This window comes from Schistocerca cancellata, chromosome 5 (assembly GCF_023864275.1).
Source record: "Schistocerca cancellata isolate TAMUIC-IGC-003103 chromosome 5, iqSchCanc2.1, whole genome shotgun sequence".
Lineage (NCBI taxonomy): Eukaryota > Metazoa > Arthropoda > Insecta > Orthoptera > Acrididae > Schistocerca > Schistocerca cancellata.
Genome location: NC_064630.1, coordinates 568,798,330 through 568,942,508, shown reverse-complemented (window position 1 = coordinate 568,942,508; position 144,179 = coordinate 568,798,330). Strand labels below are relative to the sequence as shown.

Here is a 144,179-nt window from a genome sequence, read left to right as displayed (position 1 = left end):
GCATGCGTGGGAAGCATGGCGTCAGCACATTGCTCTCCCAGCTGTTACCAGCTTTCCAGACCTTGGACTTGTTGCTTTTTTTCAGGTAGTTTATTGACATCACGAGATTTATTGCACCCCGGTTCAATCCTCCCACCACGAAAAAATTCTGGCATTACTGGCAACTGATCCCGGATCCTCTGCATGGCAGTCAAACATGCAGACCGCTTAGCTACGTAGGCGGACACCGTGTCAGTAATGACGCATGTTTTTGTAAAGGCTCTCGAAAGCAGCAAAAAGGACAATCTGTTTCTCCCCGATTTTTAACTGGTTTCCGGGTCTCTTTTCACTGCTCTACATGAAGAAACTTTACCCATTTTCACAGCGTATGCGAGCGACAAAATAATTTTGTATGACTGGTGGATCAGAGAAAGCGAATGCTCAGTGAGATTAGAAACAAGACCTAGTTTGGTTGAACATTTAGCACGCTAATTAATAAAAACGTTGGTAACTTCCAATGTTTTATCGTGTATCAATGTAACATTCGCACTGGAAGAAAAAAGTACCTAAAACATAATAGGGCATATGCTTATTTCAGTGTAGTCGCAACAATTGGTGAATGTGCACAACTGCCGATGACTATTCGCTCAACGTGAGTTTGTTTACACTAGACTGAACTTTCGTTGAACGAAATATAGTTAGAGGACAAAGCATTATACGAAAAGTCACCTTTATATTCAACTCTGGACTCCAACTTGGAGCAAACAGCGACCGTATTTGAGTTTTGAAAGCGGGAATCAACAAACATGATTGTGCATCAGTCTTGGACCACAGTTTTGGATCCAAATGTAAGACGTTGTTTTATATGACAACAGGGTACTTTTAACTCTGAAGCCCTCGTAATCAGCGAGTTAGTTCTTAAAATTTTCAGAATAGGCTTATTTCCTGGTTGCATTCCTTCACTAATACATTTTCTCACGTTGAAATTAAATGTCGTGTGGCTAGGTCGGGTAGACCTTTCGCATCGTACAAGTCTTCTGAGTTGACGCCACTTCGGCGACTTGCGTATCGATGGGGATGGTATGATGATGATAAAGATAAGACAACACTCAGTCTCTGAGCGGAGAAAATCTCCGACCCAGCCGGGAATCGAACCCGGGCCCTTTTGCACAGCATTCGGTCGCGCTGACCACTCAGCTATCGAGGCGGACTTCTCAAAATAATAACACCAGTTTAAGTGTCACCTAGACTGTTCACCAGCTGACAATTGTGTACACTATTTTAATGGTGTATGTAATTTACTAAAGGCTAGTAGACTATGTCTAGTAGACTATAGCCTACAACCATACATTTCATTTTAAAATCAACGATCGTTGTACATTGTTATATGTTTTCTGCGACTTAGTCGTACTGAAATTATAGCGAGTTTTACAACAGATGTGTTCCGCTTTTATTTACAAATATTGTCGGTGGTGGTTGACATCTGGTACTCTTTTAGATACACTCTGAGATCGACAGGTTTTTTCCACTTCGTTAGCAGAAGCTGGGGTGGAAAATCTTTGCATTCTCACCCTTCGCGATGTTTCTGCTTCTGGGTGCCCGCTTTCTGTTATGCTGCTTCTGTGTTCTTTGCACATCCGTTCACTTTTGTAAAACTTTACACAAGTTGTCTTCATAGAAATTCTCACTGTAGTTTCACTTGTTTTGCCTCCAACCGTTTTCATACGTACAGTACGTAGTACTGGCAGCCACCTTCGATAAGGAGCTAGAGTATCTCATCACTCCGCGTACCATTATCGCTCTTCATACATCTGTTCCCATGTCAAACTTCGCTGTCTGCACTCATAGTTGCGTGAAAGACATGATAGTACTAGCCGTGACTACTTTTCTTATCTACACCTGTGAAGTGTTAATTTTAGATAAATGTAAAGTGCTGTAGGTTAATAAGTTTCAGTGTAAAGCACCAGTACATATCGCCATGCGTGATAATATTGCTGTAGAGACAACACCACAAGGTAGCAATCGGAGTCTAAGTCTAGTGTTCTCTGCTAGGTTATTAATATAGACCTTGGACAGCGGATCACGCCGCTGTGAGGTTCTCACAAGGCTATTTCTGCACCTGTCAGTGAGTCCCCATCTAGAATAAACTACTGGCGTTCTTCCACATATGAAATACTGCTGCAGTCTATTATTCACACAGTTGCAGGTATCATTAAATGTTACAAGTACGATTAAAAATTTCAGCAAATTTGCTTCGTTAGTTAAAGCACTTTAGTTGTCTGAATAAGCATTACCAATAGGAAGAAAGTAGAAAGCTCTGAGATATTTAGCGAGTCATGGAGCGCATATCGCATAGGCATATTAGACGCGTTGGGAGGGGGAGTATTCATTGCATTTGACAAACAAAATATTGTTCCTATTGAGATCTAAATTGAATGTGAGAGAGAAGTTACTTGCTGGAGTGGACAGGTCTAGGTGAAACGAAGTTGATCGTTGGATTTTTTACCGGTCACTCGATTCCGCTGCGACAGTTCCAGAGTCGCTGAAAGAATGCGCGTAAATACCCAGACCATGCACTACTTGGGACGCTATGGATTCATTACGGAGTGGGAGAGGGGGTACAGACAGACATTTTTGAGTATTATTTTTGAACGCGTTTCCCGAAAACTTTCTTGAGCAGTTAGTTCAACAGCCAGCAGGCAGTGGAAATATTTTAAACCGTAGTTAGTGATCATGACGTCAGGATAGGGTCTACGATTACGAAAGTTAATAAATCAGTCAAGAAGGCTAGGAAAGTGTTTGTTAGAAAGAGCAGATTAGCAGTTGTTAGCGTTTCAGACAATAAATCAACATCATTTATTTCCAGCATGATGGATGCAGAGGAATTATGGGCAAACTTTAAAGAGATCGTATATCGTGCTCTGGACAAATATGTGCCAAATAGATGGATCATGTCGTCAAAGATGTGAAAATCTCACGGTAAAAGATCCGGACTATACAGAGGATGTTGCAGTGTTTTCCAACCAAGTAACTCAAGCGTAGCTTTCGTCTGAATAGCAGTGTCGGAGGCGGACGATATCGTGCAAAGGTATGATTCCATCCGGCAGCATTCCACCATCCCTAGAGCAAACGACAAAGCTAACATAGGAAACATGCCACATCTTCATCAAAGAAACCCAAAGTTGTTCATACCAGTTCCGGTAAGGTCACGATGATCTCCTTCTTCGAATGTTGGGCCCTTCTGCTCGTCAAGTTCCGCGAACGTGGAACCACAATCAGTGCGCAGCGCTATGAAGACATGCTACAGAAACTGCGACGCACCATAAAGCCAAAACGTCCAGAAATTCTGTCGGACGAAATCATCCTGTTACACGACAATGCCCGCCCCCAAACTGCCAATCAGACGAAAGCTTGCTTGAGCTATTTGGATCGAAAACACCGCGACATCTCTATACAGCCTGAATCTCTCACTGTCTGATTTTCACATCTTTGGCGACCCAGAAAAGACATTGATAGACGTCGGTTTCGGTCAAACGAGGGAATGCAAGAGAGCGTTCAGTTGTGCACTCTTCAGCGACCGATCGCGTTCTTTGAAACAGGAATTGATCGTCTCCCAGTGGAACAAAGGTCTTAACGCGCGTGGTAATTAGTTTTGAACGGAGCCATTCGGTGGTCCCGTTGTGGTGGGTGCTTGGTATTCATTTGACTGCCTCTTATGCCTTTGTATGGAAGATGACTCTCTGGTAATCTCAGTCTTTTTGAGAATCAGCTGCCGTGTATGTTGGAGCTGACACGTTACTCGTCACCTCAGAAGGGACGGAAGGGAGACTTAGGAGTTTAAAGTCCCGTCGACGACGAGGCTATTAGAGACAAAGCTTAAGCTCGAACCGGGGAAGCAAGCCGAAAGAAATCGGTCTTGTCCTTCTTAAACGAACCATTCGAACATTCGCCGTAAACAGTTAAAATTGATGTTGATGTGGTCTTCAGTCCTGAGACTGGTTTGATGCAGCTCTCCATGCTACCCTATTCTGTGCAAGCTTCTTTATCTCCCAGTACTTACTGCAACCTACATCATTCTGAATCTGCTTAGTGTATTTATCTCTTGGTCTCCCTCTACGATTTTTACCCTCCACGCTGCCCTCCAATGCTAAATTTGTGATCCCTTGATGAATCAGAACATGCCCTACCAACCGGTCCCTTCTTCTTGTCAAGTTGTGCCACAAACTCCTCTTCTCTCCAATTCTATTCAATACCTCCTCATTATTTATGTGATCTGTCATCTAATCTTCAGCATTCTTCTGTAGCACCACATTTCGAAAGCTTCTATTCTCTTCTTGTCCAAACTATTTATCGTCCATGTTTCACTTCCATACATGGCTACACTCCATACAAATACTTTCAGAAACGGCTTCCTGTCACTTAAATCTATACTCGATGTTAACAAATTCCTCTTCTTCAGAAACGCTTTCCTTGCCATTGCCAGTCTACATTTTATATCCTCTCTACTTCGACCATCATCAGTTATTTTGCCCACCAAAAGAACAAAACTCCTTTACTACTTTAAGTGTCTCATTTCCTAATCTAATTCTCTCAGCATCACCCAAATTAATTCGACTACATTCCATGATCCTCATTTTGGTTTTGTTGATGTTCATCTTATATCGTTGTTTCAAGACACTGTCCATTCCGCTCAGCTGCTCTTCCAGGTCCTTTCATGTCTCTGACAGAATTACAAAGTCATCGGCGAACCTCAAAGTTCTTCTTTTTTTTTTCTCCATGGATTTTAATACCTACTCCTAATTTTTTTTTGTTTCCTTTACTGCTTGCTCGATATACAGATTGAATAACATCGGGGAGAGCCTACAACCCTGTCTCACTCCCTTCGCAACCACTGCTTCCCTTTCATGTCCCTCGACTCTTACAACAGCCATCTGCTTTCTGTACAAATTGTAAATAGGCTTTCGTTCCCTGTATTTTACCCCTGCCATCTTTAGAATTTGAAAGAGAGTATTCCAGTCAACATTGTCAAAAGCTTTCTCTAAGTCTACAAATGCTAGAAACGTAGGTTTGCCTTTCCTTAATCTTTCTTCTAAGATAAGGCGTAAGGTCAGTATCGCCTCACGTGTTCCAACATTTCTACGGAATCCAACCTGATCTTCCCCGAGGTCGACTTCCACCAGTTTTTCCATTCTTCTGTAAAGAATTCGCGTTAGTATTTTGCAGCTGTGACTTATTAAACTGATAGTTCGGTAATTTTCACATCTGTCACCACCTGCTTTCTTTGGGATTGGAATTATTATATTTTTCTTGAAGTCTGTGGGTAAACAACGGAAAACCAAAATATGGATAGCTGGAAGAGGAGTTGAACCGCAATCCTCCAGAACTCGACTCCTGTGTCTTCACCACGGCGCCTACTAACGTGGTACGTCGTTCCCAGTTGAAATATCTAATCTACTTCTCAGTATTTCCGGAGTTCTTTCGCAACTGGCATCCGTTGAGTGGTGACGTCTACCGCGTCCCTAGCAACGCTTCCTTCCGTGCACGGTACAATGACTTATCTGTGGTGTATCTATTTATACACTTACACGAAACCATAGTGAGTAAGTAATGCTAACTAAAAAACAATAGGTAGGTGCGAGTAGGACTCACACGCTCAAAGAATGAAAGGTCGTGTGGCTAGGGCCTCCCGTCGGGTAGACCGTTCGCCTTGTGCAGGTCTTTCAAGTTGACGCCACTTCGGTGATCGGCGTGTCGATGGGGATGAAATGATGATGATTAGTACAACACAACACCCAGTCCCTGAGTGGAGAAAATCTCCGACCCAGCCGGGAATCGAACCCGGGACGTTAGGATTGACATTCCGTCACGCTGACCACTCAGCTACCGGGGCCGGACACTCACACGCTGAAGGTTCGCTACAAACTTAATTATGTACGAGGGTAGGAACTTAAATAGTGGCAACTATTTATTCACAACCGACACAAAAGAGTTACATGTTTTCACCTGTTACTGTCCTTCAAAGTAGTCACCGGCGTTGCGTAGAACCCGTTGCCAGCGATGTGGAAGGCGTAGTATACCGTTAGCAGAGCCTGGTCTGTTTATGGTACGAATGGAGAGGTTTGAAGTTATAGTGATTCTCGTGTACGACTGTGATGGTGTTATCCTAACGCATTACGTTCCTCCACGGCAAACCGTCAATGCATAGTATTGCTGTTCGTTTTCGGAGTATCACCTGCAACCAGCTTTGCGAAAGAAGCGGCGACACTTTCTGCGCAGCCCACCCATCATTTTGCACGACAGTGCGCGGGCGCATGCAGCGCAAGCTTTGGCTGCTCTGTTAAGTCAATGGGACTGGGAAGTACTGTACCATTTACCATACTCTCCGGACTTAAGTCCTTGTGACTTTCATTTGATTTCGAAGATGAAGGAACCACTTCGTGGCATTCGCTTCAGAACTGTTCCAGCGATTCGACAGGCAGTAGACCGCTCCATTCGCACCATCAACAGAACAGGCTGTCCTAACGATATACTACACCTTACACATCGCTGGCAACGGGTTCTACACAACGCTGGTGACTACTTTGAAGGACAGTAACAGGTGAAAACATGTAACTCCTTTGTATCGGTTGTGAATAAATAGTTGCCACTATTTATTTAAGTTCCAACCCTCATATGTAGACAGCTCATCTATTTCGAGAATCGAGATTCTCAACCATTTTTGCCTTTTTTCGACATTGATACTGGCAAGATATCGATCGTAGGGATTCCAAAATTTTCGAGAATGTTTTAATTTCAACAACATAAGTGACAAAGTCATGCACGAGGCAGCAGACCATTGTTATAATAATCAAGCAGTTCTCCATTCAGGGTGGATCGTAATGATGAAAATTAAACATCAGGCAAGGAATGACTTTATAGCCTATATGACGCGTTTCGGAATTTACCAATCACCAGATATCCAGGAGCAATTACTGCATTTAGATTTGGCGTTTCAAGTTGTATGGGAAACAAACAATCCCAGACCGGTCTTTGCAACGGGAACCTTCGACTGCACTGATTTAGAAACTTGTTCTTTACATCGCTAAGGAGCCTTAGGACTTAGATTCGACATAACACTTTATTTTTTCCTTTAGTTATACTGTGGAACCTTCCTTTTTGCAATATTTCATGATTCTAGGACAACGGGAAGTACCCTACAGATTTTGATGAGTTTGCGGTTATTAAAATTTGTGACGTAAATGGCTGAATCTTTCGACTGCACTGACTTAGAATTTTACGTCTCCAGGGGACTAAAGACCACAGTATGTGACAAATTTCAAATTGATACGTATAAACGTTCGTGAGAAAAAGGGCTTTTAACATTCAGACAGGCGGACAACAAACGATCCCGTAAGGGGCCCGTCTATGCGGACTGAGGCACGGAACCCTAAAAAGAGTGTCACTCATATTCATTCAGTTTTAAAGTTGTTAGCGGTTTTGTTCATGGATTATCTGCAGACAAGAATGCTGCGAAGTGAGCAATTGAGTAATATCGCATTGTGTCAACCAGTTTGAGTAGACCCATACTCCGCATTTGTTTGATACCGTTCAGTACTTCCGCGAGGCGCAAGTAACTGCTGCCGTAAATTGTTTTCTGTTGCTACGGATATCTTAGATGGTAAGACCAATGTTCGCTAAAGTCGAGGTTCCAGTTTCGAATCACGGTCCGGCTGCAATTTCTCATGAAGTTTCAGGTTTATTTAGACCTGCTCGTAAGCGCTCCATAGATTGGAATTGTAATTTCATCAGTTTCGTAGCAGCCGCTAACCGCTTAGTATCAGGGGATATCGAAATAAAAGAAAACAACGAAACGCTTTACGGAAGTTGTCCCGGAAGCTAATAGTGTATCGCGAAGCTTGTACACTACACTGGGCTGGCGGTTGCCGGCTCCTGCATCCTCATTAACTAATCGCAAGCCAAGCGCGTACCGCTGTAGCTGTCCGAAGTACAAACTGTTTCAGGGCTGCTGGTTCTGGTAACTGATGAACCGCCCAGGGCTTGAAGTTATTATTTAATTAGTAGCCAATAAATTAGTATTTCAGATCGCTTTAAGGTGGTTGTTGATTAGTCGTTACAGCGATCTAGAAATAACTATTAACTGCGAAGTCGTAGCGAGATATAATATCTGAGTCGTTAACTGGTGCTCTTCAATCAAATACAAATTATTGTTTGTGGTTTGTGTTCACTATAGTGGCTTCAGTATGGTTAAATGCGATGCTTCTCACTTTCAGATACTGTCTTGCTACACTCCTTCCCAAACACCAAAGCATTCAGTATAAATTACCAGCAGTGGTAAGATTTGACGCCCTGAAATACCCGTTAAACTGAGGAACGTCATAACAATTTGTTTCTTTTTTTCTTTTTTTAGTTGGAAATTAGTACTAGCAAGTTGATAAGACATGTTCTCATAAGGTAAATTTTGAATAAATCTTCGTTGACTCGGTTTCAAGTGAATCAGACACAATTTATTCCACAAAGTTACTGTACAAGTTGCAGCCACACTTTAACTGAGCCAAGACGCTGCAACAGGAATTATGGCTAGAGTAGAAGTGGTTGTTGTGTTGTTGTTGTGGTCTTCAGTCCTGAGACTGGTTTGATGCAGCTCTCCATACTATTCTATCCTGTGCAAGTTTGTTCATCTCGAGTACCTACTGCAACCTACATCCTTCTGAATCTGCTTAGTGTATTCATCTCTTGGTCTCCCTCTACGATTTTTACCTCCCACGCTGCCCTCCAATACTAAACTGGTGATCCCTTGATGCCTCAGAACATGTCCTACCAACCGATCCCTTCTTCTCGTCAAGGTGCGCCACAAATTTCTCTTCTTCCTAATTCTATTCGATACCTCCTCATTAGTTATGTGATCTACCCATCTAATCTTCAGCATTCTTCTGTAGCACCACATTTCGAAAGCTTCTATTCTCTTCTAGTCCAAACTATTAATCGTCCATGTTTCACTTCCATACATGGCCACACTCCATACAAATACTTTCAGAAACGACTTCATGACACTTAAATCTATACTCGATGTTAACACATTTCTCTTCTTCAGAAACGCTTTCCTTGCCATTGCCAGTCTACATTTTAGATCCTGCTTCGACCATCATTAATTATTTTGCACCGCAAATAGCAAAACTCATGTACTACTTTAAGTGTCTCATTTTCTAATCTAATTCCCTTAGCATCACCCGATTTAATTCGAATACATTCCATTATCCTCAATTTGCTTTTGTTGATGTTCATCTTATATCGTTGTTTCAAGACACTGTCCATTCCGTTCAGCTGCTCTTCCAGGTCCTTTGCTGTCTCTGACAGAATCACAGTGTCATCGGTGAAAGTTTTTATTTCTTCTCTATGGATTTTAATTCCTACTCCGAATTTTTCTTTTGTTTCCTTTACTGCTTGCTCAATATACAGATTGAATAACATCGGCGATAGGCTACAACCCTGTCTCACTCCCTTCCCAACCACTGCTTGCCTTTCATGCCCATGGACTCTTATAAGTGCCATCTGGTTTCTGTACAAATTGTAAATAACATTTCACTCCCCGTATTTTACTCCTGCCACACTCAAAATTTGAAAGACAGTATTCCAGTAAACATTGTCAAAAGCTTTCCCTAATTCTACAAATGCTAGTAACGTAGGTTTGCCTTTAAGGAAAGGCAATCTATTTTCTAAGATAAGTCATAGGGTCAGTATTCTCTCACGCGTTCCAACATCTTCCCCGAGGTCGGCTTCTGCCAGTTTTTTGGTTACAAATTAAAATTTGTAAATTTGTGGTAAGACATTATGGGACCAAACTGCTCAGGTCATCGGTCCCTAAGATTACACTACTGAATCTAACGTAAACTAACGTACTCTATGTACAACACACACTCTCACTCCCGAGGGAGGAGTCGAACCTCCGAAGGGAGGAGCCGCGGGGACCGTGGCAAGACGCCTTAGACTGCGCGGCAACCCCGCGCTGCGAGCTGGTTACAGAATATCATTTTACATTTATCATTTCATTTTTCTACAGTATTTCTATTGTTTTTGATTCAGATCCTAGGGGCCGATTCGTTGCATCAGGCTGTCTTCTGTTGCCGACGGCTGTCGACTTGGAAAATCTGGTATCCGGTGTCGATGTCTACTACCCGGCGCAGACATACGTCCCTCGGGCTCCAGCAATCCCCATCACGAACATGAAACATACAGACAGCCAAAACGTACATTCGTAGTATTTCAGATGAACATCAAAACACACGAATAATTCTATTAATGTTTTCAATATTTATCTCAACGTACCTTCCCACGTATCGCGCGGCGTAAAAGATCCCGCGTGGTACAGTACTTATAAGTACTGTATCATTACAGTCAGCGCTCTGTAAAACGTTAGTCACTTTTTGTGAAAAGACTGTCCAAGCGTTATACGGTATTCCAGAGTACTGGAGACTTTCAGACATTTAGGGGGAGACTCTGGGACGCTGTCCGATCATAATCTTCATCAATAACTGAAGAGAGCGGTACGGATACGAACACTAAGTGACCGGCGTATGCTGTTATTTCCGAAAAGGAGTCCTTGTTCACTTCCGCACCTGCACTGCTCTCCACTACGAATTATAACAGTGTTTGGAATTTTTATTATCAAGTGTCACCACGCTTCTTTACATGGCAGCAGATGGCACATTGCACACGTCATGTTCAAAAACTGCGAAAACGGTGAACTTCATCATCTGAATAGTATTGTAATAGTGTAGGAAACGGGGCTTCATTGTCACGTTTTCTCATCGAAGTCGCATAATAAGCCGATGGTTGTAGACAGTATTAGACTTGCAGCAATCCGAAAATCTCGCTCCGTTGTAAAAAACAGAGACGCGTAAAAATTACCTAAGATAGAATCAACTTCTGGTTACTCCAGTCCGACAACCCGACACGATTTCAGTCCATATTGTGTATCTTTCCTAAATATACTACTACTACTACTACTACTACTACTATCGCTTGCGCCTTGTCCCGCGGCTACGCAGGGTCGGCCATGGTTAATCGCAGTTGTCATGGTAAGTTGAAGGGGTGGCCGTAAGCCCTTCCTGCTGCCACCCCGGACCCCCCAGGACAGAATTAGTGTACCCCAACTGTCTGTGTCTAGTGGAATCCATGAAATAGTGGGAATGTGGTCAGATGTCTGCGAGCTGGGTAACTGAGGCGGAACGTGGGGCCTAGCCCGGTATTCACCTAGTGGGATGTGGAAAACCGCCTAAAAACTACATCCAGGCTGGCCGGCACATCGGCTCTCGTCGTCAATCCGCCGGGCGGATTCGATCCGGGGCCGGTGCGCCTACCCGAGTCCAGGAAGCAGCACGTTAGCACTCGGCTACCCTGGCGGGTGTATCTTCCATGAATATGTCTTCCCAAATATTCCCAAATGGGAATTGCGAACCCCTCTGCCGCCACGCACACTAGGGTATTTTGCTGGAAAGAACATAGTTCTACAACAGCCCTCTCAGCTCCCGTGAGTAGCCAATGAAAGGTATAAAAAAGGTACAGTTTCTCTGAAGTTGCGCTCACTTAATTCCTGTGTGGACAAAAGGAATTTTAGCAGTTTCTACATCACTGAGAGAAGGGACTGCTTATAGAGAAAAACTCGATTCCGAGTAAGAGAATACCTGTTAAATATTTACATGTGTGTTAGCATGTACACGGGTAAATTACGATGGACGTCCAGTAAGCAATGCAGCACTTTTTTTTCTCGGCCAGTTTCGGTTGAAAAAACGTGAAATTCGTTGTGGGACATCGTGGAATATTCCCGTTTCAGCTCCTGTCGTATCATGATGTTCCAATATGTGGCGTCGCTTTCAAAATGGCGACTTTAACAGAGGTGCTTTTCAAACAGAGAGCTGTCATTGAATTCCTTTCGGCGGAAAACCAGGGCATCACAAATAATCATAGACGCTTGCAAAATGTCTACTGAGACCTGTGTTGTGTCTAGACAAGACAGTCTAGACACAATGTGAGGAAGCCGAAAGGCACGCGCTTAAACCCACGCAGGCTGGCGTGAGGTCTGAAACAGGATACGTAATGAATGCTATAAAGAAAAGTACGTAGCTTCTGGAATACTTAACTTTAATCCACATTTGTAGAACATCGCTCTTGATGATACATTAATAGAATCTCAATATCTATACATGTAATGGCGCCTTGCTAGGTCGTAGCAAATGTAGCTGAAGGCTATTCTACTATCGTCTCGGCAAATGAGAGCGTAATTCTCAGTGAACCATGGCTAGCAACGTCGGCTGTACAACTGGGCGAGTGCTCGTACGTCTCTCTAGACCTGCCGTGTGGTGGCGCTCGGCCTGCAATTACTGACAGTGGCGACACGCGGGTCCGACGTATACTAATGGACCGCGGCCGATTTAAAAACTACCACCTAGCAAGTGTGGTGTCTGGCGGTGACACCACAACCTGACTATGAACAAAAGCACGGTAAGTCGTTAGGCGAAGCGTCTGTCATCATCGCAACAAAGTAGCGCAAACTTGTCCGACCTTCCGCGTCCAGTCGGCCGCACATAGCTGTGACACCTGCGATGTTGGAACGTGCGGACACTCTCATTCGAGGTGATCGACGAATTGCAATCAAACACCTCGCTGCAGAACTGGATGTGTCTGTTGGTAGTGTCGACACACTGCTCCACAAGTAGAGGTACTCAGAGTTGTTTGCCCATTGGGTTCCTTGCCGCTTAACAGAAGCCCATAAAGAGCAAAGATGGAACATCTGTGCACAAGTGCTTGCTCATTACGAAGCTGATCGTGACAATTTTTTGTCGAACATCGTCACGGGCGATGAAACATGGTTTAGTCACTTATGAACGGACACAGAACGGTAATCCATAGAGAAGCGCTACGCCACATCTCCTACGAAGAAAAACTTCAAAGCCGCACCCTCAGCCGATAAAGCTATGGACGACGATCTTCTGTCACTCTGAAGGAGTTACTCTGTGCCGCGCGGGATTAGCCGAGCGGTCTAGGGCGCTGCAGTCATGGACTGTGCGGCTGGTCCCGGCGGAGGTTCGAGTCATCCCTCGGGCATGGGTGTGTGTGTTTGTCCTTAGGATAATTTAGGTTAAGTAGTTTGTAAGCTTAGGGACTGAAGACCTTAGCAGTTAAGGCCCATAAGATTTCACATACAGTTACTCTGTTCAATGTCCTTCCTCATGGTGGCAACGATCAGTTCTGAAGTGTATCGTGCTACCCACAGGACGCTGAAGAAACGATATTAGCGTGTTCGTCATCACAAAAACACAAACGAAGTTCTCCTTCTCCATGACAATAGATGAGTTCAAAAAATGGCTCTGAGCACTATGGGTCATAACATCTGAGGTCATTAGTCCCCTAGAACTTAGAACTATTTAAACCTAACTAAGCTAAGGACATCACGCACATCCATGACCGAGCCAGGATTCGAACCTGCGGTCGTAGCAGTCGCGCGATTCCGAACTGAAGCGCCTAGAACCGCTCGGCCACCACGGCTGGCGCGAATGACTACACACAAGTCTGCGCACCAGAGAAGAAGGCACAAAACTTTACTGCTCTGTTCTTCCTTTCTCATCCCCCGTAGAGCCCAGTCCCTACCTCGTACCTTCCGACTTGCATCTCATTGGCCCAAGGCTTTTGTACACTGGGGAATTATATGGGGTATTTGATTCCTGAATAAAACGAATCTGCTTCCAGAAAAAAAAAAGGTTTATATCGAAACTTCCTGGCAAATTAAAACTGTGTGCCGGACCGAGACTCGAACTCGGGGCCTTTGCCTTTCGCGGGCAAGTGCTCTCTATCAACTGAGCTACCCAAGCACGACTCACGACCCGTCCTCACAGCTTTTCTGTCAAGTTTGGAAGGTAGGAGACGAGGTACTGGCGAAATTAAAGCTGTGAGGACGGGTTGTGAGTCGTGCTTGGGTAGCTCAGTTGGTCGAGCACTTGCCCGCAAAAGGAAAAGGTAGCGAGTTCGAGTCTCGGTCCGGCACACAGTTTTAATCTGCCAGGAAGTTTCATATCAGCGCACACTCCGCTGCAGAGTGAAAATCTCTTTCTGGAGGTGTTACATTAGCTACTGAACGCCCCTCGTATAGTGTATTACGAAACTTACTATTTTCTTAGGTTAGCATAATGCCTCCCATGTACCAACATAAAGCGAAAACCATTTACGGAAGGAGAGAATTAGGTTGATTACGTGGAAATTTTTACACCGACGCCGTTTCTTCGCCAACAGAGGTAGAAAAGCAAGAGTCAAATCCACGCGTCGGACAAACGCTGTTATACCGGCAAGTCTGACTATGGTAATTAAGGGATTTGCCACGCATCTTCAGGCAAATACAGCGGTGGTTCCCGACCTGCGACAGAAATTACGACAACTAAACAGATAAAATAAGATAACACAAAAAACAAAGAGTGTACGGTTCACAGACTGATTACGCGCGATTCCCTCCCTTAGTTTCATTACTGTTGTTACCTTTTGGGACGCTCCTATGCAGACATCTCTACAGTGGAATGTCAGTAATGGCGATACGAACTTGAGGATAATACAACACCCAGAAAATCTCCGACCCGGCCGGCAGTCGAACCAAGGTCCTCTTCCAGTAGGTTAACCCTCGCAATACCGGTCAATTGGAGGGGGGGTTGATTTGTACCCAGTTTTTGAAAAATATTGTAAATTAGTCAGTTTCTTTATACTCTATAATTTTGAAAATAAATATTGTTCCTAATGAATTCTTCTACTTGATCCCATAAACGTTTTAAATTTTTCAGTTAAACTTAACCCAAAATTTTTTGTCTCAGTAGTAGATGTTCTTTTCCCCAGTGAACGTCATATTTAACATTTTGAGATTAAGGGCCTAACTCACATAACAGTATCTGTTTAAAAATAATATTGTGAGAATAAGTCAAGAACAGTTAACGAAGTTTGCATTTTTAAAATCTTGTTTTGTGGTGAGAATCCCCCCCCCCCCCTGTCTTGGTAATGCGCGTTGTGAGAACTGCGTTGATATGCCCGGGTTAAAAAAAATGGTTCAAATGGCTCTGAGCACTATGGGACTTAACATCTGAGGTCATCAGTCCCCTAGAACTTAGAACTACTTAAACCTAACTAACCTAAGTACATCACACACATCCATGCCCGAGGCAGGATTCGAAGCTGCGACCGTAGCAGCAGCGCGGTTCCGGACTGAAGCGCCTAGGACCGCTGGGCCACAACGGCCGGCTGCTCGTGTTAAACGACGATTGTTGGGACACGGAGGGCTTCCGGTCATAACAGCGAAATCATGGCACAGGATAAATGCTGTGAAAGGAAGAGATTGAGAGAGAGAGAGATGTAGAAAAGGAAGGTGAAACAGGATGAAATGTATTCCTTACAGCAGATCCTTAACGCGTAAGCCTTTAATTTGTAATCGATAGATTTGTGATGCATAGCTGCTCTTGAGGAGTTCAGAGTCTCTTTTTCTTACTTTTCGACAACGTATTGGCCTTTTTTAGATACGTACTGCGTAACGATAAAAGGTGTTGTGAGATTGTTCTCAGAAGTGTTATACTATTTCGCTTGGTGTTAAGAACGGAATATGAATAGCTTTTACACCATTATGTTTCGATGTGGCTTCGAATTCGGCTCCTCCACAACGCCAATCCTTCATTCAATTACTATTACAGTTCCCTCGGTCTGTTGCAGATACCCCAGAACACTCTGTATTGTCATTCTCAGCTAAGCGCACTAATCAACGTTGATTGCAATAATAACCCACCTACAGTATGTCACCTTACATATAAATCAAAATGAAATTGAAGGTAGCAAATCTGCGAAACTATTAAGGAATTTCAGTAGTTGAAAAATTGATATGGAGACGTCGGAAAAGTAACACGGAGCTTATGACCCACCTGTTGTCCAGCCGTGTCATCCGTTTAACACAATATGCTTCTGTACTGCCTGATCCTATTATCTGTTTCCTTCCTGACTTTTATACCTTGTTTTCACGGAGTCGGCTTGTGAAACTGGATTTGGCAATGGTAGACGGTTGTGGATGCTCTTCCTGCCGTTCACTACTGCCCATCCCCTCCATATCCCTGAGGACAGAAATTTTTTTTTTCCTTTATTGAGTTTCGATTTCCCCTAAAGGGGGCGTGCTGGCAGCAACTTATTACGCCGCTCTTCAGCCTACAGAATTTGTTTTAAAAAGATGAAGATAATAAAAATAATAACAGTTGGCGATAAAATCGGTGACTTAAAGGTAAAATGGCAGAAAATAATGGAGCTTAAAACATAAAAACACAGGGTGGATGATGCTAATAAAATACACAGGAAGCAGAAAAATAATAGACAGACAATTAAAAAACACGGCGACAGTCTGGTTTCTGTTCGCAAGAGATATAAAAAGCACACCCAGCGACAGCATGATTTCTGTTCGCAACACTGTGGAAAGACGCACAACAATGAACACTCACTTAAACACTGCACTAAAAAATTGGCACAAATATGACATACCACCCCCGAGAGCAGGTGGTGGGAAACTGGTCAGATGACGGGAAAAAGGGGGGGGGGGGGTAAGGAGAGGGAAAGTGAAGGGGGAGGGGGCAGAAATTGTGTACCCAGTCTATTTTAGTCCAGTGTTATCCATATGAAAGTGTGAGAACGTTTTCCCGAATCAAATGAAACTATGCGGTTTCAGAGACCATTTCAAGTCTCAAACATCTATGGTGTATACAGGATGTTTCCGTAAGAACGTTCAAAAATGAAACAGGGGGGAAACTGGGGTCGGGGAAGCATGATTAAGGAGATATGGAAGTAAACTTGTCTACCGCTTTGTCTAGCATTACTGATTTCCTGCTTATTTACAACTAACACAATTACAAATTTACACGTAGTGTGATGTTTAGCCGGCCACTGCGGCCGAGCGGTTCTAAGCGTTTCAGTCCGGAGCCGCGCTGCTGCTACGGTCACAGGTTCGAATCCTGCCCCGGGCATGAATGTGTCTGGTGTCCTTAGTTTAGTTAGGTTTAAGTAGTTCCAAGTCTAGGGGACTGATGACCTCATGTTAATTCCATAGTGCTTAGAGCCATTTGAACCATTTTTGTACTGTTTATTTACATGTACATTCTTTATTTCCTACAAGTAAACAAGGAGAACGAGCCTAATTCCTAGGAAGTGATGACGCAGGTTTTGTTTATGTTACTTGTCCATAAAGTGGCTTTACCGAGCGAGGTGGCGCAGTGATTAGCACACTGGACTCTCATTTGGGCGGACGACGGTTCAATCCCGCGTCCGGCCATTCTTATTTATGCTTTCCGTGGTTTCCCTAAATCGCTTCAGGCAAATGCCGGGATGGTTTCTTATAAAGGGCACGGCCGACTTCCTTCCCTCATCCGATGGGATCTCCCTATTTGGTCCCCTCCTTCAAATCAACCAATCAACTGTAACGTGGCTTTGTTGTATCGTATTTGCATTGTCCCATGACAGAACGTGGTATGAATCAACGACAGACCCATTCATTACTCGGTGCTATTCAGAGATGTATAGTACAAATGAAACAGTACCGGTACAGTTTCGCAGTACTGACACTCACCTTATGTACGGGGAAGTACGTTGCAATACTCTCGCTGCTGAAAGGCATCGTTCGTCACAGTGAGCGTTTATTTCTCTCGGTAGACAAATTCGGGAGATTGGTTCATTGGAAAGAAGAAACGACGGACATGACAACACGAGAACCACTTCTACATCCGATTTTGAAGAGGAGTTGCTGGAACGTGGCCGGCCGGTGTGGCCGAGCGGTTATAGGCGCTTCTGTCTGGAACCGCGCGACCACTACGGTCGCAGGTTCGAATCCTGCGTCGGGCATGGATGTGTGTGATGTCCTTAGGTTAGATAGGTTTAAGTAGTTCTAAGTTCTAGGGGACTGATCACCTGAGATGTTAAGTCCCATAGTGCTCAGAGCCATTTTTTTTAACCCGGGAACCCGGGCGCGGGAAGCGAGAACGCTAGATGTCCTTAGGTTAGTTAGGTTTAAGTGGTTCTAAGTTCTAGGGGACTGATGACCTCAGATGTTGAGTCCCGTAGTGCTCAGAGCCATTTGAACCATTTTTTGCTGGAACTTGTTTTGTGATATTGCACGTGAAATGGGTGCTGCAATATACCAGCGTGTGGCGAGTGATACACAAACAACAATTACACCCATATCACCCACAACGAGTACATACAATGCCTGTGACTGACTTTGCACCGAGGGTCGCACTGTGACAGAGTTTGCCCCAACAATGGACTGATCGTCCAGATTTCGACCAAATCGTGCTGTTTACTGACGAGACCAAGTTTGATCGTGATTGTATTTCTAACAGCAGGAATAGCCGTGTGTGGGATAAGGAAAACCCTCACGCTGTAGTAAGAGTCACACTATCAACTACATTTTGCTGTGAATATCTAGGCCGGAATTGTAGGCGACAATCTTACTGGGCCATATCTTCTACCTGGCCATCTGAATGGCCACCTGTACTTAAAGTTCGTGCAAAGAGTTCTGCCTGAGTTGTTGGAGAACGTCCTCTTAGCTGTTCGTGAGAGGATGTGGATAAAACATGACGGTGCACGCCTTACTTCAGTGTCGACGCCCGCAACCATCTGAATGCTACACAGGGTGGTTCATTGATAGTGACCGGCCCAAATATCTCACGAAATAAGCATTAAACGAAAAAACTACAAAGAACGAAACTCGTCTAGCTTGAAGGGGGAAATCAGATGGCGCTATGGTTGGCCCGCTAGATGGCACTGCCAAAGGTCAAACAGATAACAACTGCGTTTTTTTAAATAGGAATTTTATTACATATTCGTGTAGTATGTAAAGAAATATGAATGCTTTAGTTGGACCACTGTACGGACCACCATAGCGCGCCTCTAGGGTATTTCATGCAGTTGCGCCAAGGAACTGTGGCAGGGTGGTGTAGCGGTTTGTTCTTCCGCCCAATGAACAGGAGACCACAGTTCGAATAGTGATCTCGGTACAAATTTGCATTCGTCGCTTCAGTCTGCATATATGCATTGTAAAATTTTTTTCTAATACACTCCTGGAAATTGAAATAAGAACACCGTGAATTCATTGTCCCAGGAAGGAGAAACTTTATTGACACATTCCTGGGGTCAGATACATCACATGATCACACTGACAGAACCACAGGCACATAGACACAGGCAACAGAGCATGCACAATGTCGGCACTAGTACAGTGTATATCCACCTTTCGCAGCAATGCAGGCTGCTATTCTCCCATGGAGACGATCATAGAGATGCTGGATGTAGTCCTGTGGAACGGCTTGCCATGCCATTTCCACCTGGCGTCTCAGCTGGACCAGCGTTCGTGCTGGACGTGCAGACCGCGTGAGACGACGCTTCATCCAGTCCCAAACATGCTCAATGGGGGACAGATCCGGAGATCTTGCTGGCCAGGGTAGTTGACTTACACCTTCTAGAGCACGTTGGGTGGCACGGGATACATGCGGACGTGCATTGTCCTGTTGGAACAGCAAGTTCCCTTGCCGGTCTAGGAATGGTAGAACGATGGGTTCGATGACGGTTTGGATGTACCGTGCACTATTCAGTGTCCCCTCGACGATCACCAGTGGTGTACGGCCAGTGTAGGAGATCGCTCCCCACACCATGATGCCGGGTGTTGGCCCTGTGTGCCTCGGTCGTATGCAGTCCTGATCGTGGCGCTTACCTGCACGGCGCCAAACACGCATACGACCATCATTGGCACCAAGGCAGAAGCGACTCTCATCGCTGAAGACGACACGTCTCCATTCGTCCCTCCATTCACGCCTGTCGCGACACCACTGGAGGCGGGCTGCACGATGTTGGGGCGTGAGCGGAAGACGGCCTAACGGTGTGCGGGACCGTAGCCCAGCTTCATGGAGACGGTTGCGAATGGTCCTCGCCGATACCCCAGGAGCAACAGTGTCCCTAATTTGCTGGGAAGTGGCGGTGCGGTCCCCTATGGCACTGCGTAGGATCCTACGGTCTTGGCGTGCATCCGTGCGTCGCTGCGGTCCGGTCCCAGGTCGACGGGCACGTGCACCTTCCGCCGACCACTGGCGACAACATCGATGTACTGTGGAGACCTCACGCCCTACGTGTTGAGCAATTCGGCGGTACGTCCATCCGGCCTCCCGCATGCCCACTATACGCCCTCGCTCAAAGTCCGTCAACTGCACATACGGTTCACGTCCACGCTGTCGCGGCATGCTACCAGTGTTAAAGACTGCGATGGAGCTCCGTATGCCACGGCAAACTGGCTGACAATGACGGCGGCGGTGCACAAATGCTGCGCAGCTAGCGCCATTCGACGGCCAACACCGCGGTTCCTGGTGTGTCCACTGTGCCGTGCGTGTGATCATTGCTTGTACAGCCCTCTCGCAGTGTCCGGAGCAAGTATGGTGGGTCTGACACAACGGTGTCAATGTGTTCTTTTTTCCATTTCCAGGAGTGTATTTGTAAACCTATGTAACAGAGGCGAGACTCGGGTTCTAGCCCGGTATTCATCTACAGGGATATGGAGAAGTGCCTAAAAATCACACCCAGGCTGGCCAGCACGGGCGCGGATTTAATCCGGGGCCAGGGCGCCTCCACTAATCCCGGAAGCGGCGTACTAATGCGTGCAACCATCTGGGCGAGTTGACATGACACCGTTCTTAAAATTAGTATTAGGCACCGCCAAAAATACCAAGCTAACAGCATATTAATTCTAAGAACTTGATAAAGAAATCATGTCGTTCTGAAACACGTTGTTTTAAATAAATCGTTCATTTGAACAACTGGTGCGTAATAATCTCTATGCTGATAGAGTAAAATTATTGCACCATAACTTCACATCAGTTGCAAAACACTCCTAATTCAAAGCTTTAAGACATGTCTATTCTGAATCATACTAGTCGATCTGAAATAGGAGCGTCGAGAGTAAACGAAACCATTACTCTTGCTCGACGACCGATTCAAACTAATGGAAAATAAAATATTCTCCGCTGTTGAAATACCAGTATACCTTGGCCTGTCTGCAATCCACGCATTTCAAGGTTGTATCGAGCTTCTTCCAGAGTAAGTTGCGTAAGTTATTTTTGTATGATGCAGATGCTACAAGAATATTTGCATTTTTCGTCTCATTGGAAGTAAATTGAATAGACACACCTTCAAACAAAATAATTAATCGCACGACAAGTGCAGTAATTATTATGAAGTATTTTCCCTTGGATTAAATCCATCCGCAGTAAACAAAATTGGACATCCTTACGACATTAACAGTTAGCATGACGGTAGGAATTTATTGTTGATTCTATTTGATTTTTGCACTTTTGAGAAACGGTTCCTCCAGAATGTCTCCATTTGGCAGCAAGCTATCTGCGTACACCAAACACAAGTCAGTTAGGGACATAATTAACACATGACAGTACATAACAGAGATTTTCTGATTATCGTGTTCGCTCGATATATTCCTGTGCTCTAGCTACATCAACTTTGATAAATACCAAAAGGGAAGTATATTTTATTGGAAGTCGGCATTTGTGGATGTCAGACGATACGCGTGTTTCATTAGAAATAGGCTAACTGTGATTGGTTCATTCTTGGCTGCAGGAGGAACAATATTTCTAAAGTTATTTGCCAGTATAGTCATAGGTGTCTCCACATATAAGTGTTATCTGTTAATATCTTCAGTCCGATAATAAGTTTTGACTCAAACATTTCTGCATATTACTGTAGGATTCTCGGTAGCGAAAACTAATGTCCAGCAGTATAAATCGTTTTATTACTGATCTCTCTCTCTCTCTCTCCCTCTCTCTCTCTCTCTCTCACACACACACACACACACACATACACACACATACACACACATACACACACACACACACATTTTTTAAACAAAGACCTGATAGCATAGACACAGTCTGAAAAAAAACAGCTATTGGGTATTTTTTTTATTATGAACCTCTTATAAGTGCTTCCAGAGTCATCCCAGAGTGTAAATTTCGTCTAAATGTCAAATCCTAGCAAATAAAAATGAATATCCATCCAAAAATGTGGCAAAGGAACCCTTTCGGTGTGAATTCCGGGTAAATGACATCATACAGTGATAAGAACATATATGTTGCAATTTTTATGTAGTTATAAAATTTCGAAAGGACCATCACTAACGTTGGAAAACAGAGCAACACAGGCTTTTATTTCCATGGACAAATTTTCATGCAATTTAAGTTACGTGTGTTATGGCAGGAAATTTGTGAACTTGAGTCGTCCACAATGAGCTGCAGAGATCCCCACAGATAAAAATTTAATTTGTTCAGTCTGATGATGGGGATTCTGCTATTCCCATTTATTTCCAGGGCGACTAAAATTTGACGGTTAATATGGTGAGATGGTGGAAATTTTGATAGCTTCATGTACAAACATTCTGTTCAACTATCTTCTCTCTTATGAATGGAGACATTCCAAAGAACGTATGTTTATTATTGGATGGAAGATATGCACACTTCAGCTGAAGTCGTCCATATAAACATTAACATCAACGCCCAGAAGGCAGTCTTATCCGTTTGCATAAGAAATACATAATTATGTGTCACGTTCAGTGGGAAACAGCTCTATCCAAAGAAACATAATTTTTAAGTAGCTAAGTAGCTGTTTACTACAAAAAAGACCTCTTACCTCAAATGCAACGATTTTGGCCGGCCGGAGTGGTCGAGCGGTTAAAGGCGCTACAGTCTGGAACCGCACGACCGCTACGGTCGCAGGTTCGAATCCTGCCTCGGGCATGGATGTGTGTGATGTCCTTAGGTTAGTTAGGTTTAAGTAGTTCTAAGTTCTAGGGGACTTATGACCACAGCAGTTGAGTCCCATAGTGCTCAGAGCCATTTGAACCATTTTTTTGCAACGATTTTCGTCTTAACTACTGACATTTCGCAAGAATAAGTTTTAATTTTGTATACCTGTCGTGCACTACGGAGTAACGTGAGCAACAAAGAAAGCACATAACCCACCGTTATGGCATAAAGTTAAAAATTAATCTAAAACAGGTGCAGAACTCAGTTCGTACTCAGCACGTGAGCTAAGGTGCGAGGGAGCTATTCGTATTTTCGCGATAAACGACGAAATAGGTCTTAAATTTCATGACAAATGACTCTGGATACATGTACTCTTAGGAAATATTCACTACATGATTCGGATCTCTTCTAGTCGATGCTTAATTCACCCGTACGTGTTTCGTGGTGCAGGAAGTTTACTGGGGGGGGGGGGGGGGGTGAGTCACTTACCCCTCCCTGCCTCTCGCTAGGCACGTCCCCATCTGTAGACCTCATTTTGTTAACCTTCACAGTATCAAGGGGGCAGGGGTACTTTATGCCCACATTTTGAAAATATTGTAATCTCATCAGTTACTATATGTCTTAAAATTTTGAAAAAAAATATTTGTTTTTAATGAATTATTCTACGAGATTCCATATGTGTTTTGAAGTTTTCGTTTAAATTTAACCCAAAAATTTGGGTTTCAATAGCAGCTGTCACTTTCCCCAGTGAATTTCGTATTCAGTATTTCCAGGTTCAGGGCCTTACCTACACCTCAATATTTGTTTAAAAGTATTTGAGAGCAAAACTCAACTAAATCTGATTAAAAAAAATTATGGTGGTCATGAAGTCGGGAGTACACGTTGCTGGAAGTGCGTTGATGTTGCTAAGAGGTGCTAAAAGGTATTTTCAGACTCTGGGCATTATTTAAACATCAGTACCTCTTTAAAAAGTATGTTGTTAATGAAATTCAGCGACAATTAACTTATTTTGTTTTCAATATTCTTCGGGTGGTCAAAAAGTACCCTTTCGGTAATGCGTGTTGTAGAAAAAGCCTTGGTTTTACGTGGATTTTACCCTACAAGCGAAAACGATAGCCTTATGATAAGAACATAATTGTTTGATAGTCTTAAGCGAATGGAAAAAGATGTACTCGTATTAACTACTTTCGTCGGATCCCAAACTGATGATTGCACTCGGGAGCTGTGAAGTGTTAACCGTCAAACAATCTTTCGAAGTGTGGCGTATCGAGCAGCTTCTGTTTCCAGAGATTGTTTGCGTGCGGAGGCGCGCTGTCAGTGCTGCCGCCGGCGGTGCGGAAAGAAAACAAGGCGGCATCTGAGCGTCCCCCTGGTGGGGGCAGGCGCGGCGTGTTGAGTAACAGCGAGCACGACACGACGCCGCAGCGATCGCGTAGCCGCCACACTCCAGTCAGTCCGAACGAGGCTTCGGTTCAGGCACAGCCACATACACTAAAGTACTCGAGCGCTGGAATCTAGGTGTCGCAGCTTTCGCTCTGTCATTTGCTCGCTGTTGCGGCGGTAAGGAGTTGAGTGGTCGCAGCTGTCCTGTCCACAGTGTACGACGGCTGGCGCAGGATTGCGGACACACCCACGGGCATCTTCTTCACTGGCCGTTCGACGCTCTTATGAGGACATAGACGCGCTAGCTCACACGACCAGATGTAAGTGTCGCACGCTGAAAGCGCTCATGGTTGTAGATCTCGTTGCGGTGGTAGATAACTCGGTGTTTGCTCCACATACAGGCTCAAGGATAATTCTTGTGTTACTGGTATTGGTCGCCAAATAATGCAAGCGTCGGAGGTCGTGTTGACGTAGCCTTCATAATGAAAACTCAGATTTCTCGTTACCTATATCACTTTCACCTTAATATTTGCAAACGTACTAATAAACTCACGTCCTCTAAATAAAGCGGTTGATATGTAGGTGGTCATGTTTCTTCAGTAAGTTTACATATACCATAAATTTCCTTGCGTTGTATTAGAATGTGTTTTGCTCAATGTATTTTGGACTTCCTCTCTATATGTCTAGGGCGTATGTGAACCAATGAAAGACTAGCTGCAGCTTACAAATCAGTGTATTGAATTACTTGTTTCAAATTTAAATCATACTTATCAGTAAAAACAGGTTGTTTAGCACACTTTTTTAAATTACAGCTATCTGTGGTCTTCGTAACATTTTTAAGCGTTTCCACTGAGTAAGATTACCACGTAACTTTCTGTTTGTGGCTTAGAGGTTACTTAATTTAGAATAGTACGGACAGTTCCTTAATAATTCAATTATCCTGGTTCATTCGATATATGCCGACTAAAGAGAAAACCTAAAGACTAACTCTAAACTGGTAAAGCAGTCGGGGGCCCATTTTCGCAGGCTGCGTTTGCCGATGGGATCTGATTTTCTATTTCACCTGTTGGTTTTCTTGGGGCTTGAAATTACAGTTCAGTGTTTCGAATGGCTTGTTCGTGTGACTAGAAGTTTCCAACGCGCAGGTTAATGCGTAAAATAACTACAGAGAACCATTCGGTAGGAAGACGGTTTACCAGACTGCGTAGTCTTTGGTGTACACATCGCACATCACAGCGCTGGACTTTGCGGTTGAGCCAGTATGCCTTGTTGAAGACTTGATACAAATTTAAACACTTCGACAAAATAACAGCAGTGATGACATGTGCCTGTCATTAAGACTGGAATACTTTAAAGCAGGTGTTTGGTAATATAATGGCATTTTGTAATACTACTTACGATGACGTGCCATTCCACTTGTATTTGCTCGTTAGAAGTGTTATGGTCCTCGCGGAATAACGCATTTTTGGCATTTGAATAGCTGCTAGTAGTAACGACAGCCCGAAGCGATGATCTAGAATGTGGCAACTTTCTGCACTGCAGCATATTAGTCTGTACTAGAAACTAGATATAGGAAACAGTCTGATTATAAACCAGAAGCCTTATTTAAAGTGTCGCGTTGAAAAATAATTCCAATTGTAACGATTGAACTAATAGTACAAAAGTCAGTTTACGAACTGACAGCTCGTAGCGAAATCGGAGCGCTGATCAGTGGGAATGTTAAAAAGCAGATAAAAGCTAATGTCGTGAAGCATAAATACTTAAGTACTTAATACTTAATAAGGTACTTGCTTTCCCTTGCACAGAAGTGTATTTCCGTGTCAATGATTTCCTGAATGACATTCCTCGTATCTCTTACTGACGTTATGCTTTGCCTGTCTAATCTTCTCCTTTACCGCAGTGGTTTCTAACGAGCTAATATTCCGTATTTTAGATGAGATACGTATAAAATCTTCGGTAAGATCATTAGTGTGATACGTATATCGACTGTAGAGTGGATAAGTTACCACCTTTGTCGGTTGAAATGTAATAAGTCAGTTTGCTGGCTTCTCCCTGCTGGTCAGAAGGGCAGTAAGGAAGTGTGGGTGTACAGTTACTGCTTATGCGGCAGTGGAATGAGCCGACTGTCGGCAGCGTCCTTGAGACCTGTCAGCGCTCTGATTACCGCTAGCCTTAAACCTGGCAGCTCTGCGGCAGTGGACTGAGGTCTGCACGTAGTATATGTAAAGACTCGCCGAACAGTCTTCCATTGGCCCAATGCGGTCAGAACACGACAGATGAAATCGAAGCAGCTACAATGAAAGTACTGACCCAGAACTTTGAAGTGCCAAATAAATGGGAAACAATTTATCATATGCCAGATATAGTGCTTGGTGAACCACACCTTTATATTTAAATAGGAGTAAGTCATACAATATATTTGGATCGCGTAATTCATGCTCATCTTTAGAATTTGACATTTACTGGTACCGTACAATGCAGTACTTCCTCCAGTATGAATTCATCATTATCTGTAGCATTGTTTAAGTTTCACGTTTAATACTGCCGGAAGATGGCTTTCGAGAGTGTACCGAGAACTATCGCTGCTTCTGCCACTGCAGAGATAACGAACTTCCGTGCTTGACTTCCTGTCGTTCGTGTAGGGCGTATCCGAGCTAGTTTCCTTGGTGTTGACGAGATGTGTATTCAAGCAGAAATAAGCTTCATAATATAGCTCACACACTAGTTGCGATTTTCGCAGTAGACTTGAACGTCAGATTGCTGGAAGACGGTCATAATCTTCAATGAACCGACAATCGCACATAACCTTAGTCTTGACGGGACACGTGTCGGATATGAAGAAAACTTTAGAGGATCTAGTTCTAAAAGTATTTCTTGTCATAGCAGTGAAGTAAGCCTGATTCTTCTGTTCCATTCTTCGTAGAATCTCTTTAGGAAACGAGCTTCCCATTAATTTCAAGCCGGTCGTAGGTTCATTACGTTAACGATTTCCGGAATAATCTATTATGGCACTCGACTGTTCTAAGATTTTGTCGCAAGCTAAGGCACGAAATATAGACTATAATAAGGAATCCCAGCAGTGTTGTTTTTATGCATTTCAGAAAGTTTGCTTGCATACTGTTAAGAGACTGTAAGCTATCTGTACACGTAAAGACAAACCATTGAGGAATATACACCTGATGGGAGTCATCAGCAAATTGAATAGCAGGGTTACCTGATAATCAGATGCCTTTGTCATGCGAGCTATGATAAAAACGTACAGGGAAGCGCATACAAGAGTTGACGTTGAACGATAGATGGATGAAATGGGTGTAAGAATAGCTGGTTTGCCTTAATGTTCCGCGGATATCTCCTTCGTCATTATATATATCTGGAAACTAATAGAAATAATAGGAATTTTACATATTAGCGCTTCGACTGAGGGTGTTCGTGTATTGGGTACAGCATTTTTTCCTAGAGTCGCAAAATTTTAATCCCCCTGTCATATTGAGTTACCTGTTTCGCAGCTTTCCTGTGTTACTTCAGGTTAACTTCGCCACCCTTCCTTAAATCATAGCCTTAAATGTGTTGGGTGCGTACTTCCTTCCGCATTTTTAAGCCATTTGGAAGTTGTCAGAGGTATCGTGTTAAATGTGCGTGATTGGCGATTATTGACAAACGGAGCCGATGAATGTTGCAAAGCGCTTTTCTAAACTCCAGACGTGCTTGGAGTAAATACCGTGCGATGTTGCCGCCGGTCAGACTTGAATAATCAGCTGTTATGGCAACATCGGTGAATCGCCTGCGGTTTTCCTGTGCTCTTCCGAAACAGGAAGAGGCGTCGAGCGGCAGATGCAGGTGTCCGGTTCGTGCTCATCCTGCGCGTAGCTGCTGCGATGTGTCGTGGCTGGTACGTACAGTCAGCTGGGCGTAAACATACTCGGTTAGGTTAAAAGCTCTCTCTCGAAAAGGTTTGGTCGCGGACATTGTACTTAAAGTGGGTAAGGCGACCGGTCACCAGATTTCACTTAGTGGTTGACAAGTATGATTTTGCGTTGGTGATAAACGACGTTATAGCCCACGATTTTAAACACTTTCAGAACAGTTTTCTACATAACTAAGTTATTTAAAGCCGTTGAACTGTCTCCAGTTAATTTGTGACTGTATTGCAGTAGGACCCGCAAAGTGAGCTGTTAAACCAGCTAAATGCTGCGTGGTTTCAGCGAAACGTACTCTGCGCCGAGAGTAGATACACCCTCCGTCAGCGGTCGTCACTGTTGATGCTGCCTCGGTTTCCAGCCGTATTTTACAAAACTCTTCCAGCAAGAACAGCAGAATCCAAAAACATCAACTATCGTTAGGAGCGTCTTACTAGTATATTTTTATTCAGTAACAAACTAAAGTCCAGACAGTAATATTTTACTGCGTGCTCTTGCCAGAGGCAGTGGTACGTAGGTCGGTTAATGTAGGAGTAACAGTAATGAGTAGGAATATTGTCTTAAAATGCTGACGACGCACTACTCTGCGCAAATAGTACCGATCTGCCACTGTGGACTGTCAGACGGAAGGATCATGGATTCGTGAATGCACGTTACGTAGACGGTTGTGTGTCGTACATGTCCATAGCAAGTAAAGTGAAATTAAATTGAGGCTAATACGATGCGATGAGTAAAAGGAAACATTTAGTAAACACTCGTGATCGTGATTCATAATTGCAGTTACTGTCACAACGTACTATCCTATGCTACGTTCCCAATCGGTAGCAAGATCGGCAGGGGAAGGCGACCATTTGATACTTTACGATGTTAACAGCGCCGATGCTCGCTGAGAAATGATCAGAAGATTTCTGATATACGTCGTAATTGTCTGAGAGACTGAAAACTTCCGTTATTTTTAGTAAACTTTTCAAGTCGTCTGAAGTAAGATGTCTTATTATTCTTAAATCACTTGCATGAAGAGTAACAATTTGTAAAATCGCACTTAACGTCTTTTCGCATAAAAATTCGTTTCATAGTTATTTCGGTTTGTTTCTATGGATCACTAACGCAGGCATCGTGTCCGACCTGGAAAAACTCCCGCCACACTACTCGACGGGAAAGAGGGCAGTGTATTCTATCTAATCAATTACTGCCTTATATCACGCAAAATATTAGAGACCACTGACTTTTACTTCCGTGCATATACCCAAAGCTATCACCCGCCATTCTATCCCTTTGTGATAATTTTGAATTAATAAAGTTAAAACATTTAAAACCGTTCGTTCTACTTGGGCTAATAAAAAGGTCTGATACAAAACGGCGCGCTTCAGTCGCTAGATAGTTTTACATAGTAACGTATGGAGATGCCCAGAAAATGTGCCCGGAAATCAACAAAGAAACCATGATTTGTTGCGATGTCACTGGCCATAGTACCCGCTTAGATACAGGAAATTAGTCACTGTGTATGTCTCCAGAAAAATGCACGCAGTTCCAGTATATTATATCAAATATTTTACTTGAAAAGGTCATAGCTTAAAATACGTAGACTCACTGTTTAAGCCATAAGCTTCAGGCCCGAGGTATCGTCCTAAAATGTCAATATTGGCTCTTAATAAAAAGGTTTGAAGACCATTGCTACAGCTTGTTAAGCTACGAAGATAGCACGGTATTGCAGTTTTTCTGTTAAAATGTACCAGGGAAACGCGGATTTAGAAATAACCAGGTAATTAACTATTTTATAGTAACTAGGTCGTTTCGGCAAATTACTCAGGACAGTTGATAAAATTAGGGAGCATAAAATACAATTCAAGCGAAAGTTAGCTTTCTGGAAAGTACTAGACCTAATAAGTAGTCAGTTTAAAGAAAATTACCTGCAGGGAACTCCATAACGAATACTAAAACCAACATGGATAAGGCTGTCAGATGCTAGATGTCACACATCGCATTGCCGTGACAGGTTCAGTAGTGGCGGAACTGTATTGGAATGGGTTTGGTAAAGATAAAAGGAGCAACATGAACTGTAGTCTCATGAACATGTCTTTGCACGAAATGCATATTTAGTATATATTCCACCAGTCGTAATGACGATGAAACCATGTAAATACAACAGTTGAAAATGTTGTTCTTGGAACAAGTAGCAGAAACAGAAAAAATTAAGATTGGTAACTGTTCTAACAAAAATATTTAATGAAGCACGTGGAGACGGAGAAACAATACGTACTAGTGTCTCAGGATGTTAATTGGATTTATGGTGTCATTTCGTAACTCTAGAGATACATGATGCAAATACCCACAGCTTGTTGCAGTCGTGAGTTTACTTATCTCTAGATAAGAGCAAGATAGTGTCCCCCTGGACTACGTCCCGCGTGATATCATCCGGACTATGCCCCGCATTTTCGTTAAGGGCTGGAGATATCGGCTGCGCCCTCGTTGGCGCACGCCAGCTCCACGACCACAATCACCTTGTAGGCTAAGGTGCTAAGGCGTGGACAGACGGTGGCGGACATCGTCCGCTGCGGCGACACGTGAGTGCCAATGATCGATAGTCTGCGATCGCCGTCACGTGACCCTGTTGCATGTGATCCTGGCGGATCAGGGCACTGACGTAGCCGGAGGTGCTACCTACGGAAACGTGCGGGAAGCGACCGGGCTTCCGACCTACGGCTCTGTGCGTTTACCGTGAAATTGGGTTAGTGGAGAGTTAAAGCCACGCGCTGGTCCGAAAGTGTAAACAGTAAACAAACGCGTTGCGCCGCAGACCTTGGCGGGAACGGGAATTCTTTGCTGCTATAGAGCTGCTCTGACCAAATGACTTCATCATACTACAGCGATTTTTCAAGCTCCCGTCGTATTTAGAATCCTAGTTACCTGAAACTGTACAGTGGTTTTTCGAAAGATATTTTTGAATAATGTGTAAGCATATTGTGCCGTGTTACGCGTCGCATATACAGTATGTCCCAAGACAATCTGAGAAGCAGATACAGCTAAATAAATGTGATCGGAAATTCTTAAGATTATCGTTTGCTGCTGCAGCTATTTGAAAAATTCCTAGAAACTTCACTGTAAAGCTATCGTTTCACAAATTGAATGAAAAGGTTGTTAAAGTGGCTTGTTTTCGTACTGACATGTTTAGAGGTAATACAGGATGTTTCAAAAAGAATGTACGTATTACAAAGTTTTATTTGGTCCAAACTATCGAGCGCTGCACCTCGGCTCGGCTATTGGAGAAACAAATACGTAGTCTAGTTTACATTAATAGCCGCTAGATGCCAGTTGTCTTTTGTTTTGCTTGGTAACAGTCATACGTTTAAAATAGCTAATCCGCAGCAGAAATCATTTTCTGTTCTCGAGTTCACGAAGTGCAATTTCGTGATCACTGTGCAAAGACGTTTCATGTTTCGGTACCAAATTGATCCTCCGAATGGTCTGAACATTCGGAGATGGTATCGACAGTTTCTAGATACAGGATGTTTATGTAAGTTCTGGCCGCCCTCGTGTTCCTGAAGAAATGTTGCACGAATTCACTGGTTTCCAACGTTGTCACCGGGTTTACACCCTCGGACTGCTTCCTATGGGGTGTCGTTAAAGACAACGTTAATGTACCAACACTCCCGCAGAACCTGGAAGAGATGAAGAACCGTCAGTAAGCTCAGCTTACTGACTTCACCAGATACCCCATTGGAACTAGATTCTGTATAGTCTGCACTCAAATAGTTCAGTCTCTAAAAGTCGGTGTAATTCACTAAGATTGTTTTACATCGTGGGTACTGTTCAACTTAATACAAATGTAGCATAAATGGAGACTGGTGAAAAACTAATTCTCAGATACCACGATTTACATCACGTAGTGATGAATTTACTGTCATCAGATCCCCCTGTCCCAATAGCAAGATATTAAATGGAACTCTGCAGGGACAAAACACTTAGAAGGAAAACTAATTGGCTGTCATTCTGGGCGACAGCGGTAGTTGAACAACTTTTTAACGAATGGAATATAGCTATATGGCACAGTTCAGTCACAAAGAAAGTACTGAACTTCTACATACATAGAGGTAGTTCGGAACTGAAACGGCGAAAAAATACAATACATAGTATCAGATGTATACTTACAAACACTGACTACGTCATATAAAATAAGACGTGATTTGTCTTGTTAAACTTAGCAACTGTTTCCTGCTGTGTAATTGCATACATGCGTTAATTTCTGCTGATACTGAGGAGACATGATACTCTCGTTGGCCATACATATGATTGCTGTAATGAAGACAAGTATTTTACCCATGATACCGTTTTATGTAGGGAACGCGTCTGTCTGCAAGAAAAGATACCTTTTGACACGAACATGAGATAATATTCTGACGATTAATTTTGTCGGACTAAACGGTACACAGGGAATCCTGGTTCTGGGGAGTGGGTTGGAAACAGCCGCCTGGCCATTAACGATGATGTTTCGTAGATTTTTAAAACTGGGGATGAAATCATTAGATTCTAAAAGTCGTCACTTTCTCAGTGTCCTTATTTGCTAGATCTTGAGCGTGACACATTGACTGGTTGTTTAACATTTTCATCCTAAATTTGTTTGAGATCTACTGCAGCAAGCAGGGCAGACAGATCTGCTAAGTGAATAGAAGCGCCAGGATAGTAATACAAGAGGACAAGTCATTCAGATGAGAAGGTGCACATGAAAACAATTGCAGACACCTAACTCTCCCCATCGCACCCCCCTCAGATTTAATTCTAAGTTGGCACAGTGGATAGACCTTGAAAAACTGAACACAGATCAATCGAGAAAACAGGAATAAGTTGTGTGGAGCTATGAAAAATAAGCAAAATATACAAACTTAGTAGTCCATGCGAACATAAGCAAAATAAAGGACAGGGTGAGCTCAGGAGCGCCGTGGTCCTGTGGTTAGCGTGAGCAGATGCGCTACGAGAGATCCTTGGTTGAAGTGTTCCCTCGAGTGGAAATTTTAATTTTTTGTTTTCAGTTTGTCACAAACTCTTATGTTTTCATCACTTTTTGGGAGTGATTATCACATCCACAAGAAAACCGAAATCGGGAAAGGTAGAATCTTTTTACCCACTCGCCAAGTGTACATGTTAGGTGGGTCCACAACGTATTCCTGTCATGTGACGCACATGCCGTGACCAGTGTCGTATAGAATATATCAGATGTGTTTTCCTGTGGAGGAATCTGTTGACCTATGACCTCGCGATCAGATGTTTTCGGTCCCCATTGAAGAGGCACATCCTTTCGTCGAATAATCGCACGGTTTTACGGTGCGGTCGCAAAACACACTAAACTTATTACAGTGAACAGAGACGTCAATGAACGGACAGATCATAACTTTACGAAAATAAAGAAAGTAAACTTATCACTCGAGGGAAGACTTAAACCAAGGACCTCTCATTCCGCAGCTGCTCACGCTAACCGCGAGACCACGGCGCTCCTTAGCTCAATCTGTCCTTGATGTTGCCTATCTTGCGCATGGACTACTCACTTTGTATATTTTGCTTATTTTTTCATAGTTCCACACAACTTCTTCCTGTTTACTCGATTGATCTGTGTTCAGTTTCTCAAGGCCTATCCACTGTGCCAACTTATAACTAAATCTGAGGGGGTGCGATGGGGAGGTTCCCTTGTAAGTTGTAGGGGGCTGATGATCTCAGATGTTGAGTCCCATAGTGCTTAGAGCCATTTGTTCCATTTAGGAACAATCATCTGAATTGCTCGTTTTCCTTCAATCAAACCTGGTGGGGATTCCAAACTCTAAAGCAATTCTCAGAGTACGTCGCCCTAGTGTTGGTAATGAAGTCTCCTTTACAGATCAGCTAAACCTTTCTAGAAATCTCCCAGTAAGCAGCAGTCAGCCTTATCTACAACCGGCTGTAGATGCTCCTACGCCTAGGCATTGAATCCATACGAATAAAGCAGTGCAGCACTATTGGTGCATTCGAACGTCCCCTACATGAACATCTACTACCTCGGGGTGCTGTTCTAGCCAGAGGAGCCTGACAGACCGACATCGCGCTTACGCGACTCGGTGTTTGTTTCCGTGTTGGGAGGAGGAAATTTGAGCGGGCAGCGCGCAATGTAACAAGTTGGTGGCAGAAACTGAGAAGCCGGCCAGGGCAGAGGCGCCGTCGCGTCGCAGAGTACGGTTACACAGCCGTTCACGCTGCCTTTCCTTTGTGGGTCGCCCCTTTGGCCAGCCGACACACAGAGCTGCTTCGTATCTGGTGTCGGGCCAGCAGCAGCACCCAGCCTGGCTCTTCACTTCTGAGCGGCCTCGGCTTCCTCAGTCCTTTCTCGTTTTCGGTATAGTGCGACGTACACAGTTCTGCACATTCATAAAGCTCATTGCAGCACTGACAATCTCCTCAAATAACGAAATTAATTGAAGCGGATTTCACCAGTGTTCTTTAGTATTGGATGCAAACAAAAATTTGGAAGTATTTAAATTGGTGCAATGTCTTTATCTACATCTACATCCTTACTCCGCAAGCCACCTGACGGTGTGTGGCGGAGAGTACTTTGAGTACCTCTATCGGTTCTCCCTTCTATTCCAGTCTCGTATTGTTCGTGCAAAGGAGGATTGTCGGTATGCGTGTTTGGGCTCTAATCTTATCTGATTTTATCCTCATGGTCTCTCCGAGATACACGTAGGAGGGAGCAATATACTGCTTGACTCCTTGGTGAAGGTATGTTCTCGAAACAAAAGCCCGTACCGAGCTACTGAGCGTCTCTCCTGCAGAGTCTTCCACTGGAGTTTATCTATCATCTCCGTAACGCTTTCGCGATTACTAAATGATCCTGTAACGAAGTGCGCTGCTCTTCGTTGGATCTTCTCTCTCTCTCTCTCCTATCAACCCTATCAGGTACGGATCTCACACTGCTGAGCAGTACTAAAGCAGTGGGCGAACAAGTGTACTGTAACCTACTTTGTTTTCGGATTGCATATCCTTAGGATTCTTTCAATGAGTCTTCAGCTCTTAAACTGTTGGAACAGCCTTATTAGGAACACAAACACCCAAAGAGCTTCAGCGTAGTACTAAACATAACTTCAAAAACTTGAAGTTTGAAACGTCTAAACAAGTTCGGCCCAAAAATAAATGGCTGACTCGGAAAACAATTAATGCCGTTATCTGAAGTGGCTGCACTCATAAAGAAAATTCAGGAGTTCTGAGCATTTAAAATTCTTCCAGAGGTTAAGGCGACGTAACTGGGAAACACAAATATCGTGATGTATTTTCGTAAGGCAGTGCAAAGGCTCTAAACATAAGCTGAATAGGTTACTGACGAAAAAAAATAATACTAAAGCACTCCTACGTGTTACTGCCAGTTTAATAAAGATAAAGGGTGACATGGCAAACGTTCTGCTCGTGAACTGGTAAAGTCACGAATTAATACCTTGAACGTGGGATAATCTGTGGAAAACGTATGGATCATAGCATAGAGCTTAGTAAGAAATTTGAATTTCTGAGGTTCCTTTTTTGAAGTTACTGGCTTTGGGGCTGTGCCTATACAGCCATCTCAATGTCAATTATGGCGATACCAATGTAAGTCCTGAGGGGAGAAAATCTCCGACCGGCCGGGTATCTAACCCGAGCATCTTCGCTTATCAGCCCGCCGCGCTAACCTGCAGCTGTGGAGCGGGTTTCAGGTCGCGTATGGTGGCTTTAAATATGGCACAGAAAATATTTCCACACCTAAATAGCCGCGCAATCCGTCTGACGTCGCATCCGCGGGGCACACGGGCGGATAACCTGTCTTAGATCGCCGCTAATTGGCATTTGGGACGTAATGAACATATTTCTGTCGTGACAGTACAGGGAGGAGTTCAGCGCACCGGGTTAAACAGGCGACGACCCTAATAAGTCTTCTGCCCTCTGACTTTTACGTGTTTTTTAAAAGAACTGTTCGGTGCGAGGCGGGCTAAATCTTCCGAAGCAGCACATCGGTAACTAGTCGTATTTCATGGACCATATCCAAGAAACTGTTTAGATGCGACACGTTAAGTAGAAAAATGTTAGCGTATTAAACCCGTTGCTGAATGAAAGCTGCGAACGGTAGAACGTCAGTGGAGGATTGACATTGACTTCGTCTGGCACGAAGGTTGGCTGGCGCAAGGTCATCCGCAGGTTTTGTCCTTCGTAGTACCTCAAACATTGTGATTCCGCCGACGTGACTTTAAACTGTTACTCGAGTACTCCCAATGCCGGTTGGCGTTCGGACAGGAATGCCAAAGCGTGCTTCTGTGGTTAAACGTCTTCACCGTTCACTTACTGCAAGCACTCCTTTCCACGAAAATACGCACTATTCTATCAAATCAATTTTGACTACCAGCTGATACGGTTGTCAACGCTTTGTCAGGTACTCATGGCAGAAATTGCTATAAAAAGTATGCCTTATCACTGACTCTAAATATAGTCAATACTTCATTTTAATTAAGTATCCAGACGCAAACACTGTCATCGTAGAGTACAATATTACTTGTTTGTAGATGAACTACAGCACGCGGATTTCACGCAATCTCCAGAAAATCTATATCCAGTGCAATTCACTTACACGATTAATGCTTAAAATAGCACATTGAGAGATACACCTAAGTCTTCGATTAGAAACAATTTTTCAGTGACTGCAGTTCATTACTGCACAGAATTTAGTGTTCGCAGTTTATCATTTGAGTGATGTTTTGCAACATACTCACAAAAATTTAGTGAAACATTTTCTCTTCAGTTTTCTGTACGGCATTGTCCAGATAGCATGGGCTATTAATGACCTGTAATAGTGTCGGAATTTGCAGCTAAATAGCAGGTGAGCTGTTAGTGCAGCACAGTCTCACCTTACAGTAAAAGAAACGCTGGTCAGAACCAGTTGTTGGGAACTCTAATGTATTCTGGGACCACGTCTTAGAAACACCGTTTCGAAATGAATCTAACAATCGAAAACGATTGATGATAATGCCAAAGGACAGTGGAATTCGTTCATTTTTCTGTAGATATCAATCGTAATATACTTTAATATTCACCACATCCCTTCACGAAGCTTTCGGGTAATTAGTAACTGTCTTGCGCTTCTAGAGATCTATTCGTTACGATGAATACATTTTTGTTTGGACGGGATCAACGACGTTACCTTACCTGGTGAACGCCTTCCTCGCTTTGTTACGTGGCTGACCCTCGATATGCTGTCCAATGTTTCTCGGCATCTTGAATTGCAGTGGTCGAAAAGTAGCAGTAAATGGCATTTGCCATGCTCTGTATTTTCAGAGGTACTTCACCGTTCTGAAAGAGGAAGACTTAATCAGTTTCGCTGTGTTCGGGAATTGTTCTGGTAACCTCACGTACTAACATTTCAGGAAAGTACACGCTCTAAAATTTTATAATTTGTATCTATATTTCACAAAAGTTATGTAGTTACGAAATCAGGCCCTCAGTTCCACAAAGATGGTGACCCACACTATTACGTCATAGGCAAGAGTACAAAGTTTTATACGAAATTGCCAAACGCCTTCGTCACGCAGCACAGAAACCTTCTGGAGCAAAACTTTTTGTACTTGTCGTTAGTTGGTCCGGCAAACTGTTTTTTAGTGTTCGGCTAATATAAATTCCACTGAAATACAAATATGTAGACGCTTTCTTTTAACACTCGTCTTCGCCTTTCACTTACCTCGGAGATGAACATTCATCTCTCACTTTCGGATTCGTCTCCGATATTAGACATAACTTAGTTTGGATGATGCTTACCTGTATATTTCAGAGGAATTTTCTGTGGAGTACAAAACACGTATGTAATCCTCATGAATATTCGTAAAAAAACTGTTCAGTTAAAACGCATACACAGGTTTGAAGTAATTGTCTTAAATATCTGGACAATGTCAGAAACACCCCTAAAGCCCTGAATGGAGTTGGCAGTGTACTTTGACTCCGAAAGTCGCCTAACGCTGTGTATGTGTACTTGGTGTAGTATTGTAACTTCTCCCATTTCCTTTTCCTGTCACGAATGTATTGCGGGAACGGCGGTTGTTAGCAGGGGTCCATGAGTGCTAGAGTTTCACAAATTTTATCTTCATGATCTGTCCGCGTTACATACGCAGGAGAAAGTAATTTGACTCGTCTAGGGACGTATGCACTAACATCTTGAACAGTAAGACATCGTGATCCAGAACGCCTAAATGGCAGCGTCTGCCGCTGTGCTTCCCTAAGCGTCTCTAAAGCTTTAGTGCTTACTAAATGAACCTATTTCTACTAATACCATAATACTCTAGTTTTAAATGTGACATTAGCTGCAGATAGAATGATTCCCACCTCAACACTTTCATTACAGTGAATAAATGATCGGATGGCGTTGTTGGCTAGGAGGCGCCTTTCGGGGGAGTTCGGCCACCGTATTGCAAGTCCTTTTCAGTTGACGCCACTTCGGCGGCTTGAGTCGATGATGAAAACGGACACAAAACACCCAGTCCCCTGCCGGGAATCGAACCCGGGCCCCCTGCGTGGTAGGCGGTAATGCTACCGCTACAGAGGCGGACTTCATTACAGTATTTACTCCACATAAAGTTCTTCCGTTCTGCAAGGCGTCATCGCATTGTAGCCGCGACCGAAATCTACGAGCTATTGATGGGCTCAGTTTGACTTAAGGTCGTGAGCCCTGCTTGGACCAGCGAGGAAACGTTAAACGTCCCACTACTCCAAAACCAATAATTAATGCCCTCTAGCTATCCAATGGCGTCCAATAAAATGAAAGGAGCTGACCAATGAACTGGAAAAAGTAGTCAGCACACAACACCCACTAGTATCTACTAGCTGTAGTCATTTGACTGTACCAAGATGTAGAGAACAGGGTCGCTAATTTAGTCTAAAAGTAAATATACTCGTAAAATTTCAGTAGGAAGGAATATAATTCTTGGCTTCAATTCGAACTCGCGAAGTATCTTTAGCTAACCGTCGCCTCTCGTTAGCTAATCGCTCAACTTTTGGATTGATATCGGGCAGTTGGTTTACAAGGAAAACTAGTCATCCGAAGCAGTGGGGACTACGGGGTGCATTAGAAAGCATTACCGAAGCAGCTGAGAAATGTCTCGCAGAAGCACCGTTGCTGTGCGACTCTCGCTCCGAAGTCTAAACTGCATACCTTGTGTATCTGGCATCTTGCCATCGCTGTATCGTTCTCTTCGGCAACATTCCACTGGTGTCAGTTCTTGCATTTCACACACCTGCAGTACTACAAGCCCCTAGTAGGTATGTTCTTGCTTTCTTCTGTTCTATCCCTAACTCTTCAATACAAACTATAGGTTCATCTTACGATCTCTTGTCGCTCATTCCATGATTGTGACGTTGTCAGATATTTGCATGTTCTAGATTCATGTGGTTAATTTAGCGCTTAACTAATTACTGTTAAAATTCTCTAGCTCAAAGGGATCTCACAGCATACATGGGTTAGCGCATATAACATACTAATGCCTAGAGAACACTGGTGTTGCAACGTACCAGCGTAATTGTTGGTATGGTTCACCACCTAACGAAAACCTTACGTGCCCCTGCAGGGTATGTCAGCTCTCTTCAGCGCAATTTTCAGCTAATTTGAGAGAATAAACGCTTTACAAACAAATCTTTAGCTTAGTTTGCATTTAGTTCGCACAGTTCTGCTTTGGCTGTCGTCCGCGCTATGACTGCAATACTAAACTTCCCTCATACTGGCAGTTAAAATCTACTTCTCTCCTGGCTTCGGGAAATGAACCGGTAGCACTTGAACTCTTGGATTTAGTGTGCCGTGTGCTTACAGAGTAGGGTGATAGACAAGCGGGAACATGGTCCCAATGTATCTTCCTTCATATCACTTCTGACAGGAGCCTGGGGTATTTTATCCAGTCAGATCCATGTCGACAGTAACGCCGACAGATAGGACTAAGTGGCTCATTGCAGTTAAGTCTGAAGCGGATCGCAGTTGAACAGATTAGACTGAGGAGATAAAGCGAAGAAACACGGCGAAAATCTTCCACATTCTTCATCTGACAAGGTACGTGGGAATGCTGCAGAAATGTTCCTCAGTATGTAACCCTTACCACACCACTGATGCAGGAATTGGTAAACATCCAAAGAACACGGCGTTTAGTCACTTTCGTTCAGAAAGCACGTGAGCGTCACGGTTATACAAAACTAAAGTGGCAAACGCTAAACGACAGTCCTTGTGAACCAAGGCTAGCGAAAAGAACATGAAAGTAAAATCAGATTAGAGCTCGTTCTTCCTGCTGCGTCGTCCGAACAAGACACAGCCAGGATAAACGCACCACAGGCGCAAAGGTGATAGCTGGTGCCATTGCCATAGAAAATCACCACTTGCGCGAGTTCAACCAGCACCACGGGCCAATTGCAGGCCGAGTACAACCCGCCAATGACAGGACAACGGACAGAACCCTACTCGAAATATGGAAGACCAGCTCTCGCCCACTTAGCGATCACCATCCAGGCCTGATTCAGACAGGGCAAGTCGTATAGGGAACTCTTAAAAGTGAACAGTTGTTGCAAATTGCACTTGCTGTGTAGTGTGAAGTGTACCTATCGTTGTTCGTACGGTCATTAAGGGCCCTTTTCGTGTTACATTACATGCAGTGTTGTCGATTTCATTATTCGACAGGTCACAAAGATAGGTAAACCTTTGACTCGTTTGTATGACTTCGCAACTAATTTGTTGGAGTCTTGCAGAACCTTCGTTCTCCTGTCCTGTTAGCTGACCCTGAGGCACAGCTGTGTAATAGTGACAGGGAGAAATGATCAGCCGTGTACAGCACCAGAAATCGTTTCACAAACTCACAAACAGGGCTTAACGCAGCAGTGGTAACTAGGCCTCCACAGCAGTAGTGACAAGGGTTTACAAAACTTCCTGCATACCATTCCAATGCGGAACGAGACTGGCACTGACATCTGACAAAGTACCCTCCGCCAGTTACCTACATAATATAGATGTGCAGGTAGGGATGGAAAAATTCTTCATAGCTCATCGTATCCGGTACCGAACTTCATATACGATCACCCGAAAAAGTGTTAGGCGTCGTGACTCTACCTGGAAATTACGAAATGGAACCGTTTACCGTGGGGATTTACGAAAGCGTTCCGGATTGCGCTCGTGTATCGTCTACAGGCAAGGCGCGACCTCGACAAGTAGTGAGATACCAGCGGAGCGGAACTGACCGACGAGAGCGCGTGAAGGCCGTCCGATGCGATGGCCGTAGTTAAAACGACGGGACGGGAAGGGAAACACCGGCGCGCGTCATGCGCCCGCGCTCGGCGACGATCGCCTGCGTTCGGCAGTCTCCGGCGGCGGCGCTGTATATGGCGACGTCCCGGATGTGGAACCGGTTGCTGGCGGCGCGGCCGTGGGCGGGCGGCCGGTTGCTCTCGCTTTCTGGCGCAGCCCGGACCGCAAAGCCACCAGTTTTCCCTGTCGATCGTGCCGCGGTCGACCTGGCCCTCGCGCCGATACTCTACCATCGATTTTTTTTGGCTGTTACGAAATACCTTAAGCGGGACATGGCTAGTGCGGGCGCTCTGCCGGGTGGCGTGGGCTGTCAGTATAAACACACCGCTTATCCACTTAACCCGTCAGCGCACTGCGGCTTACGCAGTTCAGTTGCGGCTTGCGTTAAACACTTCGTCCAATCTAGCACTTGCAGCTGCACTCTCAACACATTCTTTTCGCACATGGACTTTCGTGAGAATTTTCAGAAAATTGCAGATAACTCCCAATATTAACTATTCTATTACACAAACATTATTTCAGTGCTTTTATTGAAAATTTTATCCTGGACTCTTAACACACATGACTAACGAAGTACGTGAGCCTTGAGTTATGACGGGCATAGGTGCTTTACGTACTGTGCCCCAAGTTTTTCTGTTAGTTATAAAGAAACTCTTTCGTACGGCCAGTTATAAACCACAGCCAGTTTCGCACCACGAGAATGAACAAATACACATGCCAGTATCAAACTACCTATAGTCTAGAGGGAAAAAAGTATTCGCAGCGATCACAGGTAGAATCACAGAGCTCTCAATTTAAAGTTAACTCTACTTCCATGCTGAAACTCGTTTACCATGTTTCCGAACTAGAAACGAATATGATGCTAGAACAAAATGGCTAGATAGACAGGTTGAGAGACAGCATCGCAAAAATTGCATTATTTCTGCATTAAATATCTCTACATAAAGGGCGACCCGCAGTTTCTAAACTAGACTCGTGTCTATGTACAAAGGCAAAAGAACTGGTAGTTAATCAGTTCAGGGGGTAGATAGAAAAATTAAGAGTTTGTTCACATTTCAGTGAGTTTCGTATGCATCACTTGCTAGTAATGAGATAAATGTGCACTTCCACAAGGTACTGTCCAATAACCTTAGCATGTTCCTGGTATTTTCCTCGAATGTAACAAGACATAACATGCATGAATTCCATCTTAAACACGATTCCCCTAAACGGACTTCGAAGAGAAGCAGATTTGTCACACCTCTGGTAAGGAGCTTAGTGTATTGGGAACACATTCCCCCTTAATTTTCTCCACGTTGAGGCCGAAACGTTGGCTGTGCACTTCAGTTGTGATGCCCAAATAGAAAGACCAACTATGATGGCCAGGTGTCAAGTGTTGAACCTTGGTCCGACACACGTCAATCTGATGAGAGCTCGATATACGTATAATGGGCCAAGAACAAATCTCTGGCTATTGAGACTGCATTACGTACTGAAAAGATAGTATAAGAAAACTCGTTGCTATGGCTAATATTCCTAATCTTCTGAAAGGAATTAGGAGTTGCAGCGCAACAAGAAAAACGGCAAACGGCTTTCATCCAATCCCTTCTAAAGTATCACCAAAAGTTGGGCATTGTAAAGACACCTATGGATGTAAGAGACGTTTAACAAAAGTGTTACTTCATCATCGTTCATCTTTTGGCAAAGGCTGTACATGGAATGTAGAATACTGTTGGACTACGTTTGAAAGTCTTCAGTCTTCATGTCAAGCACAGGACCACAAAGACAAAGTGCTACACGATACACATGGTCCCGCATACAATTTACTTTAAAATTTAATGACGTGTAATAGATCTAAGGAGGAAACTCCTTACGGCTCAGAAAAATCATTGCATCATGAAATGGTTTGTCCCTACTCATAATTGCTTAACTATACAGTATAAGACCTGTCGTAAACCTCCATGCGAAAATCCCGGAAGAACTTCTGCACCTTCCTCGCTACCGCCGTGGAAGTCTAGTATTTGATCGGATTTTGCACTAGAACCTTCCATTACATTCAGAAAACAGTGAACTAGTTAAGAGATTCTACGGAAGCTTTTTTATTGTACCAGTTAAGATTAATTTAGAGATTTTCGAAAGAGATCTGTGGGTACCGTTGAAGAGTTAGTTCTGCATAACAAATAAGGCAGATGTAACTCTTCAACGCCATAGGCAGAAAGCAGCAACACGGTCTGCCGATCCATTGAGCCGATTGGTATGTACTACTTCGCAAACTTCGGTTAGACGCTTCGCGAGAATCATTTTGTGGACGTAAGTTTTTTCAGTAACGTTATTAGCGAGTGCTGGTAGATCCTAACTAAAAATTTCAGTTGCGTCACGTTTAAAATTCTTCAGCCATTATGTCGAATTGTTGGCGAATGGTCAGTACAAATAGTATCTAGTTCAACTTTTATCTCGTTCTCTACCAAAAGGCAAAAGCTGAACAATATACACTTACATATTCAGCAAGCTACTACATAGCATTTCGGGGGTACGTCGTTCAAAATAATATATTGCACTTGCGGGGAGGGGGGAAGGGAGGGAGGAAATGACGTGTATGCCTCTGAACACGGCCCAATCTCTAATCGTATTCTCACGATACCTACGCGAGATATGCTGGTAGCAGCATACTGATAACGTGTATTTGAGAAAGATACTGCTATCTAGATTTACTCAACAAGGTTTCACGAGAACGTAGTGCTTCTCCCAAGGGTTTCCATTTGTTTACCGACCATTTGTTAAACTTCACTGTCGGCTAGGATCCTACTGCTTATGATCGTGGTAGTGTCTGTGAATTCGTTGACTATTGTCATTAGAAGTTGATACAGAATCCATCGGAAAAAACGTAGAGTTCACGCTAGCGTCTTGATAATATATAGGTTCTGAACATTTTACCAGAACTCGTGTAGCAACTCCAAAGAATTCCACTCGCCTTCCCTAATATTAGAACGTTATCGTTCCATTTCAGACCTTTTTCATATTACACTTAGATACTTCAACGGTATGGCATTATCAAAATGATCACTGATCCTGTAATCGGATAACATCGACTTCTCCTTTTCAAGCGCTCTGATTTATTCACGTTTAAACAAAGCAAAGCTCAGCGTTGAGGCCCTGACAGACCAACCGGGACGAACTGTGACGGGCCGCCGTGTTATCCCCAGCATATGGCGTCATTTGATAACGTTATGGAAGGACGTGGGACCAACACACCGCCCTCCAGACCCTTGTCGGCTTCGCAGACATTTGAGCTGCTACTTCTCATTAAAGCAGTTTCTCACTGCGCATCACGAGGCTGAACGCACCCCGTACCAGTCCTCCCACCAAGGTAGTCCCTGCATGTGTCTCGCTACATCTCCTTACTATCACCCCTGAAGCATCGTTGGCGGACAGTTTTATCGTGCTACTAATGCTAACTGAATCACTTCTGTGTATAGAGAAATTCTTCTGACGGGTTTGATGCAACCCGCTACGAATCCCTTCTGCGCCAACTTCATTATTTGTTGAACATGTTCCAGTTTAGTTTGTACCGTCTCCAGCTGCCTCTAATACAATGGAAGATACTCGACGTCTTAAGGCTTATAGTTCCATCTTGTCCTCGACAGTGCTGTCATGTTCCTTGAAGATCCTGAGAATCTTTGTTCCACGTCTTACCGTCCACCTAATTGCAGACATCCTTCCTTGTCGGAACTCAAGTGCTTAGATTCTCTTCTTCCCCAGTTTTTTAACAATCCATGATTCAGCCATACTTTTTCTCCATAAGCACAATTTTTAAGATACCAGTCTCAAATTGAGACTTATGTTTGACAGTAAGTAGACTTCTCTTCGCTGGGAATGCCCTCTTGGCCAGAAATGTCCTCTTCGCTTGTGATAGTCTAATTGACGTCTAGTTTGTGGTTGATTCGTCAGTTACGTTATTTCGCTTCAGAGATAGAATTCCTTCATTCTGCGTCGTGGTCACCGGTATTGATTTACTGATAATCTCTTTTATACTATTTCCTGTTAGTTTAGTAGTTCTTGGGTTTAATCTCTGTACTTACTCGGCACTGAACTGTTCACTCCATTTAACAGGTTTTGAAATTCTGGACTTCATTTTACTCTGGATTTTAAACCGACGTTTGACCCTTTATTCCCAGCATTACTTCATCGCTGTACAGATAGTACACTAGACGACGACGCCCCTGTTTTAAACCTTTCTTACCCTGAGCAAGCTGCTTGTACGGTGTGCGGCAAATTAGTGGCCTGGAGAACGGCGTTACAGGGTACAAAGAAACACGGTAGGGGAAAGGAAATATAATACTAACGTGACTATAGCAGGTGTTCAGTGGCCACGTTGGTCACTCTTGGCACTTCGATTTTGGTCAGCAAGCTGCTGAAGGCGGATCGAAGCTAGATTGCTGGAATTGAAGCCTTATCCAAAATGTTCTGCAATTCTTGGAGACTGAGAGGATTGTTGCTATGCACCTTAGAATTGAGGGCTCTTTACACAAAGTAGCTGCACGCGGACAGATCAGGGCAGATAGTTAAGGTCGCGACCACTGGACCTCTGGTAAATCTGGCATGAAGATCGTGTAAACTTGCTCAGTGTCGGCCGGCTGTACGGACAGCTGCTACATCCCGCTGGAAGTAACTGTAGGTCTTTTCCTCTTCTATTACGGCTGTCATTCTGCCGGGCCACTATAATCTGCCCCATCACGTACATACTGTATATTACTATTTTTCCCCGTAGCGTTCACGAAATTTTCTCAATTCCAAACATTTTCCATTACTTCATATTACCGAACGCTTTTCTTTGTTGGACAAAGCCTGTGGTGTTGATTTCTCATCAGTAGTTTCCTTTATAAAGCGCAACGTCAGAACGGCCTCCGGTTCGTTTATTGTTCACAATGACAGTCTAGTAACCGATCCTAAATTTTCTTCCCCATCCTTTACATTCTCATTAAATTGAATGCGTGAACAGTTATCTGGTGGTACAATAATTTCTTGCCCTTGATATCTTCTGAATTATGCGCATATTTTTCAATGTCTCGTCTCACAAATTCTGCAAGCCGAATCCGGTTAATCGTTAAACATGCAAAGTCTTATGTTCCACTCGGACACTAACGTTAGTTCCGTTTCTCTGTAAAACGGGAGCGTGCAATATAACGTACTGGGTTTTACTAGTCACAATCCTCGGGAAAGACACTTAGGTAGGTAGTCCGTCTGTTCGTATCTTCGTTAGAAGTCGGTATTGTGATAGTGTGTAACGGCTATCGGAAATACAGGGTGCTTCAAAATGAATATGTGGATTTAAGGCTTGGTATTTTTAATTACATTCAGCTTAAAATAATGAATAATACCGCAATTTAGTTCTGCTTGTATACCTGTGTACAAAGGGACTGGTATGGAACGACAGTTACTGCAGAATACGTCTAACGAGTGCGTTTTTCACGCGTAGCCCCAAGAAATTGTCGGCAGGCTAGTCGTGAATTAGCAATTCGTGATGCATGTGTGGTGACTTACAAGGAGAGGGTTGCACCTGCGTCCTTACCGTTGCGAGTTGTTAAAAGCTCGAAAACCTACAGGCAACGGCTTACGTGCCAGCTTTGCGAACGAAACGTTGCTGCAAGACTACCTGCAACGAGTAGTCTTCAGTGATAATTCAACATCTCGTCTAAATGGAATCTTAGCGAACATTATTTGTGCATCTGGGGTCACCAAACCCCCATGAGATAGTTGAAATGACTTTGCTAACATGTTTTTCGTGTCATGTCGCGGTGGAAAGCTGGTGGTCATTTCTTTCTCTGTAAAGCAACTGTAACTGGTGGTTTTTAAGTCGATATGGTAACTCTCCCTTCCCTCAGTTGAGAAAAGCTAAACCATAAAACTTCATTTGGCAGCAAGATGGTGCGCCATCTCCTCGGCAAAACTCAGTACAACAATGCTTAAACGACGTTGTATCACAGTTAAATTGAGCGCAAGAGGCCGGATGCCAGAGCTTGTTTCACATGACCTCCACATTCACAGATCATACAATGCCACGTGATTTTTACTTCAGAGCGTTCGTAAGCCTCGTGGGTATGTACACTACTGCCCATTAAAATTGCTACACCAAGAAAAAAGATAAACGGGTATTCATTGGCCAAATATACTATACTAGAACTGACATGGAATTAAATTTTCATGCAATTTCGGTCCATAGATCCTGATAAAAACAGTACCCAGAACCACCTCTGGCCGTAATAACGGCCTTGATACGCCTGGGCATTGAGTCAGAGCTTGGATGGCGTGCGGAGGTACAGCTGCCCATGCAGCTTCAACACGATACCACAGTTCATAAAGAGTAGTGACTGGCGTAGTGGGGCGAGCCAGTTGCCTGTCCACCATTGACCAGACGTTTTCAATTGGTGAGAGATCTGGAGAATGTGCTGGCCAGAGCAGCAGCCGAACATTTTCTGTATCCAGAAAGGCCCGTACAGGACCTGCAACATGAGGTAGTGCATTATCCTGCTAAAACGTAGGGTTTCTCAAGGATCTAATGAAGGGTAGAGCCACGAGTCGTAGCACATTTGTAATGTAACGTCCACTGTTCAAAGTGCCGTCAATGGCAACAAGAGGTGACAGACGTGTAACCATATCACGCCGGGTGATACGCCAGTATGGCTATGACGAATACACGCTTCCAATGTGCGTTCACCGCGATGTCGCGAAACACGGATGCGACCATCAGGATGCTGTGAACAGGACCTGGATTCATCCGAAAAAATGCTTTGCCCTTCGCGCATCCAGGTTCGTCGTAGAGTACACCATCGCAGGCGATCCTGTCTGTGATGCAGGGTCAAGGGTAATCGCAGCCATGGTCTGAGCTAACAGTCCATGCTGCTGCAAACGTCGAACTGTTAGTACAGATGGTTGTCGTCTTGCAAACGTCGCATCTGTTGACTCGGGGATAGAGACGTGGCTGCACGATCCGTTACAGCCATGCGGATAAGACGCCTGTCATCTCGACTCATAGTGATAAGAGGCCATTGGGATCCAGCACGGCGTTCGGTATTACCCTCCTGAATCCACCGATACCATATTCTGCTAACAGTCATTGGATCTCGACCAACGAGAGCAGCAATGTCGCGATACGGTAATACGCGATCGCGACAGGCTACAATCCGACCTTTATCAAAGTCGGAAACGGGATGGTACGCATTTCTTTTCCTTACACGAGGCATCACAACGTTTCACCAGGCAACGCCGGTCAACTGCTTTTTGTGTATGAGAAATCGGTTGGAACCTTTCATTACAGCACATTGGTGTCGCCACCGGCGCCAACCTTGTGTGAATGCTCTGAAAAGCTAATCATTTGCATATCACAGCATCCTCTCCCTGTCGGTTAAATTTCGCGTCTGTAGCAAGTCATCTTCGTGGTGTAGCAGTTTTAATGGCCAGTAGTGTACCACCTAATCTACCCGACTTTAGAAATAATTTTCGCATCAGTTACGCCAGCCACGCTGATCGAAGTTGGTAAAGAACTCGTCTGTGACTCCATGTGACGAATGGTACTTACACTGAAGACTTACATGAAAAACGGTTGGATTTTATCTCTAATTTGATGTATTACTGATGACAGTAGAGTGCAATAAATGGTTAGAGTACATAGCCTTAAAACCTGTAGTCTTTCTCAAATACCGTATACAGTGTGCTGCACTTCGTGCTGTCGAAAACATAGTACCCCAGCTTAATTTTAGGCGGACATCGGGACACGGGAAACGCGCGTGGGCACGGGTTGGGCTGGGCAGCATGCTCTGGTCCGCCAGCGGCAGTGTCCTTGGGTAGGCCACAGCGCGCTGCCTCGCCTCCTCGCGTCAGATGCGGTAATCACGCAGCGGCCTCATTGTAAACACGGCACAATGCCGCGCGCTGCCCCCCGGTCGTAACACCGACCGCATGCCGGTCGTACTCCTTCACATGCCACGCGGTGCTTAAGCGGTCTTACGTATTCCGGCTGCCTGCGGATTTGCCACGTGACTGCCTGTGTGTGTGGTCCGGAAACGGTCTATGCGCCGAAGTGCTCGTGTCTTCAATTAACGGCAATATATGGTACTTGAAACGATTCTACCTATTAGGATTACAGTAAAGACTTTATCCATGCCGTCAACAGCAGCTGTAAACTCTAATTGTTTTCTTCCTTCCGTCTTGTATATTGTAATACTTCCATTATGAGTACCCCTTGTTGTCCGGGTATGTATTCCCATTCTATTAGTCCCTGTCTTCCTCACCCCCACCCCCCCTTTACTGACGGTCATATCCCCCCCCCCGCCCCCCTTGCTCCTCTACGTCATCACGCTCACGCCAATAGGAGACTGGTAGTCCTTACGCCTATAGTGTTCCTTTCCAGATTATAATTCTGTATCAAATTTGCGGTCGTTCCAAGGAAGAGCTTTTTACCTGTGGTTTTGCCCACATTCGCACATGCCAAATATATTTAACACGTGCTACAGAATGATGCTGAAGATTAGATGGATGGATCTCACAACTAATGAGGTATTGAACAGAACTGGGAAGAAGAGTTTGTGGCACAACTTGACTAGAACAAGGGATCGGTTGGTAGGACATTTTCTGAGGCATCAAGGAATCACCAATTCAGTACTGGAGGGCTGGGTGGAGGGTAAATATCGTAGAGGGAGACAGATATGAATACACTAAGCAGATTCAGAAGGATGTAGACTGCTGTAGGTACTGGGAGATGAAGAATCTTGCACAGGATAGAGTAGCATGGAGAGCTGCATAAAACCAGTCTCAGGACTGAAAACAACATATTTAAAGTTCCGCGTGCATGTCTTGAGTTTCGGGCTGCATCATCTTAACGCCGCTCATTGTTTCTCACGTATTTCCTGAAGCTTGTGCTTCAGAATGACATAATTTTGTAGCTACATCCAGTAGTATTGTGCCTGTGTGCGAGACACGTTAAGAATAGTTACGACTAAATAAGTAATAAGCAAAATACCGTGTTTCATGCGGCAGTTTTACTGCATGAAGAGCGAAAAAGTAGTAAGCGATGAACTTCCAATCATTTTGTTTGTATTCAGCAAGACAGTTTCTTAAAGGATTTGAAACAGTGTGAAATTTCTTGCTGGTGTCTCTAAGGTATCACATTGTCAAATATTGGATGACGAAAGTATGGCTCTTCGCGCGTCATGACATACGCTGCTTTCTCGCCCCCAACCCTTTTGTAGGATTAGCGGTTCTTACCTACATGGATTATTTGTAGGCAGTAAGTGATACCAGTACAAGGTTTTCTTGAAATCGCTCCAGTGGTTTAGGAAGAGAATTGGGACGCAAATACATCCATTTTTATAAAGTGTATGGATTTAGCATGTAGTAATTTCGCCTCCTGCAGTACCATGAACGTACATAACTCCCCTCGTGACTGCCTGACGGACCATTTACCAGTCAGTAGCCCAAATTTTGGTTGAATGCCCCCGCACTTTACCTTTGATGTTGGCTGACGATTCCCGGATGGTCGACTTGGTTCTCGGTTTCTTCCGGGAAAGTGGTTTCTATTCTAAGTTTTAAGATTTTTAATCCCTCTGGTGTTGGGGCATCTCCCACTGTAAGCCGTGTTGGGAGATTCCCGACTCCCCTCCCTGCCAGAGATACTTTTCTTCCCCTTTTACTCTGTTTTTATCATTTTTTTAAGGTTTGGTTAGTCGCCTTTTCCCATACGCACTTCTACATCCTAGCGGTTGCATCTTTTAAGTCGCAGGTGGTCTTGCCTCTGCTGCTTCAGAGGTGGGATATTTCCTGCCTCTAGCATAGCGTTGGGTTCGCTCTCTTGCAGACTTACCTCATTTTGTTTTCACCATTAACATGACTGCCCTTTTACATTTTTAGCCTCTCCTTTATCGTTATGACTTGTGAGGTCACATCGGAATGGACCACATTTGAAACAATAGACTGATGACTTTGCTGTTTGGTCCCTTCAACCCCAACCAACCATTTACCACGTTCGGCTAGTCGAAAAACAGTGTAGCAGTTAGATACGTCAACTTAGTTCGTTCAGTCGGACTGCATCGACGAGACGGTGGCAAACGTCTTTCCGACCGCTGCCACAGTGGAACAGACATTGCGATAGCTATCCAGGGTCTCCGAAGGGTCTTCCAGCGTCTGAAGCACCATCCTTCAAAGAACATTTATCTTAAAGGCAGCTTCACGCTAAGGCTTGCTATCTAATTAAACACAATATGGCATAATGCAAGTGGCGTTACGTCTCCTTGGGAGCGTACGCCTCCTTATCACAGGTATGGGCCAAAGTTCATAGTTGACTAGGCTGCTATGGATAAAATGTCGTCCTCCATGATACCCCTGACGGTGCTTATGTTCTTTCTGAACATTCTACGTCTGTACTCTGCAGGCTGTGAAATGAATGGCAGAGGGTACATTCCATTGAATCAGTTAAAAGGGTTTTCTCACGTTCCACTCAGAGTGCGGAAAGAGTCACTGGACAAATGTCTGTACATTGTAATTAATCTGATACTGTCCCCATATCTACGGTGGCTTTACGTAGGGATTGTATTGCCTTCCTGGATTCATCATTTGGGGATGATCTTGAAACTTAAAGTAGTCTTTCTCGCAAAGACTCAGTGTGTGAAAGCTGTTCTTTCAGCAATTGACTCACATGGGTCAAACCTGTGACCATTCGTGCTTCTCTGTATACGTTCAGTACCCCCGCTAGCCCGATTTGTTATGGATCTCCTGTGTAGGCGGCAGGGTGCGATTTGTTCATTTACCAGTGGGGGGGGGGGGGGAGGGAGGGATGTCTTAGGGGGTTAGTAGAATTATATATGTTACTAGCGTGGACCGTGGCGTTACCCATGGTTAAATAGTTATTTATAAATAGATTTTAATGCCGAAACTCACTATTCACGCGTATGCACTATCAGAAAAGCCATCCCTTGTTATATCTTTAAAAGTACATCATAGGTAAAGCTTATTTACAAAATCATCTACATACAGGTATACGAGGGGAATTAAAAAAGTAGAGGCACATTTGTAAAAAGCTGTACTTATTCTGATGATAGAAAACTGAAATAAATCAATAGTATTAATAGTAAGACTTATTAAAAACTTTCAGTGTTCGGCTCCACAAATTTAAATTATATGTAAAGTTTTACTCCAGTGCGTGGGAAATAAACATCCCAGGTTGGGATGCATAAACTCTAACCAGAGGAGGGGATGATCTGATGCAGAGGGGAGGAAATCCCCCCCCGTCCCCCCATGCAAATCGCACACTGGTCGGCGGATGACTTTCCTCTAGTATTCCACTTACAAACGAGTCTGCTACCTACTTTACCCATACGACATTTTGTCTCTATCACGTTACACACAGTCTTGTGCACGAGTTCAGATTGCAGTTGTGCTCCACTGATTAATTTAGATATGTTCCTCTTCACTATCTTGCATTTTAACTTCACACTCCCCTCTCCTACCCCCTCCTTACTCTCGTGAGTGAATAACAACTTGCTGTTACAACAATTTATGTTGTAGTCTGACGGAGGGCAAGGGCCTGCCCAGAAGAGACTAGATTTATGTTGATCAGCTGTCGATCGGTAAGTGTAGGGATGACTATCCTATAGTATATTCCACAAAGACATAACCATTCCACTATTCTTGAATCGGTCAGTTTTTCACCCGACATACTGATACCTTTCAATGTGCGTCGTTCCTTGGCGACACTTTCATGAAAATGGTACAGTACTTACTTCATAGGTATTTACAAACGGAGATGCTGACGTGGGTTCCTTCACGTTGTTTTGCCAGCACTTAGCAAAACAGTTAAGATTTTTCTCCTCTTAATTTGCTAGTATTACACACTTAAAATAATGGTAACATTAAGAGCTTCATATAGACGGAGCCACCCATTCTCCACGTTGACGTTAGGTGTGACAAGAGCTATGATAATCTTCCATTCTATTGTAATTTCTGGCGGTTGTGTTTCAAATGCGTTTTCTGGAATTTCGTGTACGGGTACATCGAGCTGGAAAAACCTTCAGATCCCATAATTTTCCAGATGACGTTACATCCGTTTGGATTATGTCTGGTCAGAATTAAGAAACTGAGGCATCATGCTCTGCTTCTTGGTGATACACGAGAAAACGGTAAAAACGTACAAATTTGTTCTGCCTAGACGAAAAGGTATGAAATAGGAAATCATTCTACCATCCTCGATACGCGGTTGTTACATGTGCTTGTCATTCCAGAAGGTTAGCTATTAATTTAGTTAAATGAGTTTCCTTCAACTTTTCCGTGAAGTTTTACCCTGTCATCTTTGGAAAGATTTGGAAGACGCTCTTCCAGCATTTAGAAGCTGGAGATAATCGCCGTAGCTCATTCAAAGCATAACTTCTCTCGATCACACGAGAACTAAGTAATGCGTTTAGTTAGACTGAATAGGAATATGAAATAGTCAGCGAATAACACAGGAGTGGATGACTAAGAGGCGAAGAGTTCATAGTCATCTCAGATACGCTCCGCAGATGCAAATCTGAAACTTCGATGTCAGCTATTCATGTTACTGCTTGCTTTAGTTCATAAAGGTTGGCATATAGCCAAAAATAGCTTTCCTATTTGTGATTGAGTACTCACGATGAACATGAATTATTATAAATAACCAATGGTCCGATCATTTTTGAGCTGTGTAAAATTCGTAGCGCTCAGTTGATCTTGTGGTCCAGTACTGATATGACTGACATATCTTCCACAGGTTCGGACGCCAGAAGATACACATGCACATAGTCTTAATGTGGTAAACAAAACATCATAATCGCTTATTTTCACGAAACACGGCATACTGATGAAGCTGAAGACCAAAATGTATGTGAACCGTTAGCAGGCAGTAAACTCATTTAGTTAAGACAATGTCGTAAAATTCCCATTTATTAGACAAAGAGGATGAACATTAGGAAAAGGTCAGATGCTTAGAAATACAGACCAGCTATAATTTCAGGCCACTGATCCTAGAGTGATTATTCGAATAGCATTGTGATGTGCTGTTAATGGGGTGGGGATGGGGGGGGGGGGGCGAGCGAGCTTCACTTCATACTTACGGTACAGAAATCCACTGTTATGTATGTAAAACGGAAAGAATAGCAGCGGAATTTGGTATGAGGTAAAGCTCACGTACCTACATTCAGAAAGTTCTTTCTAGCGTATCTGGCGGTTTGTCAGAACATCTGAAACGATTGCAAGAGTTACTGAACCATATGATACACTTTCAGACAGAGGTCAACCCCACCCCATCTCCTGAGAACAGCATACTAATGTACGTAGACATTGGTATTGTTTCCCTTCTCAAAATGAAGGGAAGTTAGTCCTCAGCTTCGATGTCATAAAATATGAGGAAAGAAGTGCAAGTAAACCTTTCTAGAAAGGTAGGTGTTAAATTTGCTGATGGATCAAACAAAAACTTCCTATGGAAAACAACAGAACCATCACAATCAGGAAGGTTATATTTTTCCGCGTCGGAGTATACACAGATAAGCATGTAATGTGGACAGCATAAAATTTCCTCTTGTATCATTAGCCTTGTCCAGTTTCATGTTCAATAAAAGGTTCTCACTTCCTGCGCCAATCTCCTTTCGTAATGAAACTTGGAGACTTAAATTCATGTATATATTTCAGTCTTCCTCCTAAAACTTACACGTTCCACTGAATTCTCTAGCAGCACTGCTAACTTCAATGTCACTTTCTCCTGTTCCTGTTTTACTCCAAAGTTCTCCCATTGCCAATTATGCAAAAAATCATTCAGCTCATCAGTACACTTAATCCTTAGCAGCCTACTATAATCTCAAACGCTTAAATTAACTTTCCGTGTCTTTCCAAACGCCATAATACCCTTCTGTAGACGGCTGTGCTGGTTTTTCACCAAGACATAACTACGGCGCTATGTTCTTAAGCGAGGATTACTAGTTTCGGCAGGGTTAGTCGGCTTATTATGCCATAGTTGCTTCCTCCACTGAGCATTTTTTCTTAAAAGGTAGAAATCATTTACTTCGTCCGCTACGTGGTTCCCGGTTTTGCTCATAGCGGATTTCCGCTGTTCATTGCTTGAGCTCGTCTTTCACGCACAATAGGTAGTTGGTAACATTAGACACCTCTTTTTCAGAGGTCAGTAAAGTCATCCGCAAATATCACCATTATTTCCACCCTGAATTTTGTTCCCACTATTGAACATTTATCTCGGTCATTACTTCTTCGACTTACAGATTGAACAGTAGAGGCGAAATACTATCTCCGTCTTACACCATTTCTAATCAGAGCACTTAGTTCTTGTTCTTCTAGTCTTATTGCTCTCTTGGTTCTTTTACAGGTTATACATCAACCGTCTCCGTTTCTCCACGTCGACAAATAACTAGAACGTGTCCAGATGGCGAACGAGGTGTTGCAGTGGTTGGCTCACTAGAATCGTATTCGGGAGGACTACGGTTCAAACCCGCTTCTGGCCATCCTGATTTAGGTTTCCCGTTATTTTCCTAAATAGCTTCAGGCAACTGCTGAAACGGTTATTTCGAAAGTGCACTGCCGGCTTGCTTCCCCATCCTTCTCTTAAGACGATGGGAACTAGCTGTTCTGTCCTCTGCCTTGAATCAACCATTCAACCGTGTCTAGATTTTTCTTACCTTGCTGTCACTGAGCGGCAGCGTCAGAACTGCCTATAGCGTCACTACCTTTCCTAAGGCCAAACTGATAATGTAATAGACCCTTAATTATCCTCTTCATTCTTATGTACATGATCTTGTCAGAAACTTGTATGAATAACCTGCTGAGCTGATGATAATTCTCGGCACTTCCTATCTTCGGAATTGTGTGGATTATCTGAAAATCTGATGGTATATCGCCAGTCTCATATTCTATGGACCAACCTGAACAGGTGCTTCCGTGCTGTTTCCCCCAGCGATTCTAGCAATCTTAAAAATTATTTTAATCCTGCACTTTTAATTCCGTTTCTGAACTTAATTTCCACTTCCTTCAGAGCTTCAAAGTTCAGGTGCAATAGTAGAGAACACGCCGTTCAACGCAGTTTTTAGTCCTGGCCAAGACTTGCTTTTCCAGATGCTCAAAGGCAAGTTACGTTGGTAGTTGCCCAAACTAGGTTTAGTCGTATCAGGTCAGACGAGTGGTATAGTGACTTTTTCGTAAAATACTCGCCAGAGTGAGGAAGTGGAGGCAGAGCAGAGCGTCCGCAGCTAATTGGAGGTTGCCCGTGGCGCTGGCAGCCCGCGGTTGGCTGCTGTAGGCCGAAGCCCGCGAAGCACCCTCGCTTGCCGGGCTTCCTCCACTGGCGTCACCACAGCACACGACGCCAGCTGTTACAGACGCTGCCGGTACTGCCAACCTGCCCAACAACTCCTATAACGCATGGAAGCCAAATACATTACACCCCGTGTAGCCTTGAAAGCCTCGTATTCAAGCCTATTCGCCGACGCGAGTAAATGGAGGGGCAACATCCTTCGCAAATTGTTTTATGGGTGGGAGGCAGTAGTCAAAGGCTTAGCATTTTGCCTAAAGTTCTCATAATGCTGGTGATAAGAGGCTACAAAGACTCAGACATTAGTTTCAAATTCAAATAAAATCAGAAAGACTATCTTTGCGGTATCCGCGCAACTGCCGCGTCATATCAGTAGTTCGGCTTACTGAGGTCGTTTGAATTTCAAACTGCTGAATAACACATTTAACGTGTCACGGATGTCGGTTATTATATTAAGACAGTAAAATACATCAATGTTTAAATATCACTATGGCAATGGTTAACATAGTGCTATTGCATTTTTAGGACGAGCGGGCATGACCGCTTCCACCTAATCTCCTTGCATCCAAGCCTGCGTAATAGGCTCCACACAACTGATACTAAAATTAGTAAAGCCACGAAATGTCAGATTTTTAAGTCAAAGCGGGTTGTTAAATTCCTCTGAACGTAGGTACCTCCAAAAACACTCTAGAAACAAGAACTATTTAAATGAACATCAAACGCTCAATATAGAATCCGTAACATCTGTGAGATCAGAAGTTAAGAGCGACTTAAATGTGAAAAATGACTTAAACCCACGCGTGCAGTTCGTGGTGCTGTTTTTCACTAAACAGCGAAAAGTTTGTTGTGGCGAAGATGGAAGTGCTTAAAGTTTATGAAAGTAATGCACATCATTTAATGCCATGTGATTAAGCCTAAAATTCATCATTTCTCTGACATAAATGCTATAAAAGTATAGGTATCAATGAGGCGTATCTCAAAGACCCATTACATTTACAAAAGATGCTGATCAGGACATTAGAGCGTCGTAAGTTTTTTGTTGCCAACAATATGGCATATCCCCGCACCCCTAGTGTTAAAGCCAGTCTACAACAGAAGCTCGTAACACCTCGGCCTCATAACACTGCGGAGAATTTCCTTGATTGTAGGTAATTGGTTCCACATGGTATACCAAACAATGTTATTCTAGCAGTTACAAATTTGGTGTTCCACATCAACGCGGGATTGCCGATGGCTGTGCGCCCTATCCGTGGCGCGAATTGGCGCAACTGAAGAACGGCTATTCTTACGGGTTCTGATTACTGCATCCGATTGGAAACTTGACTCGGAGAACACTCCTGAGAACGTTTCCGCCTCCATCAAACGCCTAGTACAAGACCTTGATACTGATCACTGTAACTTCCACGACTTTCCTGAGGTCTAGGGTTCTCTCGGGCATAGGGAAAACGGTCACTACATCGACTGCCGTTTGCACCTGTTGGAAATGTTTTTAATTTCCAGTGAAGATGGAAAAAATAAAATTCACGTACTGATCAAGAAATGCCCCTCAACTTTGTCGTGAGTACCTGCCACAGTGTTTGGCACAACTCTTGCCTAGACTAATTAAGGAAAATTGCATAAACGTTAAATAATTGTTGGGAACTGCTGCTCTTTAAGCCTACGGCTGCCCTCGCTTCATTCATCCAAATGTAAATGTATATCGTTGGTTTTCCTGTCACACTAAATACTCAAAAATAGTTACGAATGATAAATTTCTGTAACCATATAGGCTGGTATGAGTATTAATAATATTTGAACTACAGGCCTATCTCAGCTGTACAGAAATTACAAAGTTCTCTTTAACAGAACATTTTATAAATGATCGCTGTATATCCGCGATAAGCCTATAGCTCAATTAACTCCCAGCAGCATATCTGGTTAGGCAAATTCACTATGTCCTTGAAAGACATCCATTAAGCAGCAGGCCCAGAGGATTACAAAGTTAAGAACGAATTTAACGTTATTTCTCAATCGGAAAAAACTGATATTAGCACTCAACTCGATTAATTCTGGATCAGTTTTACGTCATTGTCGCAAATAGGATTACGAAGAATACTTGCATGTCAGTGCACAACACATTTGTAGCCAGTATGACCTTGCGTTTGAGACATACATCATTTTCCACTTCAGCCAATGTACATAAATTAAGTTTCATGGACGAAAAGAACTTCATATTCTGCTGTTCCGCTTGCTTTTTGTTCCTCTATCACACAGCTGAAGTTTCCTCTTCACACATTCTATACATTCCAAAACCAGATGGCCCAGCGTCCAACGTAAACGCAGGAACTCGTGTACTCAGCTACAGAAATATGTCGAAGATCATAAAGCAACTACTTCAGCTACGTAACGACCATAAATACACCTAAACTGTGAAGTGAGCGAGCCCATTGAACTAAGGATTGGAAAATGTCTCCGAGAAGGTATTAGCGGGTGACGTCTGCACATATAGCCACGAGTGCTTAGGTCCGAAATTTAACTGTTTCTTGCAAGTAATTGTTGGGTTAATCAGCTGAGCGAAATGTGGTGTATTGGACATGAAATGGAATCATGCCTCTTCAATCACAAGCGTTTGAAAGAAGTAACTAGCTTCACGTGTTGAAAGAATTTTTGCGTGTTACAGCATCTTCTTGTTCACTCCCGAATTGTGCCTACTACATGTAACACGAACGCCTATGCGCCCAGGGCACCGTAAAGAATACATAGTCACCTTTACGTGGTGGAACTACGCGGAAAACCGCACGGTCTGAACACGACGTGTCAGCTCGTAGACAAACAAGCGGTCCTTGGGAGAAGTCTCTAAAATTATCTTTGCGGTCAAGGCCGTCGCGGCGGGCAGAGCGGTCCAGAGGCGTTCTGCAGGGGCTGAGCGGCTACCCGCAGCGCACACGCACAAGGACGACCGGCCACGCCTGCTATTCCGCCTATAGCACCAGCGCTCGCCACTTTCTGCTTAACTGTGCGACTGCGCCGGGGAAAGGAAAGGCGCACAGCAACTCGCCAAGGAACGCGCCGCTGTCCCGTTAAAGCTAGATACCGCACACTACCAACTCGAAAGAGGAAGTAGGTAGCGATCAACGCTACAAGTGTTTCCGTGGAAACTTCAATCTGTTACAGTGAAGTACGTTCTTAAAATTGTTGTAGACTTAGTCTTCCGAAAATGTGAAAGATTTGTTATAGGCGTCACATAGTGGAAACACTCCCCAAGCATGTCAGGTCAGCATGTGTAACCAACAGAATAGAGCAGGGCCCAAATCTACTGGATTCCGTAACACGCCCACCAATGGCCAAACACCGCTCTTGGCTTTATTCTACATGATGGCGTAACATGGTTGAAAAGTGGTACTGTTCCCATTTGAAGACTGTTGGTCTCATTGTGGTTCTTATGTTGCTGGCAGATGGCGCTTGGGACCTGCAAGTGACTCGTTACCGCCTACGCGGCCAGTTTATGCTACTTCTCAATTATCAGCTATTATCTTAATATCACGCTGAATGGGAACCTTCGCAATACTATTCTCGGCTATATAGCTGCTGCACTAAGGAATCACGAGCCGTGTAGGACTGGACCGACAATTATTCGATCTGCACGAGGGAATACATAGCGGCTGCGCTCACGGGAGGGTGTGTCTGTTTCCCACGAACACCTGCAACTCGGAGCCCGCCCATCACTGTTTACAGCCGGACAATCGCGGGCAAATACTGCTCCACACTGCCATCTCCCTGTAATGGGTGCGTCGTGGCTAGCAAACACACCGTACAGGTCTACTGTAAATTACCTATGGCTGGCTGTCTTTGCAAACTAATACTTTCCTGAAAGTATTACTGATTTCCTGGGAGCAGCTCCGTCCCATTTTCATTGTCCAGCCATGCAGATAGGTTCCCGAAATTAACCTAAATAGCATAAGGCGAATACCAGGATGGTTTCTTTGAAAGGGTAATTGCGATTGCCCTACCTAGTATCTGACAGGACGTTCAGTCCTAATCTTGCTTTCCTATACATACTGAATTGCTAGGAGAATGTGTTCACTTAAAATTCCCAGAATTCCACTTAAATATAGAGAAGACAACGTAGGAAATGGACATTGATGAGCCAAAACATTGTAATTGCCCACTGCGAAGGTGAATGTCTCCTGGTTGTGTTACGGGCATGTGAAGAAAGCAAAGCACTCGAGCGGAAGAGACGACTGGGAAGTCATTACAGCAAAGATACGGTTGCCAAATGAGGAAATACACTGATACAAGCAGTTTTGACAGAGGGCACATTGTTGGGGTGTTGCGGATGGAAACGCGAATGTCTGAAATGGCGACGCTGGTCACCTGTTAGCATGCTAAGGAAACAAGTTGAAGGATGGCGAAATAACAAGTAGGGCACACGGTATTGGACCACCACGTCTAATCACAAAACGTGGAGATCAGAGGATCTCCCGCTGTGTAACCTAAGATAGGCAGTGATACATGGCAGATCGAACGACAGAGTAAAATGCTGGTGCAGGCAAAAGTATTTCAGAGCACACCGTTCAAAGGCCATTGTTGAATTTGCAGCTCCACACGACCCCCACGTGTTCCTGCGTTGACACCGTCAGTTTAGGTTGCAGTGGGCATCGTCTTCAACGTGGATCAACAGAAACTTGTCTCCTGTCGAATAGCATTTTTGTTGAATCAGATAGACGAGTGGGCTTCTTACACGGCGTCATCCAGGCGAATGGCTACACGAAACTTGCATCACGCCACATATGGAGACCAGTGAGGGCGAATTACACTATGTACACTGAATTGAGTTTCCAGGGGATCTGTGGTGGTAATCGAAGGCAGCATAACAATGAACTACGTGAGCATTACTGTTCACCACATGCGTCGTTTCATGCTTGATGTCTCCCCCTATGGCGAGGACATCTTCCAGCAGGATAACTCAGTGTTCCAAAGTCAGAATCGTGCTACAGTGGTTCGCTGGGCATTACAGTGAACTCAAATTGTCTTGACCAGCAAATATGCCTGATGTGTACCACTGTAACACATACTGGGCGCCTGGTACGTGCCCGTAAAAAACCATCACGCAATTTACGGGATTTGCTTGACCTGTGCATAGGTATGTGGTGACACGTACTTAGACTCCTGAAAGGTCTTGTCGAATCCATGCCAAGTAGAATCGCTCCTGTATTGTTCGCATAGTGCACCAATGTATGGAAACACTCTGAGAAATTAAACATCCTCAAACGCCTTCCAACGGCTTGGACGGCTTACTCTCTCCCCTCTCGTCGCAAGGAGATAAGCTGCTTATTGGGCACCGTCGTTTGTCAGTCATATTAGTGGAGTCCCCGGACCGCTCTGCGCGTACTACGACCAACCACTGATAGTGCACCATTTTCTGACTTAATTCCATTTAGGTTTTAATGTATGTTTGCCGTCTTAATTACCGGATTTTATCAGATACGGAACGAGCTGTAGATCGCTTTATACATTTTATTCGTTGTAGTAATACGGCAAGGGACATTTAATTTTGAACCTTTTGAGCAAACTCATCGGAGGGGATGTCATTTTTAGGCTCTGAGTATTATAGATGTCAAATTCATTCCATAATTGACCTTACGTTACTACAGGAGCGCTTACGTCCTCACCACCAAAGAAGAAACAAATCTCCCAGCTCCCCATCAGCACCGGACGCTGGATCTGGGCCTGCTAGGCGCAAATTGGCACAAACATTGTCAAGCAGAATTTGCTGGGAATTCATAAACCTCAACGTAACACCAAAATTGGCAAAAACGCCAGTTCGATCACACGTTAGTTGATAGAGACGGCACAGTAACTGTTAATTGAAAGATTCCTTTTCAAACGGGCCTGAGTATAATTTGAAGAAAACAGATAACTCAGTTCCAAATAGGTCGAGACATTAATGTCCGCGTATAAATGAAGCAAAATTGAAACAGACGGTGATATATTCATACACTGTACAAAACCATTTAAACACAAGTTCTGACCATTGTTGTGGTACGCCGATCGTTGGCGCGAATCGTGTTACAGCGCTCCACTTGAATGACACAGCGAGGGCCGTTAAACGCAGCCCCGGTTTAGGTGTAAACACGACAGCGTCGGGGAAACCAGCCGCTGGTTCGGGCATCGTGACTCTACGTTGCTGCGCAGTTGAAAGCGCATCGCCAGTGCCCGCGTGGCGACCGCAACGCCATCGCGCGCCGCGCCCTCCAAACTAGCCTCACTCGACGCGTTCCCTCTCGCCTATACACGTCCCCAGTCCGTGGGTGGCGACGTGTGACTCACAGCTCCCTCGGGTTTTCCTTCAGTCTGTAGTATGCTAGTTTCTTCACGACACTCATATTTGGTACCTTGCAAGTACTTCGTATTCCACGTGCTCATTTATTAGGCATGCAGTGCAGCAGGTAACAAAGGGGTAACGCCGCAACTTTGCGTAACCGTGAGGAGAAAAGCAGATGCCGTAGCAAAGCAGAAATGTCCGTGATGTAAGCCAGACAGTACTTGGCGCCCATGTAACGTGTTTAAATACTTCATACACTGAAGAGACGCGTTCTAGGAAAGCGGAAGTGTTAACATAAAAACGTAGCTTGCAACATGTAAATACCCAGCCACTATCTAAATGTACAGAAACGAAGATACATAATGTAACATATAAATTTACAACAGCGAATCCCCTTGCATTATTTCACGCGGAAGTTCCGTACGCTCATCAATGTAGGCATACAGAGGTGGTGATGAATGTCTTAATACCGTGTCGGACGTTTTGTCCGGTGAAGCGCAACAACTCGGCAGGACATACTCAACAAATCGTTAGTCCCCTTCAGAAATACTGATTCGTGCTGCCTCCACAGCTGTCCATGAATGAGTGTTGCCGGCGTAAGACGTCGTGCACGCACTGAAGTCCAGATTGCGCCCAACAAATGCTCGTTGGGATTAACGTTAGATGATCTGTGCAGCCAGATAATACTCCCGAATTTTCAGTTTTCCAAACCAGTCGCGACCAATGGTGGCCCGATGTCATGGGCATTGTCATCGATTAAAATTCCATTGTCGGGAAACACGAAATCCATGAAAGGCTACAAATTTCAAAGTAGCCTAACACTACCATTTCTGTTCAGGTGGACCAGAGGACAATACATTTTGTAAACACTGCCTACATCATTCTGGAGCTACCTCCAGCTTGCACGGTGCCTTGTTAACTTTGGTCCAGTTTCGTGGGGGTGTGAGCCACACTCGAACCCTACCATGAGCTCTTACCAACTGACATCTAGATTCACCTGGCATTTGGACTCGCCTGACAAGACCACGGTTTTCCGGACGTCTATGGTCCGAAGGGTATGGTCGCGAACGTTGCAGAGGTGCTGCAGGCGAAGTCGTGCTTTCAGCAAAGACAATAGGATCAGTCGTCTGCTGCCGTAGTCCATTAACGTCAAATACCACCGCACGGCTGTATTGGATACGTTCGTCATACTTGACACATTCAATTCTACGATTATTTCACGCATTATTGCTTCTGTTTGCACTGACAAACGCAAACGCCAGCTGCTGTCTGTCGTTAAGTGAAGGCCGTCAGCCGCTGCGTTGTCCGTGGGGAGGGGTAATGTCTGAAATTTGGTATTCTCAGCACACTTCACACACTGTGGATCTCGGAATATTGTATTTCCTAACGATTTCAGAAATAGTGTTGCATCCGTTTAGCTCGAACTAACGTTTCGCCTTCACGGTTTAACAACCTTCGTGCTGCCATAAACATGTCTAAAATCATTTGTACCTGAGTACAAATGACAGCTCTTCCTATACACCATTTTAAACGTTCTGTACGCGATACTACCGCCATCTGTATGTCAGTATCAATATCCCATGAGTTATCACCTGAGTGTAAAAAGCCGTATGCAGTAGCATCATGTTAGTTACCTGCGTCTCAATATACATGGTTCACTTCAGTCAACAAGCACGGTAGTAAGATGGTAGTTATTCGCAGAGAACATCTATAATTACTAAGCCTGCACTAGATTTTGATTACTGCGTCTTGACAGATTTAACATTCTTAGTCCAGAAAGAGTATGCGACTACGCCAGTACAATGGGGGAGTGGGGGTGTTTCCTGTAGAACCTGTGGTGGTTGAACATGTAGGGTATAAAGTTTATCGTTCCAGAATTTACCGCCACCGGGTTTATTTCGTCGTACTACCTGCCTACGTATTTCGGCGTCGCTTCCGTTCCTAGGTTTAACTGGTGATTAGAAAGCAGATAAACAGCTCTCATCAGAAGTGCTAATTCGGCTAGATTCTCTTCGCCGTGGATTGTTAACATTGTTGTGCAATATTGGATGTTAGTTCGTGCATTGAAGTATCTCAAATCTAAGCGTTACCCTAAATTCAGGGCGTAATGATCTGATCGCTCACACTTCGGCGTGAAGAGTCCCTCACTGTATACCAATAAGCTCGGGTAAATTTCACTTCTTTCAGAAGCTCGTGCGGAATGGCGCGATGTTCAACACGCCAGATTGACGCTGGGGCAAATCTTCGTCGTGGCATTCGTACTGAGGATTTCTGTGGTGTCTAACTCGTTTCAGCGCCCAGGTGGTTTCTGTGAAGGACACGGCTAACTTCCTTCGATGAATACATTGAGAAAAATGACACCTAGGTTTAGAGCATTAAGAAAATGTTTCCGTCAGAACTTAGTCCACTTGCAGAAAAATGTTCTCGCATGTCCCTCTGAGAAGTGTTATTAGCTGTAGCTTCCCTTTATGGTAGACTCTAACATCGCTTTGGAAGTACTGTATTTAATCTGGGAAACTATCTAGAGGGTATGTGATAAGAATGGCAAAATACTGCACGATCTAAAGCTCGCTCGACGATCGTAAGTGTGACAAAATTCACTGCAGAGCCTGCGGGGTTAAGACTTCGTCGGCCCACCGCTAACGCTAAAGTGTCACGGAATGAAGATATGTAGTCTGACAATGGAAACGCCTGACTTGATACTGCCTCCACGTGTGAATAAAGCAGTAGTTATAAATCGTTCATCTTACGTTTAAACCAGTGATAGGTATGCAGATGAACGAGCGGGTCAGTCAGTCATCACAAATGGAAGAGCCCATATTCATCTCCTTACCTGCAATGTATTCTGAATTTAAGATTAACGAGGAACAGCAAATGCGTTTTAAGCACTGAATTCGGGAAGAGAGCGCTCTGTCCAGTACAAAATTTGTATTTTTACTAAGCATTAAATACAAAAAGTTACGAAAATTTGATCAGTGAAACCCCTATAACGGAGAAATCCTAACAGTGAGGGGCAACAGTAGAGTATGACGGCGCGTTAGCTAGCCTACAGGCGGCAGCTGGCGATTGTACAGTCATCCATGATGGACGCGGGCGTTACTTGACTGTTCCAGGACACCGGCAATAAGGGGAGTGAGGTTTCACCGTCTTACTTAGACTAGATCCCAGCAAGAAAACAGCAGATTGTCAGGGTAGAAACTGTTCTGTTATCTTCAAAGGTTGTTGCTGCAAAAGCCGTGTGTGATCAGCGAGTTCTGAGGAAACCCGCCAGATCTGTTAGTTTGCCGTGACCTACACGGTCGTAATCACCAAGTACCTCCAAGGAATGTATCCCAGCACTCCTGGCGTCATCATTCGAATCAAGCGCTTCTGTCGCTGCTGTCTCGGTGCCTACCAGTAAGTTCAATTGGAAAAGTGTTTGAAAATTAACCTGCTTCAAAGCAATTCTTTAACAGAGGAATAATGCTACGTAATTTGTCTTATTTTCGTGTCAGAGACACAGTACAAGAGGCAGGTTTTTATTCCAATTCATAACTTAATTCCCTAAAATGTAGTACTTCAGAAAATTTGTAAATTTTTTAACAAAGGCTCATGTTCTAGATTTTCCGTAAAGCATGAAATACATAGTTGAAAAGAAAATTCGATACGCTCAAAACAGATAGTTATTTTTCAGTTTTTTCCGTTCAGTTCCAATAATGTCATTCAGTGATTTATCAGTACGTGCTAATTAACACAGATCTGTCATTTACTATGGAAAAATGAGTTTCATTTGTACAGATAAAAACTGGGGCAACTACAGCTAAATTGGTTACACATGATTGCTTCAAACAGTTAACTCTTTCCTAAAATACAGGTGTTTAAACTATTAAAATGAAACTGAATGAAATGTTGAGAGGTCCGCTGTATTTTTTCAGTCACTTACAAACCCACAAAAGTATTTATGCAACTTTTAAGTTGCATCTTCTGGTGTAAATATATATGCTGTGTCATAGGTCAAATAATGCGGCAGTGTAACAATTGGCGTGGTTAGGTAAAGATTTCAGCATTTGTGTTCATAAAAAGCCATCGTCAATGACTTTCATCACTGACCATAGTCTTAGTTGACGATTTTTTATCAACTGAGGAATTCTGAAATCTTCACTTAATAGTGCCAATTCTCATTCTGCAACCCGGGACATCACATTTACGTTTACACCAGGGGATGGTACTTAAGTTGCGAAACAACTTATGTGGTTTTATAAGTGACCCGAACAAATACAGCTACTGCGGACCTTTAGACATAACGCCATTCCAATAGTTTGAACACTGTATTTGTGAACACTGTTCACTGTAAGAACTGTCAATGTTCTATTTCCAATAAAACATTGTCTATTCAATTATTCCATTACAAATATATATTCTCAATTAGGTATAGATTTTTATAAAATGCTGTTAAATTTGCTCAGCTTAAACAATTAAATCATTTTCGGACTTACTGGGTTTTACGCTTCATGGTAATGCTTGTGAAACCAGCGTCTTTGTTCAAAGAATTGAGCCAGCAGTGGAACCCACGCCACCCGTGAACAGGCCAGCAGCAGTCGACCAGAGCTATGTGGCAAACGAAATACCGAACTACGAGGGTTGTTCAGAAAGTAATGCACCGCATTTTTTCTTCAATTCTTTGTTCAATATGAGAATTGTGCACACCCCATTCTGTGTGTCTCCTCCAGCGCGAAACAAGGGTGTGTATACCCTGTCGGTATCAATCCTTGTCTTGCTGGCGGAGCCAGTGCTCAATTGTGAATCGCCCCCTCTTCGTTCTCAAAACTTCTTCCACAAATGGCATCTTCAATGTATGAAGCATCAGCTCGCTGCAACATGTCTGGTGTGACAGCCATGCACGGTCTCGACGACCGCTGGCAATAGTCGAGTTCAGCCGAACAGCCTTGCGATAACCTCACCCTCCGTGCCCAGCGACTAACTGTACTTCAGTCTCCAGCAGATGCTCCATAGACTGTGCTCAAGCGTTTGTGAATATTCGCCACAGTTTCTCTAGTGAGAAATTCAATGACGGCACTTCGCTTGTAGCGTACATCACCTATAGACACCATTTTGAAACAGTCCTGCAGCTACCCTATCTGTCGGAAGTGACGGAAACGTGACGCGCTCACTCGGGAGACCTCAAATAATACGTACGTAACGTTCCGGATTCGTAGCACTGTCTTGGGTTGAGAAAAAAATTGGGTGCATTACTTTCTGGGCAACCCTCGTAGATTCAGCTAGTTAAAGATGCCCGGAAAAGTACTGGAAGTGCAACGAACAGCTTTGTCATAGTGATAGCTCTGAACCCCATGGTCCATAAATGAGATCATAGCTGGACCTCCGATTCTTAGCCCTGTGGTGCATAGCGTCCACTACAGTGGACAGCTGTTACTGGCCGCTTTTTGGCATTTTCAGTCAGTCCTGAGGCTACAAATACAGTTCACTGCAGTGCACACTCCCTACTGGTGTTCAGCATACATTTGCAGCGTCATGGCTAATTCAAAACGCCAGAGAATTGACCATTAAAAGTTGTCCAATGCAGTGAAATTCATGCACCACAGGGTTAAATAAGAACCACAATTTAGCCTTCAGAAGAGACGGATACACGTATTTAAACGGGGAGACGGGTTAGCTTGATCCATTAACCGACAAAGCGCTGGCCGGGCCAGCGGGCAGAGTGAGAATCTGCGGTGCAGAAAGGCACGGGCACAGCAGCTGGACGCGAGGAATGGGGGTGCGGGCGAAACCGTGTCCGTCCGCGCTGCGGTGCGGTGCTGCAACGCGCGCTCAGGCTGGCTGGCTGGCGGAACGGAATGCCTCGCCGGCCGGGCCTCGCCTGCGCTGTTGGGATGGTCGTTACCTCAGCCAGCCCACGCCGGCCTAGGATCGGCGCAGGGAGCTTTCTAGCTCCGGGGGTGTCGCAGTGGGGCAAGAAATACCTCGTGCCTGCCTGTCGCGCAGACGTCTGGCGCTATGCGGCGCTCCCTTAGAACACTTCACTGAGACATCCGTTACGCGAAAGTGCGAGGCGTGCCAATTATTACGAAAGAGACAGTCGCACGGTCACCAAACTATCGTGCAGATCTTATCGTGTTTATTGGTCTTCATTACGACCTCTCGCTGTGATACGGAACGAATAAATTCCAGTAATAGTAATTTTTTTCAGTGAGAAATGAGACATGGTTATTTATGATGGTCTTAAGCTTGACTTGACACTGTAAACATGCCAAACACCTGTTACCCGTGTGGGGTCCTAGAACACGTCGAATTTCCCAAAAACATAGACCTAACGACATGCATCAAAGCTGGTAGTGTCTAGATGCAGTCGAGATATGACGGCTTAGTTCGGCCGAAACCGGTAATAGATACGCAATTCTGTTAATGACTTTCATTCCCCCCTCAGTACAAGAGTTCATCCACCATAGCTATGCATTCGGAACTTGTTACAATGAGTAGTACACGAGTACTGAAAACTCTTCAAAACGTTCCATCTTGTGTACCTTTCTGCACCAGATCCTCTTCCTCGTATATCCGGCTTCTATTTTGGAGGGTGAGAGAGGAAACGGCTGGGAAATAATACAATTAATAGTAACACCTTCAGTCGTGTGTTATATGCTATTGATTTAAATGCAACATATTTCGGTGATAAATTGCACCTTCATCAGACCCATCCATTCGCAAAAACTGGACCTGTAACCAATTCCAATACTGTCCTAACGGGGATTAAAATCAAACTAGTTCAGACTTGCTCATACATGAAGTAGCCGCTACACAGCTGACAGGTCAAAGTACTGTAACCCTGCTAGCAGTTGCCTGTAACGGGATTTTATGCATGAGCAGGTTACAGATACGGTTTCTTGTACACCATTCTGGCAGTGTGGGAAGTTCCTTACAGGTCCAGTGTTTGCAAATAGACTCGCCTGAAGGTGCACTGTGTAACCGAAAGCGGTCGCGTCTGAGTAAGTTCAGTACAAGACACGGCTGCCTATGTTAAAATACCCAAATCTTCTGTCATTAGTACATTGAGTCAGGTGCTCATACGCCGTCTTCCTGAAATTTTCCACCCCAGTGTGAGGTTCGGTATTAGTCCTATTCCATTCATGGCATTCCTGCTCCACAGGATTCATAATCCCAATGACCCTGCTTCCATTAACAATTATTAATTACTCAATGTGAATTTTCCTGTTTTCTAAACTGGACCACATGTATCAAAAATTAATTCTATCTACAGATCATCCAGATCATTTTCAATAAAACTGTAAAAATTCCTCGGCGACAAGCAACACCGTCTCCCAACCATCTGATATACTAAACTAATACTTCACCCGGAAACTGTTAAAATCAGGAAATGGAAATGTTAACAAGGATTACGACGAAAGATTCAAAATAGTGTAGACTGAGAATGAAACACTTGCTGGGACTATTGCTACACATAAAGGAAAAAGTAATTTGTTGGTCCAGAGGTACGTCTCCAGTAGTGGTACAAATTAAAATCCCTACACCGCAGTAGCGTACCATTTTAGCGAAGACAATATACCTCTGATGCGTTCGCCTTTGAACACCTGTAAACTGAAAAATAGCAAGTCCCATGTCCACCACAGGGCTGCGCAGTTTTATTACGGATCCTTTACCGCTGTGCAAAGACGAGACTTCAGGATTTAATGAGTACCAGGACTGTAGACACTAAGCAGGAAGAAAATCATAATTCTGTGACTTTCTAGGACGATAAAGTTATTCTCCTGAATCCACAGTTTCGTGGGAGAAAAAGAACAGAACTGAAAGACCATGGTTTTTCTTGATTGACGTTCACACTCCGTGCGCAAATATAAAGTTCAATCTCCGAGTAAAATCGGACTGATCACGAAAAAGTGTCACAGCGTTTGAATGGTGCGGCTAGAATCTGCACACATTCAGAATTTGGGTTAGGGCTTGGCGTGTGAAGTGGAAAAGCTCATTTCACCTGGTAAGTGGTTAACAAGCGACGGGATTGTCTGCATTTGAGTCGGACGATGGGCAAGCTTTAAGCAGCCTGTGAGACTTAGTTGCTTCCACCGACCTTAACCTGAAACGTAATTGATAACGTGCTTCCAGACATACGTATTAGGTGGTAAGGCAGGCTTCACAAAACAAGGATACTCCCCTTATCGCGCTGGCCCCCATAAAACGTGAGTTATTCAGAAGTGGTTTAGTAGTAACTGACACGAATTTATCTTAGGTATTACTATAAAGCACGCTCTAGGCATTTTCACTTAAAGCTTCACCTAGTCGTCCTCCACCTGTTTGAGTCGGCTTGTTCGGAGGCGAAACTGTACTAACTATAGCTTATTCTCCGATTACTTGGTCAGTCGAGAGGTACGACCGCTGCCGTCTGTGGGCTGTTTGCTAGTAGTTATGGTTTCGGTTGTCAGCATTCTCGGCTGGTAAAGACTAGTCTGCCGGAATATTTGGTTCGGTGTTCTCCACTTCACTGCAGCAAGGAATGGTGACAACGCAGTAGGCAGACACGGTGATCGGGGGCGTCAGTTGCACTTCACGCAATTCTGAATCGGTGTACTGCCACCTTTTTAAGGTAGTTGCACGGATGATGTGGTCGAAGTTCATGCTCTCCGCCACAGAGATCGCATCACCTGTCACTGGACAGCGGTGTGTGCTGCGCCACAACAAAAGCGAAACTGGCTGTATCGCGTATCACATCGACTTCACGGAATACTTAATGTTTATTTATACTGCTATGACACAAATACTGTACCTAGAGACAAACGGTCCACCGTAAACGCTGGTTTAACAGAACAGGACCCACAGCCAGTCGCTATTAAATATATCAGAATATGGAACTATCGATGAAGTACATGAACGTCCAAAGGGTTGTTCATAACGGATGTTACTAGTTTGTAAGGTCAGCTGCTGTGAAGTGCACCAATAGGAAAATTCTTAGATATTAAGAAACTTCATCTGCCGGAGGAAATTGTACACACATGCAGTATCATTCGTAAAGCGCATCGTGGCCTTTTTACTTAATCTTCTACATTTTCTGCTTAGACTGCTTGCCTACCAATGCACCCGTGTTTCCACTGCTTACACAGGTTCTTTCGAACTTATCACCGCACAACGGCTCGCATGCTGGAACGAATGCATTGTCCAGGTTATTCATAGCCACTAGATGTCGTAGGTCTGCTTGCTTCGTTACAGTCACAGGTTGAAAAATGGCTACTCCGTAGCAGAGATAATTTTCTGCTCGAGTTTTGCGAAATGTAATTCCGTGATAGCAACGCAAAGACGTTCCAGGTTGAGGTACCAAACCGATACTCAGAATGGATGGGACATCTACAGTTAAGTAATGTGCTGTCCAGTGGTTTGGTCACCCATTATTTGTAAGTGGTCACTCAGCCACCGTTAATTATTTTTACCTGTTTGTCCTGCTATTTTATTTTTATTTTTATCTCCCTCTTTTGATGTGCTGTGTCCAATCTTGCAATTTGAACAATACCAATTCTCTCACAATTCGGCTCTGAATTGAACTTTTGGGAACGGGCGCTGATAACCTCGCTTTTGTGCGCCCTAAAACACTAATAATCTACAGTTCAGAGTTAGGATATATACGTAAAGGAAAGTGAACTGGTGGCCTTCATGATCAAGACTACAATCTCGTACGAATTCAATCCGCTTTCCAGCGTAGTCCTACAAAATCAACTCTCTGTGCCAGTCGAGAATTAAAACTGCCTAAAATACTTGGGAATGTTTTTAGTAGTAAGTCGGTTCTAAATCCAAAAGTTAGATATCAAATGCTTGATGTCATGGCTACAAACGCAAACGTGAAATTTTCTGAACAGCTTCAGAATACTATTAGCTAAAAACCTCCGCCAACGCATCGTGTTAGATGAAGCGACTTTCAATCTTAGTGGGGAAGTAAGCAAAATTTCGCCTTTGGGGACTACAGAACCCACCTGCACACACTGAACACGTAAGAGATTCACCCAGACTGAATCTTTCGTGCGATTTGCCACCCATCTCTTTACGGGCCATCCTTTGATTGAAACACGTTTAACGGTCAGCAGTAGTTAAGTTACAAAGCTGGGTGTTTCCGAGGCTGAATGAGGAAAGTAATTTTTTTAATAACTCGGCACCCTATCACTAAAGTCGTAAAGTGCGTGAATATCTAAATGGAGCTCTACAGAGCTGTAGAACTACAAACAGCCGACGACTTAGCACTTCCACGGTCACAGCAATTCACGCCCTGTGGCTACTTGTGGCGTTGATGGACAACGTTTAATGCACCAACACTACCACAGAACATAGAGGTGAAAAACCGGATCCGTGCTGGCATAATGCGATGGACACGTTCACAATAATGTTTCGGTTCGAATTTAGACTGCAGCTGACCTTCCATCTCCACTTAGGACACCAACGTTCCTTTTACACTGACGTGTACATTTGTGTATTTTGGGATATTCGTTCTGGCGTCCTTAGAATATGTTTATGCCACTTCTTTCTTGCCGTGGTATGAGAAGAATTTGAGTATTGACGTGATACTGTTGGTGTCGCTGGTGGTTGACATGCTGAACATACGTAACCTAAGCTCGAAAGATTCGTATGTCTCCCAAGTTTGTGGTATAAATTTTATAAATTTGTGCGTTAAAAGACATGTATTTTTTCTCCAACACTTTGTATAATGAAAATAGATTTTCAACTTCCATGCACATTGTACACTTTTTCTTCGTCCACATGTTAAAACATTCTTCGTTGTGAGATGCCTGGTTCCTGTTGTGGAAGACCAGCAATGTAGCAGTAAAATATAATACTGTAACAGCCGTTACTTTGATATTTTCCCCCCTGCGGGTCCGGGGATTAGAATAGGCCCGAGGTATTCCTGCCTGTCGTAAGAGGCGACTAAAAGGAGTCCATCCCCCTCACGGGGGTAGTTAGCGCCTGCGTCCGGAGACGGACGATCTTCACGACCTATAATCGTGGTCTTTTTGGTTTTAAACTTCTCGTTTCTTCCTTCCTTTTGTTGGTCCCTTTCTTTGCTCTTCTCCACCTCACTGTCTTCCTTACTCTTTCCCTTGACTTCTCCTTGCCTTCTCATTGCCTTTTTCTCCTTGCCTTCTCATTGCCTTTTTCTCCTTGCCTTCTCATTGCCTTTTTCTCCTTGCCTTCTCATTGCCTTTTTCTCCTTGCCTTCTCATTGCCTTTTTCTCCTTGCCTTCTCATTGCCTTTTTCTCCTTGCCTTCTCATTGCCTTTTTCTCCTTGCCTTCTCATTGCCTTTTTCTCCTTGCCTTCTCATTGCCTTTTTCTCCTTGCCTTCTCATTGCCTTTTTCTCCTTGCCTTCTCATTGCCTTTTTCTCCTTGCCTTCTCATTGCCTTTTTCTCCTTGCCTTCTCATTGCCTTTTTCTCCTTGCCTTCTCATTGCCTTTTTCTCCTTGCCTTCTCATTGCCTTTTTCTCCTTGCCTTCTCATTGCCTTTTTCTCCTTGCCTTCTCATTGCCTTCTTCTCCTTGCCTTCTCTGGTCTCCGCCTCGGCGTTTGAGACAGTCTGTCCTCTTTCTCCCTCTCTCTCTTCTTTTTCCTCTTCTTCCTTCCTCCCTGTGCGTGTCTGAAGGCCGACCCACGCGTTCGCACGCGTAGCCGGTGACGGGGTAACGCGTAAGTCCCCGCCCTGGGTAGACATGTAAGGCACGCGCGTACCCCCTGGTAAAGGCCAGGCCCGGGGAGGGGTGATTGCCTGAGCTGATACCTTCTGACCATGCCGATTGGTCCCTCCGTCTGTTTCTCGGGAGGTGTGACCTGAGGTGTAAACATTCACCTAAGGCGGGAGTGCCCTCTGAGAGGGTCCCCACAAGGAAGGAGCGCGCCATCGGAGACGCTGGCAATCATGGGGGATTCCTCCGCAATGGATTCTACTCCATCGCTTTCGACTTCGACCCAAAAACGGAAACGTGACCAGCCAACAGTGACAAAAGTACTACCGCCTGCCCCACAGTTCCTCGTAGTTTCTCGCACTGAGGACGGAAAGGATTTTTCCTCTGTCAACCCTTTTGTTATTCAGAAGGGCGTTGATGCCATAGCCGGATCTGTCAAATCTTGTACCAGGTTGCGTAACGGCACCTTATTACTAGAAACTGAGAATGCCTTTCAGGCACAAAAACTGCTTCGGGCCACCCTCCTGTACACGTTCCCTGTCCGGGTGGAGGCCCACCGAACTTTGAATTCGTCTCGTGGTGTAGTGTATACTAGCTCCCTCGACGGATTGACTGACGAGGAGCTTCAATCTTTCCTCGCTGAGCAGGGCGTGACGGCTGTCCATCGGGTCATGAAAAAGGTCAACAACGACCTTGTACCGACCCGGACACTCTTCTTGACCTTCGATAGTGTTAAGCTGCCATCGCGCATCAAGGCGGGCTACGAGGTTATTTCTGTTCGCCCCTATGTCCCGACACCTACGCGCTGCTACCAGTGTCAGCGTTTCAATCACACTCGACAGTCTTGTTCCAATGCAGCTAAATGTGTCACTTGTGGCAGGGATGCCCATGAGGGTGACTGTCCACCTCCGTCTCCTCATTGTGTGAACTGTCAGGGTGACCATGCCGCATCCTCCCGCGACTGTCCTGTCTATAAGGACGAACGTTGCATCCAAGAAATTCGTGTCAAAGAGAAAGTGTCAACCTCGGCTGCTCGCAAGCTATTGGCTAGTAGGAAGCCCACGCTACTCCCAGCGGGGAAATATAGTACTGTCCTCGCCTCTCCTCGGACTACCCGGGAGGTCGCAACCCAGACATGCGATCTGACCTTCAGCACCACGGTCGTCCGTTCGGCCAGTGCTAAGATCGCGCGGTCGACGTCTCCTCTTCCTCCCATCACACCACAGACACCAGCCACTTCCTCAGCTTCTGCTAAGTCGAAGACACCGAAGTCAGATGCACGGTCCTTCAAGAAGGAACCATCCCGTGCAGACTTCCTCCGTCCCTCGACCTCCCAGCCTTCGACCGATACTTCCACCAAACGTCCTTCCAAAAAGGCGCATAGGAAGCACAGTTCTCCTTCCCCGCCACGGCGCATCTCTTCTCCTGCGCCACCCAGCGGTTGCCGCCCCAGGCCGTCATCCGTTTCGCCTGGCCGCACCGCCGGTAGCCGTACATCTGGCCGTTCACCGGCGGAGGAAGCTCCCCCTCCCGGCCATCCTCCCGAGATGGCCGATGACCCTATAGACCCCATGGACGATGACTGTCCGCCTACTGATAGCGGCGGCAGTGCTCGCTCGAAGCCAGGCCCTAAGCGGCCTTCGAGGTGACCCCTTCTCTCATCTTCCTTTTCTTACGATGGCACTTATTCACTGGAATATTCGCAGCATTCGCTCCAACCGAGAGGACTTGAAGTTGCTGCTCCGCTTGCATCGTCCGCTCGTCGTAGCCCTCCAGGAAACGAAGCTACGCCCATGCGATCACATTGCCTTGGCACACTACACCTCTGTGCGTTTTGACCTACCCCCTATGGTAGGTATCCCAGCTCATGGAGGGGTTATGTTGCTGGTCCGGGATGATATTTACTACGATCCCATCACGTTGCACACCGGCCTGCAGGCAGTTGCCATCCGCATTACTCTCCCCACTTTTACGTTTTCCTTTTGTACCGTTTACACTCCATCGTCATCTGCCGTTACCAGGGCAGACATGATGCAACTTATTGCTCAGCTACCTGCACCGTTTTTGTTAACTGGAGACTTCAATGCCCACCATCCCCTTTGGGGTTCTCCGGCCTCCTGCCCGAGGGGCTCCTTGTTAGCAGACCTTTTCAACCAGCTCAATCTTGTCTGCCTTAATACTGGCGCCCCTACTTTTCTTTCGGACACATCTCATACCTATTCCCATTTAGACCTCTCCATATGTACTCCCCAACTTGCACGCCGGTTTGAGTGGTATGCACTTGCTGATACATATTCGAGCGACCACTTCCCGTGTGTTATCCATCTCCTGCAGCATACTCCCTCTCCGTGCTCCTCTAGTTGGACCATCTCCAAGGCAGACTGGGGGCTCTTTTCTTCCAGGGCGACCTTTCAGGATCAAACCTTCACAAGCTGCGATCGTCAGGTCGCACACCTCACGGAAGTCATTCTCGCTGCTGCTGAATATTCCATCCCTCACCCTACTTCTTCTCCACATCGTGTACCGGTCCCCTGGTGGACTGCAGCATGTAGAGACGCTTTACGTGCTCGTCGACGTGCTTTACGCACCTTTAAACGCCACCCTACAGTGGCGAATTGTATTAATTATAAACGATTACGTGCTCAGTGTCGTCGTATTATTAACGAAAGCAAGAAAGCCAGCTGGGCTGCTTTCACAAGCACCTTCAACAGTTTTACTCCTTCTTCTGTTGTCTGGGGTAGCCTGCGCCGGCTATCTGGCACTAAGGTCCACTCCCCAGTTTCTGGCTTGAAGGTCGCGAATGAAGTCCTTGTGGCCCCTGAGGCTGTCTCCAATGCCTTCGGCCGCTTTTTCGCCGAGGTTTCGAGCTCCGCTCATTACCACCCTGCCTTCCTCCCCCGCAAACAGGCAGAGGAGGCTAGGCCACCTGACTTTTGCTCCTCGAATTGTGAAAGTTATAATGCCCCATTCACCATGCGGGAACTCGAAACCGCACTTGGCCGATCACGGTCCTCCGCTCCAGGGCCTGATTCTATTCATATTCAGATGCTGAAGAACCTTTCTCCTGCGGGTAAAGGTTTCCTTCTTCGTACATACAATCGCATCTGGATTGAGGGACATGTTCCCGCATGCTGGCGCGAGTCTATTGTCCCGATTCCTAAGCCGGGGAAGGACAAGCACTTGCCTTCCAGTTATCGACCTATCTCACTTACCAGCTGTGTCTGTAAAGTGATGGAGCGAATGGTTAACTCTCGATTGGTTTGGCTGCTTGAGTCTCGACGCCTACTTACAAATGTACAATGTGGATTTCGTAGGCGCCGCTCTGCTGTTGACCATCTGGTTACCTTGTCGACCTTCATTATGAATAACTTCTTGCGGAAGCGCCCGACCGCGGCTGTGTTCTTTGATTTGGAGAAGGCTTACGACACCTGTTGGAGGGCGGGCATTCTCCGCACCATGCATACATGGGGCCTTCGCGGTCGCCTCCCTCTTTTTATTCGTTCCTTTGTAATGGATCGACAGTTCAGGGTACGTGTGGGTTCTGTCCTGTCCGACACCTTTCGCCAGGAGAATGGGGTGCCACAGGGCTCAGTTTTGAGCGTCGCTCTCTTCGCCATCGCGATCAATCCAATAATGGATTGCCTCCCAGCTGATGTATCAGGCTCCCTTTTTGTGGACGATTTTACCATCTATTGCAGCGCGCAGCGTACACGTGTCCTGGAGCGCTGTCTTCAGCGTTCTCTTGACCGTCTTTACTCCTGGAGTGTCGCCAATGGCTTCCGTTTTTCTGCCGAGAAGACGGTCTGTATTAACTTCTGGCGCTACAAAGAGTTTCTCCCACCGTCCTTACGACTTGGTCCCGTTGCTCTCCCAATCGTGGAGACAACCAAATTTTTAGGCCTTACCTTTGACAGGAAACTTAGCTGGTCTCCACATGTGTCATATTTGGCCGCCCGTTGTACCCGTTCTTTAAATGTCCTCCGTGTTCTCAGTGGTATGTCGTGGGGAGCGGATCGAACCGTCCTACTTCGTCTATATCGGTCGATCGTCCGCTCCAAGCTGGATTATGGGAGCTTTGTATACTCCTCTGCACGGCCATCCATCTTACGCCGCCTCAACTCCATACAACATCGGGGTTTACGACTTGCGATCGGAGCATTTTATACCAGTCCCGTAGAGAGTCTTCATGCTGACGCTGGCGAATTGCCGCTCACTTACCGGCGCGATATACTGCTTTGTCGGTATGCCTGTCGGCTACTGTCAATGCCCGACCATCCGTCTTATCGTTCCTTTTTTGACGACTCTCTCGACCGTCAATACGGGTTGTATGTCTCTGCCCTGCTACCCCCTGGAGTTCGCTTTCGTCGCCTCCTTCAACACCTTCATTTTTCACTCCCTGCAACCTTTCGAGTGGGCGAGAGCCACACGCCACCTTGGCTCCAGGCTCAGGTCCGCGTTCACCTTGACCTCAGCTCGCTCCCAAAAGGTCACCCCCAGTTCGGTCTACCACTCCCGTTTTTTGGAACTTCGTTCGAAGTTCATCACCATGACTTTCATTTATACAGATGGCTCTAAGACCAATGACGGGGTTGGGTGTTCCTTTATAGTCGGGGCACAAAGTTTCCAATACCGGCTCCATGACCATTGTTCGGTCTTCACAGCTGAGCTCTTTGCCCTCTACCAGGCTGTTCTTTACATCTGCCGCCACCGACATTCTGCTTATGTCATCTGCTCAGATTCCCTGAGCGCCATCCAGAGCCTCAGTGATCCGTACCCGGTTCACCCTTTCGTACACCGGATCCAACGCTCCCTTCAGCGGCTGGTGGACGTCGGTCCGCCGGTTAGCTTTATGTGGGTTCCCGGCCATGTCGGTATCCCTGGGAACGAAGCTGCAGATGCCGCGGCCAAGGCTGCGGTCCTCCAGCCTCGGACAGCTTCTTGTTGTGTCCCTTCGTCCGATCTTAGCAGGGTCATTTGTCGGCGCGTTGTGTCGCTGTGGCATGCCGATTGGGCTGCACTTACCGACAACAAGCTTCGGGCCTTAAAACCTCTTCCCGTGGCTTGGACGTCCTCCTCACGCCCTTCTCGGCGGGAGGAGGTCGTTTTAGCAAGGTTAAGGATTGGACACTGCCGGTTCAGCCATCGCCATCTGCTGACGGCTGCGCCGGCGCCGTTCTGCCCATGTGGGCACTTGCTGACGATTAGACACATTTTAATGTCCTGTCCCGATCTTAACCAACTGCGCCTCGATCTTAACCTGCCTATTACTTTCGATGCCGTTTTAGCGGATGACCCACGAGCAGCTGCTCGTGTTCTTTGTTTTATCAATTTGACACACCTTGCTAAGGACATTTGATGAAGTTTTTTAATCCTATGCCTGTCAGTCTGTCTTTTATTGTGTTTTTCCTTTTAGTTGTTGTTGTCAACTTGTGGCTCGCGGTGCATTTTTAGAGTAGTCAGGGCGCTAATGACCATTGAAGTTGTGCGCCCTAAAACCACAAAAAAAAAAAAAAAAAAAACTTTGATATTTTGTTGGGCAATTAGTTTAGACGTTCCACTAAATTCAACTTCAGGCCAGTTTAACGAATGATACAAAGTACCACTCGTGCATGTATAAGAGAAGGCACCAATACTCGTATCTGATACCGTAGATATATGCCCTTCACAAGCATAAATGCTCTTCGCAGCATACAAGCTCAGAAGGTTCGGATATCTGTTGAACCAGATACGAATATTGGTGCCTTGTCTTAGACATAAGAGTGGCACTTCGTGTCAGTCGTGCAACTGGCCTGAAACTGAAGCGGGTGGAACGTGCAATCCGGTTGCTAATGAAAACAAAAGTAACAGCTGTTGGTACAGTATTATCGCATAGCTTCGACCAGCCGCTGTCTCAAGCTAGTGAATCGAAGATGCAGCTAAATTTGTGCCAGTAAAGTCCCTTAAATTCCCATCATTCATGCTAAAAGAATCCTAATATTAGTGCTTAAAATCCTTCTGGGTATTGTGCCGCATCATTACTAAAAACGAATAATAATCTAAAACCGGCGTTTCGGCCAAATTGCAACGGCCTTCCTCAGGGCAAGACTGCAGTTTTAGTTCATTATTGTTGTTCGTTTTTAGTAATAATGAGCGTATGGCATTGGTGGCCGGGAGACCCCTCACGGGGCGGTTCGGCCGCCCCCTCCACAAGTTCTTGAGAGTGGATGATGATGAAATGATAGACAAACATACAGTCATCTCGAGGCAGAGAAAATCCCTGACCCCCTGGGAATCGAACCCGGGACCCCGTGCGCGGGAAGCGAGAACGCTACCGCAGGACCACGAGCCGCGGACTTGGTTTTTAGTAATGACGCGGCATAATACCCAAAAGAATATTAATCACCATGACACTGGCCGCGGAAGCTTATGTTCTTAAATCCTGTGTAATGTAACGAAAGAAGATCGGTTGCAACAAGTGTGCATTGACTTCAGGAGTGTCTCGTAGCCAGCCTGGAACAGTGGAGACACACTGGGTAGGCGACAGACGGTTCCTCTTTGTGCACGGGACGGCGCTGTGAGGTAATAACGTTGGGGTGACCGTCGCAGAGCGACCTGCAGGAAATCGGGACGGAAGGAGCAGAGCAGTGTGCCACGCTGGGCCCTGCCGTTCCCGCTGTGGCAACGGCGGGCGCCGGAGAGAGCGGCGTATTGCATAACGCAGCAGCGCCGCAGCCGCCGCCGCCGATTTACAACATAAACACGGCCGGGCTTTATTCAGCAGCGGTCTGGCGCCGGTTACACGCTCGTTAATCACTTTCGTCGGCGCTGGCCGCGCGAAAAGGCACGGCTTTCGCGCCGGCCTCAGCTTTTTGTGCGCTCCTCTAGGACGCCACGCCGTCTCCCCATTGGCTGCGGTCGGCGGGTAGCGGGCCGTTAGACACCCGCTAAAAACCCCTTCCTCCGTGCCCGAGCTGCAGGAAAATGTGAAGCCTGTCCTGAGTGGCAAGGAGTGACTGCTAAGAAATCAGTTCAAAAGTCTGCTCGTCGTGCGTCATCCTCGGTCGGACGCAGATTAAAGTACTGCTTTTCCTTTGTCGTAGTTTGCTGGGTTAAGTAGGCAGTTCTTCTGAGATGAAATCCGTACAAGGGTGTGGATTAACTTTCACGTGAATTTATCACATAATAAAGCTGTCGTTGGTCATCGATTCGCAGCACTAAAATCTGCCGTAGACCATATGTCTACATGCCGTCAACATATTCTGCAAACCAGTGTGAAGTACATAGCGCAGAGTACTATGCATGGTACCATACGTCAGTTCCTTCCTGTTAAAGTATGGAGCACAGGAACAATTTGCTGTAATTAGTCACATCGTTCCATAGGAGAGAGTATGTCGTAGCAGGAATGGTAAATTGGCAGATACGACATGGCCATTGGAAGCAAAAGGTATAGTAGACATTTGCTTCAAATTTGCTTGCATTAAGAGCTACGAGCATTTGCTCATCTTAGCTACTGTGAAGCACAGCTCTTACGGTATGCATTTCAGAGACTATCTTTAATAAGACCATTTCTTGCTTTAAATGGTCTTGTCTGTAATCCCTGAACGTTGACCATTCCTCCTGAGACCCTCTTAATACAGCATTAGTGTATTCACTTTAACACTTGTTCCAGAAATTTTGTAGATGATAATTCACGGGATGATTTGGTCCACGTATCAAATGTGACCATCGCCATTTGTATATCTGTTGTTAGTCCTATTTTGTATAGGTATCACTCAATTCAGAGTGTTCTTAAGATTGGATGTAAAAGTGATTTGCAAGCACTGTCCTTTCCAGACTGACAGCGTTCACTTATTTTGCCAATAAACACACATCCGACACCTGTCTGACCTAAAACTGAGCCTATGTGATGATTACATTTAATATCAGTAGAATTTCAGTGCCCTCTATGGAGGGGTACTACTCAGCTGAAACTGTTTTGGGAAGTATAGTGTGCATTTAACAGGTTCTGACATCATTCGTCTTTGAACGATATGGGCTGTAATTGTAAAGATTTCCCTTGTCCCTTCCAAATGTAGAGGGCGTGGTCTTACAGAAATATTCTGAAATTGCCTTAAAGACACTGATACATTGTCTAGGACTTAAACAGTAGTTGACTCATTCCTTATTCAACACAGTTAACGCAACCTAGAAATAAATTGTAAACCTACCAAAACTGTTTAGCATGACTGGGAGGTTGTTCGAATGACTTTAAAATATAAAAGAACAGAACGTAACAAATCAGTAACATTGATATTTCACTTTAGTGACGGCATAAATTTGACACTACAAAAAGCACGTGAAAATAATGTTGGGGTAACCTATTTTTTAGTTGTTTGACATCTAAGATTGTCAAGTTTCCATGAAATACGTTTGAACAGTTGCATTAAAACCATTTCTTGGTTGTCCTGTTGGTGAACGTCGGTTAAACGTTTGTAGAACAGTCTGTTAGTGCAATGCTTTGGTAATCTTAGTCTGATAGTTAATGGTGCAAGTAAAGCCTCAGTATGCATGACGTTAAAGGAATCCCAGCCGAACTCCGGCAGTGTTTCCTTAGCCAGAGATGTGTGTCTAGATCAGCAAAGGTGAATTTTCCAAAAACACGGGGAAATCCTGACAGTGGCGGATCAGCTGCAGGAATCTCGCAGCACAGACATGATCGGCCCCATAGATCTGCGCCCCCAAGTGGCCTTGTTGGGAACAACTCCAGTACGTGGAGGCCGTGTCTGCGCGGGATTGGCATCCGTTATAAAAACGGGAAAGTCTTAAGCACGGCAGCTAGACTGGCCTTGCAGGAGTTGGCGCCCTAGACGCGTAATCACGCATAGTGCAATGCGAGGGAATCCATTAACATATCCACTTGCGCCTTGAGAATATGAACCGGAAAACCAGTGGTCTATCTGCTCAATATTGATCACACGAGTGATGAGGTTCTCAATAGCTCAGCCACTGTAGCAGCATTTTGTTGAGCCTCCTGGTTATAAACTGAAAAGCGAGCAGTGATTGGGCTGGGGCAGTGGCTTTCACTGCAAGAACGCTTAGACTGCCGTAGAGAACGAAGAAATTAGTCAGTACCTTAGTGTATGGTGCTGTAGTCACGTAGACTTGGTTCCCGTGTATTAAGTTTGTCACTAAATTTCGATTGTCAATGTGTTCACGCATTTAATGGAAAATAAACAAATGGGACGTGTCCACGCATTGCGTCGCCACTTCTTCAAAAGGCGCTCTGTACACGGATTAGCTAAATCTTAATCTTTCGAAACAGCCTGCAGGTGTTCTTGGTGACCTAGCTGGGTAAGCAGTAGGGACCGGCCTAGTCGTTAAGCTAGCGGACTACACCCTGGGCGTTGAAATCCAGTGTAGATATTCCAGAGCGATGGATGGCTGAGCCGGACTTCAGATTAGCTGTTACGGTACGTTTTATTGGGATACGGCAGTGCTAAAACAAGTCGTATGATAAGCTTGGCTGCGAGACCAGATAGCTGGGATCAACCGTCTTGTTGGAACGTCTGTCCTTCCTGCCCAATGACGTATCTGCTGCTGATGCGTGGTGTAGATGACTGAGAGGGTGAAAGCTGGAAGCCGGCCGGTGTGGCCGTGCGGTACTAGGCGCTTCAGTTTGGAACCGCGTGATCGCTACGGTCGCAGGTCCTGCCTCGCGCATGGATGTTTGTGATGTCTTTAGGTTCGTTAGGTTTAAATAGTTCTAAGTTCTAGGGGACTGATGACCTCAGAAGTCCCATAGTGCTCAGCCATTTTTGAAAGCTGGAGCAGGCAGATGCTCACTCCTTACCTACTGGACCGCAACGCTAAAGGTCCGCATCCGACGAACGGGCCTGTCACATTACCTCACTTCGTAACCCTGCGGAGAGGTAGGAAATTTAATTGGGAACATAGAACAGTTTCGTTGATGAGCGGCTTCGGAACTTGTCTCCCTGCTCAGCAAATACGGACTACGAAAACTATCACCAGTATTCTGAGAGGTGTTAGTTGAGTCGAGTGCCACTTCACAAGCGTGGATTAGCTACAACGTTATGCGTGCGGATGGAAGAGCACTGGAGAAGGTTACTTCATACGTCCAGCAATCTCGCTAACTTGATCACCAGCCGCTTAAGTAGAAGAGTCGCGGGACGACGACAAGTCAGATAGTCCTTAATGATTACCCAGCCAAGGAATCTGACAATGGGTCTACGTAAAGTAGTGTACTGGAGTGTGGCGCCTGCACCACGAGGCTGATGGTCGGAACTGATTGTCAGTCCAGTGGATCTACCCCCAGTAGTGAGCAGCGCAGTATCATCGCGTATCACGCGGCTGATCAGGTTTCGCGGCGCCCGCCCCCCGCGGATGCCCTGGCAACAGCAACAGTCAGTAACAGTAAAAGTAACAGAATCCGAACCGGTTCCCGCAGGCGGCGCGGCCGGCCGCTAAACGGCCTTGACACGAGAGAAATGAAACAGCCTTGCCTCGCCGCGGCTCGCCGGTCCCCTTCTAAGCTGTACCAGGAGCGGCCAACCGCGCGTTTCCACCGCGCCGGTCCGATCGCGCGCAGATTGTGCCGCCCGAGCTGCCAACAGGGGCGCGGCCCTGCTCACGGGGCTTCTGGTTCCTTCTGTAAACGACTAGGCCCGTGTTCATAAATCACAAGATCAAGCGAAGTAAATGACCACAGTGAATCTTCTCCGTACATAGATGAAGAATCCGGTCTGTGCTGAACAAACACCAAACCACACGAAAAAACGGGTGAGAAACATCGCCTGTGACGCCTTTCCAAGAGCGATCCAGCGGTCTTGTGCTATAAAAATTAACATCTGTACTCCGAGCCGACTTTGGGCGGCTATGGACTGGTTCTTGATGTACCACTGTCATTTCATCCTTTCTGCTCCAGTTCAGAATAGTGTGCGAGATAAACCATTACTGGTAAGTCAATGTCTGAGCTAGAATATCTTGCTATCTTCATTGTCTTTTAAGGATAAGATACTTGAACGTCCATTATATGCCGTCAGCTTCTACCCGTGACGTCAGAGATCCCAGATGCCGCTACGTCACCCTTACTGAATGTGGTGACAATGTCACACATACTAGACGCAGACGAGAAAAACTGCATTAAGCAGAACGCAATCTAAATAGCTACAACATGAAATTAAAGGGATAACGGCGGGAACCAAGGGATTTTGGGCGGGGGCCAAACACCACCTCCAATACAAGATAGGGAATCTCGCTATCAATGGGCCACCTAATAACGTGTGTAATATCTTTGGATATTGCATTCCAAATTTCCTTTTCACTGTAAGTTGAAAAGAATCTTTTGGATTCATTGTAGTAGACACAGAAATCACAATTACTGTTAATTTTCAAAAATAAATTAATCGGCCCAATCAAGGAACTGGTATTGTCAATTGGGCCAAGCACTTTCCGTGAAAGGGCTACATCGTAATAGTTGATAAATACTTCACACATCTCAGTGTGAATACACATTTTATTTTCTCGAGTCTCTCGTTGGCATCTGAAACAGAGTAACCGGCCGGAGTGGCCAAGCGGTTAAAGGCGCTACAGTCTGGAACCGCGCGAGCGCTACGGTCGCAGGTTCGAATCCTGCCTCGGGCATGGATGTGTGTGTGATGTCCTTAGGTTAGTTAGGTTTAAGTAGTTCTAAGTTCTAGGGGACTGATGACCTTAAAAGTTCCATAGTGCTCAGAGCCATTTGAAACTTTTTTTTCTTAAACAGAGTAACATACACTTTAAACCAAGGACACTAAAAATAGAAAAATCTTCAAGGGTTGACATTTGGTCAAATGTTAAGTTGTACTAATAGAAAACGTATAATGAAATCTATTAGTTCAATCTGCTTCATAGTGGCCTCCTTGGGTCTCGAATTTGACAAAATTCGAGGTGGCCTATCAAAAGCAACTCACACTGCATTACTAAACACGACCTAGTTTCCGTCGATAGCACGTTCTTTATATTGTAAATATGACAAAATGATAAAATTGCCTAAATTCAAATCGTGGCCGCAGAAAACTGATCACTATTACCGTATCACTAAGTATTTCAACCACCAATACGTCATTTAAAAAAGTAGCACAAATCTCAATTTTCTTAACTGTTGGCTTGTGTCTTCGTGGAACAGGCTACTAAACGCTCCTGTCTCTAGATGTCCACAGAGAAATAGAGCAGGTTCATCGATGGCAACCTTACCGTTACCCAAACAAAAGTCCAGTAAGCCAACATTACACGATAAAACTAATTTTAAAGCAGACATCAAACATTACAGCTACGCCAGTACCCCATGTCGTCTCACTGAAACACCTTCCATTCCAAATCCGGAGCGCAGCCACTATGACACGTAACGCAAGATGCGCGAGGAGTTAAAGCGACGATCGATACCGCACTTGCAGGTGAACCTGGAAATAAAAGCAGGGGGAAGCGATGTATTCGTTGACTTTCCTAGTGGCACCTGAAACTTCAAAGGGCTCCACAATCACATACTCACAAGTAAACATTTTGCTTCAAGCGATATTACTGACGATTGTCCAAAGATTACAGATTTCCAAAATACTCGATCGCGTCAACCGCACCTGCCACACATTGGTTGCTGATGTCCCACAATTTTCAGAGTGGGTGTTGGTCCCTACATCTGCTTGATTGCTCTGCTATTCGCAATAAAATCCCTGGAAGGGTTCAATGAATCACCTTCAAGCTGTGTGTCTACCGTTCCACTCCCGAAAGGCGCGCGGGAAAACGAGCGCATAAATTTTTCTGTGCGAGCCCGGATTTCTCTTACTTTATCATGATATTTTCTCACTACATAGGTGTGTGCCAACAATGTTTCCGCAATCGGAGGAGAAAACGGGTGATCGAAATTCCAGGAGAATATCCCGCCGCAACTAAATACACCTTTGTTTTAATGATTGCCACTCCAAGTATCATGTCTGTGGCACTATTTCGCGATAATACAAAACGAGCTGCCCTTCCTTGAACTTCTTCGTCATCCGTCAGTCCAACCTGATGCGGAGCCCACACCGCGCAGCGATACTCCAGAATAGGACTGACAAGCGTAGTGTAAGCAGTCTCTTTACTAGACCTGTTGCAACTTCTAACTGTTCTGCCAATGAATCGGTCTTGGGTTTTCTCTACCCACAAAATTGTCATCGTTCCAATTTAGGTTATTCGTAATTGTTATCCCTAAGTATTCGTAAGTTGCCACCTTCAGCGTATTTCTTTCAGTACTCACGTGAATGACTACACGTGGTATAGTAGAGTATTTGTAGTATGTTGAAATCAGCTATAATCAGAAGTGAGGCGAAAGTAGTCTGCCTCATATTGTGCCTAACGATAATATACCGCTCATATAGTGTAAAATATCCTGACATAGAGCATTGAAAACAAATCACCATCTCCTTTAACGTCGTTCAGCAGTACTATTATGTTGTGCAAAACATATTCAGCATCAAGAGAAAGCTAAAACCGGTTTCCACTTATAACGTCACGGTAACATGAAAATCAGATCTTGGGCAGCTGATCGGTTACTAATAATCGACAAAATTAGTGTGTTTGAGATTATCGCAAAGGTGCAGGAAACGATGCATGGGTTACTCTCCAACAAATATGGCAAAACCATGAAGCGTCAAGAACACTAAAATATTTGCTAAAATTGAGATACGTGGTTAAGAGTTTCACACCTTGCTTTCAGTGAGAATGCAACTGGTTTTCAGTGATTCTCATCGAGCTCGTCGCCTGCACCGGTGTTGCGATGTGTGGCGCCACAGGGCGCAACTCGCTCAGCGGACGGCGGCTGGCGCGCCGTCTGCTCCGCAACAGGTCTGGCAGGCGGTCAGCCACAGCCAGAGGCGCGAATATCTGCCGCTTTCGTCAGCGCTCGAGCGCATGCGCGCCGGCAGATGAGACGTTACGAAATACCGCGCAAGCGGCCCCCTGCCAGCGGCGCCCAGTTCGCTCTGCGGCGTCCTCACCGGCGTTAATCACCGCCTGCTTACTACGGTCACGCGGGATTGCTTTTAGACTGGGGGCCGGCTGCTGACAGGGTCTCTCTCTCTCTCTCTCTCTCTCTCTCTCTCTCTCTCTCTCTCTCTCTCTCCCCTCGCATATTACCCCCATATCATGCTCCATGAGTTATTTACTGATGTGCTAATGTATATTTCGTTTAATGAAACCATGTATAGGATGGTTGTAATTAAAGTGCAGCTACTCGCAGGGGTCCAATGTGGGCTGTAATTGACACGGCGGCGAAACTTTAATGCGTAAAAGCTGAACAGGTTTACGCTCGAAAAAAAATTAGTTCCAGTTTTACAAAATGGTTCAAATTGCTCTGAGCACTATGGGAGGTCATCAGTCCCCTAGAACGTAGAACTACTTAAACCTAACTAACCTAAGGACGTCACACACATCCATGCCCGAGGCAAGATTCGAACCTGCGACTGTAGTGGTCGCGCAGTTGCAGACTGAAGCGCCTAGAACCGTTCGGCTACACCGGCCGGCTCCAGTTTTAGCCAGCAGGGGCGGATCTGGTGCCGTATAGCATCTAATCGACGTCCCCGCTGCTCATACTGAACGAATTCTGCGATAGTATAAACACTATGGATTTCTCACTTGTTCGACCTTTCGGACCATGTCTTCCACTGTCCAGTACATACGGAAACACTTCCAAACGTCTTTTTCATTCACACTCCACATTTGCACATGGTGGCCAAAATGTAACTTTTCCACCGTAAATGTTCCGCACAAACGTATTAGAATATGACAAGTTCCGCTGCCATACTAAAATTACAGTTCCCGCTGTACTTCTGGAAGCAGCTGTACATTCATCGCAACCACTTTACATTCTCATGTATAGCTCTTTGCAATGTTGCAGCTGTTCGAAATGTGTAGTTCGCTGTCAACTTAAATAGGTTATAAATTTCGAAACGTTCTTTCGTCTCTTCCGCTAACCTATCTAGCTGGGAAACTACGCACGTTCGACGCACGAGACAATGCGGTGTATTAATCCGAATATCAACACTTATGGGCAGATGCGAATGAGTTCTCTGCGGCATTAAACACACTTTGCATTCCCTACCCATAAGGATAAAGCCAGTTGGTTATGACCCACTGGAGAGCCAGGGGTTTTACAGGCAAATGCTAGAAGAGCAGGTATTGGGGCAAAGGAAATACGGGTTTAGTCTGTAAGAGACGTCCACTGGAACCATTTCTCACAACCGAGGGAAATGTTCCGGAAATATTGGTCGCAACCGGTGGATAAGAAACATTTCAGAGATCCAACCGCAAGAGTAGAAAAATATACAGTAAATGGATTACCGCAACTGACTAGAGGCAACTTCAGCCAGTAATCTCAACCAGGGTGAAACAGGATAACAGTTCAGTCTATAGGGCAAGTGACTCATTCCTTAAATTTCAGACGAAACCATTCTTACAGTCAAATTGGAGCAAACCGTCTCTGATAGACTGTCACCTCAAGTCAGCTAATTGCTCCCTGCTCTGATCAACCTCCTGCTGAAGAAGTGAACGGTGATGCTAAACTAAAAAAAAAAAAAGATGACTGCGAGTAATTCCACACCCGCAGCCAAGAACTGACTTCAGGATTTTAAATTTTTGGTATTGGAGAAGTAATGCAACGAATGACCAATTCCAAACTCAAAAAGTGGTAAACACTTCAATACAACTCATCTGCCACAGAAGGCACACGACTTAACTCGTGCACTAGCAGGATGGCTGGCTCCCGTCAACCCCCCTCCCCAGTCATTGGATGCCGAAACAGGCTCCGCCGTCCTGAATAACAAAATGCATGACCCTATGTCTACTAGGCCAAGAATAACGAAAGAACTTAAACACTGCTGATGCAGGGCAGCTTTCTCCCCCTTCCTTAAGTGCGCTACACGTTTGTCTCTGCAAAACTGTTAACAACGTAAGTGGTAAGCCTGCCTACATCGATTAAACGTATTGGAGTAATCCAGTGGTGGGTACAAATCGGAACAAATACAACGGATGTGGAAGGTGAACTGAAGGAATTTATAGGGAGAATTGTGAAGTGTAGCGTATCTACAAAGACGGCGAACAGTTACTGGTACTCCGGAGTAGTACTACAGTTCATGAAATAATCGTATAGGCCTGCTGAAAAAACTTAGTTCTAAAATGCGAATTACCACCACGAAGAAAATTGTGATCTCGGTCTGTTTCAAATAAAAGCCCGTAGCATGTCACTAGAGGACCCGAAATAAAACACCGCAGACTACTGATAAATCGGAGCATTCTGCAGTAATTAGTTTTCGGCAGCAACGGAAATGGAGCAGCTGTCGTGTCAATCTGATCACTTAAACTGCTGTCAGGACTGTGGGACAGCTGCCAGATTTCCACTGCTGCAGGGAATGTATTACCGCAGAGTAATCAAATTTATCAATGGTCAGAGTTATTTTGTTTCGGGTTCTGGCAGCGTACTAATACTATGACGCGGGGTTCCGGATGTACAGTGACACTGCAGATCAGTAAATACAAATTGAATATGTGCCTTCTTAAAAGGTAATAATCACCTGCCTGTCGCAGGTTACAGTAATTAACGCAATTATTTACAAGTTTGTATAGTGCATCAGTTAAAACGTTCTGGGAGGGTAACCACCAAATCCGAAAAGGTATGTATTCACTTATTTCGATGGGAATGACTAAAGGAAATAGTCCCATTATGACACAATTTCAGGGATTCGTTATTGTGAAACGTCTAAATAAAATGAGATTAAAGCAAACAAGGAGATGCAATTTATATACCGAAGTTACAGTAAAACTTAGTTTTTGAGACACAAAATACCTCAACAGAAGCTGTAAATAGGTTTGGAATATTAGTGGATGAAGTACAGGATACTGGCTATTCGGGGTTCTGAGTTGTACACAGCTGCTGAAGTTAGTCTTGAATTCAAAAGCATATTTCACATTGAAGTATGAAAGTTTCCGCATGACTAACATCGCCATACCGAAGTACAGGATGCAAAATGAGGAATAAGTGTGTCCCTGGCTTTCTAGAGATTTGTTGGGACTCCTTCTCTTACTGTACACATTAGTGGCCCCAGGGCAAAATTGTGGAGGCACATGCAGTAGTGAAAGGCAGCACCGTGTATGGAAGTAGTGAAGCTATCTTCCGAAAAGAAGTGTTCAGTACATTAACTGGAAAATACGTGTAGGATCAGTGTATGTTTAGAGTTAAGGTTACATAAAAAACACTGCAGTTTTCACCAACAGATTACCCTAAGGCCGTCAAATGTGAAAGAAATGTCTCCGGTTCGATGACGGATTTGCCAGAACGCGGAAATATAAAGCCTTCATTAAATATATGAATCCGTAACGCTTAAGACTGTCTTGCTGACATGTAAGAATGGTGGATTCATAAGTGTGCAACCTAGTGCACGTCTGTATTGTGTAGAAATTATTTCAATCGAAAACAAGAACGTAATATTGAGCAAATACGTTCTTCTTAACCTAGAAAAGCGCTTAAGGTGATAACTGTTTGAGACTGACGTCAGAGGGAACTACCCCATTAATTAAACGTTAGTGAACGACCGAGCAGGCACGCCGCTAGTAATCCAGAAAATACTGAGAGGGTATACTTACCGGTAGTTCCCAAGTCAGGTATACATCTTGGTAAGGTTTGTATTACCGCTTCTCATTTGTCCATGAAATTAATAAACGTAATTACAAAATAGAGGATTGCACGGAGGCACTTCTCTAACGTAGTTGAGGTGTCAATAGTAAAGTTTTACAAAGTCGCCAAAGGATAGGTCCAAATGTTGTCTTCAGTCCTGAGACTGATTTGATGCAGCTCTCAATGCTACTCCATCCTGTGCACGCTGCTTCACCTCCCAGTACCTACTGCAACTATATCCCTCTGAATCTGCTTAGTGTATTCATCTCTAGATCTCCCTCTACGATTTTTACCCTCCACGCTGCCCTCCAATGGCAGTGATACCTCGATGTCTCAGAACATGTGCTACCAACTGACACCTTCTTCTAGTCAAGTTGTGCCACAAACTCCTCTTCTCCCCAATCCTCTCCAATACCTCCTCGTTAGTTACGTGATCTACCCATCTAATATTCAGCATTCTTCTGTAGCACCACATTTCGAAAGCTTCTATTCTCTTCTTGTCCAAACTATTTATCGTCCATGTTTCACTTCCATACATGGCTACACTCCACAAATACTTTCAGAAACGACTTCCTGACACTTAAATCCATACTCGATGTTAACAAATTTCTCTTCATCAGAAACGCTTTCCTTGCCATTGCCAGTCTACATTTTATACCCTCTCTACTTCGACCATCATCTAGCTGGAAAATAAGATACTACTTTCATTGAGTAAATTGTCGCTGCTTTAACGCCCGAAAAGCTAGACTGAGCCTACCTACTGCCACATCCATCGCAAGAATAAATCCAGTTTTCAGCCCCTGATATCGTATGGTTTATTTCAGGAGGCACTGCATGCGTAACAATGCCGCCTCCTATAGCCACGCAATGTCGAGGGCGCTTTCGTGCCGCTGTGCGCGCGCGCTCAAACGTCTGTAGCCGGTGTCATCACCCTAAGCGAAGCATTACTCCATCGCTAGTGATGGCTTACTTCCTCGGCGGATAAGGATAAAAACTACTCTGCATGTTAGTGAAACGGTTCTTGACAAGTACCACTAACTCCGTATTGACAGGGGAAAGGTTAAGCGGCCACACGTAGCTACGAAGTACCAGCGTGTAGCAAAGAGCGTAAGCCTCTTCATCCCCACGCTACGTCTGCAAGCTCCGGTACTAGCACTGTGGCAGCACGGTAATTTCCATGTTGATTTCTAGCTGGCATGTTTCTCAGGCCCGTCTACACCTAATAACGCTGAATTAGGCACAACAGTGAGAGAACTGATGCTTCGCTTTTGGACACTAAAAACTAGGACGTTTACCATGACGCAACAGTTGTGGTAACGAAAGCTTCCTAGACTGTCACTAGTACTCGTATGTGGGTACTGTCATTGAAACCCATCACAAAGCTACAATAAATAGTTCAATAATTTGCATAACAAAACCGTAACAGTTCAGATTTTTACGAAGTTTATACATTTACTGTATAAACAAAGTAACTTAAACTTACATTGTCCTGTGCTGATGCAACACCATTGTTTTGCTTCGCTACAGGACAATGTAACGCAAGATACTTTAGTGCTTACACTGTACGTGTATGACCTGTTCTTAATGTAAAGATTCTGAAGCTTCTTCTGCGCCAGTTATTTGAATATGGCCGGCCGGTGTGGCCGAGCGGTTCTAGGCGCTTGTCAGGAACCGCGCGACCGCTACGGTCGCAGGTTCGAACCCTGCCTCGGGCATGGATGTGTGTGATGTCCTTAGGTTAGTTAGTTTTGAGTAGTTACAAGTTCTAGGGCAGGGCTTAACTGGCCGGTTTTAAGCGCGAGTACTCGCGTCTGCTCAGGCACGTGCTCGCGAGCAGGTGCAAGGTCGCGGAGTAGGGAGGGAGGGGAAATGCGCGCGCACGTTTGAATGTGATCTCGCGTTCGTAGCAGATTTCACTAGCCATCTGAATGCTTTGAACATTTTACTAAAAGGTAAAGATCTGCTAATAACTCATTTCATAGATCGAATACGGGCTTTTAAAATGAAATCGACACTTTGGGTGACTCAGCTGGAAACACGAAACCTAACTCATTTTCCTAAATTATCATCCATGCAAGATGTGCACAAAGACGGTGAAAGTTATTCACATAGTTTAGTTGATCAGCGCTTTCAAGATCTGACAGCACTAGACAGTGATTTTGATCTGTTCTCTCCATATTCAGCGAATATTTAAGAGATTCGTCCTGAGCTGCAGCAAGAAATTATTGACCTGCAGTGTGACAGAGAATACAGAGACAAATTTCAGAACAAGAAAAACATTTTGGAATTCTACAGACACTTCCCTCAGGATAGATTTACTCGTTTGCACAAACTGGTGGCTACAATAATATCAATGTTCGGTTCCACGTATGTTTGTGAACAACTGTTCTCTAATGAACTGTAACAAGACGCGCCTGAGAAATGCTTTGTCTGATCGAAATTTAAACTGCACGCTTCGCTTAAAATGCACAAGAACAGTTCCTCCGAACAGACGCAATTGTAAAGGGCAAAAAGTACAAGATAACAGAGGATCCCACACTTCAGTGACACCTTTTATTGTGTAACAGTTCACAAATTATTGCCAATGTAGAGGCATACACTAAGCTAATAAAATTGTGGCATGTGTACATTCTCCTTCGTTTCATTTGCCGCAGTAATAATTCGTGAGTGATATCCCTGCAGGTGGCCGCGGATTTACATTGACTGGCGGCAGCTGTTGTGTGCCCCACGTGACTCTCCCCACTCTCCGCTCTGGTCCGGTAGTGGGGGTAGCGTGCTCGCGCTGCTCCGTGCTCGCGCCTTGCTGCTCACAGCTTGCTCCGCGAGCACGTATGTTACGAAGCCCTGTTCTAGGGGATTGATGACCTCAGATGTTAAGTCCCATAGTGCTCAGAGCCATTAGAACCATTTTTTGCTTGAATATTAATTGTACCTTTATGTACATTCATCTTACATTGTAGATTCCACTACAAAATGGCTTAAATATGAGGCGAAGTGGAATGAAACTAAATATTATCGATTGGAATGGTTATTGGTCAATTACACACACCTGCAGAGCACCCGGACTTTCCACACACGAAGAAAATTTGTCAGATCGTTCAGGATTTTATATGAACGTTTATACCTTCCTCATTTTTTTGTATCTTTCGTCATTTCATTTTCTATGCTCTTCGCGAAATGTGTTTAACAAGAGTTCAGTTAAGTATAAAGAAAACTCCTTCTGCGACTCTATCCTCGAAGAGGTGGCTTCTTGTTAAGCTTTTATACGTTAAACCGTTTGGGTCCCAACAATACGAAAACAAATTTAACATTAAATATTTAGACGAAAGTAACATTCTGCATAAGAGTAACCAACAAATAAAAAATTGGTAAAACTAAATAATTGTTCTAAGGCGGTTTCATTTTGGAACCCCAAAGACATTGTCTTCAAGCACCTATCATTTCATGTGATAAATTCTGCGAGGACTGATAATGCCTAAAACAAAGGAGTCGTAAATTAGAAAAAACGGACTTATTGATATTAAGTTCTATGAAATCTGCGTTTTGCCCCAGTGATCTGTTTAAAACCAATCATAAAAGCAGTCGTGCGAGCACCAATTTACGTTACAATAACGCCATACGTGCTTCCTTTCACTGTCAATGATCTTAATATGGCCGCTAAAAAGCTCTTAACACTTCCCACTCAAGTCTCGGCGTCGACTGTTGACTCAGTGTACCACTAGCCGTCTGTCTTGGAGCAGCAGCAGCAGCATCGCTCATTCCATGCTACAGGCACTGGCACTTAAATAGTTTTAGGCAGAAACCGAGCGTTAACTTTAGCTGTCGGCAACTGGATTGAAGGTAAGATCACAGTGTTCAGATGTAGTAGGTAAGATCATTCGGGAACTTGCAGGTACGATTCGGCGGTGTTAAGTTCCCTCCTTAACAAGGGTGTGCAAAAGAACACGAGGGTGTCGCGGAGCGAAGTCGGGAGCTACCAACACTGTAGCGCGAGCGACAGAGACGAGTCTGGGAGTTCCGCATTTGTTGGGCTGCCGGCAACTGGCGGCTGCGTGAGGATGGGGCTGAGGCCGCAGTTATCGCATCCGCGAGCCGGCTTTAAGGCGTCAGCCGAACTGCGTGTGAAAGTGAGCTGAGGTGCATTCCTGGGCGGTTGCGGCGGCGGCGGCCTTGCCCGGGTCGGGTCCCGTTACCCGCAGCCCGCCGGCCTGTCTGCGCAAGGCCGAGGGTGCGCGCCGTGGCCAATTGCCGCTGCACCGCCGGGTTACTGCCACACGCCGGACACCGCCGGCTTCATCACGTGCTCCGCGGAGACGCGCCCTGAGCGTGTGTCATCTGCCTATGTAGTGACAAGAAGTCACGGATGTCTCCCTCCCCCCGCCCACTTCATTCGTGAAGCCCATGACGTGTCTCCTTACCTGTTAATAAGTGCGTGCAGCGGATTCTAGTTTAAGGGGCTCCGGAAAGGCTCAAAATCGTGAAAAGTTCAATTTTTACTTTTTGCGTTTTCTGAATCTGCATACTATTACCTTTTAATAGATATATAATTTATTCAATTCCGAAGACTACAACTATTTTTAAAATTTTTTTGAAGTGTGTTCTACATGGGCGTGACCCACTGTGGCGCTGTTGAACTGCTGTCAAATGGTGTTATTATTAACGTCCGTGTTCATCAGGTACATTTTAGTGATGTGAGATAAAGTGTGTTGTGGCTAACCTGTGATGGTTCAATATATATCACTGGTGTGATTGTCGATTGTTTCATGTTTATTTACTGTCGTTATCTCGAAAATATTCGTAATTAATTCTGTTTCTTGAGTCTGTTTTGTTGAAGTATAATAATGAGTAAAAGTAAAGTTGCTGTTGCGACTTTCAATGATGGCAACATTGTAAGGTGCAAGGTATTTAGAAATATGGGAATGAAAATAGGTTCTAACATGGTACGAGCGACGCTTGCTTTAGACAAGGAGCGCCTTCGGGCTGCAGACAGGGCTGTAAAGAGTCTAGAAATACAAGCAAGAGTAAACAGGAGGAGGAACAAGAGGAAGCTGGAGGAGGAGTTTGCAGAGCATGAAGATAATCCATCCTATGGACCTGGCATGCACTAAAAAGTTAATCCAATCTTTGTCGCTCGATTCCCAAAACTTTTTTTTCTCATACTAATTACATGTTTTCTAAGGATCTTCCAAACACATTTGTTTCAAACATTTCAGTAAATGTTACACAGTACCTTCTGCATAATTTAACACAGCCTTTTTCCAAAAAACTGTATTTTTTAATATATAAATAAACTGCAAAAAAATGTTGTGAATTTTCATTACAATTGAAAAAAATCATCTTTAATAACCGAACTAAAATTTTGTAAAAGCCCTGTGTCAAGTTGTAGCCCATATTCCAATAAATAATCTGTAAAAAGTTCAACTTCCTACCTCAAATACTTTGTGAGGAAAGATGTAATTTATAAGCGTTATTTTAACATTGCAAGTATAGGGCGTTCCGGAGCCCCTTAAAGAGCACAAATCAGTTGTGGAGTGAGTGACGAATACTTCCTCACGTAATCTTTCCGATACACTCTAGCGCAATACGATAAGAGAAACGTGAAGTATAAAATTTTTCTGTAAAGCGCTCTGTTGGGGCAATAATAAAGAACTTTGTTGTTAATATAGCTAATACAAAATCAGCGTCGCGTAATCTAAAGACAAATCTGCATAGTTGTAGTAGGCTGTCATAACGTATAACTTGGCTGTACCTGAAAAGCATAGAACTTGCTGAAAAGTTTTTTCAGGTGGGTTCCAAAATGCCATCGAACTGTAGTCTATTAACTTACGAGCGAGCAGCTGTCACGCTGTGGAAGTAGCTTTCTGCGGGAGAACTGGCTTACAGAGGCACCCAAAGTGAGCTGCCCATTACGTGTCCAGGACTGTGTCTAGGCGTGCAGTGGCCCACGTGGATTCTTTTCGTGGGATCTTTAATAGCGTCAGCCAGTTCACTTCATATATTTACCGACACAGTTATTCAGAAGTGGTGGATAATCGCTCTACGTTTGAAGGAAATATGGAGAATACAAAGAGCAAAGAGTTACATCTCTAACTCAATTAGACACAAAAAACTGTTGGCTATGTTGCCAGTCCCAAAGGGAGGAAAGTTGTACGGAAGTCAATCACAATACGACGTTCCAGAAAGTAACGTGACAATAAGCCACAACCTCTACTCTAACGGCTAAGGAACACTAAAAATTTCGTGTCCATGCAGACAGAGCTACAAAACTGTAATTCGACAAACGGACTTAGACATGAATCAAAAACATAGTGCCGACATCACGAACATTGTTTATTTCAATCAAACTAAACGCCATTTTCCATGGCAGAAGGTTGCTTGGCACAAGACACTGTAGGAAATGTTCTTCCTCTGGAAGAGATCTGTAAGTCACCGACTCCGGTAAAAACTGACGTAACTGACTAGCGATGCAAATAATTAGTAACAGTAAGGAAATTAAGGGGGCAAAGTAGGAAGTTCATTTAACGAGGTGGTGACAGTTAGATACTCCCCTGTAGACTTGTTGCCTTTGTGTACACAGACGCCGTCAAGCCCTCTTATTTTTAACCTTAGCACAACTGTCCTGCTTCACAAAAATTAATACTTCTTACTTCTCAAATAGACTTGACGGAAAGAATGCAGCCATCCAGAGAACGTTGTTAAGCATGGAAGTTGCTTCAGAGTAAGTTGTCAGTGTGGGTGCTTCATTCAACTATCAGTATTTCCGAACAAAGTAACAGCGCTGCGGTAGAACCAGTTACTAAATAGGAGAATATGAAAGTAAAACATGGGCAATTTTTACTTAGCAAAAGTGGCCACGAAGGCTTTATGTAAGACTTCACTATTATGCAGGTGGTGGTACTTCAGCAAATAAACACTTACAAAAGAGCCTCTGCCAGGAACGCAGATACAAATTTATGTTAATAAATCAGCATTTCTATAACAGAGCACATGATCATAACTTGCTGAAGTATTACACATTTTTCAACATAATTTCTTTTATTGCGTAGTTAGAAACTCGTCATTAATGTCGACACATCGGAATAGTGAACTTCAGAAACACGCCTCTGCGAAAAATATAAAAGTTACATGACCAGCGGTTCAGAAACTTGGTCAGTGACATAAGACGCGCAGGGAAATATGACAATGCGTTTGGGTCTCATTCAGGCGTAGCTGTAACGCCTGTCGAAACTAGTTTCGTGAAGGTGCCGCACCAAAGCTTGCTTTTAATTAGCAGTGAAACAGAGGTTTTTAAAGCCAGTCGCCAGCATTTTACGCATCTGACTCAAAAAGACTACTTAATCTTCCGAACGTAAATAGCGTCTTTCCGTACTGAAGAATGTGATGCAGAAGTTGACACTGGGTAGAGACTGTGGAATCATTACTTGCTGTTACCTTGTAATATCGAACGAATGCCGGGGTCGTTTGTTGGGAATGGGTGCTGCCGATTTTCTTCCTCCAATGTATACCTTAAGGTTCTGCTTTCAAAAAATTTAAACTCTTACTTGATCGTTCGTAACATACGGTAGCTGATCGAAGGAAGACTTTGCCAACAGAATAAATCAAATTGCAATGGTACCAAAAAGTAATGCCGACATTCCACTAAACAGATGCTTTTATAAGCACTTACTATCAAAGTACATACTGGAAACGTGATTCCAAGTAAGTCTGAGCTAGATCACATGTTAGACAAATGCTTAGTATGCCTGCATAAATTTAGCTGATAGTTTTGCCAGATGTATTGACATTCAAAAAGTTCTGTCTTGACGTATAACACCATTACCCCAACGAAGGGCTTCGTCTTTAAAAACTGAATAGTACATGAAGTTCCACAAAAAATTTCATAGTTTTGCTCAATGTGACATTCTTAGTGAAATTCGAATCTAAATTTTCGAATTGTTCATATAAAATGTATTTCTTCTTTCCTTGGACATGACTAATACCTACACGTTGATCCATTAGCATTTTCGTACAATAATTCCTGTAAATGGGGTGTCCTTTCAGTGCCACAAGACAGCTGTATGTTCAGAGCTGCAGCCATTTAGACTGCTTCGAAATTTGTCTCTTAATACATATACAGCTAAATAGGTTAATCTTTAACACCTTAAAAATCTTACGTTCTCGAGTGGCCTGAACTGCTTATGGCCCTTCACTATCTTCCATAAGACTAACACAAGAAAGATACCTTGACGGGACTTCCCAACACTTAAATTTCTGTTACATGCTAATAATCGTTTCGTCTTCTGTAACTCTTCTCTTTCCTAGTCTCCGTTTATAATGTCTGCTTCGCCAGTCATCGGGTATTTTGCTACCAGAGTAGCAAACTCTCCTAATTTGTCTCAACTCCTAAACTAATAGGCTCAGTAGGGCCTGATCTCATTAGTAATTCCGTTACCCTTGTTTCATTGTGATTTTAAAACTTCCCTTCGGGACATTACTCATTTTGTCAACTGCCCTTCAGTCGTCTGCCGCGGCACTTCCCCGTAATAAATTGCGGGAAGTGAAAGCCCTTCCTTGCGCTTCGACCTCTTCCTCCCGAACGCGTCGTCGGGAGGAGGTAATTTTAGCTAGACTCCGGATAGGGCACTGTCGTTTTAGCCATCGACATCTTTTAAGCGGCGATCCTCCCCCACTCTGTCCCCACTGCTCTCAGCTGTGGACGGTAAGACACCTTTTAATTGAATGCCCCTATTTTAATCCGTTACGCTCCCGTCTACAGCTATCGCCTGATTTATCGTCGATTTTAGCAGATGACACGCGCTCAGCCGACCGCGTTCTCCAGTTTATTAGTGACAGTGAAATGACGTCAGTCATTTGAAGCTTTTTTTGGGGACAACCACCCCCTTTCTGTAGCAGATTTTTAAGCATTCTTCTATTTTTAGTTTCTCCGATTTTCTGACTTTGTTCCCATTGCTGCTGGTTTTCAATTTCGGTTCTTTACTGTCTTAAGTCACGGGCTGGGCGCTAATGACCATAGAAGTTTTGCGCCCTAAAACCACAAAAACCACAAACCAGTCGTCTGCCGTCTGAGACATGACTATGATATTGTAATTTTCAGATATTTTTCTTCTCCCTGAACTTTAAAGAAAAAATCGCGGGGAATTAGTTCCCCCTTAATCTTCGCTTTATGTACAGATCGAGAAACTGGGTGGATGGAATGCAATCTTGTCTCTTTCCTTTTTCAGCTATTGCTTCCTTTCCATATCGTTACTGTTACTAGTCCGGTTTTTGTACAAGTTGGAGACAATTCCCCGCTTCCTGTATGTTGCCCGCAGTACATTTAGAATTAGTGCATTCCTGTCAACATTGTCTACATAGGCGTACCTTTCTTCAGTGCGTATTCCAAACAAGTCATAGGGTCAATATATATTCTCACGTGTTCCTACATTTTGTCCGGAATAGTTAATCTACTCGTTATTGTTAAAGCGCGCAAAGGCGGCAACTAACGTCTGGGAAGTTCGCGGGCAGAATTGCGGTTTGTGGGTCTTGGTGCTTGGTTCCTTTCTAAGCTATAAACGTGAGATGAAATGAAATGTTCTTGGTTTAGCGAGAACCAACCAGCGACTATTCGCATATCCATTCGAACATATTACTGTACCCAAGTCACAGTATATACAGAAAGATTTGAACGACTAATCTGAGTTGCCACCCAGGCACATTGTGCTAATAGATTAATTCCTTTCGCAACAGATTGTCATTAGTATCAAATTAATGCTCAGCTAATAGCACTATTTCTATGTGAACCGTTCTGATTTCACGTGCCAAAAAACTTTTTCAGGGAGTTTCTACGCGTTCCACTTTCTATACTTAAAACTTTTGCGAATCGGTTCAAATTCTCTACGAACGTAGACAAATACACGTACTTGATGGTCGTTCTGTTCTGTGAAGGCTCAATCCGTTTGCATGATGTAAGCAGAACGGTTCGAAACACAATAAATGAACGTATACGTGTTCGTTAGTCACCAGTCAAGATGTACGTTGGATGCCAAGCTTGGGCGGTCTAATGTCAATCATGGTAGGGCAAAAGTTAGTTACCAGAACGAAAAATGCTATCGAATTCGAGGTGTAAAAGAAGGAACTAGATTTTCGACTTGGCAGCTTGAAAGACCCTTGAAGTCAAAACATGACATCAGCGCTTTTTACGAGTTCTACTCCCCCGACACAATGACCCCTCTTACTCACACCCTATTAAATACATGGTGAGCGAGGTGAGAACACACCTTCTTGCTTCTACTGGGATGCGCCTAAAATAGGAAGTATCACAGAGTGGAGGTTCATGCATCCTAAAGTTACGCCTTCTCATACTGCGTGAGATAACAAACTAAATTGGATGACATGGCGTGACGACATGTCTCCTTCCAAGAATTGCCAAGAATGTGCAAAAATGTAACAGGACATAGAGGACGCTCGACTCAACACTTGAGGTAGGAATCTAGGGTCGTAGAAGCCAGCTTAAGAAGACAAAAATAACTTCACTTCGTATTTCATTTAGGTCAGATACTGCAAATAGCGTCATTGACACAGTGGTACCATTTGTACTGTCCCTACAATATTTGCTGGAACTGAAGGCCATCAACCTCAATGCAAGCATGATACCGGCGAACAAGATTCCGATGCATCCTGACAAATACCTACATCTACATTTATACTCCGCAAGCTACCCAACGGTGTGTGGCGGAGGGCACTCCGCGTGCCACTGTCATTACCTCCCTTTCCTGTTCCAGTCGCGTATGGTTCGCGGGAAGAAAGACTGTCTGAAAGCCTCCGTGCGCGCTCTAATCTCTCGAATTTTACATTCGTGATCTCCTCGGGAGGTATAAGTAGGGGGAAGCAATATATTAGGTACCTCATCCAGAAACGCACCCTCTCGAAACCTGGCGAGCAAGCTACACCGCGATGCAGAGCGCCTCTCTTGCAGAGTCTGCCACTTGAGTTTGTTAAACATCTCCGTAACGCTATCACGCTTACCAAATAACCCTGTGACGAAACGCGCCGCTCTTCTTTGGATCTTCTCTATCTCCTCCGTCAACCCGATCTGGTACAGATCCCACACTGATGAGCAATACTCAAGTATAGGTCGAACGAGTGTTTTGTAAGCCACCTCCTTTGTTGATGGACTACATTTTCTAAGGACTCTCCCAATGAATCTCAACCTGGTACCCGCATTACCAACAATTTTATATGATCATTCCACTTCAAATCGTTCCGCACGCATACTCCCAGATATTTTACAGAAGTAACTGCTACCAGTGTTTGTTCCGCTATCATATGATCATACAATAAAGGATCCTTCTTTCTATGTATTCGCAATACATTACATTTGTCTGTTAAGGGTCAGTTGCCACTCCCTGCACCAAGTGCCTATCCGCTGCATATCTTCCTGCATTTCGCTAAAATTTTCTAATGCTGCAATTTCTCTGTATACTACAGCATCATCCGCAAAAAGCCGCATGGAACTTCCGACACTATCTACTGGTCATTTATATGTATTGTGAAAAGCAATGGTCCCATAACACTCCCCTGTGGTACGCCAGAGGTTACTTTAACGTCTGTAGACGTCTCTCCATCCTTGGTGTATTTCGAATAATGCAGAGGAGAGAGCAGATAGGTGGAAAGAATACATTGAAAGCCTCTTTGAGGGTGAAGATTTGTCTGATGTGATAGAAGAAGAAACACGAGTCTATTTAGAAGAGATAGGGTATCCAGTATTAGAATCGGAATTTAAAAGAGCTTTGGAGGACTTACGGTCAAATAAGGCAGAAGGGATAGATAACATTCCATCAGAATTTCTAAAATCATTGGGGGAAGTGGCAACAAAACGACTATTCACGTTGCTGTCTAGAATGAGTCTGGCGACATACCATCTGACTTTCGGAAAAGCATCATCCACACAATTCCGAAGACGGCAAGAGCTGACAAATGCGAGAATCATCGCAGAATCAGCTTAACAGCTCATGCATCGAAGCTGCTTACAAGAATAATATACAGAAGAATGGAAAAGAAAATTGAGAATGCGCTAGGTGACGATCAGTTTCCCTTTAGGAAAAGTAAAGGGACGAGAGAGGCAATTCCGACGTTACGGCTAATAATGGAAGCAAGGCTAAATAAAAATACACTTTCATAGGATTTGTCGACCTGGAAAAAGCGTTCGACAATATAAAATGGTGCAAGCTGTTCGAGACTCTGAAAAAAGTAGGGGTAAGCTATAGGGAGAGACGGGTCATATACAATATGTACAACAACCAAGAGGGAATAATAAGAGTGGACGATCAAGAATGAAGTGCTCGTATTAAGAAGGGTGTAAGGCAAGGCTGTAGCCTTTCGCCCCTACTCTTCAATCTGTACATAGAGGAAGCAATGATGGAAATAAAAGAAAGGTTCAGGAGTGGAATTAAAATACAAGGTGAAAGGATATCAATGATACGATTCGCTGATGACATTGCTATCCTGAGTGAAAGTGAAGAATTAAATGATCTGCTGAACGGAATGAATAGTCTAATGAGTACACAGTATGATTTGAGAGTAAATCGGAGAAAGACTAAGGTAATGAGAAGTAGTAGAAATGAGAACAGCGAGAAACTTAACATCAGGATTGATGGTCACGAAGTCAATGAAGTTAAGGAATTCTGCTACCTAGGCAGTAAAATAACCAATGACGGACGGAGCAAGGAGGACATCAAAAGGAGACTCGCTATGGCGAAAAAGGCATTTCTGGCCAAGTGAAGTCTTCTAATATCAAACACCGGCCTTAATTTGAGGAAGAAATTTCTGAGATGTACGTCTGGAGTACAGCATTGTATGGTAGTGAAACATGGACTGTGGGAAAACCGGAACGGAAGAGAATCGAAGCATTTGAGGTGCGGTGTTATAGACGAATGTTGAAACCTAGGTGGACTGATAAGGTAAGGAATGAGGAGGTTCTACGCAGAATCGGAAAGGAAAGGAATATGTGGAAAACACTGATAAGGAGAAGGGACAGGATGATAGGACCTGCTAAGACATGAGGGAATGACTTCCATGGTACTAGAGCTGTAGAGGGCAAAAACTGTAGAGGAAGACAGAGATTGGAATAAGTCAAGCAAATAATTGAGGACGTAGGTTGCAAGTGCTAGTCTGAGATGAAGAGGTTAGCACAGGAATGGAATTCGTGGCGGGCCGCATCAAACCAGTCAGTAGACTGATGACCAAAAAAAAATTTCGAATAAATTCACTGGCAGCTACAATTCTGGAAACTAATTCCATCACCGTATCCACTGAGGCCTCATACAAAAGTGACTTCAGATATCCCCACAGGAAATAAACAAGGCGACCTCGCAGGGCATGGAATAGGATGGGCGACGGCGCGCGCTCTGGCGATGCTGTAAGTGGAACGAGTGCAGCGGCGCAGCTGCAGGCGGAGCGAGAGCGAGAGCGCGAGCGCGGGTTGCGCAAGCGGACAGGTACAGTTAGGCCGCGCGGCCAGCCACTCACAGCCCGCCCCGCCGCGGCTAAGGATACACTCGCCCACTGCCTGCCGACCGGCAACTTACCCGCGTGATCTGCTCTCCGCGACTGTCCATAGATTCCACTCCCACGCCAAAAATCCTACATTAATATACACAACAATCTTTGAAATTCGAAGCTCGACACATTTTTCGGTTAATCGAACCATTCCGCTCCCTTTGAAAGAACCTCCATAAATACATACAGTTTTTGGCACACACAACACGAAACGAATGGCATGACATACTGCCCACACACAATAAATTACGCGAAGTCAGTCTAGCTAAAGACTTTGCTGAGTCCCGTAAGCCACCTGTAACCGTAACAGCCATCTAGCCGCAGTTCGAAAACTGGGCAGGTCCGGCTGTCCGGTATAATCTGCTCCCTTTCGTGAAACACTGTAGCTGTGTGTGCGGAAGCAGACTTCCCAGGTCCTCGGTGCACGCAGGTAACAGCAGTTGACTGTTGTAAGCGGTCAGCAGGTAGCTCGAAGACTGCAGCGACCAGATGTAGGTGTCTCCCAGCCAAGGACCTCAGCTCGCGGGGACCTTGCAGTACTTAGATACTGCTGAATAGCACCTGTGAAGTAATACGGAATGAAGTTCTTATATATCAGAAAGGTTGTCTCCGGTCCAATTAGTGTCAGTGGAAACAAGGGGAGGACAGTGTGCCCTCTAGCACTATTTGCTCAAAACTTAAATGTACTATCGCGGGACCAGAGGCTTCCAAGCGAACTGCGTACAGACTTCGTAATTATGATCGAAAGGAAATGCACTTTGAATGCTATTGGAAATTGAAATTCATCATTAGTGAAAGTTGAGAATGTGTGCCAAACAGGGACTGGAACACTGTAAGTCTTTGACGATATCTTCATGTAATTACCTTACCTTCTGATGAAGTCACCCTTAAAGGTGACGAAACCTGGTCAAGGTATATAGAAAATCTATGCAACCGATTGGCAGATTTTTACATACTTTTAAAAATCTTGAACGGTCGGAGTGTTAGCCTTGGCCATCCGGTTACGGTCTCTGGCACTCAAATTTCCAAACCACCGACCACCACACACTAGTGACCCAGTGCCCCTGCCCCTTTACCTTCAGTAGTTGGTTATTCGCAGATCACCGTAAGAGTTACTTCGTGCATATGATCATTATGCTGCCCCGTCCTAGGTTAGAATTCTGTGATCGTATTGTCGGACATGCCTGACAGAATGCAACATTTCTCATCCTGCAGCCTTAAGCGATTATGATCTGGAAAATAGACGCTATATATATGGCGAGAAGGCCCAATGATCCCTTCAGTGCAGGCATACGAACACGCTCTAACTCTTACGGAAATGAGCAATTCATGGGAGCGAAAAGTATAATGGGCAGGAGCAGCGCGCCGGTACTGCATGGATACTTAGGAAATTTGAGTGTCAGGGACCGTGTCCAGATGGCAGAGGCAGTAAAGGCCATCGGTCGCAGAAAAACAGAAAAATCGAGGTTAGAGTCCCGATCCGGCACATATTTTTATCTTCATCCGTTGATGTATTTCCGTGCCCAATAGCAGCTAGTGTCATTTCCTCTGCGTGATATAACGTTGTTCTTTCGGACATGGCAAAAACAAATCATAAAATTCGTAATAAGCTAGTACATTCAGCTCATCTCAGCAATCTTTCCATACGATAGATCATGGGCGAACTGGAAAGTACTCGCGTTCACTTACGTGTTTTTGAAATTCGTATTTCCGTTTGCTATGTTCAAAAGTGGCAAAAATATTAACTTCCTCTTACAGTTGTAACTATCAATTTCTGCTCGCATTTGTAAACTACTACCAATGCTTCAAAAGTATATTATCTCAATTCCATTTTTTGTCTACCCTTACTTAATTTCCTCTTCATTTGTTACCGGTCTTTCTCGTGAAATCTAATTGTACATTCGAAATTATTGAAGGCTTTAAAACATGGAATTATAGTCTACCGTGATCAGTTAGTTGTTAATGTTTAGTTTCCCCAGTAAGTGTGAAACTACACATTTTTGTACATTATCTCCACTCGACAAATAACCTTCGGGTGTCGGCTAGAGAGAATTCTTTGTACCTTCTTACGATTTTCGGTCGGCACGTGGGAACGGTTGTCTAACTTCGGTAGGAGCCTACTTTCTCAGAATTCTTGTCGTCCTGATTTCAGAAGTAGTATGTGGGATACTCACGCGGGAACGTACCCTATCGGAATTAAGACGAAGCTCTGCGTGACGCGCAACTGTTCATTCCAGCGCTTGCCTTCGTAGTTCGGGCATTTGCAGAGAGTTTTCGTACTTGCTAAGCAATCCAGAGACGAAATTTGCCTTATCGTTGGAGCTCAGCTCTTCTTTCTTAAAGCAGCTTTACAACGGTGTCAGATCCTTAGCGCAATACTCACAAATACGATGAACATGAACATGCCTGCTAAGCAGCCTTTCTCGTGGATGAATTAAATCTCTTTAACTACATTCTAATGACTTGAAGACTGGTATATGCTGCCCAATGTTTCGTCATAGTCTCCAGGGATCCACGAATTTTACGGTAATGGATCTCTTCGCCGAAGATAAACTGCCAGCACAGTCTCGAGTAGCTTTGTGGAGCTCGACGTTGTCCAGTGGAGCACAAATGTGGCAACAACGCTGTACCTCACCTGAGTAAACTTTCGAAGTTGAACTCGTCTGTCGGTTTGGTTCCGTCAAAACGTGAAATTGTAACATGTCAAATTCTTCGAGGTGATAACACTCCACTGCGTACGGTGTTCGTAATTGCATTTGATATATGCGAAAAGAGCAATTTCCTTTCCAGCCTATCCACTTACTGTTGAGTTCCTAATGAACTGTGCGAAGACATTTCTAACACGATCTCCTCAAGATTTCAGCAAATACAATGACTCATTTTCCGCAATATACTGGTCCTCTGTATGTGAGACCTTCCTGTGGAATTTCCATTTTTAAAACCAGTGTCTTTCACCCGAGATTGCAGTTCCTGGTCACGACGCTATATAAATACAGAGGTTCATTCTGCAGTACTGTACTAGTATTTCTGGGTAATAAGACACGAAACGAAGAACTAAAAGACGTCCGTGGGTTCCGAATGTCCATCTTCCTCCATCCTTAAGGACGTAACACAAATCAGCAATAGAAATCAAAAGCAATGTACGGGGTATCCCAGGAAGAATGTTCAGTAGTCACGAATATGAAAGGATCATTCAAAGCAAAAATGTTTGGTACACGTAGACTCTGAAACGCATACTTTACAAGCTCCGAGCATTCTCGATACTGTGAAACACAGCTTCTGATGGAAACAGTGCTCATCTCCTCAGGTGTGCATTTTAGAGCGCATGTCCACTACATTGCTTCTGTTCGAATGACAGTTACTATATCGTTTAATGTTCATCATTCCTCGCAGGATACCATGACGAGGCAGACTAGAATTCAGACGTTCGTTGAAGGTATTTTAGTAAGAGTGTTCGTGAAAAGCTAAGCACAATCTTGAAAAACATAATTCAAATAATACATTAAAGTATGAGCCACATTTACTGGTCACATCGTTACGAACAAGAATAGCGTATATGTAGATTGCAGTTCTCCCGAAAACTGAAATTAGGAACGAGATAATTCAGCATTCTGTAAACTGTCTGCTTCATAATGTGCAGTGCGCGAATGTTTGTCATTTCATAAATTTAGTAACGTACCATTGATCAGCAGTCCGTCAGAAAATTTGTCCATGTGTTGAATCTTCGTCCTGTCGGCTATAAATGAGCAGAAATACGCTGATACCCTCTCTAGCATAAAAGAGGCGGTGATGTATGTATTTCGTAAACTTCAGAATTGTGTTAAGAGATCAGGGAGCAAACTTTGGTCAGATGATAAACTAAACTGAGTTCAGAAAAATGTGGTTAAATGCGGGCTGCAGGTGCAACCACGTTTACGTATTTCACTAGTGTCCAGAAGCTCTCTAGCACTATGGAACGTGCCTTGAAAGTCTTGCGATGCAGCATGAAGTCAAATGGCAGATTTGCCAATTGAGCTGTAAGCGGAGAGGCGAGTGGATTATCTGCGATAAGGTTCGTTGGCCCTTCTCGTTGCCAACTGAAGCAGAATCAGTGTAGAGTTTGCCAGAGCAGTGACAGATAACCGTTAGGGTTATCTCAACAGCAGGCAGGCGAAGGTCTGCCATTGAATCACTTTTACGTTCAGACAGTGGCCTTTCAAGAACGGCTGCTAGTTTTATCTCCAGCCAGATTGCTAGTCTTCCACCCAAGTTACGCTGCTGCTGATTCATTTAGGGGTTACCTGGTCATTAAAATTTTCGTCACAATTCAGTTCATTTATATTCAGCACATGAACAGTTTCGTTAATCTTTCTATATAGAAATATTAGGGTGTTAACTAACAAAGTACCACGCGCAGAGGAGCAGATCAAAAATGGGCTGAGTACCAGTTAAGTGTGATTTTATCCCCAATCTTGATTTTACTTCATTGTGTTAAGAACAAACAGAACTCGATCGAATATTTTAGTTACGGCCGCTCGTCCAGAGAAGGAAAAGTGTGAAATGGTAGCTGCTGTCGACTATGGGTTCTCGCATCGAATAGTAAAAGCAGCAGCGTCAAAGACACCTAAAAGGCCAAAATTAACTCTTAACCCACTAAATGCTTAATAATGAGTACTAGTCAAATGAAATTTCTCGCACAGCTGCCAAGCGAGCAAATAACTGTCATTCTTATGACAGCATGTTAACTGAAAGCAGACCTCCGCGTATTTAGTCACAGGTGCGTTATTAAATAAACAGCTCTTCAGTTTCCAAACATGCACATTAATCACCGTACCATAGGAAATATAAAAGTATCAGAGTGCTCCGGGAAGTTACCATGGAGAGAGCAGACGAGCTGCTTATCAGATAAAAATTGGAGGCTTGCGTGATGCTTCCGTTACATTACGTTGTTTGCTCGCTCATGTATGGACTTCATTAGATATACGTTACGTGCTTGCATACAGAAATTTTGCAAAAATATTTCCCGAACAAAAAAGTATTTCGCAAGCTGGTACGTCTAAATCTTGTTCGCTGTACCCAATATCTCGATGACGATACAAATATTGTACAAAACATATTAATTCTTCACAGGGGGTACGTGAAAACTGTTGCGTTGACAATCTGTCTCACGAGAATTACTGCTTTGCATGCAAAGTGTTAGGGTAAATACTCTTTACTAATTGCTGGATGGCACTGGATGAACTAAGAACAGTTTACCGGATTCGACCCTAATACCAGAAATAAAATGCAGAAGAGTCATCGGAAACAAAGACCTGAGACTACTGACAACACTGGTATTACTTGTCCGAACACGCTCGCTGACTGCTTTAAAAGGGAAACAAATCATAGCTACTACCATGATTGACTTCAAACGGTACGAGGACTGAATTGATAGAACTCTGAACTGCTACAGCGTTATTAACTTGGAATCGCGTTACTGTTGTCAAGCCAGAACCGTCAAACGAGTGTGTGAATAACAAATTTCAGTATTGCCGCCAGTGTTCGCTATCTGTGGGCAGGCATTTTTTCCTTCACTGTGTACAGTTCTGAAGGTCCATTCGAGACGAATCAGGTGAATAGGACCAGGGCAATTTAGAAAAATATTTAATTATTGTGCTGGTAAACCCCTTACGTTGCCCTAACTGGGCAAAACTGAACGTACTCAGACATTTCTCTCTCTACTTATTCTGATCATCACTAAACTGACAGACAATATTTTTAGCGCAACGCAATCTGAATTTCAATAATCCCCACAAAAGAATGGCCGTGAGCAACAATAACCTATACCTTTCTTGAACCACTAACCTCACAAAAATCTTCGTTACTCGAACTACTGCAGTACAGCGGGCGCCAATACTGCCACCTAAATAAAGGATTCTAACAACTGGAGACACTAACTACTGATAGACATAGTTAGCAAATGATTTTGATAGAGAACGATAAATTTACCTTAATAGTGTTTAAAAGTAATTGACATCCAGTCCTACAAATTTCGTTCTGACGAACACACGTCCAGATCGTCCGCTCTCGAAACTGTCATCTCTCTTCCCAGATCCACCACTGCTGGCGGCTCACCTCCAACTGCGCAACACTACGCGCTGTTCACATCCAACTGCGCAACACTACAATAGCAAATATTCCAACAATGCAAACCAGCCACAGACCTCACACAGCAGAGTCAGTGATTTTCATATAGAGCGCTACGTGGCGTTACCAACATTAAAACGTAAACAGCCTACTTACATAGTGAATAAACAAGCAGTCGTCAATGTTTGGAACTAGATGTGACATGGTTGACGCTGCATTCCGCAGGGCGAAGTTGATTGTAGAGCTCTTTCTGGGGTCGCTAATTATGGCGAACGAAATGCTCCTGCAAATTTTTGTATAAGAAAAATGCAGTGAAAGGAAGTCGTGCCACTTCAGGTACTGTCCAGCGTGCTTCGCTCGTGTTGCCACTGGGAGTCATCTTTAAAGCCTTCCGTGTCGTCCTTTACGGCTGCGGCTGTTGCGACGCCTCCGCAGATGGCAGTGACGTCAGAAGGGAGTTTCGGGGGAGGGGGGTGTGAGGCACCGCGCCGCTGCACCGCTGAAGAGTCCTTGCTCCGGTCTACTCTACGCCGCGGGCAGCGGCCGGACGCCATGTTGAGTGACGTCAGGCGGCCGTCCTTTCACTGTCCGCGGCGTTGCCTGGCAACGGGCCTGCCGTGGCGCGGCGGCGGTGGCGGCGCGGTGGTGGGGAGCGCGCGGCCCCTCTGCCTCCACACCTGCGGCAGCAGCCAGTCACCGCCGGCCGCTCGTCGACGTCGGTTGACGGCTGGTTGCGCTCTTCGTGTGTCCCGTCGCGCGGTTCGCCGCTGCCCGCTGACTCGGCTGCTTCGCGCGCCCGACAACCCCTGCTGCGCCCGCGCTCCCTTTCGGCTTCGACGTTGCGCGCGACAACGCCGGAGCTGGGATACATACGAAGGCACTCCGTTCCGTCCTACGGCGTCTAGTTCAGTAGACGCTGGTCTGTGCATGGAATTGGCACGCTGCTGCTCCAGCTGACAGTCATCTTGCGAGCAGTTCACTAATCACGGTACATACCTGATTAATCTTCCTGATTCGTGTGCTTAATTTTTTGGTGCAGAGAGCTTCTGTGACGCAACGTTAAAATTTTTAGTAATTTATTCCCGAGTCTTCACTCCTAATACCATTGTCGTAACGCTCTACATAATCGCGGTACTTCTTTTCGCCTGTGTTAATGCAGACAAGTTTCTCCTCACCGTAAAAATGTTGTCCGCGTCTATGGACTTGCCTCGTTGATAAGTGCTCATCGGTACACTCGTTCTACTTCGTGTTCGAGCATAACATCGTTAATACAATACTCCTAAGAGCACTGTACGTGGTGCGGCGTGCTTTTCACTTTTTTGTGAGCCATCTGTTAGAAGATTGCGCGCGCCGTTGTGGGGCCCGTAGCCGCGCTGTTACGTAACAGTGCTGCTAGCCTGGACTGTGATTCACGCCGCTATTGCTGCATGGCTGACGACTCACACTCCTCATTTAAGCTGAATTTCTCTTTATTACCTACAGGTCTACAGAAACTCGGCGAGAAGACGTCTCAAACTTTTGTCACTCGTTTACTAGATGGAGAAATTCACGTTGATCGTGTGTCAGTGCAGCAGAAACGAGGCATAACTAAATGCATGTGGACAATGGGTCTAAACACACTATAGCTTTGTTAGTGACTTGAGTGCGCTGTGGATGTGCGAAAACGACTTCAAAACATCCCTAGAGCTGTCTGCTGTCAGCTGTTGCCACCGCGCGAATTTAATTTTTAGAGACAGTTGCAGAAATAACGAGGACTTGATGAAACACATGTTACACCATCTTGAACGCGTCTTGCTATCTGGCACGATACGTAATGTTAATGTTATCTTCGCATTGTGGCTAGAGATCTGCATATACTCAAAGTACCCAATAGAAAACCAGTAATACAGTCACTGCATTGTGCGAAAATAACTTCTGTAGCTGTTGACTCTGTAAATTGTACTAATACGGGTCAGTAGGTTTCCATTTATTTTAGACTCAGGGAAGTAGTCCGTTAAAGGTAGTGGGACAGTAATTGCATTTGTAATGTTTGCCACTTAATTTTGCGAGCAAACCAGTGTTCGGTTTAGAGTACTCTGGGGAGTCTAATGTTCAGAGGTTAGCCAGATGCAGTGGATGAAAACTTGAACTCGCCTCTATCGTACGATGAAGTTCATAAAATCGCTAAGAGGTTGCATTATATTGTTTACCATAAGTCAGATAATGGTTCTAAAATTTACAGTAAGATTGTACATATGTAGTTGCAGCGTATCAAGCAAATGTAATTTTTTCAGACAAAAGGACAGCTGTGCGTTTAGTTCCTTATCGGCCTTTTTTCTTTAATTTTGTGCTGTGATGGTATGGGCACCCAGAAATTTTTTAACGAAGATTAATGTTCGCATTACAAAAAACAACGTTCCAGGAGTGTTACCTTTGCGTGTGCTTAAACTAGTGTTATCCTTACTACGTTACAGTTTTCATTTCAGCACGTTAGTTGGGAAAAGTGCTGTTTTACACAGTTCGTAGTCAGAAATGGGCTACAGATGACATGAACGTGTTTAGAGCATAGTTAGTTACCATTTCTACATTTGTTACCATTTTTGTTTGACTGCTTGTAGAATTACCAAGTATCGAACCGTAATGCTGTAATCTAGATTGCACTGGGCTGTGGACGTCTTCAGATAAGTTTTGATAGTTTAAAACTTCAAATGTGGTCGTTTCGGATATTTCGCGTAAGGGACCAATCACCAATCTGATCATTGTGTGTTTCGAATACGTCTGCGTCTCAGCAATGGTGAAAGATCAGCAAATGAATCCAAAGCTCTCAACTAGTTGCAACTAAAGCAGATTTTATTCGGCCTCTTGGTCATAGTTTCGCCGCATGTAAATCCGTATTCAGAAACTCATGCAACTAAAATTTCACGTTGGAAAAATATGACCTGTGGTTTATTTCTAGATTGTAACTAATCCTACATGACAAGCCCTTACCATAGGGGCCAGCATGTTTAATAATATATACAATGAAGCGCACTGACAGCAAATTTTCGTCGAAGAAATATTGATAACCTTTTTATTAGGTGTTAGTGTGAAATTTTACTTAAATTTGTTTATGAAGTCTGGTTTACATCTATCAAAGCGTTGGTCAAAGATTAGAACTGGCTGACTGCTTTGTATTCATTTACTAATCGGAATTTTAGATCATAACATGAACAGTTAGATACATCAAATGAAACACGATAAAATTTCATAGCTAAAGGAAACCACTAATATGTGCCAGAATTAGAAAGTTTCGTAATGGCGAAATAGCATTAATAGGAGGCATTACTTTTGAATTAGTCACTTGGAGAGCGTGTTTGAGGTTGCACACCAGCTGGGCTGACAGTGGCCTCCAAAGCTAGGGACTGTCCTCAGATACGCGCTATGCAATACAGGATTTGACAATTGAATTATTACGGATCATTAGGACTTCTTAAATCAGCTCAAGTAAACGATGAAAATGTTTATATTTTACATTCATTAGTTTTAAGAGTTCCTTCGTGGGCTCAGTCGAAAATGCCTTAGACACCATAGATACTTCGCTCTTTCGACCATTCTTAAAATCTTGTACTGCGGATTCCATCTTAAACTACGTCCAAGTGAACTTGTTTCACATTTGTGTGTCAAATCTTACGGGAGTTAACTGCCAAGGTCATCAGTCCCTAAGCTTACACACTACTTACGCTAAATTATCCTAAGGACAAACACACACACACCCATGCCCGAGGGAGGGCTGGAACCTCAGCAGGGACCAGCCGCACATCACCACATTTCAGACGTAGAAAAATTGCGAGATGCGTGACACAAAGACGTGACACACATAAATGTTACTTTGAAATTTCGACGTGTGGTAGAGCACGAAAACGGTTGACACTGCTATAGTTACACATAAGCGGAAAGCGACCATGTTGTTTTCTGAGTGTAAGTTGCATTTTGTTCCTTCATCTATGAGTGCAGTGTTCGTCTACTTTTTCCATGTATGCATCCTTCTGCGGGGTACATTCATTTTCACTCATTCAGAGCGATAGTCGTGCTTTCGACATTCAAAGACCATCTTCAGATTCAATAGCCAGCATTTGATAAGTGTTACTGATTGACTTACTGCAAAATATTTTTAATTTCATCTCCATTTTTGATGTTACAGCCCCGTTTCCATAATTATCCGGGCTGTTATGCCGTGGTCGATTGATGAATTCTGTGTCGATTCCCAACGTTTCGTCTCCGACTGCGGGAGAAATCTTAAGGGGGTCCGTAGCTCTATGGAAGGTTCAACACACCCACTGGTTCAGCGAGTCAGTAGTGAGCCAGTGGGTGTGTTGGACCTTCCATCGAGCTACGGACACCCTTGAAGATATCTCCCGCAGTCGGAGACAAAACGTTGGGAATCGACACAGAATTCGTCAACCGACCACGGTATAACAGCCCAGATAATTATAATGGACATGATATTTCCGACCGTGAAAGTCTACATTTTAGTAGCCCCGTTACCGCAACGCAATGTTTTTCCCGAAATCTCCCGACATTAGCTTCTTCGCCCTATTGTGACTGACGTGCAGCACTAACGTGAGAGGCAGCAAAATATTGTACCACCATTGGACGTTAATGTAGCAAACACTTGTTACAGATTATCGGCGTGCGCAGCGCTAGCAAGCACTGTCTCCTGTAGCGATGCTGACGAGTGTTTTTTGTCGGTTGCAGTGTGGCTCCTTGGAGATCGGCGAGGAGCGTCGTCGGCGCGTCAACATGATGGAGACCCTGAGCCAGGTCAGCGAGAACTCGACCGGCGGCAGCGGTAGCGGCGGCCAGCAGCGGCTGGCGGTGCTCAGCTACGAGCAGGTGCGCCGCCTCAACGACGTCATGGACGAGGTGGTGTCGATCCACGGGCGCGGCAACTTCCCCACGCTGGAGGTGCGCCTGCGCGACCTGGTGACGGTGGTGCGCGCCAAGCTGGAGGCCGAGACGGGCGTCCGCGTGCGCGACATACGCCTCAACGGCGGCGCCGCGTCGCACGTGCTCGCCACCGAGTCGCAGCCCTACAACGACCTCGACCTCATCTTCGCCGTCGAGCTGTCTGGCGGGCGCAACTTCGACCGCGTCAAGACGGCCGTGCTGGGCTCGCTGTTCGACCTGCTGCCCGAGGGAGTCAGCCGCAAGCGCATCACCACCTGCAGCCTCAAGGAGGCGTACGTCTCCAAGATGGTGAAGGTGAACCACGACGGCGACCGCTGGTCGCTCATCTCGCTCGGCAACTCGCGCGGCCACAAGAACGTCGAGCTCAAGTTCGTGGACTCGATGCGGCGCCAGTTCGAGTTCTCCGTCGACTCGTTCCAGATCGTGCTCGACTCGCTGCTGCTCTTCTACGAGTGCAGCGAGCTGCCCATCGGCGAGAACTTCTACCCGACCGTCGTCGGCGAGTCCGTGTACGGCGACTTCCAGGAGGCGCTCTACCACCTGCACAAGAAGCTGATCGCGACCAGGCACCCGGAGGAGATCCGCGGCGGCGGCCTGCTCAAGTACTGCTACCTGCTCGTCAAGAACTACCGGCCGGCGCAGCCGGACTACATCAAGACGCTCGAGCGCTACATGTGCTCGCGCTTCTTCATAGACTTCTCGGACATCAACCAGCAGCGGGCCAAGCTGGAGAACTACCTGTGGAACCACTTCGTCGACGCGGACGAGGAGCAACTCAAGTACCAGTACCTGATGCTGCTGCACAGCGTCGTCGAGGAGTCGACCGTGTGCCTGATGGGCCACGAGCGGCGGCAGACGCTCGCCCTCATAGAGGAGCTGGCCTACCGCGTGCTCTTCGCCGAGCAGAGCCGGCTGCTGGCGGCGCACCACCAGGCGGCCGCCCCCGCGGCCACCGCCCCCGCCGCCCCCGCGCCCACCGCCACGCTGCTCTACACGACGGGGCACGGCCACGTGTTCTACGCGCCCGTCATCCCCACGTGCACGTGCGCCGGCGGCGCCGCCGCTGCGTGGATGGCCGCAGCTGCCGCCGCTTGCTCCTCGTGATGTTCGCGCTCGCGTTCGCAGCTGCGCGTTCGCGTCCACTGCCGCCCGGAGGCGGTCGCAGCCGCAGCGGCGGAGCTCTTCTGCAAACTGTGAACGCGGCGGCGGCCGCCGTCCGCCCCCGCACTCCGCCGGCTAAGGAGGTGCTGGCCGCTTACCGCCTCGTACCCAGAAACTGTGCGACGGGAAGCAAAAAAAAAAACAAACCCATAAACTGTTGCCGAGCTCGTCGTGACCGTGACTGTCACGTTGCGGCACTGAAACTACTGTTGAGTCATTAAAAAAAGAGAAAAATATTTTCTAATAGCATGAATGCACGAAAAATGACGAAAAAAGTGGACAAAACGGACTTAACAGGAAAAACACTACGCTAAAAATAATTGCGACCAAACCATTCCGAGATACACAACTCGTTTAAATTGATTTGGTGTGTGGCTGTGAAAAAAGCTCCAAAAGAAATAAATGAAATTTCTGGTTGTGCTGTTTTGAATTACTAGGAGGATAAGTTTCAATTTTCTTTTTCATGAATAAGGTAGAATGCAGCCTGAAGTTACAATATGCAGTATGTTTAATGCTTTTATCTGGTAACTTGGTTCAAGATTTTTGAAGTAATGGAAAGTTTACTTGAAAATTTGTAGGTAAGAGGTTTGAAATCATAGTTTCTTGCAGATATTTTAGATTAGGTTTTGTATAGTAGTTGTAGCAACAGCAGCAGACAAGCGTTGAGTATTCCAAAGTAAACAGAGTGATGATACGTTACGGCCCTTGATGCTCATGTTTGTTTCCGTAAGAAATTACTTGTTGACAAAGGTTACTTACAGCGTCCCCGAATAGTTAAGGGACATAAAAAATTCACCACGGAGATAGCTAAATTTTCTTTACCATCTCCTCTCTTCTGCCAGTTACAATAGTGGAGACGTGAGGTTTTTTGTGAAAAGTCCATACTTGGGAATGCACAACTTTCGTCTGTTTACATAACCGCCTCTTTGTGTGGCTGTCAAGATGGTTCCGTATTGCTCGGTTAAACGTGCCAGTTGACCTCGCTGAGACGAGCAAATTCGCTCGCGAGGAGAAAGGGAAACCGGCCTGTTACGATGTAGGCTGTGCTTACAGGAAGTGCACAAAAGCTTCGCGATTGAGGGATCCTTTCTTTTAAAAGGATGACTCGAAGTGAAGTGACCCTACGAAGCCAGAGGCGGGACGTAATACGTTCGGTGCAACTTTGAACGGGTACTGTAGAGTGTGTTCACAATTTCTTTAAAAATGTCGAAAGTAGTATTTATAAATACAGTTCGCTGAAATCACAAAAACAGCTGATGGTTTTTACAGACTACCTGAGTAATTTGGAAACATTTTAAATTTTTAAGAAAACATGAGAAACACGAATTTTTATCGTTTTAGAGTTAACGAACAATAGGCATTAGAATTAATCTTAAGAAAGGTAGAGGCACACTCTCCGTTAGTTCGGTGTTCGGCAATTTTTTTTATTTCTTGCCCAAGTGTGAGCACTTTAAGCATAGATCAGTTTAGATTTGCAAGTACTGTTTCGTAAGACTGTCAACGTTCGTCTCCACAGTGAAATTATGCCCAAACTGTGAGACTCGTAATTTTTTTTTAGCATTGCACATTAATTCTCCTAATTCGTTAGCACTTCTCTTGCGTGACTGGAAGTTTTAGGAACTTTTATTATGTATGTGTGATTGCTAGTTGCGTGGCTTTACCAGGAATGACAGAAAAATGTGCAGAATATTGCTTTTTTTGTTGTTTATATTCCAAATATTAGATCTCAGTAACATTTCTTTATGACCGTCGGATAAGTTTTGGGAGTGATTAAGCATAAGATTTTTTCTTTGCATGACGTGAAGTTATAGGTTGTCGTTAGGTTTATTACGCATGGTATTGACTTTAAAGTAATAAAACTTTCAAACAGCATTTCTTATCACTAGTGATTAAGTAAAAACATTTAATTGTATCGATGTGTATATATCAATATTACCTATTTAAAGAGAGAAAGGTGTATCTTCAAAGTTCGCTTGTAATGTGCTCTGGCTTCGAAGCCAGATGTGTTTAAACCGACACTGGCTCGTGATTTGCACTAGCTCGCGACCCCTGTCCCCCTTTCAACGTATTACAAATGATTATATCGGGTGCCAAAGGTTTAAAAGATCTTGCTCAAAAGAACGTCAGTGAGAAATAAATGAAGGAAATTAGTGTGCTGTACTGCCAATTGTCGTTACTCGTGACTGTTAATGTTCACACCATATCTGGAGCACATTGCACGGCTTTGTGAGCGTGTAACATTATTCAGTAGAGTAAGCACGTAGATTGGTAGAACTTCAGGCTGCAATCCCTCTAAAGTGGCATTTAGGCAGTATGGAATAGGCAATAAGAAGATAGTTATTTTAATTAAAAATTTCTTACAAGAGATGTATTTTGTTTGCAGATAGCAAAGAAATGTTTTGCCATACTGGTAATTTGCTTAACTATTAAGAGCCTTTGGCTATGAGAATACTATAGTATTTTGCTTAAAGGTTGAACTGTCTGATTTAAGAAAAGTTTTCATCTTCTGTATTAAGGTCCTTTTGGCAAGTGTACTTGTCTGTTGTTTCATAACATACTGGAACAATTTCGACTGACACTAATGTTACTCCCTGCATTCCCCAATGTCTGCTTAATTATTTTGTTACCAAATAATTTAGGTAAGCATGAACTTGGTGGGGAATTACATTTTGATGAAAAAAAGTTCATTAAAGTACATAAAAACCTGACACTTTGTTCGCATATTTGTTCACCTACCTGACTTCCTTCCCTGTCACACTGAATCTTACATGACGGAGTTTGAAGTGCAGTGCCTAATAAACAGGGATACTTACCAGAAATCCGAGCAGGCTGTAAAAAAAGTCTTGTGAAATTACATTATGATGTCCATAAAGCATGAATCTAATTTTGAAGACATGAAAGTTCCTCACTAGAATTAAACTACAAAATTTAAAAATCATAAAAAGTAGGAATTTTGATAGTTTAAATTAGATGTGAACTTCATTTCAAACGATTGTGGTAACAAGCAACTGATCGTGGATAAAACAGGTGGATAGCTGAAACTGGTGAAGCCACTGGGCAAAGCCACTAAGCTATTTACAAAAAGCATGCTCTAAAATTGGCAGTCAATGATGGTTTTCATAAAGACTGGCGGTGCTGTAAGTTCTGTACTGAGAAATGTGCGTGTAGAGGAAATATAGTTCTCAACCGCTGGGCGAGGATTACGTTGCGTAATGGCAGCGATAACGTCTTTCGAAATAACTCCGCCGCTGTCAAAGCGTTTTATGCTAATCATCCTGTTGCTTGGTAGCGAAGCTGTCTGGACGTGTGTGGAAGCACCATACTACGGAACAACGGAACACTTAAGATAACATAGTAAATCTTTACACTGTCACCCACAGAAACAAGAAAATAAAGTTAGCACGTAAAAACGAATAGCTCTTAAGATGCTCGTATTGAGGTTACTGGCGTTCAGGGAGCTTTTTATCGTTGGGTTTTTGTTAAGTCCTTACGGTGGCATTGTGCATTATATCAAACTAATTTTTCATTAGATTTCATTACATGAATGTAATTAGGCGCAAGGCTGGGGAGGGAGCAAAAAGATAACGTTGACGTAAAAATTGTATTTCATTCTTCACTATCTTTCATTTAGGTCTGCTGTAGTACCAATTTCCAAATTACGGTTTCTACACAATGACGTGTTTAACGAAATGTGTTCCTGATGTTGCTAGCTAACATGTGTGACGTTAATGTCTGAACAGGCCTTCTAGAGTCTACCAGCTTAAATGTTGACGCCATATATAAAACTCCCAAATGACGAGCTAATAGATTTGATACATTGTTTTAGATGTGAATATGCTGAAGCAGTGTTGCACTTAACACTGAGGAGTGCAGCATGGCTTCGAATTAAAGCATCCGGACGACTCGTCTCTAAACATCTTGAACACAAGTAGATCGGTACCACATTACAATTCCACAGGGGAAAAAGTGATGATGAAGCTAGTAATGTAAATCAGTTCTGAGTGGGTGATGCCTTGTAGATATCTTCAGATAACGATGTACTATCATGTGATACGGAGAGATTGCGCAAGTGTTCTACTGTGCACGCTAAGACAAAGGTGGCAAGTCTCAAGAACTTGTGTATGAAACACTCAGATTTAAGAGTCAAATACAAATGCAGGAATTCTTGGTTTCGGATTTATTTGGAGTTTAGTAGCCATTGAAAGAAAGTAAAACATAGACAGCTTTCGAAGACAGTATTTCCATTGGATCTTACCTGGTCTAGATATTTGTTAGTATTCCTAAACCACTTACATTGCCATGACGGAAAAATGTGACGGACGGAAGGAAAATATCTCCTCGATCACGGATACTTCCAATGTTCATGCACTTAGTTTTCTCTTACCTTAATATGAATACGGCGTGTGCAGTCTCATAACATACACTGAGGTTTCATTGCTCGTTTACGCTATGCCTAATGCAATCAAACTTCAAAAAATCTTGCAAAACACCTCATATTTTTAACCAATTCTCAGTACGTTTTATGTAGACTCCCATTCAATCAGTTAAAATTATCTGTACAAAAGATGAGAATCCAGAACTTCATTGTGTGTATTATGGAAAAACTAATCTTTCTTCAAACCGTAATTACATTACTAAATACAGGGACGTGTCAACATGTTATCGTGGTACAGAATGGCACAGACTATGAAAGACTAATCTAAAGAGAATCGCAACTTGTTACTCTGCATATAGGTAATGATTCGGAGAATGAAAAGATGTGCATTTTGAGCCGAAGGTAAGTTTGACTAGATTCTGTTATCTCAAAATCTATGTAACAAGGTAGTTTTAAGTTTCTGGATGTTAGCTTCTCTCAGAAAATTTATTGTCCAATAAAATCTCGAACATTCAGGGCTTTTTTTTACTTAGTATTTACTTAGTATTTTCTTAGTATTTACTTAGTATTTACTTAGTATTTACTTAGTATTTTCTTAGTATTTTCTTAGTATTTTCTTAGTATTTTCTTAGTATTTTCTTAGTATTTTCTTAGTATTTTCTTAGTATTTTCTTAGTATTTTCTTAGTATTTTCTTAGTATTTTCTTAGTATTTTCTTAGTATTTTCTTAGTATTTTCTTAGCAGTACGTTACTAGTAAGTATATTAAATACTTTGGGTGAAACTTTTGCCCCTAAAGGAGCAAAGTATGAAGCTATAACACAGTGGGAAATACCTCACAGCAGAAAACTTGTGTAAAGGTTGAAGTTTTTTTTTCTTCATTGAAATATGAGGTCACTAACAGAAATAATGGGGCATTAATATACCTGATCTTGGTCAGTAGATTGCTACATGTTCACACTTACGACCACCACTGTTATCGTTTAGGTGACATGCCTAGGTTACGTATAATTACATTGTTCTTATGAAATCACCGAAAACCAACGTATTCTATCATGGCAGATACCCCAAAAAGATACATTAGGCAAGACGTATTTTTTTCATATCCGATGCCAAGTGTGGGGAGACCAGCACCGATAAAAAAATTTTATGTACAATATGTCCCACATACTTGTCGATTACTCTCAATTTTCGTTGCAATCAGCGCAGTTAGGTTCGGCTTTGTTAGATTACAACCAGTCTTGTACTCCATATCATGAGGTTAAGTAACTATGTATGTTACCTACAAGCTGAGTCACGGTCTGTGCCAAAACTTTCACAGGGTGACAATTATTGAACTATATGGAATAAAATCGTCATAACTCGTGTAAAAACTGCGTTAGGACCTCGAAATTGCACGGTTGGCCGCGGGGCATGATGGGAATTAGTGTGCGCTGTGTGGTTCGGTTTAGTGACGAAGCCCACTTTCATTTGGATAGGTTCGTTGATAAGCAAAATTGGTGCTTTTGGGGGGCGGCCGCGGCTGAGAATCCGCATTTCGTGGTAGTTCCTTCACCCTGAACGTGTGAGTCTGTGGTGTCCAGTTCGTCACGGAATAATCTGTGCGATATACCTCGGTGGCGTTGGTGGCTAATGAATGGTACGTGAAGGTTTCGGAAGATTTCATCTACATTGTCCAAAGTGACCATGATTTCGACATGTGGTTCATTCAAGACTGAGCTCGACCTCAACGAAGCAGGAGTGTGGTTGACGTTGTGGAGGAGCACACTGGGTGCTCCATTCTGGTTCCGTGGTACGCAGAGTCCTCTGGCATGGACCTTTATTGGCCGCCGTATTCTCTGCATCTGAATACGGGACTCCTTTTTGTAAGGCTATATTAAAGACAAGGTGTACAGTAACAATCCAGAAACCATTGCTGAGCTGGAAGCAGGCATTTAGTTAAACAGCACTAATGTTCCAACTCTTCAGTGGGTCACCCAGAATTTCGCTATTCGTTGGCGCCGCATCATCGCCAATGATGGCAGGCATATCGAAGATGTCATAACGTAAATCGGTATATCTGTAGCGATGTTTACATGTTGAATAAAGTGTGTGCACGCCGTAGTTTCTTGCAAAGTTTCTTCGTATAGTTCAATAATAGTCATGTTGTAGGTCCCAGACAGCCGCGTACTCAGTTCTAAAGTAAAAATTCGATACTTGATAGTGATGTCACAACATGGGTATCGAAGTGATACTAAGATCACACGTTAAATAATCGCAGCGGGTTGTGAAAAATTTGAGCAACAGAGGTAGGGAATTATCTACCTTAAAGCACTGAAGTGAGTTTCCATTCGTGTACTTGGTCTGGCAGAAAGAGATTTAGCAAAGAACTCCGTATCGTGGTGTGACGCAGTGGCGATCTTGGAGCAGTTTCCTGTAGCTATTCGTTCGTACAGTGTGCCAGACGGCGTAAGCGACGGACTCGGTGCAGTCTCTCACAAAACGGCATGTAGAGTAGTTCTCAGCGGTGGAGGTAACGTATACATTAGTTTATTCAAAAGTCCCACTTCGAAAGCGACCACCAATAAAGGAATGTTTCCTAACCACTCAACAGTACCGTCAGTTTCACTGCTTTCTTGTGATGAGGGTGAAGTTAGTAATAACTTAAAAAACCATTTTGAACATGTTCGACGTGGGACAAATGAAAAATAGTCCAAAAGGGTATGAGAGTTAATCGTAAGGCTTGAACCATGTACTTAGAGATGTCGACGGGAAAAATTGCATTTTTATCTTCACCCCTCCGATAATTACGGCCGGGTAGGAAATCTAAACAGACTTGATAAGTCCCACAAAACTGCACGCCTAAATATCCCTCAACGTAACGTCAGTACTTTCTGTAGGCATTTGCCAAATTAGGCCCGGAACGAAGTGTAGACGGAAAAAAATTTAGAAACTAAATTTTCTAACTTCTGCATTGTTTAATTTTTGAGGCAACATTCCAAAAACTCTACTATACCTGATATAAGGAAAATAGATTGGTTAAGGACGGGATTACAAAATTCAACACATTTAGATTCCTCAGTCCTTCACAAAAGAACTAGTTTAATCCAGGTCAGAGGTTATCACAGGTCAGATACACAGGAAGGTAATGGTAGGTGCGAAAAAATTTAGTGGCCAAATATACAGTACAGAAAATACCATGGGCTGTCATAAAATGTGAACTTGTAAGGCAGACAAAAATGTGACGTACAGAGATTGAAAAACTCAAAAATTGGCAAACTTTTTAAATGACTACTTCTCAGGTATCGCGGAGGAGGAGCGATAAAATCTTCCTGAAACACATGTCCCACCTACGAGGTAAATATTAAGTACAGTTTCCGAAACAGAGCTTGGAAGCTACTACAGTAATGACTTCATGTTAGCAGTTAGAGATGAAGAGATGCTGTACCAGTTCGTCTTTCACCGCACAGACAGCACACAAACACCATTGACGAACGTAAGTACTTTCTTTCAGATATTTTTCCAGTGTGTGAAGTGGGCACGAATTGTGCGTTAACTGACAGTGGATGATGTATAGGATGTAGAAAAATAAAAGGCAGTTTCATTACTGTAAGCCATTCTCAGAAATGGTAAGGAGAGAGTAGTCTGTTAGCGGTACATGAATAACATTTTGAACGTAACACTGTCTGCTTTCCAAATTGGAAGACACTGTCGGCCATGACAGAATTCGCAAATACGTCATTCCAGGTCTTGTCAAGAATGATTGTTACAGGTAAAGTCTTGAACTTTTGACCAGTGGGTGTCCATAGCGTGAGCAGTGATACGCCGTGGGTTAGAAGTTACTGGATGCAAACGGTGTATAATCAAAAATCGTACAATAGTGATCGTCGAAATGATGCATGCAGTTGAGGCTGGCCTTACATTCGTGTTAATGGAGTTTCCTCTGTCCGGTCATCGTAATTCAGGTTTTCCCAAGTCACAAGACAGATTCTTCAGCAATGCTACAAATAACACTTCCCACCCTCGTAAAGTCACAGGTTGTAAACAACGCACTGCAGGAGTACGGGGTAAACCAGCACGAACATCACACTTGCAGTCTATGAATCAGGGAAATAGCATCAAATTGATGTACGAAACCACTGGCAACTATATTTAGTAAGATGAACTGGTTTTTAGCTGACTTCGACCGCTTGAATGTGGCGCGAACTTAAATTAGGTTAAATTAGGCTACGCTGCGGCTCAACCTGTTACCATGACCCGTACGTTTGACATTCACATTCATAGGGTTCGCAAACTCTCAGAAATAAATGTAATGTGTTCAGAAAGTGACTAATACTTTGAGAGGTGCTAGTAATCATCGAAAGAAGAGAAATAGGTCGACTATACATGGGTCCGAAAACACACACCTTCCGAAATACAGGTTTATAGGAAGGGCTGCGCGACGCTTGGTTCCTGATATTAGCACAGTCGTTGCATTGGCGCTTCCTCAAATGTGTCGGCTGGATAAGTCGTCTTACTCCCAGTACTCTATATACGATTAAGTTACGTGGTTCGAGTCGTGTTGTAGGCTACGTCAGGTTTCGTCGTGTTGTTTGTGTGCTTTATTGTACAGTACTGTCAACGCTTGGTACGTATCATGGTGTTTTACCTTCTTCCACACGCGGATTCGCTTACTTGTTTACTGTTACGCGTTTTGTGCGTACAGATGGTGTAGCAAATTTGCATTTTCTCTCCTCCACCACTTGTTAGCTATGGAAGTCTGTTACTAGACAAGTGAAATGGCGGATGTGATATTCTACAATTGTTTAGCAAGCGGACGTAAGTTGCGAGCCCGTGCCCTCTATGCCGAAAGATATTCACAGCGTCTGAGAGTCACAGGTATCCTTGCACCTCAAAAATGGACAGTGGAAGGCCCCGCACAGTTTGCACGCTTGACACGGAGTAGCGTGTTCTACGTTGGTGGAAGAAACCCTTGGACCAGTGTGCGATGATTAGCAGCAGCAGCAGAAGGCTTGTCTTACTCTTACCCGGGAGCTACTTCACAAAAAATCGCTGTACCCATATTATCTAAAATTGTTGGACTGTCCGCTTTTAACTCCGCTCAGACAGACGTTTGCGCTGACTGATACGCGTCCTGCACTTTTGTCAGATGATGATGTGATGGCAGATTTTGTTTTGAGTTTTATTCGTGCAGGGGGTTTTTATGTCTTCTTTTTTTTTTTTTTGGCCTACAATTTTTATACTGGGGTTTTCAGTGCGTTTCTTGGTGGTTGGCTTTTCCCTTATCTATTTCTGTGGTCGGCCAACCACTGTCACACTTGGTGTGATTTTAATTCCTTTTGTCTGGTCTCTGTCTTTCTTGTCCTGTGTCGTCTCTTGTCATCTCCATTGTTTGTTTTTATTGAATGTGGGGCTTTCAAGTTCATAGTAAAGGGGACCGATGGCCCTAGTAGTCTGGTCCCTTCAATCCCACAAACCAACCAACCGGCCACAGGAACATCATTGCAGGCGGCGGTTCTGTCAATGGCTATTGCAGAAGTGTGCCGTAGATCAACTGTTCACATCCAACATTTTATTTACCAATGAAGCAGTGTTCACAAGAGATGGTGGGTTAATTTCCGCGGATGTAAATCCCCAAGCAATTAAGAGGGCATCATCGCCGATTCTCTAGGCGTACTTGGCGATAGACTAATACGGCTATAAGTGCTACCACAAAGATTAACTGGGGCCCGTTATGTGGGCTTCCTCATTAATGTATTTTCAACATTGCTGGAGTCTGTGCCTTTGCAGCAACGAATAGAAATGTGGTTCATGAGTGATGTCGCACAGGTGCAGTTTCGTCACAATGTGCGCAAACATCTGACGCAGACATTTCAGCACCACTGAATTGGTCGGAGGCGCCCCCACACCTTGGCCTGCTCGTTCCCCAGACCTCAGTCTCCTAGACTTTTGATTACAGGGACACACCAAAAAGCGGTGCCCAGACGCGACCCTATAGTGTCTTCAATGCGTGCCAGCAGTTACACCCACAGAGTGTACTTCGAAGGGTGCGTCATTCATTATGCCGGAGGGCAAAGGTGTGCACTGTCATGAATGGACGCCACGTTGAACGCCTCCTGTAAACATCTGTTTATCGCAGAGAGCATGCATTTCCGGACCCATGGTTAGTGGATTTACTTTTTTTGTTCGATGAGTGCTACCACCTCTCAAAGTATTCGACACATTTTGAACGCTCTGCATAAAACACACGCCACTCTCCAGTAATGCCCAAGAACACCTCTTATCAAACTTCTCATAGACAAAATGGAAAACTTTCCTGAAATTTATCACAGCGAAGAAAAGTGGCAGAAGAGCTTAAGTCTCTCTGATTATTCATCACAATATTTCTTTAATAACTCAATCAGTATAACTGTCTGATGTCACAATTTCGAATTGCAATACGTAGCTCTGCTATCGTGATCTCCTTTGAAAGCGGAAGGATCAAAGTTTGTGTTAGTACCGTGCCGATAACAGTTGCGGTCAGACGCAGAAAACTTTTGAAGTGAGGGAATACACGGCATCGTTCTTAACGTATTCAAGTATCCATAAATGCGATCGTATCTCGTCTAGTAATGAATGGATAGACTACTATTCAAACAAGTAGTTCGATAATGTGTGTGTGACAACTCCCTTAACTGCGTTTATGAGGAAGTCAAGAAGATGAAAACCTGAGAGTCTAGAACAACTTGAAAATAGCCTGATCTTGAAACAGACCAAATCTAGATTTGTACTTGGTGACTGGTTCGTCGTACAATCATCTTAAGAAAAAAAAAAGTCTACAGTGAGGTGGAAATGCTATCATCGTCGATAAAATAACACCAGCTACCAAGCCGTTGTTTGTGACTTGTAACAAGTGTTTTACTTCACACAGGTCACTGGGACCTAGTAGAAGGTAGTTCTTCACCGATGCTGCGATCCCATCACTGGCATTTTGGTTTTGAGGATGATTACTTAACAGAAACCACTCGTTAAATACAAACAGCTATTTGCATTGCTTTAAATTCAGTGTGTGATAATTCGTCGTTGCTGTTCTGTAACCAAAATGAGTAAAATAACTGAAAAGGTGACAGTTTTTAATGCCTGAAGAAGATGAAACACAAACATATTGATGACACACAGAGCACAAAATTCCAAGCGAAACGGTACCTGAAATACCGGAGGATTCGCGTTCTTCATGACATCGACTCAGATTTCCATTTGGCCATCTGTAAAGTTCGTGGCATCGCTGAGAAGACCTCAGGACAGGGCAAAACCAGGAAATGCCATGTGGCTGCTTATCTCGAATGGAGTAAGTAGACCAATCGGTAGCAACCGTGTCATACAACTCTGCTCGCGAGATTCAGATGCGGGGATTGAATTATTCTTCGGTCAGCCAGTAATTGTCATAGTAGAACCTAATATTTGCCTATAAGATGGCCCCATTCCGAAGGGGGGTAAATAATATGTGCAGCTGCGGTAGAAACGATGAGTTTACGCTGTAAAATTTCATCATGACTACGATCAACGGATTATGTAACAGTAGAAAAGGATACGTTCAAACTCCAGCTCCGTCATCATGAGTCACTTCTTTCAGAATCAACTGTCTCACGCTAGCTCATTGTCGGGATGATTATCTACCGCCGTCACGGTAAAAGAAACTTTCTACCATCTTCTTAAACGTCATCGTCGTCAGTCTGAAGATAATTTTATACACCTCTCCGCGTTGCTCTACCTTGTGCAAGCTTCATCTCCGAACAGCTACTACAACCTACATATTGTTGAACCTGGCTATGTTGCACATCTGGTTTCCCTCTCCAATTTTTATCACCTACATTTTCGTAAAATGCTTAATTGATGATTCTTTGACGTCTGAGAATGTCTTATCAACCGATACCTTCGTTTAATCAAATTTTCCACAAATTTCTCTTCTCCCAAATACAACTCACTACTTCATCAGTTACACCATCCGTCCATATAATCTTCAGCAGTTTTCTGTAGCACTGTCTTTCAAAGGCTTCTGTTCTCTTCCTGTGCGAAATGCTTATCGTCCACGTTTCACTTACTGTAGGGCTACACTCCACACAAAAGCTTTCAGAACATTCCTTGTAGCACTTCAAATTTTTAGTCGATGTTAACAAATTTCTCTCCTTCAGAAATGCTTAACCTGACATTGCCATTCAACATTATATACTCTCTTTTTCCGCCATCGTAAATTACTTTACTGCAGAATTGCAAAACTCACCAGTTATTTTTTTGTGTCCCAGCCTAGCATCGCCTGCTTTAGACTAAACTCCATGACCCTTGTTTTGCCTTTGCTAATGTTCATCTTACATCCTCCTCTGAAGACACTGTCGTTTTAGTTCAACTACTCTTCAAAGTCGTTTGCTGTGTCTGACGAATTAGTGTCATCGGCAAACAACACTTTTTATTTTTACTCCAAATTTCTCAGCCTTGCTGCTAGTTGAATGTACAGACCCTTCTCAACTGCTGCTTCCCTTTCTTAGGCCTCGACTCTAACAACTGTCGTCTATTTTCTGTACAGGTTGTAAGTAACGCTCCGCTCCCTGCATTTTACTCCTATCTTCCAGTATTCCCCCGCGTGTTCCTACATTTCTCCAAAACTAAAACTGAACTTCCCTGAAGTTGGCTTCTGTCAGTTTTTCCGTTCTTCTGTAAACGACTCCGTGTCACTGTTTTAGAACCACGACCTTGTAAAGTGATAGTTGGGCAACATTCACACCAGTCAGTACCTGGTATGTTTCAATTTGGAATTACTACATTCTTTTGAAATGTCAAGATCTTTCCCCTGTGTCACACGTCTTCCACACCAGATGGAATAGTTTCGTCACGGATGACTCTCCCAAAGATATCAGTAGGTCTGAGGGAACGTCGCCACTTGAGGGGCCTTGTTTCAGCGTAGCTTTCCAGTGCTCTGCCAAATTGCTCTCGCACTATCATATCTCCCATCTCACCTTCATCTACTTCTTCTTACCTTTCATTTCCCTTGTGTAGTCCCTCCACATTTCCCTTACATCTTTCTCGTCTTTACGTAGTAAAGATTTGCCATGTCAGTTCTTGATATAATATAGCTGTCGCAACAATGTATACTTGCATTCCAGTAAATGAAAGTCAGCGTCATCATACAAAGACTAAAACAAGTAACAAACCAGACTCACACATTAATGAATAGCAACCTTACTCAGGACCATAATAGCACAAAACTACTTTATTTTCAACAAAGAACTTCATTCCCAGCATCAGGGACTGCCAATGGGATCACCAATTAGTGGCCTCCTGGCAGAACATATTCCTGAACAACTTAGAGAACAAGAGCTTCACATACATAACAAAACCAAGAAAATACGAAGTTATATACTGGTACCGTTATATCAATGACATAATATTACTGATTGATGAAAAAGAAAACACACACACACACACACACACACACACACACACACACACACACACACACACAACAAAATGGCACATACTCACTCACAATAACAAAATTGTTCACAGAATAGGCAACATATTGAAGAAACAGGGACTTCAAATAGGATACAGAACAGACAACACAACACAGAAAAAAACTGAACACATGATTCAACACACCAGGAATATATGAACTCGCATGCAACACTTGCCGATCAGCGTACATAGGACAAGCCTGTAGGAACTTTAAAACAAGGTTCTCAAAACAACTCACAATCCTAAAATGTAACAGCATCTGTAGCAGATTTGTTGACGACGTAGTAGCCCGTAACCGCCATCCAACTACAATAGCAACAGATTTAGAAATACAGTACTGAAATCCAGGCACAGCCTATACAGCTTAGTAAGAACAGCATAAAACTTCCACATACAGAAGGCAATGGCGGAAGGCAAACAAGTTTTAAATGAACACACTACTCTCTGTAAAAGCAGTAAAAAGTAAACAAAATTCAAATTCCGCGCCAAACTCACTCGGGAAGAAATGAACGCCGACGTGGTTAGCAGACACGACAACACCGTGTACATCACGTATTGCGAAGTGAATAGGCGATTGCAGAACCGAAAATACGCAAAGTAGATTTAATGTGTGGATGCAGTGCCCTCGGAACGAGAAAGTAGTAGTATTAGTCGCAACAAAACGTGAGCGATAACAGATATGTACACAAAACATGTTGCCACACGGAAGTCACGTTCTCTTCAAAGATCAAGGAATAGGTTAACTCGCTGATAGCGTTCACATTTACATCGTTTGGTATCAGTGCAGGACGACATGCAGATAGTCCTGCAAAGCCATTAATGTAAAATCAAGGTAAGAACAAAAACGAACAAAAACTGTCTTTAGGCTTCGATATGCTAGATCAGTTACAGCCTAAAATCTCTTCAATTTTACTGGTGTCCAATAAGCAAAATCCACTGAAGATGGCACTGAGATTCTGAAACATTTTTGGGTAACAGTATCCAGTCCCCAACTCGTATGTATCAACTTCCTCTTCGATTTCTTAATGTTTACAAGTTCGTTTATCTTGTTAAGGCCCTCGATATAGTTTTTCCACTTTTCAGCTTTTCCATCTTTGCTTAGTGCGGTTTTATCTTCAGAGCTTTCAATATTCTCACAGGTGCTTCACTTTCCACCAAAGATCTTAATTTTCGTATGGGCTACACCTTTCTTTCCCCTTGTCATACATGCGTCAACACTATTACGTCTTTCTCTAGCTATACCTGCTTTGACGTCTATATTTCCTTTTGCTGCTTTATTTTCTTCATTTTCATGGTTTCTCCCTTCATCGGTTAGTTTAAATACATGTTGTGCTATAAAAAGATTTTTGTTGCACCTTGGTTTCTTCCCCATTTGATCCTCTGCTGTGTTCACTATTCATTACAGAAGCTGCCCATTCATCTTTCCTCCTAGTCCCTTCCCCCGTTTCAGTGATTCATTACCTAATGCTAACTTTGAAACTGTTATCAAATTTCGGCTCTTTTAATTTATCTAGGTCGCATCTCTTTTTATTTCCTACCTTTCTGCAGTTTCTTCACTTTTAATCTGCAATTCTTAACCAGATGAATGTGGTCAGAATCCTTATACGTTCCTGGTAACGTTTTTCAGATTAAAAACTGGTTTCGAAATCTGTCTTGCTGTTGTATATTCTGTCTGAAGCTTGCCGTTGTCTCCTTTCTCACGTATACAACCTTCTTTCATGATGTTAAACAAAGTATTAGCAATGATTAAACTAGGCTCTATACTACGAGGTGTGCTTTCATTCCTTTCCCTCAGTCTACATTCCTCTTCAAACTGTGGCAATCAGAATTAAATTTTCATCTCCCTTAATTATCTGAATAGTTTCTTTTATCTCATCATACGCTCCTTTAATCTCTTCATTTGTGGAGTTAACTGGCGTTTAAACTTCTGCTACTGTACTCTGTTCACTACGTTGTCCGTAGTAGCTTTCAAGCAGTGCTATCTTCTTATTCGTGATTAGACCTGTCCCTGCATTGCCTCAATTTGATTTTAGATTGATAATCCTGTACTGACCTGACCAGAAGTCCTGATCTCCATGCAGTCGCACTTCACTAATTCCTATAATATTATACTTCAGCCTATATATTGCCTTTTTTAAATTCTCTAGTCTACATAACCGCTTAAGTATAAAACGTACAACATTCCACGATCTGACCCTTAGAATGGCAGTTTTGCTTTTCCTGTTGATAATGCCCAACATAATAAAAGGGAATTTCGGCTCATTTTACCAATCATACAGACCGGTGGTCCGCAACTACTGAATAGTCTGTTGTCCCGTTTCAGGAATCACATTTCACCTGGTCTCTTCAAAAAATGGTTAAAATGGTTCTGAGCAGTATGGGACTTATCATCTGAGGTCATCAGTCCCCTAGAACTTAGAACTACTTAAACCTAACTAACCTAAGGACATCACACACATCCATCGCCGAGGCAGGATTCGAACCTGCGACCGTAGCGCGGTTTCGGGCTGAAGTGCGTAGAACCACTCGGCCACAGCGGCCGGCCCTGTTCTCTTCAGATTCCCTTCGGTGTACGCTGTCGAATCACATGCGAACACCTATCAAAATCCTGAATACTATCATCTTCCACCACAGACTACTGCAAGACGTGCGGGAAGAGAGTACTTGAGGTTCTGGAAAGTACCGACAAGCATATGGAGCCATGCCAGTACCGTGTCCAGCTGCGCTAGGTTTCTCGATTGAAAATCCATGGAACCAACAACCTCATTGATGTGGTCCCACAGACCCGCGAATGAGCCTATATCCGCGGAGTTTCGTGGCCAGGGGAGTACGGTAAACTCATCCTGGTGTTCTTTCAACCATGCACGTACACTGAGAGCTTTGTCCTGCTGGTAGATAGAATCCTACAGAGGAAATGGAAAAACTATATGTAGCGTTGGACATGATCCCTAACGAAAGACGCATACTTGTGTTGTTCCATTATGCCTTCCAGAACGATGAGATCATCCAGGAAATGCTCGAAAATATTCTCCAGACCATAACGCTTCCTCATCGTAGCCTGGGTTTTGCTTTCAATGTTTCATGCTGTACACGCCAACGGCCATCTGTCCGATGGAGTATAAAGTGTGATTTATCTGGAAAGGAGAAAATATAAGAATGCAGTAAATCAAGCAAGCAAAAAGGAATACAAACGTCTCAAAAATGAGAGCGACAGGAAGTGCAAAATGGCTAAGAAGGGATGGCTAGAGGACAAATATAAGGATGTAGAGGCTTATCGCACTAGGGGTAAGATACATACTGCCTCAGACTTCAAGAAGAATATAATAATTCAATCCCAAAGGAAGCACGTGTTGACAGATGTGAAAATTACCGAACTATCAGTTTAATAAGTCACGGCTGCAAAATACTAACGCGAATTCTTTACAGACGAATGGAAGAACTAGTAGAAGCCGACCTCGGGGAAGATCAGTTTGGATTAGTAGAAATATTGGAACACGTGAGGCAATACTGACCCTACGACTTATCTTAGAAGATTAAGGAAAGGCAAACCTACGTTTCTGGCATTTGTAGACTCAGAGAAAGCTTTTGACAATGTTAACTAGAATACTCTCAAATTCTGAAGGTGGCAGGGGTACAATATATGGAGTGAAAGGCTATTTACAATTTGTACAGAAACCAGATGGCAGTTATAAGAGTCGATGGATATGAAAGGGAAGGAGTGGTTGGGAATGCAGTGAGGCAGGGTTGTAGCCTTTCCCTGATGTTATTCGATCTGTATATTGAGCAAGCAGTAAAGGAAACAAAAGAAAAATTCGGAGTAGGTATTAAAATCCATGGAGAAGAAATAAAAACTTTGAGGTTCGCCGAATACATTGTATTTCTGTCAGAAACAGCAAAGGGCTTGGAAGAGCAGTTGAACAGAATGGACAGTGTCTTGAAATGAGGATATAAGATAATCATCAACAAAAGCAGAACGAGGATAATGGAATGTAGTCGAGCTAACTCGGGTGATGCTGAGGGAATTAGATTAGGAAATGAGACACTTAAAGTAGTAAAGGATATTCCTGTTTGGGGAGGAAAATAACTGATGATGGTCGAAGTAGAAAGGATATAAAATGTACACTGGCAATGGCAAGAAAGCGTTTCTGAAGAAGAGAAATTTGTTAACATCGAGTATAAATTTAAGTGTCAGCAAGTTGTTTCTGGAAGTATTTGTATGGAGTGTAGCCATGTATGGAAGTGAAACATGGACGATAAATAGTTTAGACAAGAAGAGAATAGAAGCTTTCGAAATGTGGTGCTGCAGAATAATGCTGAAGATTAGATGGGTAGATCACATAACTAATGAGGAGGTATTGAATAGAATTGGGGAGAAGAGGAGTTTGTGGCACAACGTGACTAGAAGAAGGGATCGGTTGGTAGGACATGTTCTGAGGCATCAAGGGATCACCAGTTTAGTATTGGAAGGCAGCATGGAGGGTAAAAACCGTCGAGGGAGACCAAGAGATGAATACGCTAAACAGATTCAGAAGGATGTACGCTGCAGTAGGTACTGGGAGATGAAGAAGCTTGCACAGGATAGGGTAGAATGGAGAGCTGCATCAAACCAGTCTCAGTACTGAAACAACAACAACTGGAAAAGCAACCTGCCACCTCTCTGTGGACGTCCGATTGCGGTACTGGCGTGCAAATTACAGCCTTCTTCAGGGATGAACAGCAGTCAGCATGAGTACAGTATGTAAACTTTTAGATGGCAGACCTCTCCCTAGCCCTGAATTGGTAGAAGTCGGTAAACGTCTGGAGGCTTCGGTAGGCACGCAGTTTCGACCGCTGCCAACATTACGTAGCTGACTGTGTTGTACATGGTAGCCATTGTCGTCTGCTTCGTTATTGTTTTGCGCTGTACTGTCCTGCGTGTTTTTATTGTGCAGTTGTGCTAAACATTATCAAAATGAGTGAAGAGGCAGTTGCTGGCCCATTTCGGGAGTCGCCAACAACCCCTACCGGTAGGCCTACGGTTAGAAGGAAACCAGTATTACGTAGCGATGCTCGCAAAATTATATTGCGTGTGATTGAATGCTGCGAAAGGGAAAGGGAGCAGAAAAATTGCTTCACCCCATTTACAAATCTTTAGTGAGAGCTGCTACATACACAGGACAATGCATGCGTAGCAGTGGAAGATTCAAACAGTTTTCATTGCAATCGTATGAATGGTTTGTGAGCGCATATTAGACAAACATATATATTAATGTAAATGACGATTTCAGTTTCGTATACGAACAACATTGAAAGCGAGTTTTACTTCCAAGCCTTTCGTCTGCTTTCGTGTAAGCATGACGCGCAATTTGTAGCGCCAGCACTGCAACTGGTAGGCGTGCCTTGTCCCCCTCCCCCCCCCCCCCCAACGGCTCCTCACCCCTCATCAACCAATGCTTGCTTCCACATCTCCCCGCACTCCCTTCACAAGTCTGCCGTCTTACAGTTAACACACTGTACATGAACCAAGCGCCTACAGTGAAGGCCCCTTATGCAGCAACATTCGCTGAACGATCGTTGTGAAAACACTGTTGCTAGCCTCTTGGTTCATCTGGACGGTTAGTTGGTCAACAACTGCACGTCTATACGTCTAATCACGCTTACACATGTCTGCAGCCGTCGTTCACCCCTGTATCTACGTCCTGAGATGCACCACACACGCCTTGGCGCCTGTTTTGGATAGCGCGATTTTGCCATACACGGTATAATTCAAGCACAGGAGCACACGAATGCAAACTTAGCCGTTCCGAAAATTCTTCCAGCCTTGGCCCGAAAGCCAATGATCATGCTTGTTTGGACGTCAGATAAATCGCTCCGCTTCCGCGTCACGACAACTGCATCGTTACCCGCGTCCCCGTGGCGTACTTTATATACTCTACACTACTAGTACTGGTACCTGTCTCCTGCACTTTGATTTGTAACTGTACCTGCGGTGTTGCTATTTGTATGATAGGAGCACACAAACCACGGCACTAATGCAAGGTCCATGGTTCGTGCGGTGTGACCTGCTGCTACTGCTGCTGCTACTGATGAAGATGATGATTACCTCAAAATGTAACATCCAGCAAATCAGGAACAGATTCCCCCAAGTGTGTGTTTGGAATGTGGCACTGTATGGCTGTGAGACGTGAACTGTGAGGACTGAGGTAAGAGAATGCCTGAATTGAGATGAATTGTTAAGAGGTGCTTACTAACAATAGAAAGGACTGACGAGGCAGTTAAAAGAGTGGAAGAGCCATTTATGGAAGACAATCGAAAAACTTCAGATTATTGGTCATCTGTTGAGACATTAGGGACTCCTAAAAACTATAATAGGGACCTGTATATGGAAAATAACTCGAGGAAAACCATAAATACATAGACGAAACTACAGAAGGTGTCTGCTGTAACTCCTACGCAGAAATGATGCAGCCAGAAAGACTTGAAGATTGCAGATCTGTTTGTAAGCTGACGCAGCTAAAGAATCCTCGGTTTGATCGCTGGCGGGAAGATAAAGTAATAACAGCAAAAGAATACTATGTTAATGAAAATACACTACTGGCCATTAAAATTGCTACACCACGAAGATGACGTGCTATAGACGCGAAATTTAACCGACAGGAAGAAGATGCTGTGATGTGCAAATGATTAGCTTTTCAGAGCATTCACACAAAGTTGGAGCCGGTGGCGACACCTACAACGTGCTGACATGAGGATAGTTTCCAACCGATCACGTTTCCGACTTTGATAGAGGTCGGATTGTAGCCTAACGCGATTGCGGTTTATCGTATCGCGACATTGCATCGCGTTAGTCGAGATCCAATGACTGTTAACAGAATATGGAATCGGTGGGTTCAGGAGGGTAATACCGAACGCCGTGCTGGATCCCAATAGCCTACTACCACTAGCAGTCGAGATGACCGGCATCTTATCCGCATGACTGTAACTGATCGTGCAGCCACGTCTCGATCCCTGAGTCAACAGATGGGGACGTTTGCAAGACAACAACCATCTGCACGAACAGTTCGACGACGTTTGCAGCAGCATGTACTATCAGTTCGGAGGCCATGGCTGCGGTTACCCTTGACGCTGCATAACAGACAGGAGCGCCTGCGATCGTGTACTCAACGTCGAACCTGGGTGCACGAATGGCAAAACGTCATTTTTTTTCGGATGAATCCAGGTTCTGTATACAGTATCATGATGGTCGCACACGTGGGCGACATCGCGGTGAACGCACATTGGAAGCGTGTATTCTTCATCGCCATACTGGCGTATCACCCGGTGTGATGGTATGGGGTGCCATTGGTTACACGTCTCGGTCACCTCTCGTTCGCATTGATGGCACTTTGAACAGTGGACGTTACATTTCAGATGTGTTACGACCCGTGGCTCTACCCTTCATTCGATCCCTGCGAAACCCTACATTTCAGCAGGATAATGCACGACCGCATGTTGCAGGTCCTATACGGGCCTTTCTGGGTACAGAAAACGTTCGACTGCTTCCCTGGCCAGCACATTCTCCAGATCTCTCACGAACTGAAAACGTCTGGTCAATGGTGGCCGAGCAACTGGCTCGTCACGATACGCCAGTCACTACTCTTGATGAACTGTGGTATCGTGTTGAAGCTGCATGGGCAGCTGTACCTGTACACGCCATCCAAGCTCTGTTTGACTCAATGCCCAGGCGTATGAAGGCCGTTTGTAAGGCCAGAGGTGGTTGTTCTGGGTACTGATTTCTCAGGATCTATGCACCGAAATTGCGTGAAAATGTAATCACATGTCAGTTCTAGTATAATATGTTTGTCCAATGGATACCTGTTTATCATCTGCATTTCTTCTTTGTGTAGCAATTTTAATGGCCAGTAGTGCATGTGTTTGAAGTTTTTGTGGTACATAACTGGAAAAGTAAATAAAACCAGATATCCTTTAGGACATGGGCTGAATACAGCTCCCTTTAAGACAAGGCATCAAATGAACGGTGTTTTGTGCACGAGAGACGCTATACGCTGTATGCTCTAGTTCTTACTTCTAAGGATTTGTTACCTGCTTCTGCAGAAATTTTGTAGATTAGTTTCTAACTGCCCTTGTCTCACGTGTTTGTAGTCATATACTTGCTTTGTTAGTTCATTTGTATGTTTATTACACAATATTAAAGAATTCATCATAATTTATCCATAACATAAAAGGAAAAAAGATTACAGAGAAGACTAACAATATCAAACTCTGGTAAACATATGTCTACGAACTTTGTAGAAATAGAATAACTATAATGTTCGGTGAAAAATATATTACTGCATGTACCCAGTCCACCACTGCTGAAAGGGATGCAAGCAGACTTTCGAGCTTTGTAGTGTCTGCACAATAACGCAAGTAGGACCGAGTAGGAGATGCTCAAAACATGTGTGATTTGATGTTAGGAGGAAACAGAAATTGGCAACCATAAATATTAATTCACTCCGCAGAGATCGAAAACTCACACAAATTTTAAACTTTTTGAACGGTGGCAACATCCTGCTAGCAGTCATCCAGCTGGTAACCAAATAAGAGATAGTGAGAAACATAGAATTTTTGTGGCTTCGCTACCAGTTAGACTTTACAACTCATTGTTGGATCATAATATTTTAGGAACAGCTTTCACAGTTCAGAAAAGTATAATAAGCACATCAAAAAAAGTTTTGCATCACCTCGGTTGCGAGAGTTCCGGAACCTGTATAGAAAATTAGATTAGAGATCAACATAATCATTTCCGCCCTTTTTATTGCTCACGAAAACCACACATTGCATGTTGTACCGCCATACAGCGAGACGTTCAGAGGTGGTGGTCAGATTGCTCTACACACCGGTACCTCTAATACCCAGTAGCACGTCCTCTTGCATTGGTGCATGCCTGTATTCATCGTGGCATACTATCCACAGGTTCATCAAGGCACTGTTGGTCCAGATTGTCCCATTTCTTAACGACGATTCGGCGTAGATCCCTCAGAGTGGTTGGTGGGTCACGCCGTCCATAAACAGCTCTTTTCAATCTATCCCAGGCATGTTCGATAGGGTTCATGCTTGGAGAACGTGATGGCTACTCTAGTGGAGCGATGTCGTTATTCCGAAGGAAGTCATTCACAAGATGTGCGAGATGGGGGCGCGAATTGTCGTCCATGGAGACGTATGCTCCGCCAGTACGCTGCCGATATAGTTCCACTGTCGGTCGGAGGATGACAGTCACGTATCGTACAGACGTTACGGCGCCTTTCATGAGCCCAATGGCGTACGTCTGCCCCACATAATGCCACCTCAAAACGGCTGGGAACCTCCACCTTGCTGTACTCGCTGGACTGTTCAGCCTGACAGGTTTTCCTCCAAACACGTCTCCGACGATTGTCTGGTTGAAGGCATATGCGACATTCATCGATGAAGAGAATGTGATGCCAATCCTGATGGGTCCATTCGGCATATTGCTGGGACCATCTGTACCACGCTGCAAGGTGTCGTGGTTGCATGATGGACCTCGCCATGGGCGTCGGAAGTGAAGTTTCGCATAGTACAGCCTATTGCGCACAATTTGAATCGTAACACGAAAAGCGCTATTCCACATGGCGACGTTGCTGTCAGGGTTCCTGCGAGCCACAGTCGTAGTTATCGGTCATCCACTTCAGTAGTAGCCGTTGGGCGCCCTGAGCGAGGCATGACATCGGCAGTTCCTGCCTCTCTGTATCTCCTCCATGTCAGAACAACATCGCTTTGGCTTTCTCCGAGACGACTGGACACTTCCTTGTTGAGAGCACTTCCTGGCACAAAGTAACAAGGTGAAAACAGGTGCCTTGTTTCGCAGGGGAGCTTCTGTGAAGTTTGGAAGGTAGGAGACGAGGTACTGGCGGAAGTAAAGCAGTGAGGACCGGGCATGTGTCGTGCTTGGGTAGCTCAGATGGTAGAGCACTTGCCTGTGAAAGGCAAAGGTCACGAGTTCGAGTCTCGGCCCCGGCACACAGTTTTAATCTGAGAGGAAGTTTCATATCAGCGCACACTCCGCTGCAGAGTGAAAATCTCATTCTGAAAACATTGTTGATTTTGAATCCTTTGGTGAAAGACTCTCGGTTGTAACACCCAAATCCTAGAATGAATATTACTCAGGATTCAAGTGCCATCTACCAAAAAATGAAGACATCCAGAAGAACTGAGCCAAAGTAGAAAAAGTTTGGGAAATATTAAAAAGAGGTCGTCAAAAGTTCACCAGAGCGATACAGTAATTATGAAAGACTAGGTAAGGAGGAATCAATATGAAAAGTTATTGGAAAGAGTCTAGCTCACAAGAGAAAACGGCCTTGCCGCAGTCGTAACACTTTTTCCCGTCAGATCATCGAAGATAAGCGCTGTCGGGCTGGGGTAGCACTTGGATGGGTGACCATCGGGTCTGCCGAGCGCTGTTGGCAAGCGGGGTGCACTCAGCCCTTGTCATGCAAACTGAGAAGCTTCTTGGTTGAGAAGTAGCGGCTCCGGTCTCGTAAACTGAGATACGGCCGGGAGAGCAGCGTGCTGACCACATGCCTTTCCATATCCGCATCCAGTGAAGCCTGTTGGCTGAGGATGACACGGAGGCCGGTCGGTACCGTTCGGCCTTCCAAGGCCTGTTCGGACGGAGGTTAGTTTTTAGTCTAGTCCGGCTCGCAAGAGAACTAACACAGCCGGTTCAAATTTAGCAAATACCTGTAAATCATGTGGTCTTAAAATCATGAAAACACTCGTGACAAAAGTACCTAGGGAAAACAAAAACCTCAACTTGGGAGACGTCCTAACTGACAATGTTCCCATCTCCAGATAAAACTACTGAGAAGATTAGACTTAAGACAAGACGAAAATTTATTCAGATCACTGCTGTCCACATGAGATTTATTCCAAAATATAAAATCAAGAAATAAACTAGTCTTACTAAGAGAATTAATGACGAAGCGTTGAAGGGAAAGGGATTTTGTTTTCAGAAGATATTGACAACTACTTCGCAGAAACGAGTAAACATACTGTGTATGAAATAGCTCCAGAGAATTAGAAAAGGAAGCACATATGATTGAATAACATACATGAAGAAGAACACAGCCAAAGAAAAACCTTGGAACAACTGGTATAGCACGAAAAGAAACAATCTATCAGATTGATGAGGAACAAGAAGACGAAATTATTAGGGCACGGAAGCGGTGCTCAGAAAAGGAGCACCTTAGACACTAAAAAAAAAGTAGCACAAGACACTAGAAAACATTCAAGAACAGAACAGCGAACTGACCAAAGTCATGGGATAGCCATATGCACGTATAAGAACTGTGATAATATCTGTATATAGGTATAAAAGGGCAGTACATTGCCGCAGCTGTCACACGTTGGGAATTAACTGACTTTGAACGCAGAATGGTAGTTGGAGCTAGACGAATAGGACATTCCGTTTCGTAAATATTTAGGGAATTCAATTTTTTATGAACCAGTGTCAAGAGTGTGAGAAGACCAAATTTCAGGCATTAACTCTCACCACGGACAACGTAGGGGTCGACGACATTCACTTAATGACCGAGATTAGATTAGATTAGATGCAAGCCTACTTTTCGCACCAATTGATCCATGGTCATCAGATCCTCTCGGATGTGAAACATGTCAGAAAATGAGAATACACAATAAATATTTACAAAATAAGAACAGATATCCTAATGTACCTTCCAGAGAACCCAAATGAAATTGCTCTCCTGGATGTGAACTGAGTGGGTGCACAGTCGTTAGCACACTGGACTCACATTCGGGAGGATGACGGTTCAAATCCGCGTCCAGCCATTCTGTTTAGGTTTTCCGTAATTTCCCTAGATCGCTTAAGGCAAATGCGGATCTGGTTCCTTCTCCATCTTTCTATAATCCGAGCTTCTGCTCCGTCTCTGATGACCTCGTTGTCGACGGGACGTTGAACACAACTCTCCTCCCCCTCCTTGTGGATTCTGAATCGGTCAAAAAATTCTTAAGCATATTTACATTTAAAATTATATAAAACTTGTCACCAAATATTAAATTTTCAATGTACTTAGGTGCTAATAATAATTCTTAGGCTACTGTAGCCGCATAGCATAAAACAATAAAAACGTTTAACAGCGCTTACTTACAAAGATGGCATTACCGCACAAAATCTGTACAGCACTCAGACTGTACGCAGTATTCACATTGTGTGATATTATTAATAACAGACGAGGGTTGGGACTTTAATAGTGGCAACTATTTATTTACAGC

General features: G+C 44.2%; 1 protein-coding gene across 2 annotated transcripts; it reads left to right on the top strand.

Moving 5' to 3' along the window:
- Positions 1-24,236: 24,236 nt before the first annotated feature.
- LOC126188994 (terminal nucleotidyltransferase 5C) lies at positions 24,237-120,778 on the top strand. 2 transcript variants are annotated; one of them, XM_049930792.1, is made up of 2 exons: positions 24,237-24,529; positions 116,697-120,778. In XM_049930792.1, the coding sequence occupies exon 2, from the start codon at positions 116,742-116,744 to the stop codon at positions 118,011-118,013; it is 1,272 nt and encodes a 423-aa protein (XP_049786749.1). In that variant the 5' UTR covers positions 24,237-24,529; positions 116,697-116,741; the 3' UTR covers positions 118,014-120,778. The 2 variants fall into 2 exon arrangements, with proteins under 2 accessions (XP_049786749.1, XP_049786750.1); XM_049930793.1 differs by lacking the exon at positions 24,237-24,529 and adding an exon at positions 112,681-112,971.
- Positions 120,779-144,179: the final 23,401 nt, after the last annotated feature.

Excerpts from the sequence above, each read along its gene's own strand:
- LOC126188994 (XM_049930792.1), top strand. The coding sequence starts at position 116,742 with ATGATGGAGACCCTGAGCCAGGTCAGCGAGAACTCGACCGGCGGCAGC.